This window comes from Heptranchias perlo, unplaced genomic scaffold, assembly GCF_035084215.1.
Source record: "Heptranchias perlo isolate sHepPer1 unplaced genomic scaffold, sHepPer1.hap1 HAP1_SCAFFOLD_301, whole genome shotgun sequence".
NCBI classification, from domain to species: Eukaryota; Metazoa; Chordata; class Chondrichthyes; order Hexanchiformes; family Hexanchidae; genus Heptranchias; species Heptranchias perlo.
In genome coordinates, this window is record NW_027139313.1 from 226,683 (window position 1) to 351,487 (window position 124,805).

General features: G+C 54.0%; 2 protein-coding genes and 1 long non-coding RNA gene across 3 annotated transcripts; all 3 read left to right on the forward strand.

The window, feature by feature from the left end:
- Positions 1-55,241: 55,241 nt before the first annotated feature.
- LOC137311123 (E3 ubiquitin/ISG15 ligase TRIM25-like) lies at positions 55,242-73,507 on the forward strand. The gene is made up of 7 exons (XM_067978492.1): positions 55,242-55,565; positions 56,166-56,261; positions 57,338-57,568; positions 59,545-59,567; positions 61,902-62,035; positions 69,238-69,376; positions 72,857-73,507. The coding sequence occupies exons 1-7, from the start codon at positions 55,242-55,244 to the stop codon at positions 73,368-73,370; spliced, it is 1,461 nt and encodes a 486-aa protein (XP_067834593.1). The 3' UTR covers positions 73,371-73,507.
- Positions 73,508-99,235: 25,728 nt separating this feature from the next.
- LOC137311120 (uncharacterized) lies at positions 99,236-102,051 on the forward strand. Its single transcript, XR_010960218.1, has 3 exons — positions 99,236-99,432; positions 100,387-100,409; positions 101,923-102,051. It is a non-coding gene; the product is annotated as an uncharacterized lncRNA (long non-coding RNA).
- A 714-nt stretch (positions 102,052-102,765) lies between these two features.
- On the forward strand, positions 102,766-103,852 carry LOC137311125 (E3 ubiquitin-protein ligase TRIM39-like). The gene is made up of 2 exons (XM_067978493.1): positions 102,766-102,773; positions 103,117-103,852. Exons 1-2 carry the CDS (start codon positions 102,766-102,768, stop codon positions 103,712-103,714), a joined length of 606 nt encoding a protein of 201 aa, XP_067834594.1. The 3' UTR covers positions 103,715-103,852.
- The last annotated feature ends 20,953 nt before the right edge of the window (positions 103,853-124,805 follow it).

A 124,805-nucleotide genomic window follows, 5' to 3' on the forward strand; every position in this document is an offset into this window, starting at 1 on the left:
CTCACACAGACACACACGCCCTGTCAGAGTCTCACACAGACACACACGCCCTGTCACAGAGACTCACACAGTCACACACGCCCTGTCACAGAGACTCACACAGACACACACGCCCCGTCACATAGACTCACACAGACACACACGCCCCGTCACAGAGACTCACACAGACACACACGCCCTGTCACAGAGACTCACACAGACACACACGCCCTGTCACAGAGACTCACACAGACACACACGCCCCGTCACCGAGACTCACACAGACACACACGCCCCGTCACAGAGACTCACACAGACACACACGCCCTGTCACATAGACTCACACAGACACACATGCCCCTTCACAGAGACTCACACAGACACACACGCCCTGTCACAGAGACTCACGCAGACACACACGCCCTGTCACAGAGACTCACACAGACACACACGCCCCGTCACAGAGACTCACACAGACACACACGCACCATCACAGAGACTCACGCAGACACACACGCCCTGTCACAGAGACTCACACAGACACACACGCCCCGTCACAGAGACTCACACAGACACACACGCCCCCTCTCAGAGACTCACACAGACACACACGCCCCGTCACAGAGACTCACAGAGACTCACACAGACACACACACCCTGTCACAGAGACTCACACAGACACACACGCCCTGTCACAGAGACTCACAGAGACACACACGCCCTGTCACAGAGACTCACACAGACACACACGCGCTGTCACAGAGACTCACACAGACACACACGCCCCGTCACAGAGACTCACACAGACGCACACGCCCTGTCACAGAGACTCACACAGACACACACGCCCTGTCACAGAGACTCACACAGACACACACGCCCAGTCACAGAGACTCTCACAGACGCACACGCCCTGTCACAGAGACACACACAGACACACACGCCCTGTCACAGAGACTCACAAAAACACACACGCCCTGTCACAGAGACTCACACAGACACACACGCCCTGTCACAGAGACTCACACAGACACACACGCCCTGTCACAGAGACTCACACAGACACACAAGCCCTGTCACAGAGACTCACACAGACACATACGCCCTGTCACAGAGACTCACACAGACACACACGCCCCGTCACAGAGACTCACACAGACACACACGCCCTGTCACAGAGAATCACACAGACACACACGCCCTGTCACAGAGACTCCCACAGACACACACGCCCCGTCACAGAGACTCACACAGACACACACGCCCTGTCACAGAGACTCACACAGACACACACGCCCTGTCACAGAGACTCCCACAGACACACACGCCCTGTCACAGAGACTCACACAGACACACACGCCCTGTCACAGAGACACACACAGACACACACGCCCTGTCACAGAGACTCACACAGACACACACGCCCTGCCACAGAGACTCACACAGAGACACATACGCCCCGTCACAGAGACTCACACAGACACACACGCCCTGTCAGAGTCTCACACAGACACACACGCCCCGTCACAGAGACTCACACAGACACACACGCCCCGTCACAGAGACTCACACAGACACACACGCCCTGTTAGAGTCTCACACAGACACACACGCCCTGTCACAGAGACTCACACAGACACACACGCCCTGTCACAGAGACTCACACAGACACACACGCCCCGTCACAGAGACTCACACAGAGACACACGCCCTGTCACAGAGAATCACACAGACACACACGCGCTGTCACAGAGACTCACACAGACACACACGCCCTGTCACAGAGACTCACACAGACACACACGCCCGGTCACAGAGACTCACACAGACTCACACGCCCTGTCACAGAGACTCACACAGACACACACGCCATGTCACTGAGACTCACACAGACACACACGCCCTGTCACAGAGACACACACAGACACACACGCCCTGTCACAGAGACTCACACAGACACACACGCCCTGTCACAGAGACTCACACAGACACACACGCCCTGTCACAGAGACTCACACAGACACACACGCCATGTCACTGAGACTCACACAGACACACACGCCCTGTCACAGAGACTCACACAGACACACACGCCCTGTCACAGAGACTCACACAGACACACACGCCCTGTCACAGAGACTCACACAGACACACACGCCCTGTCACAGAGACTCACACAGACACACACGCCCAGTCACAGAGACTCACACAGACACACACGCCCTGTCACAGAGACCCTCACAGACACACACGCCCTGTCACAGAGACTCACACAGACACACACGCCCTGTCACAGAGACTCACACAGACACACACGCCCTGTCACAGAGACTCACACAGACGCACACGCCCTGTCACAGAGACTCACACAGACACACACGCCCCGTCACAGAGACTCACACAGATACACACGCCCTGTCACAGAGACTCACACAGACACACACGCCCTGTCAGAGTCTCACACAGACACACACGCCCTGTCACAGAGACTCACAGAGACACATACGCCCTGTCACAGAGACTCACACAGACACACACGCCCCGTCACAGAGACTCACACAGACACACACGCCCTGTCACAGAGAATCACACAGACACACACGCCCTGTCACAGAGACTCACACAGACACACACGCCCTGTCACAGAGACTCACACAGACACACACGCCCCGTCACAGAGACTCACACAGACACACACGCCCCGTCACATAGACTCACACAGACACACACGCCCCGTCACAGAGACTCACACAGACACACACGCCCTGTCACAGAGACTCACACAGACACACACGCCCTGTCACAGAGCCTCACAGACACACACACCCTGTCACAGAGACTCACACAGACACACACGCCCTGTCACAGAGACTCACACAGACACACACGCCCTGTCACAGAGATTCACACAGACACACACGCCCTGTCACAGAGACTCACAAATACACACACGCCCCGTCACAGAGACTCATACAGACACACACGCCCTGTCACAGAGACTCGTACAGACACACACGCCCCGTCACAGGGAGTCACACAGACACACACGCCCCATCACAGAGACTCACACAGACACACACGCCCCGTCACAGAGACTCACATAGACGCACACGCCCTGTCACAGAGACTCACACAGACACACACGCCCTGTCACAGAGACTCACACAGACACACACGCCCTGTCACAGAGACTCACACAGACACACACGCCATGTCACAGAGACTCACACAGACACACACGCCCTGTCACAGAGACACACACAGACACACACGCCCTGTCACAGAGACTCACACAGACACACACGCCCTGTCACAGAGACTCACACAGACACACGCCCTGTCACAGAGACTCACAGAGACACATACGCCCTGTCACAGAGACTCACACAGACACACACGCCCCGTCACAGAGACTCACACAGACACACACGCCCTGTCACAGAGACTCACACAGACACACACGCCCCGTCACAGAGACTCAAACAGACACACACGCCCTGTCACAGAGACTCACGCAGACACACACGCCCCGTCACAGAGACTCATACAGACACACACGCCCTGTCACAGAGACTCACACAGACACACACGCCCCGTCACAGAGACTCATACAGACACACACGCCCTGTCACAGAGACTCACACAGACACACACGCCCTGTCACAGAGACACACACAGACAAACACGCCCTGTCACAGAGACTCACACAGACACACACGCCCTGTCACAGAGACTCACACACGCCCTGTCACAGAGACTCACACAGACACACACGCCCCGTCACAGAGACTCACACAGACACACACGCCCTGTCACAGAGACTCACACAGACACACATGCCCAGTCACAGAGACTCACACAGACACACACGCCCTGTCACAGAGACTCACACAGACACACACGCCCCGTCACAGAGACTCACACAGACACGCACGCCCAGTCACAGAGACTCACACAGACACGCACGCCCTGTCACAGAGACTCACACAGACACACGCGCCCTGTCACAGAGACTCACACAGACACACACGCCCTGTCACAGAGACTCACGCAGACACAAACGCCCTGCCACAGAGACTCTCACAGACACACACGCCCCGTCACAGAGACTCACACAGACACACTCACCCTGTCACAGAGACTCACACAGACACACACGCCCTGTCACAGAGACTCACACAGACACACACGCCCTGTCACAGGGACTCACACAGACACACACGCCCCGTCACAGAGGCTCACACAGACACACGCGCCCTGTCACAGAGACTCACACAGACACACACGCCCTGTCAGAGACTCTTACAGACACACACGCCCTGTCACAGAGACTCACACAGACACACACGCCCCGTCACAGAGACTCACACAGACACACACGCCCTGTCACAGAGACTCACACAGACACACACGCCCCATCACAGAGACTCACACAGACACACACGCCCGGTCACAGAGACTCACACAGACACACACGCCCCGTCACCGAGACTCACACAGACACACACGCCCCGTCACAGAGACTCACACAGACACACACGCCCTGTCACAGAGACTCACACAGACACACACGCCCGGTCACAGAGACTCACACAGACACACACGCCCCGTCACCGAGACTCACACAGACACACACGCCCCGTCACAGAGACTCACACAGACACACACGCCCCGTCACCGAGACTCACACAGACACACACGCCCCGTCACAGAGACTCACACAGACGCACATGCCCCGTCACAGAGACTCACACAGACACACCCGCCCCGTCACAGAGACTCATACAGACACACACGCCCTGTCACAGAGACTCACACAGACACACACGCCCTGTCACAGAGACTCACACAGACACACACGCCCTGTCACAGAGACTCACACAGACACACACGCCCTGTCACAGAGACTCACACAGACACATACGCCCTGTCACAGAGACTCACACAGACCCACACGCCCTGCCACAGAGACTCACACAGATACACGCGCCCTGTCACAGAGACTCACACAGACACACACGCCCTGTCACAGAGCCTCACAGACACACACGCCCTGTCACAGAGACTCACACAGACACACACGCCCTGTCACAGAGCCTCACAGACACACACGCCCTGTCACAGAGCCTCACAGACACACACGCCCCGTCACAGAGACTCACACAGACACACACGCCCTGTCACAGAGACACACACAGACAAAAACGCCCTGTCACAGAGACTCATACAGACACACACGCCCTGTCACAGAGACTCACGCAGACACACACGCCCCGTCACAGAGACTCATACAGACACACACGCCCTGTCACAGAGACTCACACAGACACACACGCCCCGTCACAGAGACTCATACAGACACACACGCCCTGTCACAGAGACTCACACAGACACACACGCCCTGTCACAGAGACACACACAGACAAACACGCCCTGTCACAGAGACTCACACAGACACACACGCCCTGTCACAGAGACTCACACACGCCCTGTCACAGAGACTCACACAGACACACACGCCCTGTCACAGAGACTCACACAGACACACACGCCCTGTCACAGAGACTCACACAGACACACATGCCCAGTCACAGAGACTCACACAGACACACACGCCCTGTCACAGAGACTCACACAGACACACACGCCCCGTCACAGAGACTCACACAGACACGCACGCCCAGTCACAGAGACTCATACAGACACACACGCCCTGTCAGAGTCTCACACAGACACACACGCCCTGTCACAGAGACTCACACAGACACACACGCCCTGTCACAGAGACTCACACAGACACACACGCCCTGTCACAGAGACACACACAGACAAACACGCCCTGTCACAGAGACTCATACAGACACACACGCCCTGTCACAGAGACTCACGCAGACACACACGCCCCGTCACAGAGACTCATACAGACACACACGCCCTGTCACAGAGACTCACACAGACACACACGCCCCGTCACAGAGACTCATACAGACACACACGCCCTGTCACAGAGACTCACACAGACACACACGCCCTGTCACAGAGACACACACAGACAAACACGCCCTGTCACAGAGACTCACACAGACACACACGCCCTGTCACAGAGACTCACACACGCCCTGTCACAGAGACTCACACAGACACACACGCCCTGTCACAGAGACTCACACAGACACACACGCCCTGTCACAGAGACTCACACAGACACACATGCCCAGTCACAGAGACTCACACAGACACACACGCCCTGTCACAGAGACTCACACAGACACACACGCCCCGTCACAGAGACTCACACAGACACGCACGCCCAGTCACAGAGACTCACACAGACACACACGCCCTGTCAGAGTCTCACACAGACACACACGCCCTGTCACAGAGACTCACACAGACACACACGCCCTGTCAGAGTCTCACACAGACACACACGCCCTGTCACAGAGACTCACACAGACACACACGCCCTGTCACAGAGACTCACACAGACACACACGCCCCGTCACAGAGACTCACACAGACACACACGCCCTGTCACAGAGACTCACACAGACACACACGCCCTGTCACAGAGACTCACACAGACACACACGCCCTGTCACAGAGACTCACACAGACACACACGCCCAGTCACAGAGACTCACACAGACACACACGCCCTGTCACAGAGACTCACACAGACGCACACGCCCCGTCACAGAGACTCACACAGATACACACGCCCTGTCACACAGACTCACACAGACACACACGCCCTGTCAGAGTCTCACACAGACACACACGCCCTGTCACAGAGACTCACAGAGACACATACGCCCTGTCACAGAGACTCACACAGACACACACGCCCCGTCACAGAGACTCACACAGACACACACGCCCTGTCACAGAGAATCACACAGACACACACGCCCTGTCAGAGTCTCACAGAGACACATACGCCCTGTCACAGAGACTCACACAGACACACACGCCCCGTCACAGAGACTCACACAGACACACATGCCCAGTCACAGCGACTCACACAGACACACACGCCCTGTCACAGAGACTCACACAGACACACACGCCCCGTCACAGAGACTCACACAGACACGCACGCCCAGTCACAGAGACTCACACAGACACACACGCCCTGTCAGAGTCTCACACAGACACACACGCCCTGTCACAGAGACTCACACAGACACACACGCCCTGTCAGAGTCTCACACAGACACACACGCCCTGTCACAGAGACTCACACAGACACACACGCCCTGTCACAGAGACTCACACAGACACACACGCCCTGTCACAGAGACTCACACAGACACACACGCCCTGTCACAGAGACTCACACAGACACACACGCCCAGTCACAGAGACTCACACAGACACACACGCCCTGTCACAGAGACTCACACAGACACACACGCCCTGTCACAGAGACTCACACAGACGCACACGCCCCGTCACAGAGACTCACACAGATACACACGCCCTGTCACACAGACTCACACAGACACACACGCCCTGTCAGAGTCTCACACAGACACACACGCCCTGTCACAGAGACTCACAGAGACACATACGCCCTGTCACAGAGACTCACACAGACACACACGCCCCGTCACAGAGACTCACACAGACACACACGCCCTGTCACAGAGACTCACAGAGACACATACGCCCTGTCACAGAGACTCACACAGACACACACGCCCTGTCACAGAGACTCACACAGACACACACGCCCTGTCACAGAGACTCACACAGACACACACGCCCTGTCAGAGTCTCACACAGACACACACGCCCTGTCACAGAGACTCACACAGACACACACGCCCTGTCACAGAGACTCACACAGACACACACGCCCTGTCACAGAGACTCACACAGTCACACACGCCCTGTCACAGAGACTCACACAGACACACACGCCCCGTCACATAGACTCACACAGACACACACGCCCCGTCACAGAGACTCACACAGACACACACGCCCTGTCACAGAGACTCACACAGACACACACGCCCTGTCACAGAGACTCACACAGACACACACGCCCCGTCACCGAGACTCACACAGACACACACGCCCCGTCACAGAGACTCACACAGACACACACGCCCTGTCACATAGACTCACACAGACACACATGCCCCGTCACAGAGACTCACACAGACACACACGCCCTGTCACAGAGACTCACGCAAACACACACGCCCTGTCACAGAGACTCACACAGACACACACGCCCCGTCACAGAGACTCACACAGACACACACGCACCATCACAGAGACTCACGCAGACACACACGCCCTGTCACAGAGACTCACACAGACACACACGCCCCGTCACAGAGACTCACACAGACACACACGCCCTGTCAGAGTCTCACACAGACACACACGCCCTGTCACAGAGACTCACACAGACACACACGCCCTGTCAGAGTCTCACACAGACACACACGCCCTGTCACAGAGACTCACACAGACACACACGCCCTGTCACAGAGACTCACACAGACACACACGCCCTGTCACAGAGACTCACACAGACACACACGCCCTGTCACAGAGACTCACACAGACACACACGCCCAGTCACAGAGACTCACACAGACACACACGCCCTGTCACAGAGACTCACACAGACACACACGCCCTGTCACAGAGACTCACACAGACGCACACGCCCCGTCACAGAGACTCACACAGATACACACGCCCTGTCACACAGACTCACACAGACACACACGCCCTGTCAGAGTCTCACACAGACACACACGCCCTGTCACAGAGACTCACAGAGACACATACGCCCTGTCACAGAGACTCACACAGACACACACGCCCCGTCACAGAGACTCACACAGACACACACGCCCTGTCACAGAGACTCACAGAGACACATACGCCCTGTCACAGAGACTCACACAGACACACACGCCCTGTCACAGAGACTCACACAGACACACACGCCCTGTCACAGAGACTCACACAGACACACACGCCCTGTCAGAGTCTCACACAGACACACACGCCCTGTCACAGAGACTCACACAGACACACACGCCCTGTCACAGAGACTCACACAGACACACACGCCCTGTCACAGAGACTCACACAGTCACACACGCCCTGTCACAGAGACTCACACAGACACACACGCCCCGTCACATAGACTCACACAGACACACACGCCCCGTCACAGAGACTCACACAGACACACACGCCCTGTCACAGAGACTCACACAGACACACACGCCCTGTCACAGAGACTCACACAGACACACACGCCCCGTCACCGAGACTCACACAGACACACACGCCCCGTCACAGAGACTCACACAGACACACACGCCCTGTCACATAGACTCACACAGACACACATGCCCCGTCACAGAGACTCACACAGACACACACGCCCTGTCACAGAGACTCACGCAAACACACACGCCCTGTCACAGAGACTCACACAGACACACACGCCCCGTCACAGAGACTCACACAGACACACACGCACCATCACAGAGACTCACGCAGACACACACGCCCTGTCACAGAGACTCACACAGACACACACGCCCCGTCACAGAGACTCACACAGACACACACGCCCCGTCACAGAGACTCACACAGACACACACGCCCCCTCTCAGAGACTCACACAGACACACACGCCCCGTCACAGAGACTCACACAGACACACACGCCCCGTCACAGAGACTCACAGAGACTCACACAGACACACACACCCTGTCACAGAGACTCACACAGACACACACGCCCTGTCACAGAGACTCACAGAGACACACACGCCCTGTCACAGAGACTCACACAGACACACACGCCCCGTCACAGAGACTCACACAGACACACACGCCCCGTCACAGAGACTCACACAGACACACACGCCCTGTCACAGAGACTCACAAAAACACACACGCCCTGTCACAGAGACTCACACAGACACACACGCCCTGTCACAGAGACTCACACAGACACACACGCCCTGTCACAGAGACTCACACAGACACACAAGCCCTGTCACAGAGACTCACACAGACACATACGCCCTGTCACAGAGACTCACACAGACACACACGCCCTGTCACAGAGACTCCCACAGACACACACGCCCTGTCACAGAGACTCACACAGACACACACGCCCTGTCACAGAGACACACACAGACACACACGCCCTGTCACAGAGACTCACACAGACACACACGCCCTGCCACAGAGACTCACACAGAGACACACACGCCCCGTCACAGAGACTCATACAGACACACACGCCCTGTCAGAGTCTCACACAGACACACACGCCCCGTCACAGAGACTCACACAGACACACACGCCCTGTCACAGAGACTCACACAGACACACACGCCCTGTCAGAGTCTCACACAGACACACACGCCCTGTCACAGAGACTCACACAGACACACACGCCCTGTCACAGAGACTCACACAGACACACACGCCCCGTCACAGAGACTCACACAGAGACACACGCCTTGTCACAGAGAATCACACAGACACACACGCGCTGTCACAGAGACTCACACAGACACACACGCCCTGTCACAGAGACTCACACAGACACACACGCCCGGTCACAGAGACTCACACAGACTCACACGCCCTGTCACAGAGACTCACACAGACACACACGCCATGTCACTGAGACTCACACAGACACACACGCCCTGTCACAGAGACACACACAGACACACACGCCCTGTCACAGAGACTCACACAGACACACACGCCCTGTCACAGAGACTCACACAGACACACACGCCCTGTCACAGAGACTCACACAGACACACACGCCATGTCACTGAGACTCACACAGACACACACGCCCTGTCACAGAGACTCACACAGACACACACGCCCTGTCACAGAGACTCACACAGACACACACGCCCTGTCACAGAGACTCACACAGACACACACGCCCTGTCACAGAGACTCACACAGACACACACGCCCAGTCACAGAGACTCACACAGACACACACGCCCTGTCACAGAGACCCTCACAGACACACACGCCCTGTCACAGAGACTCACACAGACACACACGCCCTGTCACAGAGACTCACACAGACACACACGCCCTGTCACAGAGACTCACACAGACGCACACGCCCTGTCACAGAGACTCACACAGACACACACGCCCCGTCACAGAGACTCACACAGATACACACGCCCTGTCACAGAGACTCACACAGACACACACGCCCTGTCAGAGTCTCACACAGACACACACGCCCTGTCACAGAGACTCACAGAGACACATACGCCCTGTCACAGAGACTCACACAGACACACACGCCCCGTCACAGAGACTCACACAGACACACACGCCCTGTCACAGAGAATCACACAGACACACACGCCCTGTCACAGAGACTCACACAGACACACACGCCCTGTCACAGAGACTCACACAGACACACACGCCCTGTCACAGAGACTCACACAGACACACACGCCCCGTCACATAGACTCACACAGACACACACGCCCCGTCACAGAGACTCACACAGACACACACGCCCTGTCACAGAGACTCACACAGACACACACGCCCTGTCACAGAGCCTCACAGACACACACACCCTGTCACAGAGACTCACACAGACACACACGCCCTGTCACAGAGACTCACACAGACACACACGCCCTGTCACAGAGATTCACACAGACACACACGCCCTGTCACAGAGACTCACAAATACACACACGCCCCGTCACAGAGACTCATACAGACACACACGCCCTGTCACAGAGACTCACACAGACACACACGCCCCGTCACAGAGACTCATACAGACACACACGCCCTGTCACAGAGACTCACACAGACACACACGCCCCGTCACAGAGACTCGTACAGACACACACGCCCCGTCACAGGGAGTCACACAGACACACACGCCCCATCACAGAGACTCACACAGACACACACGCCCCGTCACAGAGACTCACATAGACGCACACGCCCTGTCACAGAGACTCACACAGACACACACGCCCTGTCACAGAGACTCACACAGACACCCACGCCCTGTCACAGAGACTCACACAGACACACACGCCCTGTCACAGAGACTCACACAGACACACACGCCCTGTCACAGAGACTCACACAGACACACACGCCCCGTCACATAGACTCACACAGACACACACGCCCCGTCACAGAGACTCACACAGACACACACGCCCTGTCACAGAGACTCACACAGACACACACGCCCTGTCACAGAGCCTCACAGACACACACACCCTGTCACAGAGACTCACACAGACACACACGCCCTGTCACAGAGACTCACACAGACACACACGCCCTGTCACAGAGATTCACACAGACACACACGCCCTGTCACAGAGACTCACAAATACACACACGCCCCGTCACAGAGACTCATACAGACACACACGCCCTGTCACAGAGACTCACACAGACACACACGCCCCGTCACAGAGACTCATACAGACACACACGCCCTGTCACAGAGACTCACACAGACACACACGCCCCGTCACAGAGACTCGTACAGACACACACGCCCCGTCACAGGGAGTCACACAGACACACACGCCCCATCACAGAGACTCACACAGACACACACGCCCCGTCACAGAGACTCACATAGACGCACACGCCCTGTCACAGAGACTCACACAGACACACACGCCCTGTCACAGAGACTCACACAGACACACACGCCCTGTCACAGAGACTCACACAGACACACACGCCATGTCACAGAGACTCACACAGACACACACGCCCTGTCACAGAGACTCGTACAGACACACACGCCCCGTCACAGAGACACACACAGACACACACGCCCTGTCACAGAGACTCACACAGACACACACGCCCTGTCACAGAGACTCACACAGACACACGCCCTGTCACAGAGACTCACAGAGACACATACGCCCTGTCACAGAGACTCACACAGACACACACGCCCCGTCACAGAGACTCACACAGACACACACGCCCCGTCACAGAGACTCACACAGACACACGCGCCCTGTCACAGAGACTCACACAGACACACACGCCCTGTCACAGAGCCTCACAGACACACACGCCCCGTCACTGAGACTCACACAGACACACACGCCCCGTCACAGAGACTCTCACAGATACACTCGCCCTGTCACAGAGACTCACACAGACACACACGCCCCGTCACAGAGACTCACACAGACACACACGCCCTGTCACAGAGACTCACACAGACACACACGCCCTGTCACAGAGACTCACACAGACACACACGCCCTGTCACAGAGACTCACACAGACACACACGCCCTGTCACAGAGACTCACACAGACACACACGCCCCGTCACAGAGACTCAAACAGACACACACGCCCTGTCACAGAGACTCACGCAGACACACACGCCCCGTCACAGAGACTCATACAGACACACACGCCCTGTCACAGAGACTCACACAGACACACACGCCCCGTCACAGAGACTCATACAGACACACACGCCCTGTCACAGAGACTCACACAGACACACACGCCCTGTCACAGAGACTCACACACGCCCTGTCACAGAGACTCACACAGACACACACGCCCTGTCACAGAGACTCACACAGACACACACGCCCTGTCACAGAGACTCACACAGACACACATGCCCAGTCACAGAGACTCACACAGACACACACGCCCTGTCACAGAGACTCACACAGACACACACGCCCCGTCACAGAGACTCACACAGACACGCACGCCCAGTCACAGAGACTCACACAGACACGCACGCCCTGTCACAGAGACTCACACAGACACACACGCCCTGTCACAGAGACTCACGCAGACACAAACGCCCTGCCACAGAGACTCTCACAGACACACACGCCCCGTCACAGAGACTCACACAGACACACTCACCCTGTCACAGAGACTCACACAGACACACACGCCCTGTCACAGAGACTCACACAGACACACACGCCCTGTCACAGGGACTCACACAGACACACACGCCCCGTCACAGAGGCTCACACAGACACACACGCCCTGTCAGAGACTCTTACAGACACACACGCCCTGTCACAGAGACTCACACAGACACACACGCCCCGTCACAGAGACTCCCACAGACACACACGCCCTGTCACAGAGACTCACACAGACACACACGCCCCATCACAGAGACTCACACAGACACACACGCCCGGTCACAGAGACTCACACAGACACACACGCCCCGTCACCGAGACTCACACAGACACACACGCCCCGTCACAGAGACTCACACAGACACACACGCCCTGTCACAGAGACTCACACAGACACACACGCCCGGTCACAGAGACTCACACAGACACACACGCCCCGTCACCGAGACTCACACAGACACACACGCCCCGTCACAGAGACTCACACAGACACACACGCCCCGTCACCGAGACTCACACAGACACACACGCCCCGTCACAGAGACTCACACAGACGCACATGCCCCGTCACAGAGACTCACACAGACACACCCGCCCCGTCACAGAGACTCATACAGACACACACGCCCTGTCACAGAGACTCACACAGACACACACGCCCTGTCACAGAGACTCACACAGACACACACGCCCTGTCACAGAGACTCACACAGACACACACGCCCTGTCACAGAGACTCACACAGACACATACGCCCTGTCACAGAGACTCACACAGACCCACACGCCCTGCCACAGAGACTCACACAGATACACGCGCCCTGTCACAGAGACTCACACAGACACACACGCCCTGTCACAGAGCCTCACAGACACACACGCCCTGTCACAGAGACTCACACAGACACACACGCCCTGTCACAGAGCCTCACAGACACACACGCCCTGTCACAGAGCCTCACAGACACACACGCCCCGTCACAGAGACTCACACAGACACACACGCCCTGTCACAGAGACACACACAGACAAACACGCCCTGTCACAGAGACTCATACAGACACACACGCCCTGTCACAGAGACTCACGCAGACACACACGCCCCGTCACAGAGACTCATACAGACACACACGCCCTGTCACAGAGACTCACACAGACACACACGCCCCGTCACAGAGACTCATACAGACACACACGCCCTGTCACAGAGACTCACACAGACACACACGCCCTGTCACAGAGACTCACACAGACACACACGCCCTGTCACAGAGACTCACACACGCCCTGTCACAGAGACTCACACAGACACACACGCCCTGTCACAGAGACTCACACAGACACACACGCCCTGTCACAGAGACTCACACAGACACACATGCCCAGTCACAGAGACTCACACAGACACACACGCCCTGTCACAGAGACTCACACAGACACACACGCCCCGTCACAGAGACTCACACAGACACGCACGCCCAGTCACAGAGACTCACACAGACACGCACGCCCTGTCACAGAGACTCACACAGACACACGCGCCCTGTCACAGAGACTCACACAGACACACACGCCCTGTCACAGAGACTCACGCAGACACAAACGCCCTGCCACAGAGACTCTCACAGACACACACGCCCCGTCACAGAGACTCACACAGACACACTCACCCTGTCACAGAGACTCACACAGACACACACGCCCTGTCACAGAGACTCACACAGACACACACGCCCTGTCACAGGGACTCACACAGACACACACGCCCCGTCACAGAGGCTCACACAGACACACACGCCCTGTCACAGAGACTCTTACAGACACACACGCCCTGTCACAGAGACTCACACAGACACACACGCCCCGTCACAGAGACTCACACAGACACACACGCCCTGTCACAGAGACTCACACAGACACACACGCCCCATCACGGAGACTCACACAGACACACACGCCCGGTCACAGAGACTCACACAGACACACACGCCCCGTCACCGAGACTCACACAGACACACACGCCCCGTCACAGAGACTCACACAGACACACACGCCCTGTCACAGAGACTCACACAGACACACACGCCCGGTCACAGAGACTCACACAGACACACACGCCCCGTCACCGAGACTCACACAGACACACACGCCCCGTCACAGAGACTCACACAGACACACACGCCCCGTCACCGAGACTCACACAGACACACACGCCCCGTCACAGAGACTCACACAGACGCACATGCCCCGTCACAGAGACTCACACAGACACACCCGCCCCGTCACAGAGACTCATACAGACACACACGCCCTGTCACAGAGACTCACACAGACACACACGCCCTGTCACAGAGACTCACACAGACACACACGCCCTGTCACAGAGACTCACACAGACACACACGCCCTGTCACAGAGACTCACACAGACACACACGCCCTGTCACAGAGACTCACACAGACACACGCGCCCTGCCACAGAGACTCACACAGATACACGCGCCCTGTCACAGAGACTCACACAGACACACACGCCCTGTCACAGAGCCTCACAGACACACACGCCCTGTCACAGAGACTCACAGACACACACGCCCTGTCACAGAGCCTCACAGACACACACGCCCCGTCACAGAGACTCACACAGACACACACGCCCTGTCACAGAGACACACACAGACAAACACGCCCTGTCACAGAGACTCACACAGACACACACGCCCTGTCACAGAGACTCACACACGCCCTGTCACAGAGACTCACACAGACACACACGCCCTGTCACAGAGACTCACACAGACACACACGCCCTGTCACAGAGACTCACACAGACACACATGCCCAGTCACAGAGACTCACACAGACACACACGCCCTGTCACAGAGACTCACACAGACACACACGCCCCATCACAGAGACTCACACAGACACACACGCCCTGTCACAGAGACTCTTACAGACACACACGCCCTGTCACAGAGACTCACACAGACACACACGCCCCGTCACAGAGACTCACACAGACACACACGCCCTGTCACAGAGACTCACACAGACACACACGCCCCGTCACCGAGACTCACACAGACACACACGCCCCGTCACAGAGACTCACACAGACACACACGCCCTGTCACAGAGACTCACACAGACACACACGCCCGGTCACAGAGACTCACACAGACACACACGCCCCGTCACCGAGACTCACACAGACACACACGCCCCGTCACAGAGACTCACACAGACATACACGCCCCGTCACCGAGACTCACACAGACACACACTCCCCGTCACAGAGACTCACACAGACGCACATGCCCCGTCACAGAGACTCACACAGACACACACGCCCCGTCACAGAGACTCATACAGACACACACGCCCTGTCACAGAGACTCACACAGACACACACGCCCTGTCACAGAGACTCACACAGACACACACGCCCTGTCACAGAGACTCACACAGACACACACGCCCTGTCACAGAGACTCACACAGACACACACGCCCTGTCACAGAGACTCACACAGACACACACGCCCTGCCACAGAGACTCACACAGATACACGCGCCCTGTCACAGAGACTCACACAGACACACACGCCCTGTCACAGAGCCTCACAGACACACACGCCCTGTCACAGAGACTCACACAGACACACACGCCCTGTCACAGAGCCTCACAGACACACACGCCCTGTCACAGAGCCTCACAGACACACACGCCCCGTCACAGAGACTCACACAGACACACACGCCCTGTCACAGAGTCTCTCAGAGACACACTCGCCCTGTCACAGAGACTCACACAGACACACACGCCCAGTCACAGAGACTCACACAGACTCACACGCTCTGTCACAGAGACTCACACAGACACACACGCCCTGTCACAGAGACTCACACAGACACACACGCCCAGTCACAGAGACTCACACAGACACACACGCCCCGTCACAGTGACTCAAACAGACACGCACGCCCCGTCACAGAGACTCAAACAGACACGCACGCCCAGTCACAGAGACTCACACAGACACACACGCCCAGTCACAGAGACTCACACAGACACACACGCCCCGTCACAGAGACTCACACAGACACACACGCCCCGTCACAGAGACTCAAACAGACACACACGCCCCGTCACAGAGACTCACACAGACACACACGCCCCGTCACAGAGACTCACACAGACACACACGCCCCGTCACAGAGACTCACACAGACACACACGCCCCGTCACAGAGACTCACACAGACACACACGCCCCGTCACAGAGACTCACACAGACACACACGCCCCGTCACAGAGACTCACACAGACACACACGCCCTGTCACAGAGCCTCACAGACACACACGCCCTGTCACAGAGCCTCACAGACACACACGCCCCGTCACAGAGACTCACACAGACACACACGCCCTGTCACAGAGACTCACACAGACACACACGCCCTGTCACAGAGACTCACACAGACACACGCGCCCTGCCACAGAGACTCACACAGATACACGCGCCCTGTCACAGAGACTCACACAGACACACACGCCCTGTCACAGAGCCTCACAGACACACACGCCCTGTCACAGAGACTCACAGACACACACGCCCTGTCACAGAGCCTCACAGACACACACGCCCCGTCACAGAGACTCACACAGACACACACGCCCTGTCACAGAGACACACACAGACAAACACGCCCTGTCACAGAGACTCACACAGACACACACGCCCTGTCACAGAGACTCACACACGCCCTGTCACAGAGACTCACACAGACACACACGCCCTGTCACAGAGACTCACACAGACACACACGCCCTGTCACAGAGACTCACACAGACACACATGCCCAGTCACAGAGACTCACACAGACACACACGCCCTGTCACAGAGACTCACACAGACACACACGCCCCATCACAGAGACTCACACAGACACACACGCCCTGTCACAGAGACTCTTACAGACACACACGCCCTGTCACAGAGACTCACACAGACACACACGCCCCGTCACAGAGACTCACACAGACACACACGCCCTGTCACAGAGACTCACACAGACACACACGCCCCGTCACCGAGACTCACACAGACACACACGCCCCGTCACAGAGACTCACACAGACACACACGCCCTGTCACAGAGACTCACACAGACACACACGCCCGGTCACAGAGACTCACACAGACACACACGCCCCGTCACCGAGACTCACACAGACACACACGCCCCGTCACAGAGACTCACACAGACATACACGCCCCGTCACCGAGACTCACACAGACACACACTCCCCGTCACAGAGACTCACACAGACGCACATGCCCCGTCACAGAGACTCACACAGACACACACGCCCCGTCACAGAGACTCATACAGACACACACGCCCTGTCACAGAGACTCACACAGACACACACGCCCTGTCACAGAGACTCACACAGACACACACGCCCTGTCACAGAGACTCACACAGACACACACGCCCTGTCACAGAGACTCACACAGACACACACGCCCTGTCACAGAGACTCACACAGACACACACGCCCTGCCACAGAGACTCACACAGATACACGCGCCCTGTCACAGAGACTCACACAGACACACACGCCCTGTCACAGAGCCTCACAGACACACACGCCCTGTCACAGAGACTCACACAGACACACACGCCCTGTCACAGAGCCTCACAGACACACACGCCCTGTCACAGAGCCTCACAGACACACACGCCCCGTCACAGAGACTCACACAGACACACACGCCCTGTCACAGAGTCTCTCAGAGACACACTCGCCCTGTCACAGAGACTCACACAGACACACACGCCCAGTCACAGAGACTCACACAGACTCACACGCTCTGTCACAGAGACTCACACAGACACACACGCCCTGTCACAGAGACTCACACAGACACACACGCCCAGTCACAGAGACTCACACAGACACACACGCCCCGTCACAGTGACTCAAACAGACACGCACGCCCCGTCACAGAGACTCAAACAGACACGCACGCCCAGTCACAGAGACTCACACAGACACACACGCCCAGTCACAGAGACTCACACAGACACACACGCCCCGTCACAGAGACTCACACAGACACACACGCCCCGTCACAGAGACTCAAACAGACACACACGCCCCGTCACAGAGACTCACACAGACACACACGCCCCGTCACAGAGACTCACACAGACACACACGCCCCGTCACAGAGACTCACACAGACACACACGCCCCGTCACAGAGACTCACACAGACACACACGCCCCGTCACAGAGACTCACACAGACACACACGCCCCGTCACAGAGACTCACACAGACACACACGCCCTGTCACAGAGCCTCACAGACACACACGCCCTGTCACAGAGCCTCACAGACACACACGCCCCGTCACAGAGACTCACACAGACACACACGCCCTGTCACAGAGTCTCTCAGAGACACACTCGCCCTGTCACAGAGACTCACACAGACACACACGCCCAGTCACAGAGACTCACACAGACTCACACGCTCTGTCACAGAGACTCACACAGACACACACGCCCTGTCACAGAGACTCACACAGACACACACGCCCCGTCACAGTGACTCAAACAGACACGCACGCCCCGTCACAGAGACTCAAACAGACACGCACGCCCAGTCACAGAGACTCACACAGACACACACGCCCAGTCACAGAGACTCACACAGACACACACGCCCCGTCACAGAGACTCACACAGACACACACGCCCCGTCACAGAGACTCAAACAGACACACACGCCCCGTCACAGAGACTCACACAGACACACACGCCCCGTCACAGAGACTCACACAGACACACACGCCCCGTCACAGAGACTCACACAGACACACACGCCCCGTCACAGAGACTCACACAGACACACACGCCCCGTCACAGAGACTCACACAGACACACACGCCCTGTCACAGAGACTCACACAGACACACACGCCCTGTCACAGAGACTCACACAGACACACACGCCCTGTCACAGAGACTCACACAGACACACACGCCCAGTCACAGAGACTCACACAGACACACACGCCCCGTCACAGAGACTCACACAGACACACACGCCCCGTCACAGAGACTCACACAGACACACACGCCCTGTCACAGAGACTCACACAGACACACACGCCCCGTCACAGAGACTCACACAGACACACACGCCCCGTCACAGAGACTCACACAGACACACACGCCCTGTCACAGAGACTCACACAGACACACACGCCCGGTCACAGAGACTCATACAGACACACAAGCCCCGTCACAGGGACTCACACAGACACACACGCCCCGTCACAGAGACTCACACAGACACACACGCCCCGTCACAGAGACTCACACAGACGCACACGCCCTGTCACAGAGACTCACACAGACACACACGCCCTGTCACAGAGACTCACACAGACAGACACACCATGTTCCAGAGACTCACACAGACACACACGCCCTGTCACAGAGACACACACAGACAAACACGCCCTGTCACAGAGACTCACACAGACACACACGCCCTGTCACAGAGACTCACACAGACACACACGCCCTGTCACAGAGACTCACACAGACACACACGCCCTGTCACAGAGACTCACACAGACACACACGCCCCGTCACAGAGACTCACACAGACACGCACGCCCACTCACAGAGACTCACACAGACACGCACGCCCTGTCACAGAGACTCACACAGACACACACTCCCCGTCACAGAGATTCACACAGACACACACGCCCTGTCACAGAGACTCACACAGACACACACGCCCTGTCACACAGACTCACAGACACACACGCCCCGTCACAGAGACTCACACAGACACACACGCCCTGTCACAGAGACTCACACAGACACACACGCCCCGTCACAGAGACTCACACAGACACACACGCCCTGTCACAGAGACTCACACAGACACACACACCCCGTCACAGAGACTCACACAGACACACACGCCCTGTCACAGAGACTCACACAGACACACACGCCCTGTCACAGAGACTCACACAGACACACACGCCCTGTCACAGAGACTCACACAGACTCACACGCCCTGTCACAGAGACTCACACAGACACACACGCCCTGTCACAGAGACTCACACAGACACACACGCCCTGTCACAGAGACTCACACAGACACACACGCCCAGTCACAGAGACCCTCACAGACGCACACGCCCCGTCACAGAGACTCACACAGACGCACATGCCCTGTCACAGAGACACACACAGACGGACACGCCCTGTCACAGAGACTCACACAGACACACACGCCCTGTCACAGAGACTCACGCAGACACACACGCCCTGCCACAGAGACTCTCACAGACACACACGCCCTGTCACAGAGACTCACACAGACACACTCACCCCGTCACAGAGACTCACACAGACACACACGCCCGGTCACAGAGACTCACACAGACACACACGCCCCGTCACCGAGACTCACACAGACACACACGCCCCGTCACAGAGACTCACACAGACACACACGCCCCGTCACAGAGACTCACAGAGACACACACGCCCTGTCACAGAGACTCACACAGACACACACGCCCTGTCACAGGGACTCACACAGACACACACGCCCCGTCACAGAGACTCACACAGACACACACGCCCTGTCACAGAGACTCACACAACAAACACGTCCTGTCACAGAGACTCACACAGACACACACGCCCTGTCACAGAGACTCACACAGACACACACGCCCTGTCACAGGGACTCACACAGACACACACGCCCCGTCACAGAGACTCACACAGACACACACGCCCTGTCACAGAGACTCTTACAGACACACACGCCCCGTCACAGAGACTCACACAGACACACACGCCCTGTCACAGAGACTCACACAGACACACACGCCCCGTCACAGAGACTCACACAGACACACACGCCCGGTCACAGAGACTCACACAGACACACACGCCCCGTCACCGAGACTCACACAGACACACACGCCCCGTCACAGAGACTCACACAGACACACACGCCCTTTCACAGAGACTCACACAGACACACACGCCCGGTCACAGAGACTCACACAGACACACACGCCCCGTCACCGAGACTCACACAGACACACACGCCCTGTCACAGAGACTCACACAGACAAACACGCCCCGTCACAGAGACTCACACAGACACACACGCCCTTTCACAGAGACTCACACAGACACACACGCCCGGTCACAGAGACTCACACAGACACACACGCCCCGTCACCGAGACTCACACAGACACACACGCCCTGTCACAGAGACTCACACAGACACACACGCCCTGTCACAGAGACTCACACAGACACACACGCCCTGTCACAGAGACTCACACAGACACACACGCCCTGTCACAGAGACTCACACAGACACACACGCCCCGTCACAGAGACTCACACAGACACACACGCCCTGTCACAGAGACTCACACAGACACACACGCCCTGTCACAGAGACTCACACAGACACACACGCCCAGTCACAGTGACCCTCACAGACGCACACGCCCCGTCACAGAGACTCACACAGACACACACGCCCTGTCACAGAGACTCACGCAGACACACACGCCCTGCCACAGAGACTCTCACAGACACACACGCCCTGTCACAGAGACTCACACAGACACACTCACCCCGTCACAGAGACTCACACAGACACACACGCCCGGTCACAGAGACTCACACAGACACACACGCCCTGTCACAGAGACTCACACAGACAAACACGTCCTGTCACAGAGACTCACACAGACACACACGCCCTGTCACAGAGACTCACACAGACACACACGCCCTGTCACAGGGACTCACACAGACACACACGCCCCGTCACAGAGACTCACACAGACACACACGCCCTGTCACAGAGACTCTTACAGACACACACGCCCCGTCACAGAGACTCACACAGACACACACGCCCTGTCACAGAGACTCACACAGACACACACGCCCCGTCACAGAGACTCACACAGACACACACGCCCGGTCACAGAGACTCACACAGACACACACGCCCCGTCACCGAGACTCACACAGACACACACGCCCCGTCACAGAGACTCACACAGACACACACGCCCTTTCACAGAGACTCACACAGACACACACGCCCGGTCACAGAGACTCACACAGACACACACGCCCCGTCACCGAGACTCACACAGACACACACGCCCTGTCACAGAGACTCACACAGACAAACACGCCCCGTCACAGAGACTCACACAGACACACACGCCCTTTCACAGAGACTCACACAGACACACACGCCCGGTCACAGAGACTCACACAGACACACACGCCCCGTCACCGAGACTCACACAGACACACACGCCCTGTCAGAGAGACTCACACAGACACACACGCCCCGTCACAGAGACTCACACAGACACACACGCCCCGTCACAGAGACTCACACAGACACACACGCCCTGTCACAGAGACTCACACAGACACACACGCCCTGTCACAGAGACTCACACAGACACACACGCCCAGTCACAGTGACCCTCAAAGACGCACACGCCCCGTCACAGAGACTCACACAGACGCACACGCCCTGTCACAGAGACACACACAGACGCACACGCCCTGTCACAGAGACTCACACAGACACACACGCCCTGTCACAGAGACTCACACAGACACACACGCCCTGTCACAGAGACTCACGCAGACAAACACGCCCCGTCACAGAGACTCACACAGACACACACGCCCTGTCACAGAGACTCACGCAGACACACACGCCCTGCCACAGAGACTCTCACAGACACACACGCCCTGTCACAGAGACTCACACAGACACACTCACCCCGTCACAGAGACTCACACAGACACACACGCCCGGTCACAGAGACTCACACAGACACACATGCCCCGTCACCGAGACTCACACAGACACACATGCCCCGTCACAGAGACTCACACAGACACACACGCCCCGTCACAGAGACTCACAGAGACACACACGCCCTGTCACAGAGACTCACACAGACACACACGCCCTGTCACAGAGACTCACACAGACACACACGCCCCGTCACAGAGACTCACACAGACACACACGCCCCGTCACAGAGACTCACACAGACACACATGCCCCGTCACAGAGACTCAGACAGACACACACGCCCCGTCACAGAGACTCACACAGACACACACGCCCCGTCACAGAGACTCACACAGACACACACGCCCCGTCACAGAGACTCACACAGACACACACGCCCCGTCACAGAGACTCACACAGACACACACGCCCCGTCACAGAGACTCACACAGACACACACGCCCTGTCACAGAGACTCACACAGACACACACGCCCTGTCACAGAGACTCACACAGACACACACGCCCAGTCACAGAGACTCACACAGACACACACGCCCAGTCACAGAGACTCACACAGACACACACGCCCCGTCACAGAGACTCACACAGACACACACGCCCCGTCACAGAGACTCACACAGACACACACGCCCTGTCACAGAGACTCACACAGACACACACGCCCCGTCACAGAGACTCACACAGACACACACGCCCCGTCACAGAGACTCACACAGACACACACGCCCCGTCACAGAGACTCACACAGACACACACGCCCCGTCACAGAGACTCACACAGACACACACGCCCTGTCACAGAGACTCACACAGACACACACGCCCGGTCACAGAGACTCATACAGACACACACGCCACGTCACAGGGACTCACACAGACACACACGCCCCGTCACAGAGACTCACACAGACGCACACGCCCTGTCACAGAGACTCACACAGACACACACGCCCTGTCACAGAGACTCACTCAGACACACACACCATGTTCCAGAGACTCACACAGACACACACGCCCTGTCACAGAGACACACACAGACAAACACGCCCTGTCACAGAGACTCACACAGACACACACGCCCTGTCACAGAGACTCACACAGACACACACGCCCTGTCACAGAGACTCACACAGACACACACGCCCTGTCACAGAGACTCACACAGACACACACGCCCGTCACAGAGACTCACACAGACACACGCGCCCTGTCACAGAGACTCACACAGACACACACGCCCTGTCACAGAGACTCACGCAGACACACACACCCTGCCACAGAGACTCTCACAGACACACACGCCCTGTCACAGAGACTCACACAGACACACTCACCCCGTCACAGAGACTCACACAGACACACACGCCCGGTCACAGAGACTCACACAGACACACACGCCCCGTCACCGAGACTCACACAGACACACACGCCCCGTCACAGAGACTCACACAGACACACACGCCCTGTCACAGAGACTCACACAGACACACACGCACTGTCACAGAGACTCACACAGACACACACGCCCTGTCACAGAGACTCACACAGACTCACACGCCCTGTCACAGAGACTCACACAGACACACACGCCCTGTCACAGAGACTCACACAGACACACACGCCCTGTCACAGAGACTCACACAGACGCACATGCCCTGTCACAGAGACACACACAGACGCACACGCCCTGTCACAGAGACTCACACAGACACACACGCCCTGTCACAGAGACTCACACAGACACACACGCCCTGTCACAGAGACTCACGCAGACACACACACCCTGCCACAGAGACTCTCACAGACACACACGCCCTGTCACAGAGACTCACACAGACACACTCACCCCGTCACAGAGACTCACACAGACACACACGCCCGGTCACAGAGACTCACACAGACACACACGCCCCGTCACCGAGACTCACACAGACACACACGCCCCGTCACAGAGACTCACACAGACACACACGCCCCGTCACAGAGACTCACAGAGACACACACGCCCTGTCACAGAGACTCACACAGACACACACGCCCTGTCACAGGGACTCACACAGACACACACGCCCCGTCACAGAGACTCACACAGACACACACGCCCTGTCACAGAGACTCACACAGACAAACACGTCCTGTCACAGAGACTCACACAGACACACACGCCCTGTCACAGAGACTCACACAGACACACACGCCCTGTCACAGGGACTCACACAGACACACACGCCCCGTCACAGAGACTCACACAGACACACACGCCCTGTCACAGAGACTCTTACAGACACACACGCCCCGTCACATAGACTCACACAGACACACACGCCCTGTCACAGAGACTCACACAGACACACACGCCCCGTCACAGAGACTCACACAGACACACACGCCCGGTAACAGAGACTCACACAGACACACACGCCCCGTCACCGAGACTCACACAGACACACACGCCCCGTCACAGAGACTCACACAGACACACACGCCCTTTCACAGAGACTCACACAGACACACACGCCCGGTCACAGAGACTCACACAGACACACACGCCCCGTCACAGAGACTCACACAGACACACACGCCCTGTCACAGAGACTCACACAGACAAACACGCCCCGTCACAGAGACTCACACAGACACACACGCCCTTTCACAGAGACTCACACAGACACACACGCCCGGTCACAGAGACTCACACAGACACACACGCCCCGTCACCGAGACTCACACAGACACACACGCCCTGTCACAGAGACTCACACAGACACACACGCCCCGTCACAGAGACTCACACACACACACGCCCTGTCACAGAGACTCACACAGACACACACGCCCTGTCACAGAGACTCACACAGACACACACGCCCAGTCACAGTGACCCTCACAGACGCACACGCCCCGTCACAGAGACTCACACAGACGCACACGCCCTGTCACAGAGACACACACAGACGCACACGCCCTGTCACAGAGACTCACACAGACACACACGCCCTGTCACAGAGACTCACACAGACACACACGCCCTGTCACAGAGACTCACGCAGACAAACACGCCCCGTCACAGAGACTCACACAGACACACACGCCCTGTCACAGAGACTCACGCAGACACACACGCCCTGCCACAGAGACTCTCACAGACACACACGCCCTGTCACAGAGACTCACCCAGACACACTCACCCCGTCACAGAGACTCACACAGACACACACGCCCGGTCACAGAGACTCACACAGACACACATGCCCCGTCACCGAGACTCACACAGACACACACGCCCCGTCACAGAGACTCACACAGACACACACGCCCCGTCACAGAGACTCACAGAGACACACACGCCCTGTCACAGAGACTCACACAGACACACACGCCCTGTCACAGAGACTCACACAGACACACACGCCCCGTCACAGAGACTCACACAGACACACACGCCCCGTCACAGAGACTCACACAGACACACACGCCCTGTCACAGAGACTCACACAGACACACACGCCCTGTCACAGAGACTCACACAGACAAACACGCCCTGTCACAGAGACTCACACAGACACACACGCCCTGTCACAGAGACTCACACAGACACACACGCCCCGTCACAGAGACTCACACAGACACACACGCCCTGTCACAGAGACTCTTACAGACACACACGCCCCGTCACAGAGACTCACACAGACACACACGCCCCGTCACAGAGATTCATACAGACACACACGCCCTGTCACAGAGACTCACACAGACACACACGCCCTGTCACAGAGACTCACACAGACACACACGCCCTGTCACAGAGACTCACACAGACACACACGCCCTGTCACAGAGACTCACACAGACACACACGCCCTGTCACAGGGACTCACACAGACACACACGCCCTGTCACAGAGACTCACACAGACACACACGCCCTGTCGCAGAGACTCACACAGACACACACGCCCTGTCACAGAGACTCACACAGACACACACGCCCTGTCACAGAGACTCACACAGACACACACGCCCTGTTACAGAGCCTCACAGACACACACGCCCTGTCACAGAGACTCACACAGACACACACGCCCCGTCACAGAGACTCTCAGAGACACACTCGCCCTGTCACAGAGACTCACACAGACACACACGCCCCGTCACAGAGACTCACGCAGACACGCACGCCCCGTCACAGAGACTCACACAGACACGCACGCCCAGTCACAGAGACTCACACAGACACGCACGCCCAGTCACAGAGACTCACACAGACACACACGCCCTGTCACAGAGACTCACACAGACACACACGCCCTGTCACAGAGTCTCACACAGACACACACGCCCTGTCACAGAGACTCACACAGACACACACGCCCTGTCACAGAGACTCACACAGACACACACGCCCTGTCACAGAGACTCACACAGACACACACGCCCTGCCACAGAGACTCTCACAGACACACTCGCCCTGTAACAGAGACTCACACAGACACACACGCCCAGTCACAGAGACTCACACAGACGCACACGCCCTGTCACAGAGACTCTCACAGACACACACGCCCCGTCACAGAGACTCACACAGATACACACGCCCTGTCACAGAGACTCACACAGACACACACGCCCTGTCACAGAGTCTCACACAGACACACATGCCCTGTCACAGTGACTCACACAGACACACACGCCCTGTCACAGAGACTCACACAGACACACACGCCCTGTCACAGAGTCTCACACAGACACACACGCCCTGTCACAGAGACTCACACAGACACACACGCCCTGTCACAGAGACTCACACAGACACACACGCCCCGTCACAGAGACTCACACAGACACACACGCCCTGTCACAGAGACTCACACAGACACACACGCCCTATCACAGAGCCTCACACAGACACACACGCCCCGTCACAGAGCCTCACACAGACACACACGCCCCGTCACAGAGACTCACACAGACACACACGCCCCTTCACAGAGACTCACACAGACACACGCGCCCTGTCACAGAGACTCACACAGACACACGCGCCCTGTCACAGAGACTCACACAGACAAACACGCCCTGTCACAGAGACTCACACAGACACACGCGCCCTGTCACAGAGACTCACACAGACACACGCGCCCTGTCACAGAGACTCACACAGACAAACACGCCCTGTCACAGAGACTCACACAGACACACACGCCCTGTCACAGAGCCTCACAGACACACACGCCCTGTCACAGAGACTCACACAGACACACACGCCCTGTCACAGAGACTCACACAGACACACACGCCCTGTCACAGAGACTCACACAGACACACACGCCCTGTCACAGAGACTCACACAGACACACACGCCCTGTCACAGAGACTCACACAGACACAAACGCCCTGTCACAGAGACAAAGATAGACAGAGACACAGTAAGTGATCAACACAATCAATAAATACACAAACATGAACAGATACTGGGATCACGGGAAGAGCGGGAATATCCCAAGGTCTGTTTATAATCTTACACAAGGATCACGGGGGCAGTGATTCATTTCTGTTTAACTCTTTGTTTTTCTCTGGTGTTTCTTCAGTCAGGGTTTAGCTCCGAGGATTCGAGGGTCGAGTTCCTGCACCTCTTTCCTCTCCACAACTCGGAATTGGTCCGAGTCTCAGACTCAGGGCTGGAGGGGGGTCCTGGGGAACTCACAGTGAACAGGGACTAACCGAAGGGGCAGAAGATTCATCCGAATTCTCAGGTCAATCCGCGGTACTGTTTGCAAACTGATGGAGGCTTTAATCAAGCTGTGGGCAGGATGGGACAGTAACAGGAGGGAGAGAGCCCAGGGCACACTCCTGTATTCAGGATGGGACAGTAACAGGAGGGAGAGAGCCCAGGGCACACTCCTGTATTCAGGATGGAACAGTAACAGGAGGGAGAGAGCCCAGGGCACACTCCTGTATTCAGGATGGGACAGTAACAGGAGGGAGAGAGCCCAGGGCACACTCCTGTATTCAGGATGGAACAGTAACAGGAGGGAGAGAGCCCAGGGCACACTCGTGTATTCAGGATGGGACAGTAACAGGAGGGAGAGAGCCCAGGGCACACTCCTGTATTCAGGATGGAACAGTAACAGGAGGGAGAGAGCCCAGGGCACACTCCTGTATTCAGGATGGAACAGTAACAGGAGGGAGAGAGCCCAGGGCACACTCCTGTATTCAGGATGGGACACTAACAGGAGGGAGAGAGCCCAGGGCACACTCCTGTATTCAGGATGGAACAGTAACAGGAGGGAGAGAGCCCAGGGCACACTCCTGTATTCAGGATGGAACAGTAACAGGAGGGAGAGAGCCCAGGGCACACTCCTGTATTCAGGATGAGACAGTAACAGGAGGGAGAGAGCTCAGGGCACACTCCTGTATTCAGGATGGGACAGTAACAGGAGGGAGAGAGCCCAGGGCACACTCCTGTGAGCTGTGTGTTCCCAGTACAGCCGGTGCTGAGATTGTGGGGCTGGAACTGTGAGTCTGTGGGATGTGTTGTGTGCCGGTGAATCCCCTCCATTGTGTCTGGGAGAACGTGAGCACAGTGCCAGGGGCTTGTGTGATTAAACTGACTGCTACTGTGTGTCTCCACTGCAGTGTTTGCACTGAGTGTACAGCACTGGGACCCACACACTGCTATTTAACAGGGATTCTGATTGAAGGCCATTGATTTAACATGGGATGAATCCAGTCTAAGAGGTAATATGGGGCTGACACTGTCTGGGAAATACTGACTCTCCCACCCTGCAGCTGTCAATCATTGATCTGAGTGGAATAACCCTGTCTGACCAATCTCTTCTCTCCTCTCTAGGGCAAAGGTCACCGATCAGCCTGGATCCAAAGACAGTAAACTGGAACTTGGTTCTGTCTGATGATCTGAGATCAGTAACATGGACTGAACGGAAACAGCCCTACCCACCTCACCCAGAGAGGTTTAAAGACCATCCCCAAGTCCTCTGCTCCCAGAGTTTCTCCTCAGGATCCCATTCCTGGGATGTGGAGACTTATGGAAATCGCTGGAGGATAGGGATTGTGTGTGGGAGTGCAGAGAGGGAGAGGAGAGGCTCTTTTCTTGGGAACAGCAGTAAATCCTGGTGTTTATATTTTCATTATGGTTCTCTCACAGCCGGTCACAATTCCCAGTTCACTGCCCTCCCACTGACCCCGTCCAACATCAGGATCCGAGTTCAGTTAGACTACGAGGCCGGGACTCTGTCATTTCACCGGGTCACTGACTCACTGAGACATTTACACACATTTCAAACCACATTCACTGAACCCGTGTTTCCAGCATTTTATTGTCGCAATAAATCCCTAAAACTGTGAAATTAATCCTCACAACTGAGACTCTGATGATGTCATTTCCAGATGTGACACTGTGTTGTGACAATTGATTGTTTTCTTCAGTTGTATAATTTTACTTTAGTTCCATAATTCCCTGGGATTAATCTCAGTAATGAATCGTAGTAACGGCAGGTGTGACTGTATTAATCTCAGTAATGAATCGTAGCAACGGCCGGTGTGACTGTATTAATCTCAGTAATGAATCGTAGTAACGGCAGGTGTGACTGTATTAATCTCAGTAATGAATCGTAGCAACGGCCGGTGTGACTGTATTAATCTCAGTAATGAATCGTAGCAACGGCAGGTGTGACTGTATTAATCTCAGTAGTGAATGATAGTAGTGACAGTTGTGACTGTATTACTCTCAGTCGTGAATGATAGTAGTGACAGGTGTGACTGTATTAATCTCAGTAGTGAATGATAGTAGTGACAGGTGTGACTATTATTCTCAGTAGTGAATGATAGTTGTGACAGGTGTGACTGTATTAATCTCAGTCGTGAATGATAGTAGTGACAGGTGTGACTGTATTAATCTCAGTAGTGAATGATAGTAGTGACAGGTGTGACTATTATTCTCAGTAGTGAATGATAGTAGTGACAGGTGTGACTGTATTAACCTCAGTAGTGAATGATAGTAGTGACAGGTGTGACTGTATTAATCTCAGTAGTGAATGATAGTAGTGACAGGTGTGATTGTATTATTCTCAGTAGTGAATGATAGTAGTGAGAGGTGTGACTGTATTAACCTCAGTCGTGAATGATAGTAGTGACAGGTGTGACTGTATTAACCTCAGTAGTGAATGATAGTAGTGACAGGTGTGACTGTATTAATCTCAGTCGTGAATGATAGTAGTGACAGGTCACGGTCCCTTTTAAGAGCTGCTCTGAAAATCTGAGGCTGGGGTTGAAATTCTTCTTTGGCCGTAGCTCAAAACAGCGATGGTGAATCGACAGCCCGAGTTACACTGACTTCAGTGGAAAGGAAAATCGTGCGGGGTGTAAAATGGGCTGTCCATTCACTATCGCCCGTGTTGCACTAACACCAGAGACTAATTCCACCCCCGGGGTCTCCTGGGCATCGCTGAGAGCTTCTGGGACTGCCCAGGGGGGTAACACATCTGTCCTAAACTAAGTCAATGTATTGATAGATTGGACCAGACTGGGAACTTTTAATCTATGGTTTATGGGGTAATGATTTTTAGTTTATTGGACAGTAAGGTTCCTCCAGGGCTCACGACCAACATGAAATGGTAATATTAAGGGATGTTTAACTTCATTAGACACGAGGAAGTGACTGAGTGTGTGAGGTAGAAACAGGAAAATTGCCCCACCAATTGGGGTCTACAATCAGTGTCCCAGGTGACCATGGGTGATCATGGGACATTTTGTGATGACCAAAACCAGCGGGTCGGGAAAAAGATGTGTGAGTGACCGGTGAGAAACAAAGATCACCTGGGAACAACCCCCAAAGGACATCAATCAGGGATCAATGCACAATCCAGTGAAAGTCAGGGAAGGGGAGTTAAGAATAGTTCATTGACAGCTTTCTCTTGGAGATGGTTGTGTCCTTGCTTAAACTGAACAGTGAGAGGAATATTTTATAACCTGGCCACTAACCGAGACATCGGGACCGTGCAGGGGGAGAGAAGCAAAGACCTCCAGACACCCCCCGATCTGTTGATAAGACAGACTGAAAGTGCAGGAATGGTTTGTATTTGATGTCACGTTTGGGATGATTTTGGGAAACCGCTGTGTGTAAATGTGATATGTTGCGTGTGAGGCAACTCGTATGTGGAATGCATGATGAAGATGCACTGAAGAACGGGTCTCAGACACGCTCAGTCACGTTGACAACATCACTACATGAAATGGTTAATGTGCTCAGGAGAGTGAGGACATATCCTGGGTCACTACTGATCTGAACTTTTTTTAATCAAGGCACTGACACAAACTCCATAAACCGAGCAGTTAATGAAACAATCAGGATCGAGTTAAACACACTGGTACCTGTCAGAGGGATTGACATTAAAGTAAAGAGGGACAGAGAATTTGGATTTCCAGAATTCAGGGTTGGGTTTCTTTGAGTTCACAATGAAATTGGGACAACTGAGGGCCGGGGAGAAATAATACTTAGCCTGAATTATCCACAAGATGGATAATGGGAAAAAGGGGAGCTGGAGGATCTTTGAAGTCCAAGATTTCTTGATAATATGGGAGTATTTGGGGGAGCCGAGTTTCTGTAGTTTTCTGTACAATGTATTATGATTTTCTTTGTCTCTATCATGATGTGTAATATTAACCAAATGAAACTTAGATTAGAAGAGCAAATGGCTGGAGATCGGTCTGTGATGCTAACAAGATGAGGACCTTGGATAAGGCCCCCAGGATCCCACAAAGGAGGGGGAGGGAGGGGCTGTTGAAGATTGAGACTGAGAAGTAAGAAGGAAAGCCACTTTCTTCGATTAATTCTGTAGTTTAAAACCCCTAATATTGATAGAGTGACAGTGCACATGAAACAACGTAATGCTGAGATTGAAAAGGGGACCTCTCCCCTTGGGAATCATGAATGGTGGGAGGTCGTCTATAATGTGGGACAGCACCCTTGGGTGAAAATCATGTCTATACCTTTTGTTATTGTGCAGCTTGTTATGATTTTAACACTTTTCTTTCATTTGTTGTATTTGAATGAACTTTTGTGTCGATGTCACGGTGATTAAACTTCTTGTAACAACAATTCTTAACCTTATCTGTGGTGAGTGCAATTCAGATTCATTGAATGATTTAAAGTCAGTTGTTCGATCGCTGACATTGAGTTGAGGGGCGACTGAAGGATTTTGGACTTTTCAATCCCAGTTATTAATTCCCTGCTAAAGGAGCTGAGTTTGGTTAAAAGTATTAATTCAACAAAGGAACTGTTAAACTGACTGTTCAAGGCAGCATGCTGGGAAGGTTGGTCACATTGGAAAAGTCTTATTCAGCAGACTGTCGAGACGGTTAAAGATAAGACAGCGGTGAGGCCTTGAAAGTCTGTGAGAAGCTGTTGTGAACATCAGATGCTGTCGTATCAACTTGTTTTGAACCATGGGAAAGAGAGAGAGTGGGAAAAGGAACAACAGTGTGTTTTGAGCTGATGTACTGAATAAGCCTAATGCCCTCCATGCTGACCGTGTTACACTGGGTCCTGGTGCTCTGCCTTGCTGATGGTTTCAGATACCAAGTGGGAGGACATTAATCCAATGTCTTATCACCCTCTTAACCAGCTGGGTTTAGGTGAATGGAGAACATACGGTGAAGGGATGGTATCCCAAAATAAAAATGGCTTTTGTTCTGGTCGGATAATATTCTTGATCAAATGGGAAGTGGAAATTCCTACCTCAAACTTTCTTTAAAATCTTTGGACAATGTGTACAAACTTTTACTGGAATGGTTCCAGGGATGAGGGACTTCAGTTCCGTGGATCGAATGGAGAAGCTGGGGTTGTTCTCCTTCGATCAGAGAAGGTTAAGAGGAGATTTGATAGAAATGTTCAAAATCATGAAGGGTTTAAATAATGTAAATAAAGAGAAACTGTTTTTGTTGGTGGAAGGGTTGAGAATTGAAGGCACAGATTTAAGGTGATTGGCAAAAGAATCAAAGGCGACATGAGGATAAACTTTTTTACGCAGCGAGTGGTTATGATCTGGAATGCACTGCCTGAAAGGGTGGTGGGAGCAGATTCAATCATGGCTTTCAAAAAGGAATTGGATAAATGCTTGAAGGGAAAAGATTTGCAGGGTTGCAGGGAAAGAGCGGGGGAATGGGACGAACTGGATAGCTCTAACAAAGAGCTGGCACAGGCTCGATGGGCCGAATGGCCTCCTTCTGTGTTGTAAGATTCTTTGAATTTGCAGAACTGCATGTGTTTGGTCTCTCTTCAGAACTCCTACTGTACTGTTTGAGCAGTGTTCACCAAATTGTACCAGTGTGATAATGTCCGTTCTCCCACACCAGCTCGTTGAGGGCAGAGGTGCCCAGGCAGTTGATGCTTGATGTCTTTCACACTCGAGGATTAATGACTGTAATCTAACCACTGCAAATTTATCACGTGATCATCTACGGTGATTACATGAAAATAAGTCTCTGTGTGTTTTTAACATCACATCCTGGGACTGTGAAAACTGAGACTCGAACCATCTCATTGGTTTCAGAAGTGGTTTTCAAAACCCAAGATAAGACTCCCATCTTCAGGCAGCCTTGCTGACGTCCTTTGTTCTCCCTCTCCTGACTTCGCCCAGCTTTGTTACTCATAATCAGAGCCACTGCTTTACTGTGACTCAAAGTCAGATTCTGTTGTTATTTTGAGATTGTTGGGTTTTCACCTGGTGTTTTGGGGATGGCATTCAGCAGTTCTGTCTGTTTATAATTGGGGTCACTGGTTTACCTTGACTGGAAAAGTCTGTTCCCTGTTTATTCCAAGGGGACCTGATGATTTGGGGATTGCACGATTCCATCCACATTTCAATGAATCCCTCAAACTCTTGCCCCTGGTCACAGGAGAAATTGATTTTAAGGCCCCGTTTTTCCCAAAGGAAAAAATTAATGTTTGATTTCCCTGAACACATAAAAAAGACAAATTCTTGTCCAGTAAGTCCGTGTGCATTATTGTGACATTCAGGCTTTCAGTGTGCGGGAGTACAGCCAGTAGATATACCGAGATATCTTTATTCAAAGGAAAGTAATGAAATGAGTTTGGGAGTTTGCAGTGCAATTCCTGTTGGGTTCATTGCACAGAAGCCGACCGTTATTCAGCATCCAATTGGCAGCCTCACTGTGCACAAGTCCAGTTGGTGTGGGAAATGTAAACTGTCACACAGGGCAGGGGATGGGGGGAGATTTCAGGCCCATTGTTGAAGCACTGTAGCAGGAGCATTAGAACAGATTGAACCTGAGCTGTAGCCCTCATAGTGCAGGGTGTGTAGAAAAGTGCTGCACATGTTAACCCGGACCTTCACTTAACAGAAGGAAAATCTTGGTGGCCAAACGATGTTTCACCCAGTCCCACCACCAACACAGATTAACTGGCCCTCCATCTCATTACTGTTTGTGGGATCTTGCTGTGTGTAAAATGCCTGCTCGTCATGTAAAATGGTCTTTTCTGGTCCTGTCCATTGCTGTGTTACTAAGGACATTAAAGAGGGTGGGTGAGGAGGGCAGGTTAAGTCCATGTAGTGATGGGTCATTGGTGACTCCAGTCTCCTGCAGCTTGTCTTGTGGAGCGGGGGAGACATTTCTCAGACTTTTTCCCCAAATTGGCCGCAGTTGGTTATTTTTCTAATCCTTTTATCCATGAATGGGATACATAATTATTCAGACACAAACAATTCCAGCAATGATCCTGATTTTTCATCACCAGTTTCCTGCTGCAAATATTCTTATTTTTGAACCAAATTATTGTTTTGTAAAGTATTTTTATTCCCTGTCTGTATGAACAGAGAGAGTGGGCACGGGACCACCTTCCTGCCCATGGTCACTCTCCTGATCAGTTTACGACCCCCCCGACTTCTTCCAGATCAGAGTCTTGGAATAGAATTCCATCAACAGCAGTTAATGTGAACTCCTTTAAAAAGGACTGGACAAATATCTGGTTAAGAAGGTGACTAATATCCCCCCCAGTGGTCTTGTGGGTAAAGCCAGCACATAAGTATATCAGAACATAAGAAATAGGAGCAGGAGTAGGCCATACAGCCCCTCGAGCCTGCTCCGCCATTCAATAAGATCATGGCTGATCTTCAACCTCAACTCCTCTTTCCCGCCCGATCCCCATATCCCTTGATCCCCAGAGTCCAAAAATCTAACGATCTCAGCCTTGAATATATTCAACGACTCAGCATCCACAGCCCTCTGGGGTAGAGAATTCCAAAGAATGAAGAAATTCCTCCTCATCTCAGTCCTAAATGGCTGACCCGTTATCCTGAGATTGTGCCCCCTAGTTCTAGACTCTCCAGCCAGGGGAAACAACCTCTCAGCATTTACCCTGTCAAGTGCCCACAGAAACTTACATGTTTCAATGAGATCACCTCTCATTTTTCTAATCTCCAGAGAGTCCAAGACTATTCCACTCAACCTCTCCTCATAGGACAACCCTCTCATCCCAGGAATTATCTAGTGAACCTTTGTTGCACCGCCTCGAAGGCAAGTATATCCTTCCTTAGATAAGGAGACCAAAACTGTACACAGTACTCCAGGTGAGGTCTCACTAAAGCCCTGTACAATTGTAGTAACACTTCCTTACTCTTGTACTCCAACCCACTTGCAATAAAGGCCAACATGCCATTTGCTTTCCTAATTGCCTGCTGTACCTGCATGTTAACTTTTTGTGTTTCTTGTACCAGGACACCCAAGTCTCTCTGAACACCAACATTTAATAGTTTCTCACCGTTCAAAAAATATTCTGGTTTTCTATTCTTCCTACCCCAAAGTGAATAACCTCACATTTCCCCACATTATACTCCATCTGCCACCTTCTTGCCCACTCACTTAACCCGTCCATATCCCTTTGCAGACTCTCTGTGTCCTCCTCACAGCTTACTTTCCCACCCAGCTTTGTTTCATCAGCAAACTTGGATACATTACATTCGGTCCCTTCGTAAATAGTTGAGGCCCAAGCACTGATCCTTGCAGCACCCCACTAGTTACAACCTGCCGACTCGAAAATGACCCGTTTATCCCTACTCTCTGTTTTCTGTCCATTAACCAATCCTCTATCCACGTTAATATATTACCCCCAATCCCATGAGCCCTTATCTTGTGTAACAACCTTTACGTTGCACCTCATCGAATGCCTTTTGAAAATCTAAATACACCACATCCACTGGTTCCCCTTTATCTATCCTGCGAGTTGCATCCTCAAAAAACTCTAATAGATTTGTCAAACGCGGTTTCCCTCTCATTAAGCCATGTTGACTCTGCCTTATCACGTTATGATGTTCGAAGTGCCCTGTTACGACTTCCTTACGAATCGATTCCAGCATTTTCCTGACGACTGATGTCAGGCTAACTGGCCTGTCGTTCCCTGTTTTCTCTCCCCCTCCATTCTGGAATAGTGGGGTCACATTTGCTACCTTCCAATCTGCTGGGACTATTCTAGAATCGAGGGAATTTTGGAAGATCATAATCAATGCATCCACTATCTCTGCAGCCACCTCCATTAGTACCCTCGGAAGTTGGCCATCAGGTCCAGGGGATTTATCGGCTTTTAGTCCCATTAGTTTCTCAAGTACTTTTTCTCTACTGATAAAAATTACTTTAAGTTCCTCACTCTCATTAGCCCCTTCATTCCCCACTATTTCTGGTCTGCTTTTTATGTCTTCTACTGTGAAGACAGTTACAAAATATTTGTTTAACGCACCTGCCATTTCCTGATTCCCCATTATAATTTCTCCTGTCTCAGCCCCGAAGTGACCAATGTTTACTTTTGCTGCTCTCTCCCTTTTTACATATTTGTAGAAGCTCTTACAATCCATTTTCATATTTCTTCCTAGTTTACTTCCATATTCTATTTTCTCCCTTTTTATCAATTTTTTGGTCGTCCTTTGCTGGTTTCTAAAACTCTCCCAATTCTCAGGCTTACTACTCTTCTTGGCAACATTATAGGCCTCTTCTTTTAATCTAATTCTATCCTTAACTTCTTTAGTTAGCCACAGGTGTGTCACTTTTCCCATGGAGATTTTATTTCTTAATGGAATGTATATTTGTTGAGAAGATTGAAATATTTCTATAAATGTTTGCCATTGCTTTTCATCCGTCACACACTTTAAATTAATTTCCAAATCTACATTAGCCAACTCACCCCTCATACCAATGTAATTGGCTTTGTTTAAGTTTAAGACTCTAGTTTCTAAGTGCATCATTCCCAAACTCAATGTGAAATTCTATCATATTATGATCACTCTTCCCCAGAGGATCCTTTACAGTGAGATTACTAATTAACCCTGTCTCATTACACAATACAAAATCTAAAATAGCCTGTTCCCTGGTTGGTTCCATGACGTATTGCTCTCGGAAACCATCTCGAGTGCATTCCATGAACTCATCCTCCAAACTACCTTTGCCAATTAGATTTGCCCAGTCTATATGAAGATTAAAGTCCCCCACGATTACCTTTGTTCCAAGCACCTATTATTACATGGTTAATACTCTGTCTAATGGTATAGCTACTATCAGGGGGCCTATAAACTACTCCCACCAGTATTTTCTGCCCCTTGTTATTTCTTATTTCCACCCACACTGATTCTACTTCCTGATCTGAGCTGAAATCCTTTCTCACCACTGTCCTTATGTCCTTTATTATTAGGGCTACACCCCCTCCTTTTCCATTCTGTCTGTCTTTTCTAAGAGTCTCGTACCCTCGAATATTTACTTCCCAACCTTGGTCACTTTGCAACCACATCTCTGTAATGGCTGTTAGACCAAACCCACCTATCTCTATTTGTGCAACTAATTCATCGATCTTGATCCGAATGCTCCATGTGTTCAGATAAAGAGTCTTTAATCTTGACTTTTTACAATTATTTCCTGCTTTGACCTTACTTGTTGATGTTCTATTATTGGTAAACTCTCTGTCCCTTCCTGCCACACTCTGCTTATCTTTACCCAAATCACTACACTGCTCTGTTCCCTTGACTTTTCTCATTAGATTTCTAAATTTCCCCTCCCCTGACCCCTCCGCCCCACTTTTAGTTTAAAGCCCTATCTACAGCCCGAGTTATTAAATTCACCAGGACGCTGGTCCCAGCCCGGTTTAAGTGGTAATGGTGGGACAATAAGCCATTTATTCCAAGGAGGCCCTCGTTTGATCCGTGGGCCCGAGTTTCCCCATTCTCTGGTCACCAACCTGTGGTTTTCTGTCCATTAAAGCCAAGGGGCAGGAAGTCACACGCTGGCGACTGCTTATTTTAACCAGGTCAGAGGTGAGGATGCTGCAATTCACAGTAAAATCAGGCAGGGTCCCCACTTCTGATCACCATCCAGTGTCCCCTCCTGGAATGTGGGATGTGAAGAGAATCCCAGCTCGCCTCTGGTTCTCTTCACAATGGGACAGCCTGTCAGCCCACACTGCTGGAGCTCACACGTGAATGGTGGTGGGACACTCGCACCTGTTGAACTAACCCCAGCAAAGAGTCAGTGCCTTCAGAAGAAAAGAACAAAGCTCAGGGGGAAAGGATGGAAGGTTATAAGCAAGGTCAAACACAACCTGGGCCACTCTCCAGTCCACTGGAGTTTCTGTTTGGTTACTTCAGAGGTTGGAGAAATTTCACAGGGTTTCCTCTGGGGAATTTCCCTTGTGGCTGTTCAACCTCCCTCACAACAGTTTGGGAGATTCCACTGTAGTTCAAACAGCACATGGGTCTTTCAGAAGAAGCAGCTTTGATGGACCAAATGGTCTTTCCCTCCTGTACTCTGGAATCCAAATCTATTAGATTTGGCTCAGATAATGTTGTAACGTTAAAGTTGTTTTTAAAAGAATATTTGGGGATGAGGAGAAATCGAGATGATTGGACGCCATTTGTTTCGAGTTGTGGTTTCAAAGAGTAACTGAGTTCTTTGTTGCAGTTACTGTGCCCGTGCCAGGAACACCGTGTTCGTGTAATTATTGAGCTCGAAATTAGGAGTGCAATGCCTCCTCGCAATACCTCCTGTCTGTTCAGCCCCCCCATCTCACCCACCCTGTCCGTTACCTCACTCTCTCTACGGGTTTCTACTTTGATTGGAAATGGTCGTCAAAAAGTTTTGCAGAAACAAACCTTATCAACACAGTTTAGTTGCACGAAGTCTCACTGTTTCCCTGCCAGACATTCCATAGATTTGTGTCAGTTCTCATCGTGAAGTTCAGACATTTTGTTGAGCAGCCAACTTGGCTTCAACTTTGAAATACAGTTTGAAGGAAAATTTTCTGGCAGCTTCCAAGCAAATCAATTCACTGCCCAACACAAAAAGTGACGATGGATACGGGAATAGTAAACTTTCATTTCCATCACTTTGCATCATTGACGAGTTTCAGAGCAAAACAAAGGCAAATCCGTGTCTCAGGTAAACTGACTGATCCATGGTGGAACTGAGACTGGAGCACAAATCTACACTGACACTCAGTGCAGTGCTGAGGGAGTGCTGCACTGTCAGAGGGTCAGTACTGAGGGAGCGCTGCACTGTCAGAGGGTCAGTACTGAGGGAGTGCTGCACTGTCAGAGGGTCAGTACTGAGGGAGCGCTGCACTGTCAGAGGGTCAGTACTGAGGGAGTGCTGCACTGTCAGAGGGTCAGTACTGAGGGAGCGCTGCACTGTCGGAGGGTCAGTACTGATGGAGTGCTGCACTGTCGGAGGGTCAGTACTGAGGGAGCGCTGCACTGTCAGAGGGTCAGTACTGAGGGAGTGCTGCACTGTCAGAGGGTCAGTACTGAGGGAGTGCTGCACTGTCAGAGGGTCAGTACTGAGGGAGCGCTGCACTGTCGGAGGATCAGTGCTGAGGGAGTGCTGCACTGTCGGAGGGTCAATACCGAGGGAGCGCTGCACTGTCGGAGGGTCAGTACTGAGGGAGTGCTGCACTGTCGGAGGGTCAATACCGAGGGAGCGCTGCACTGTCGGAGGGTCAGTACCGAGGGAGTGCTGCACTGTCGGAGGGTCAATACCGAGGGAGCGCTGCACTGTCGGAGGGTCAATACTGAGGGAGCGCTGCACTGTCGGAGGGTCAGTACTGAGGGAGCGCTGCACTGTCGGAGGGTCAATACCGAGGGAGCGCCGCACTGTCGGAGGGTCAGTACCGAGGGAGCGCCGCACTGTCGGAGGGTCAGTACCGAGGGATTGCTGCACTGTCGGAGGGTCAATACCGAGGGAGCGCTGCACTGTCGGAGGGTCAATACCGAGGGAGCGCTGCACTGTCGGAGGGTCAGTACTGAGGGAGCGCTGCACTGTCGGAGGGTCAGTACTGAGGGAGCGCTGCACTGTCGGAGGTACCATCTTTTGGATCAGACAGTAAATCGAATCCTTGTCTGCCCTCTCAGCTCGATGTAAAAGATCCCATGCTACTATTCGAAGAAGCAAAAGGGAGTTCTCCCCGGAGTCCTGGACAATATTTAGCCCTCCACCAACATCACTAAAACAGATGACCCGGTCATTTATCTCACTGCTGTTTGTGGGATCTTGCTGTGCATTATTTGGCTGCCGTGTTTCCTACATTACAACAGGGACTACATTTCAAAAGCGCTTTGGGACGTCCCGAGGATGTGAAAGGCGCTATAGAAATGCAAGTTCTTTCTTTCTTCCTTGCTGGTTGCAGATTCCAAACATGTGAGAGCACAAATAGTGGGAGTGTGTTTCCTGCCTCGGTTTCTCCCAATCCAGCATTTCGCAGCAACACACGTTTCTCTTAAGCCTGTTCGAAAGCCTTTACAGAATTGGCTTCACTCCTGGGACATGCCTGACTGAGCCTGTGGATGACGTTCTCCCTCCCGGTACTCGGAGAACCACGGGAGAGGCTGAGGAGAAGATTTAAAGAGCGGCAGCAGCACAACCGTCAGAATCGGCAGAGCGCGGAGAACCAGGGGAGAGAGCGGAGACCCACGGGAGAGAGGGGAGAACCACGGGAGAGGGGAGAACCAGGGGAGAGAGCGGAGAATCAGGGGAGAGAGCGGAGACCCACGGGAGAGAGGGGAGAACCACGGGAGAGGGCGGAGAACCGCGGGAGAGGGCGGAGAACCACGGGAGAGAGGGGAGAACCACGGGAGAGGGGAGAACCACGGGAGAACGGGGAGAACCACGGGAGAGGGCGGAGAACCGCGGGAGAGGGCGGAGAACCACGGGAGAACGGGAGAACCACGGGAGAGGGGAGAACCACGGGAGAGGGCGGAGAACCGCGGGAGAGGGCGGAGAACCGCGGGAGAGAGGGGAGAACCACGGTAGAGGGGAGAACCACGGGAGAGAGCGGAGAACCACGGGAGAGGGGAGAACCACGGGAGAGAGCGGAGAACCACGGGAGAGGGGAGAACCACGGGAGAGAGAGGAGAACCACGGGAGAGGGCGGAGAACCACGGGAGAGAGGGGAGAACCACGGGAGAGAGCGGAGACCCACAGGGGAGAGGGGAGAACCACGGGAGAGAGCGGAGAACCACGGGAGAGAGGGGAGAACCACGGGAGAGAGCGGAGACCCACAGGGGAGAGGGGAGAACCACGGGAGAGGGCGGAGAACCGCGGGAGAGGGCGGAGAACCACGGGAGAACGGGAGAACCACGGGAGAACGGGGAGAACCACGGGAGAGGGCGGAGAACCGCGGGAGAGAGGGGAGAACCACGGGAGAGAGGGGAGAACCACGGGAGAGAGCGGAGACCCACAGGGGAGAGGGGAGAACCACGGGAGAGAGCGGAGAACCACGGGAGAGAGCGGAGACCCACAGGGGAGAGGGGAGAACCACGGGAGAGGGGAGAACCACTGGAGAGAGCGGAGACCCACGGGAGAGAGGGGAGAACCACTGGAGAGAGCGGAGACCCACGGGAGAGAGGGGAGAACCACGGGAGAGAGCGGAGACCCACAGGGGAGAACCACGGGAGAGAGCGGAGACCCACGGGAGAGGGCGGAGACACACGGGAGAGAGGGGAGAACCGCGGGAGAACGGGGAGAACCACGGGAGAGGGGAGAACCACGGGAGAGAGCGGTAAACCACGGGAGAGGGGAGAACCACGGGAGAGAGCGGAGAACCACGGGAGAGGGCGGAGACCCATGGGAGAGAGGGGAGAACCACGGGAGAGGGGAGAACCACTGGAGAGAGCGGAGACACACGGGAGAGAGGGGAGAACCACTGGAGAGAGCGGAGACCCACGGGAGAGAGGGGAGAACCACTGGAGAGAGCGGAGACCCACGGGAGAGAGGGGAGAACCACGGGAGAGAGCGGAGACCCACGGGAGAGGGCGGAGACACACGGGAGAGAGGGGAGAACCGCGGGAGAACGGGGAGAACCACGGGAGAGGGCGGAGAACCGCGGGAGAGAGGGGAGTACCACGGGAGAGGGGAGAACCACGGGAGAGAGCGGAGAACCACGGGAGAGGGGAGAACCACGGGAGAGAGCGGAGAACCACGGGAGAGGGGAGAACCACGGGAGAGGGCGGAGAACAACAGGAGAGAGGGGAGAACCACGGGAGAGGGGAGAACCACGGGAGAGGGCGGAGACCCACGGGAGAGAGGGGAGAACCACGGGAGAGGGGAGAACCACTGGAGAGAGCGGAGACCCATGGGAGAGAGGGGAGACCCACGGGAGAGAGCGGAGACCCACAGGGGAGAACCACGGGAGAGGGCGGAGACCCACGGGAGAGGGCGGAGACACACGGGAGAGAGGGGAGAACCGCGGGAGAGAGCGGAGAACCACGGGAGAGGGGAGAACCACGGGAGAGAGGGGAGAACCACGGGAGAGGGCGGAGAACCACGGGAGAGGGCGGAGACACACGGGAGAGAGGGGAGAACCGCGGGAGAACGGGGAGAACCACGGGAGAGGGCGGAGAACCGCGGGAGAGAGGGGAGTACCACGGGAGAGGGGAGAACCACGGGAGAGAGCGGAGAACCACGGGAGAGAGCGGAGAACCACGGGAGAGGGCGGAGACCCACGGGAGAGGGGAGAACCACGGGAGAGGGGAGAACCACGGGAGAGAGCGGAGAACCACGGGAGAGGGGAGAACCACGGGAGAGGGCGGAGACCCACGGGAGAGAGGGGAGAACCACGGGAGAGGGGAGAACCACTGGAGAGAGCGGAGACCCATGGGAGAGAGGGGAGAACCACGGGAGAGAGCGGAGACCCACAGGGGAGAACCACGGGAGAGGGCGGAGACCCACGGGAGAGGGCGGAGACACACGGGAGAGAGGGGAGAACCGCGGGAGAGAGCGGAGAACCACGGGAGAGGGGAGAACCACGGGAGAGGGCGGAGACCCACGGGAGAGCGGAGACCCACGGGAGAGAGGGGAGAACCACGGGAGAGAGGGGAGAACCACGGGAGAGGGGAGAACCACGGGAGAGAGCGGAGACCCACGGGAGAGAGGGGAGAACCACGGGAGAAGGGAGACCCACGGGAGAGAGGGGAGAACCACGGGAGAGAGGGGAGAACCACGGGAGAGGGCGGAGAACCACGGGAGAGGGGAGAACCACGGGAGAGGGCGGAGACCCACGGGAGAGCGGAGACCCACGGGAGAGAGGGGAGAACCACGGGAGAGAGGGGAGAACCACGGGAGAGAGGGGAGAACCACGGGAGAGGGGAGAACCACGGGAGAGAGCGGAGACCCACGGGAGAGAGGGGAGAACCACGGGAGAAGGGAGACCCACGGGAGAGAGGGGAGAACCACGGGAGAGGGCGGAGACCCACGGGAGAGCGGAGAACCACGGGAGAGAGCGGAGACCCACGGGAGAGAGGGGAGAACCACGGGAGAGAGCGGAGACCCACAGGAGAGAGGGGAGAACCACGGGAGAGGGCAGAGACACACGGGAGAGAGGGGAGAACCGCGGGAGAGAGGGGAGAACCACGGGAGAGGGCGGAGACCCACCGGAGAGGGCGGAGACCCACGGGAGAGGGCGGAGAACCACGGGAGAGGGCAGAGACCCACGGGAGAGAGGGGGGAACCAGGGGAGAGAGCGGAGAACCACGGGAGAGGGGAGAACCACGGGAGAGAGGGGAGAACCACGGGAGAGAGGGGAGAACCGCGGGAGAGAGCGGAGAACCACGGGAGAGGGCGGAGAACCACGGGAGAGGGCGGAGACCCACGGGAGAGAGGGGAGAACCGCGGGAGAGAGCGGAGAACCACGGGAGAGGGCGGAGACCCACGGGAGAGAGGGGAGAACCGCGGGAGAGAGCGGAGAACCACGGGAGAGAGCGGAGAACCACGGGAGAGGGCGGAGAACCACGGGAGAGGGCGGAGACCCACGGGAGAGGGCGGAGACCCACGGGAGAGAGGGGAGAACCAGGGGAGAGAGCGGAGAACCACGGGAGAGGGGAGAACCACGGGAGAGAGGGGAGAACCACGGGAGAGAGGGGAGACCCACGGGAGAGGGCGGAGACCCACGGGAGAGGGCGGAGACCCACGGGAGAGAGGGGAGAACCAGGGGAGAGAGCGGAGAACCACGGGAGAGGGGAGCACCACGGGAGAGAGGGGAGAACCACGGGAGAGGGCGGAGAACCACGGGAGAGAGGGGAGAACCACGGGAGAGAGCGGAGACCCACAGGGGAGAGGGGAGAACCACGGGAGAGGGGAGAACCACTGGAGAGAGCGGAGAACCACGGGAGAGAGCGGAGAACCACGGGAGAGGGCGGAGACACACGGGAGAGAGGGGAGAACCGCGGGAGAACGGGGAGAACCACGGGAGAGGGGAGAACCACGGGAGAGAGCGGTAAACCACGGGAGAGGGGAGAACCACGGGAGAGGGCGGAGACCCACGGGAGAGGGGAGAACCACGGGAGAGAGCGGAGAACCACGGGAGAGGGCGGAGACACACGGGAGAGAGGGGAGAACCACGGGAGAGGGGAGAACCACTGGAGAGAGCGGAGACCCACGGGAGAGAGGGGAGAACCACTGGAGAGAGGGGAGAACCACGGGAGAGGGCGGAGACCCACGGGAGAGAGGGGAGACCCACGGGAGAGAGGGGAGACCCACGGGAGAGGGGAGAACCACGGGAGAGGGCGGAGACCCACGGGAGAGAGGGGAGAACCACGGGAGAGAGCGGAGACCCACGGGAGAGGGCGGAGACACACGGGAGAGAGGGGAGAACCGCGGGAGAACGGGGAGAACCACGGGAGAGGGCGGAGAACCGCGGGAGAGAGGGGAGTACCACGGGAGAGGGGAGAACCACGGGAGAGAGCGGAGAACCACGGGAGAGGGGAGAACCACGGGAGAGAGCGGAGAACCACGGGAGAGGGGAGAACCACGGGAGAGGGCGGAGACCCACGGGAGAGAGCGGAGACCCATGGGAGAGAGGGGAGAACCACGGGAGAGAGCGGAGACCCACAGGGGAGAACCACGGGAGAGGGGAGAACCACTGGAGAGAGCGGAGACCCATGGGAGAGAGGGGAGAACCACGGGAGAGAGCGGAGACCCACAGGGGAGAACCACGGGAGAGGGCAGAGACCCACGGGAGAGGGCGGAGACACACGGGAGAGAGGGGAGAACTGCGGGAGAGAGCAGAGAACCACGGGAGAGAGGGGAGAAACACGGGAGAGAGCGGAGAACCACGGGAGAAGGGAGACCCACGGGTGAGAGGGGAGAACCACGGGAGAGAGGGGAGAACCACGGGAGAGGGCGGAGACCCACGGGAGAGCGGAGAACCACGGGAGAGAGCGGAGACCCACGGGAGAGAGGGGAGACCCACGGGAGAGAGCGGAGACCCACGGGAGAGAGCGGAGACCCACGGGAGAGAGGGGAGAACCACGGGAGAGGGGAGAACCACGGGAGAGAGCGGAGACCCACAGGAGAGAGGGGAGAACCACGGGAGAGGGCAGAGACACACGGGAGAGGGCGGAGACCCACGGGAGAGGGCAGAGACACACGGGAGAGAGGGGAGAACCGCGGGAGAGAGGGGAGAACCACGGGAGAGGGCGCAGACCCACCGGAGAGGGCGGAGACACACGGGAGAGGGCGGAGAACCACGGGAGAGGGCGGAGACCCACGGGAGAGAGGGGAGAACCAGGGGAGAGAGCGGAGAACCACGGGAGAGGGGAGAACCACGGGAGAGGGGAGAACCACGGGAGAGAGGGGAGAACCACGGGAGAGAGCGGAGAACCACGGGAGAGAGGGGAGAACCGCGGGAGAGAGCGGAGAACCACGGGAGAGGGCGGAGACCCACGGGAGAGGGCGGAGAACCACGGGAGAGGGCGGAGACCCACGGGAGAGGGCGGAGACCCACGGGAGAGAGGGGAGAACCACGGGAGAGGGGAGAACCACGGGAGAGAGCGGAGAACCACGGGAGAGGGCGGAGAACCACGGGAGAGGGCGGAGAACCACGGGAGAGGGCGGAGACCCACGGGAGAGGGCGGAGACCCACGGGAGAGAGGGGAGAACCAGGGGAGAGAGCGGAGAACCATGGGAGAGGGGAGAACCACGGGAGAGAGGGGAGAACCACGGGAGAGAGGGGAGACCCACGGGAGAGGGCGGAGACCCACGGGAGAGAGGGGAGAACCAGGGGAGAGAGCGGAGAACCACGGGAGAGGGGAGAACCACGGGAGAGAGGGGAGAACCACGGGAGAGGGCGGAGACCCACGGGTGAGGGCAGAGACCCACAGGAGAGGGCGGAGAACCAGGGGAGAGGGCGGAGAACCACGGGAGAGGGCGGAGATCCACGGGAGAGGGCGGAGAACCACGGGAGGGAGGGGAAACCCACGGGAGAGGGCGGGGAACCACGGGAGAGGGCGGAGAACCACGGGAGAGGGCAGAGAACCACGGGAGAGGGCGGAGAACCACGGGAGAGAGCGGAGAAACACGGGAGAGAGCGGAGACCCACGGGAGAGCGCGGAGAAACACGGGAGAGAGCGGAGACCCACGGGAGAGAGGGGAGACGCACGGGAGAGCGCGGAGAAACACGGGAGAGAGCGGTGACCCACGGGACAGAGGGGAGACCCACGGGAGAGAGTGGACAAACACGGGAGAGAGCGGTGACCCACGGGAGAGGGCGGTGAAACACAGGAGAGAGGGGAGACCCACGGGAGAGGGTGGTGAAACACAGGAGAGAGGGGAGACCCACGGGAGAGGGTGGTGAACGACGAGAGAGAGGGCGGTGAACCACGAGATTATTCGGTGAACCACGAGATTATTCGGTGAACCACGAGATTATTCGGTGAACCGCGGGATTATTCGGTGAACCACGGGATTATTCATTGAGGAATAAAAGCCCCACAGGAAAAGTGATCCATCTGTGACTAACTAAAGAAGTTAAGGATTGTATTCGAATAAAAGAAGAGGCTTGCAATATTGCCAAGAAGAGTAGTAAGCCTGAGGATTGGGAGAGGTTAAAGAAACCAGCAAAGGATGACCAAAAAAATGATAAAGAGGGAGAAAGTAGAATATGAGAGTAAATTAACAAGAAATATGAAAGCAGATTGTAAGACAAGTATGTAAAAAGGAAGAGAGTACCAAAAGTAAATGTGGGTCCCTTAGAGGCTGAACTTAACTGGACCAGCCACATAAATACTGTGGCGACAAGAGCAGGTCAGAGGCTGGGTATTCTGCGGTGAGTGACTCACCTCCTGACTCCCCAAAGCCTTTCCACCATCGACAAGGCACAAGTCAGGAGTGTGATGGAATACTCTCCACTTGCCTGGAGCCTGCAGCTCCAACAACACTCAAGAAGCTCGACACCATCCAGGACAAAGCAGCCCGCTTGATTGGCACCCCATCCACCACACTAAACATTCACTCCCTTCACCACCGGCGCACAGTGGCTGCAGTGTGTACCATCCACAGGATGCACTGCAGCAACTCGCCAAGGCTTCTTCGACAGCACCTCCCAAACCCACGACCTCTACCACCTAGAAGGACAAGAGCAGCAGGCACATGGGAACAACACCACCTGCACGTTCCCCTCCAAGTCACACACCATCCCGATTTGGAAATATATTGCCGTTCCTTCATCGTCGCTGGGTCAAAATCCTGGAACTCCCTACCTAACTGTTGGAGAACCTTCACCATAAGGACTGCAGCGGTTCAAGAAGACGGCTCACCACCACCTTCTTAAGGGCAATTAAGGATGGGCAATAAATGCTGGTCCACGTCCCATGAACGAAAAAAAAAGGCTGAGACAGGAGAAATGATAATGGGGAATAAGGAAATGGCAGAGACATTAAACAAGAATTTTGTATCTGTCTTCACAGTAGAAGACACAAAAAGCATCCCAGAAATAGTGGGGAACCAAGGGTCTAATGAGAGTGAGGAACTTAAAGTAATTAGTACTGGTTAAAAAAAAGTACTGGAGAAATTAATGGGAGTAAAAACCAACAAATCCCCTGGACCTGCTGGCCAACATCCCAGGGATCTGAAAGAGGTGGCTGCAGAGATAGTGGGTGCATTGGTTGTGATCTTCCAAAATTCCACAGATTCTGGAATGGTCCCTGTGGATTGGAAGGTTGCAAATGTAACCCCGCTATTCAAGAAAGGAGGGAGAGAGAAGACAGGGAACTGCAGGCCAGTTAGCCTGACATCAGTCGTTGGGAAAATGCTGGAATCTATTGTTAAGGACGTGGTAATGGGGCACTTAGAAAATCATAATATGATTCGGCAGAGTCAACATGGTTTTACTAAAGGGAAATCGTGTTTGACAAATCTACTGGAGTTTTTTGAGGATCTAACTGGCAAGGTAGATAAAGGGGAACCAGTGGATGTAGTTTATTTGGATTTTCAAAAGGCATTCAATAAGGTGCCACATAAAAGGTTGTTACACAAGATAAGGGCTCATGGGGTTGGGGATAATATATTAGCATGGAGAGAGGATTGGTGAATGGACAGAAAACAGAGAGTAGGGATAAACGGGTCATTTTCAGGTTGGCAGGTTGTAACTCGTGGGGTGCCGCAAGGATCAGTGCTTGGGCCTCAGCTATTTACAATCTATATTAATGACTTAGAAGAAGGGACCGAGTGTAATGTACCCAAGTTTGCTGATGATACAAAGCTAGATGGGAAAGTGAGCTTTGAGGAGGACACAGAGAGTCTGCAAAGGGATATCAACAGGTTAAGTGAATGGGCAAGAAGGTGGCAGATGGAATATAATGTGGGGAAATGTGAGGTTATTCACTTTGGAAGGAAGGATAGAAAAAGGGAATATTTTTTAAATGATGAGAAACTATTAAATGTTGGTGTTCAGAGGGATTTGGGTGTCCTCGTCCACGAAACACAGAAAGTTAACCTGCAGGTACAGCAAGCAATTCAGAAGGCAAATGGTATGTTGGCTTTTATTGCAAGGGGGTTGGAGGACAATAGTAAGGAAGTCTTCCTTCAATTGTGCCAGGCTTTGGTGAGACCTCACCTGGAGTACTTTGTACAGTTTTAGTCTCCTTACCCTCTTTAGAGGCGGTGCAACAAAGGTTCACTAGATTGATTCCTGGGATGAGAGTGTTGTTCTAAGAGGAAAGATTGAGTAGAATGGGCCTATACTCTCTGGAGTTTAGAAGAATGAGAGGTGATCTCATTGAAACACACAAGATTTTGAGGGGGCTTGACAGGGTGGATGCTGAGAGGCTGTTTCCCTGGCTGGAGAGTGTAGAACTAGGGAGCATAGTCTTAGGATAAGGGGTCGGCCATTTAGGACCGAGATGAGGAGGAATTTCTTCACTCAGAGGGTTGTGAATCTTTGGAATTCTCTGCCCCAGAGGGCTGTTGATGCTCAGTTGTTGAGTATATTCAAGGCTGAGATCGACAGATTTTTGGACTCTCGGGGAATCAAGGGATATGGGGATCGGGCAGGAAGGTGGAGTTGAGGTCGAAGATCAGCCTTGATCTGATTGAATGGCGGAGCAGGCTCGAGGGGCCATGTGGCCTACTCCTGCTCCTATTTCTTATGTTCTGATCTTCTTATGTTGTCACATTTTTTGCCTTTCTCCCCCTCTTTTCCCTTTGCACTGTTACTGTCCCAGTCTATATTGTGATAATTGAAAACCCCCATTTTCACGACTCTATAGTTTTTGCATCTTTCTGTAATTTGCCCGAAAATTTGCCCCTCTATCTCCTTCCCACTATTTGGTGCCCTATAGTGTACACCCATTGGTGTAATAGATCCTCTATTGTTCCTTAATTCGAACCAAATAGATTCTCTCTTTGACCCTCAGATACATCATCCATTTCCAGCGCTAGAACGGTTTCCTCGATCAATACTGCCACCACCCACCCGCCTCCCGCCAACTCCTTTCATTCCTTCCCTATCTTTCCTGAATACCTTGTAGCCAGGATATTAAGCCCCCAATCCTCCCCTTCTTTGAGCCTGGTCTCTGTTATTGCCACTGTCTCATAGTCCCATGTGGTGACTCGAGCCTGCAGCTCACCAACCTTATTGATCACGATACCTGCATTTATTCACACGCACTCTAAACTCATCTTCGACTGCCTCGCATTTACCCCCCTATCTGCTCCCTCCTATTTCTGAACTATTCTTTAGTCTCCCTCCCAGTCCTCTGTGCACCTTGTTTCTCCTCTCTAATGTTTCCTCCTGGTGCCCATCCCCCTGCCAAATTTGTTTAAACCCTCCCCCCACAGCAGTATTTAACCTGCCTGGGGGGACATTGGTCCCAGCTCTGTTGAGGTGCAACCCGTCCATTTTGAACAGATCCCTCCTGCCCCAGAACTGGTCCCAATGCCCCAGGAATCTGACGCTCTGACTCCTGCACCATTTCTCCAGCAACGCATTAACCTGTCTTATCCGACTATTCCAATACTCACTCGTGCGTGGCACTGGGAGTAATCCAGAGATTACTATATTTGAGTTCCTGCTTTTTAACCAGATAGAGAGAAACTATTTCCTCTGGTGCGGTAATCCAGAAGAAGGGGCATAACCTTCAAATTAGTTAATTAGTCAAGGGACAGAACCTTAAAATTAGAGCTCGGTCATTCAGGGGTGATGTCAGGAAGCAGTTCGTCACACAATGGGGAGTGGAAATCTGGAACTCAATCCCCCAAAAAGCTGTTGAGGCTGGGGGTCAATTGAAAATTTCAAACCTGAAATTGGTAGAATTTGTTAGGCAAGGTTATTAAGGGTTACGGAACCAAGATGGGTAAATGAAGTTAAGATACAGATTAGCCACGACCAAATTTCATTGTGGAACAGTCTCGAGGGGCTGCGTAGGCTATTCCGTCCCTATGTTCCTGTGACCAGATCTGGATACAGTGGGTCTGACCAGAACTGGACACAGTACTCGAGGTGGGTCTGACCAGAACTGAACACAGTACTTGAGGTGGGTCTGACCAGAACTGGACACAGTACTCGAGGTGGGTCTGACCAGAACTGGACACAGTACTCGAGGTGGGTCTGACCAGAACTGGACACAGTACTCGAGGTGGGTCTGACCAGAACTGGACACAGTACTCGAGGTGAGTCTGACCAGAACTGGACACAGTACTCGAGGTGGGTCTGACCAGAACTGGACACAGTACTCGAGGTGGGTCTGACCAGAACTGGACACAGTACTCGAGGTGGGTCTGACCAGAACTGGACACAGTACTCGAGGTGAGTCTGACCAGAACTGGACACAGTACTCGAGGTGGGTCTGACCAGAACTGGACACAGTACTCGAGGTGAGTCTGACCAGAACTGGACACAGTACTCGAGGTGGGTCTGACCAGAACTGGACACAGTACTCGTGGTGGGTCTGACCAGAACTGAACACAGTACTCGAGGTGGGTCTGACCAGACCCTGTACAGTTTGATCGTGACTTCCTCTGACTGTATTCTCCTGTTTTGGATTTGTTCTCCAACATTATTTTATCTTTGTTGGTCACAGCTCTGTGTTCTTTGGATATGTTTCGTGTTGAGTTTACTGAGACTTGTTGCCTCTGCTGGTTTGCTTTGTTTGAACTCTCTTTGCCCCTCTGATGAACCTTTTAACTTTTTCTGTATATTTTTCTATTCCTCCCAGAGATCTCCTTCACCTTCCTCTCTGCAGGATTTGTAACGTTTATTTTTCCCTCTTTATATCAGTTTTAATTTGTTTCTTAAACCATTTTGGGTCTGGTCTGAGCTGATTAGTTTTCAGTTTGTGTTTACTGAGCCCAGTTTGCTGTATTCTGGCTCCAGATTGTAAAATTGTAATCTTGTGTTTCTGGTTTTGGTTCTGACCTGCAACTGCAAGCCTGAAAGGGTTAATCTTCAGACAGAGTGAATCATGAAAGTGAAACTAACATCGTCACTCCCTGCACCGGGTGTTTATAAGAATTTCACTTCCTGCTCTGGTTCCTCAGTCTCTCTTGTGCTGTGTGAAAGCTGCTTCAGGTGCTGGAGGGATGGAGCCCGGAGCTGATTCAGCCGATGTCGTGTGTGATTACTGTGTCGAGAATCCATCCCCAGCTGTGAAGACATGTCTGAAATGTGAAACATCATTTTGCTCCAGTCATTTAAAACCACATCTGCTGAACAAGGCCTTCAGTGGACACACCCTCATCGAACCTGTGGCTGATCTTACAGACAGGCAGTGCGTTGACCATAAGAAGATCCTTGAATACTACTGTGAAGATGATGCAGAGTATGTGTGTGTTTCCTGTACAATAATAGGGAAACATAAATCCCACACACTGCTGAGCCTGGATGAGGCACAAGCTGCAATTAAGGTGAGTGACACAATTCCTGATATTAAATACAGTGAAGGAGAGTTTTCCTGTCGAGCTCAGTAATTCACTGTGTGGGCACCTGTGAGAACTGGCACTCCATGGCATAGGGCTGTCGAGCAGAGCATGTTGTAGCCCTGTGTAACACTGGGGTATTCTGCCATCTGACCAGCAGGGAGAGGACCATCACCGGTGGAGGGAGTGAGGGACACCCACGGGGTGAGACTCAGGGGCTGGGGGGAGAAACTGTTTCTCACAAGAGGGAATTGGTGTTTGAGAAATGCTGGTGTGACTGAGTCTGTCTCCCTTTCCCCTCGGCTGATTCCTGGAAATGGAGGAGCTGAGTCCGTGTGAAAATGCAGCACACGGTGAGTCAGTGTGAAAAGAAGCCGGTGTGTGTGTGGTTCCTCAGTTTATACAGGGCAGGGAGCGCCTCTTTACTGAGAGTCACAGAAGGGAATATTTCTGCTCAGGGCCCAGACACTGAGAATCCCCCAAACCACTTTCTATCCACACCCAGTGGGGTCACTCCTGGAACGGAATCATTTCCCTTTTACATTCCAGTTTGAATCCCTTTTAAACACTTTCCAATTACCTTTACAGGAAGAATTGGAGAGAGAAATCGAGAGTCTTCGGGGAGTCCAGCAGAATTGTTCCAGCAAACAGCGAGACTTGGAGAGATCAGAAGCTGAAATAAAGGTGGGTAAAGTGGGACTGGATTTAGAAAGGGTTTCTCTCCCCGCTGAGTCAATGAGCACATCAGAAACAGGCCTTCCAAACCAGACTGGTTGTGTTGGGGCCGAGTCACTGATTACACTGAGTTCCCCGTGTGTTTGATGTGAGGGGGAGCTGCTTAACTCTCCCTGCACCTCCCAGGGAATATTATTACATCACTTGGGCACTGGATTTCCTGAAACAGACACAGTCAGAGGCTGGGAGTTGGAGACTTGCCCTGAAGCCTGTATCAGATGAACATAGAAAGGAAGAGGAAGAAAAGACCATTAGCCCCAGCGAGCCTGCCCCATGCAGACAGGGTTCAATCACACACACCACTGATCCACCCCGAACCATGGACTCACCTGGGAAAGGCAAACAGAAGAGAGAAAAAACACCTGCAGACAATTCAGGACAAACTCTGGGAAATTCCTCCCCAGCTCCCTTTTAAAGGGTGGGAGTGACTCCATACCCCCCGACATGTTCAGGGAGTCTGTTCCAGAGATCGAGGACTCTGGGGTCTAACCTAACTCTGTGCCTATGGATTTTACACACAGGCCCTCTCGTCCTACCATCCCGATCCATCTCAAGTACCTCACCCAACGAGTGAGTCCAATAATCCCTCGATCATTTTAAAAACCTCAATCATGTCCCTCTCGGCCTGCCTTTCTCGAAATCGCCCTCCCTCTTGGAGCTGATCCTCAGAACTAAAATCCATCAGACTACGTGTCATTCTGGCCACCGTCCTCTCCAGAGTCTCAATCTCCTTCACCAGGTGTGGGCACCAAAACTGGACCCATCACTCCAGGTGTGGATGGACCAGGTGGCAGTGCCACACACAGTCTAAATACAGTGCTCTTTCTATTAAACTCAAGGCTCAAGGCCACACTCGTTAAACTCTGTTTTCTCTCCCAGTAGACCCTCCCCCACTGCTTGTCCATCTTTAACGGGTAATCGAGTAGTGATTGAAACAAACTGTCCCGTCCCTGGAAAGTGCCGTGTGCTCAGGGTAAGAGCTGTGTGGAAGGGCCGTTTGTAATGAGAGTTGGTTTGGGTTTCAGACACGAATCAATGAGCTGAAAGGAAAGCTATCGAAGAGCTTCTCTGAATGGAGGAGACAGCTGGAAGAAGATGAAGAATACGCACTGAAACTGATCGATGAGGAGGGTCTCCGAGCTCTCTCTCAGATTAGAAGCTGTTCTGAAGCATTAAACAAGAGGATGGAACAGATTACATTAATAGATGGAGAAACCCAGAGTCTGGGACAGAGGGACCATCTCTCCTTTATTCAGGTACATCTTCAATATAAACAGGGCAATGTCTGGGGAATGGGGCGTTTCTGTGAGGCTGGTGAGAGGGCTGAATTGTTTGAAGATTGTTGGTTGGGCCCAGCATTGGTGCTGCCCCCTCAGCCCTGCCCTCGGAGTGTTGGCGCTGCCCCCTCAGCCCTGCCCTCAGAGTGTTGGCGCTGCCCCCTCAGCCCTGCCCTGGGAGTGTTGGCGCTGCCCCCTCAGCCCTGCCCTGGGAGTGTTGGCGCTGCCCCCTCAGCCCTGCCCTCGGAGTGTTGGCGCTGCCCCCTCAGCCCTGCCTTCGTAGTGTTGGCGATGCCCCCTCGGCCCTGCCCTGGGAGTGTTGGCGCTGCCCCCTCAGCCCTGCCCTGGGAGTGATGGCGCTGCCCCTCAGCCCTGCCCTGGGAGTGTTGGCGCTGCCCCCTCAGCCCTGCCCTGGGAGTGTTGGCGCTGCCCCCTCAGCCCTGCCCTGGGAGTGTTGGCGCTGCCCCCTCAGCCCTGCCCTGGGAGTGTTGGCGCTGCCCCCTCAGCCCTGCCCTGGGAGTGTTGGCGCTGCCCCCTCGGCCCTGCCCTGGGAGTGATGGCGCTGCCCCTCAGCCCTGCCCTGGGAGTGTTGGCGCTGCCCCCTCAGCCCTGCCCTGGGAGTGTTGGCGCTGCCCCCTCAGCCCTGCCCTGGGAGTGTTGGCGCTGCCCCCTCAGCCCTACCCTGGGAGTGTTGGCGCTGCCCCCTCGGCCCTGCCCTGGGAGTGTTGCTGCTGCCCCCTCAGCCCTGCCCTCGGAGTGTTGGCGCTGCCCCCTCAGCCCTGCCCTGGGAGTGTTGGCGCTGCCCCCTCAGCCCTGCCCTGGGAGTGTTGGCGCTGCCCCCTCAGCCCTGCCCTGGGAGTGTTGGCGCTGCCCCCTCAGCCCTGCCCTGGGAGTGTTGGCGCTGCCCCCTCAACCCTGCCCTCGGAGTGTTGGTGCTGCCCCCTCAGCCCTGCCCTCGGAGTGTTGGCGCTGCCCCCTCAGCCCTGCCCTCGAAGTGTTGGTGCTGCCACCTCAGCCCTGCCCTCGGAGTGTTGGCGCTGCCCACTCAGCCCTGCCCTCGGAGTGTTGGCGCTGCCCCCTCACCCCTGCCCTCGGAGTGTTGGCGCTGCCCCCTCAGCCCTGCCCTCGGAGTGTTGCTGCTGCCCCCTCAGCCCTGCCCTCGGAGTGTTGGCGCTGCCCCCTCAGCCCTGCCCTCGGAGTGTTGGTGCTGCCACCTCAGCCCTGCCCTCGGAGTGTTGGCGCTGCCCCCTCAGCCCTGCCCTGGGAGTGTTGGCGCTGCCCCCTCAGCCCTGCCCTGGGAGTGTTGCTGCTGCCCCCTCAGCCCTGCCCTCGGAGTGTTGGCGCTGCCCCCTCAGCCCTGCCCTGGGAGTGTTGGCGCTGCTCCCTCAGCCCTGCCCTGGGAGTGTTGGCGCTGCCCCCTCAGCCCTGCCCTCGGAGTGTTGGCGCTGCCCCCTCAGCCCTGCCCTCGGAGTGTTGGCGCTGCCCCCTCAGCCCTGCCCTCGGAGTGTTGGCGCTGCCCCCTCAGCCCTGCCCTCGGAGTGTTGCTGCTGCCCCCTCAGCCCTGCCCTCGGAGTGTTGGCGCTGCCCCCTCAGCCCTGCCCTGGGAGTGTTGGCGCTGCCCCCTCAGCCCTGCCCTGGGAGTGTTGGCGCTGCCCCCTCAGCCCTGCCCTGGGAGTGTTGGCGCTGCCCCCTCAGCCCTGCCCTCGGAGTGTTGGCGCTGCCCCCTCAGCCCTGCCCTCGGAGTGTTGCTGCTGCCCCCTCAGCCCTGCCCTGGGAGTGTTGGTGCTGCCCCAGGATGGAGTGCAGTGAAATGTGGGATTATTGCCCATTCCTGTGACTGGCCCCACCTACTGTTATACACTGAACTCTTTCCTCTCAATCCCAAATTCACTCTTTGGTTCCATTGGGTGTTGATTTGTTCGTTGACTGATTTGATCTCCTCTCTTTATTCACAGAACTCGAAGCAGCTCCTTTCCAGGTAAGTTCCTCTCAGTCATACAGTACCTGCTGCTGATAGGGAACCTTCCCCTGTATCTGGGAGAAGAGTGAAAGTAGAATCACCGCTTGGAAACCTTCCCAGATAAGGTGCTTTCAAATGGTGGGAATATTGAGTGATGTTTAACTGTGGTTTGAGGGGTTATTGGCTCAGGCAGCCTGTGGGAAATGGGAGATTCCACATGTACACTGACGACCCCCAGCTCTACCTCACCACCACCTCTCTCGACCCCTCCACAGCATCTGATTTGTTACGCTGCTTGTCCGACATCCAGTATTGGATGAGGTGAAATTTCCTCCAATTAAATATTGGGAAGTTCGAAGCCATTGTCTTCGGTCCCCACCACAAACTCCGTTCCCTGGTCACCGACTCCATCCCCCTCCCTGGCCACTGTCTGAGTCTGAACCAGACTGTTCACAACCTCGGCGTTCTATTTGACCCTGAGCTGAGCCTCCGACCCCATTTCCTCTCCATCACCAAGACCTCCTACTTCCACCCCATAATATCACCTGTCTCAGCATCTGCTGCTGAAACCCTCATCCGTGCTATTGTTACCTCTGGACTCGACTTTTCCAATCCTCTCCTGGCCGGTCTCCCATCTTCCACCCGCCATGACCTTCAGCTGATCCAAAACTCTGCTGCCCGTATCCTAACTCGCACCATGTCCCCTTCACCCATCACCCTCTGCTCACTGACCGACATTGACTCCCGGTCCAGCAACGCCTCGAGTTTAAAATTCTCATCCTTGTTTTAATTCCCTCCATGGCCTCGTCACTCCCTGTCTCTGTAACCTCCTCCAGCCCGACAACTCTCCGAGAACTCTGCGTTCCTCTAATTCTGGCCTTTTGTGGATCCCCGATTTGCTTCACCCCACCATCGGCAGCCATGTTTTCAGCTTTCTAGGCCCTAAGCTCTGGAATTCTCCCCCTAAACATCTCCTTCTGTCTACCTCTACCTCTCCACCTCTCTATGTCTACCTCTCCACCTCTCTACCTCTACCTCTCCACCTCTCTATGTCTACCTCTCCACCTCTCTACCTCTACCTCTCCACCTCTCTATGTCTACCTCTCCACCTCTCCATGTCTACCTCTCCACCTCTCTACCTCTACCTCTCCACCTCTCTACGTCTACCTCTCCTCCTCTCCATGTCTACCTCTCCACCTCTCTACCTCTACCTCTCCACCTCTCTATGTCTACCTCTCCACCTCTCTACCTCTACCTCTCCACCTCTCTACGTCTACCTCTCCTCCTCTCCATGTCTACCTCTCCACCTCTCTACCTCTACCTCTCCACCTCTCTATGTCTACCTCTCCACCTCTCTACCTCTACCTCTCCACCTCTCTACGTCTACCTCTCCACCTCTCTACTTCTACCTCTCCACCTCTCTATGTCTACCTCTCCACCTCTCTACCTCTACCTCTCCACCTCTCTATGTCTACCTCTCCACCTCTCTACCTCTACCTCTCCACCTCTCTACGTCTACCTCTCCTCCTCTCTATGTCTACCTCTCCACCTCTCCATGTCTACCTCTCCACCTCTCTACCTCTACCTCTCCACCTCTCTACGTCTACCTCTCCACCTCTCTACGTCTACCTCTCCACCTCTCTACCTCTACCTCTCCACCTCTCTACCTCTACCTCTCCACCTCTCTCCATCTACCTCTCCTCCTCTCTCTGTCTACCTCTCCTCCTCTCCATGTCTACCTCTCCACCTCTCTACCTCTACCTCTCCACCTCTCTACCTCTACCTCTCCACCTCTCTACCTCTACCCCTCCACCTCTCTCCGTCTACCTCTCCTCCTCTCTACGTCTACCTCTCCTCCTCTCCATGTCTACCTCTCCACCTCTCTACGTCTACCTCTCCACCTCTCTACGTCTACCTCTCCTCCTCTCTACGTCTACCTCTACCTGGGAGGCTGTTCCTTCTCCTCTCCTCACTTCACATGATTGTAGAGAGTGTGATCCTGCAGAGAGGGGGGAGCACAGACTGGAGACCCTCGGGATAATAATAATTATTAATAATGGAATGATGAGGGCTCCAGTGCAGAGAAACTGGACTGAACACAGACGGCTTTGAAAATCACAAACTGAGCTGAAGTGGCAGCAAACCAGGATCCCACTGCACGTGTGGAGATCAGTGTGAATGCAGGGAGACTGCAAATCCCGGGATTCTGCCATTTTCAGGATGGGTTGCTGCGGGGTCTCAGTACGAGCATTAGAAGGGGTGCAGGTTGTTGCACTGATCACTCGTTCCCCTTTGGGTTTCTGATCTGAAATGTCCCCACTGATAAAAACATTCTCTCCTCTTTCATTCCAGAGTGACTGAGACTCAGAGAGTCACAGACCCAGATGTTCCAGCGCTCACCCTGAACCTGTCCAATATATCTCAACTTATCCAGAAGAGGCTGAATGGATCAGAAAAGTATCACTCAGACATATTGGGAATCATTGGTAAGAACGTGCAGCTTTTCTCCAATATAAGGGACTGAGAGCAGGTCGGGTGAGTTGTGTTCAGACAGCTGGGAATATCCAAAATAATTCAGGAACTTACAAAGACACAGACACACACGCCCTGTCACAGAGACTCACACAGACACACACGCCCTGTCACAGAGACTCACACAGACACACACGCCCTGTCACAGAGACTCACACAGACACACACGCCCTGTCACAGAGACTCACACAGACACACACGCCCTGTCACAGGGACTCACACAGACACACACGCCCTGTCACAGAGACTCACACAGACACACATGCCCTGTCACAGAGACTCACACAGACGCACACGCCCTGTCACAGAGACTCACAGAGACACACACGCCCTGTCACACAGACACACAGACACACACGCCCCGTCACAGAGACTCACACAGACACACACGCCCTGTCACACAGACTCACACAGACACACACGCCCTGTCACAGAGACTCACACAGACACACACGCCCCGTCACAGAGACTCACACAGACACACACGCCCTGTCACAGAGACTCACACAGACACACACGCCCTGTCACAGGGACTCACACAGACACACACGCCCTGTCACAGAGACTCACACAGACACACACGCCCTGTCACAGAGACTCACACAGACTCACACGCCCTGTCACAGAGACTCACACAGACACACACGCCCTGTCACAGAGACTCACACAGACACAGACGCCCTGTCACAGAGACACACACAGACACACACACCCTGTCACAGAGACTCACACAGACACACACGCCCTCTCACAGAGACTCACACAGACACACACGCCCTGTCACAGAGACTCACACAGACACACACGCCCTGTCACAGAGACTCACACAGACACACACGCCCTGTCACAGAGACTCACACAGACGCACACGCCCTGTCACAGAGACACACATAGACTCGGATAGATATAGACACAATCAATAAATACACAAATATAAACAGATAGAGAGAGAGAGAGAGAGAGATTGAAATCAATGGAAGTCCTGATACTGACTGATTTAAGGAACATTGACTGTTCCCACAGTTTGCATCAAAAGGATTTATTTATTGAATTGTTCCCATCCCTGCCCTGTCTGTTTCACTCTCTGTATTACTGTGACTCTCTATTCCATTCCCTTTAATACCCGCCCTATCTGTTCCACTCTCTAATACTTGACTGATCTGTTTCACTCTGTAATTCACACCCCGTTTTCCTGTCGGTTTCACCGACTGTAATAACTGCCCCGTCAGTTTCACTGTGTTAGGGTCTGTCACACCCGTGCTGTCTGGTTCACTCGACACAATACACAGTCGGTCTGTTTTGTTCTCTCTACGGGTGAAAAACAGTAATTAGTATTTATCATGAAGCAAAACTATACAGAAGCAAGAGCCAATCAGTGGATGAGTTCACAAAACAGGACTTAACTTGTTCCCACACATCGATTGGCTTCCTGGGTCCAACAGAACAAGTGTTTTTGAGTATTTGCTGCCCTTTTCTCCGAGTCTTTATAACTCTGGTGCTCAGTCTCCACAGAGCTCAGTGTGTAACGTGGGGTTAAACAGTACACAGGTGAATTAAAGCAAACAGCAGCAGCTGTCACACTTCCCCCCCAGCTGGGTCGTTACTAGAACTGTCAATCAGAATCAGCACAAACCACACAGTGGCAGCAACCATGTCAATCTGCAATGACACCCAGCACCTGCAATACCAGGAGATGATAATACTGACACATGGACACTGGTCACTCACACAGACTCACTGTCGTCTTATCTCATTAATTACAGTGAGGAGTGGGCCATTCAGCCCCTCGAGCCTGTTCCACCATTCAATGTGATCATGGCTGATCTGTATCCTATCTCCATCCACCCACATTGGCTCCTTATCCCTTAATACCCTTGGTGAGCAAAAATCTATCGATCTCAGATTTAAAATGATGAGTTGCTAACTTCTCTCCTGATTGGCCTGGCTCTGATTTTACGGTCATGTCCCCTTTTCCTAGACTCCCCCACCAGTGGAAAAAATTTCCCTCTAACGACCCGATCAATTCCTTTCAAAATCCTAAAATCCTCAATCAAATCACCCCTTAACCTCCAGGGAATACAAGCCTCGTTTATATAATCTCTCCTCATAATCTAACCCTTGGAGCCCTGGTAATATGCTGGTGAATCTACACTGCACTCCTTCCAAGGCCAATATATCCTTTCTCAGTGCGGTGCCCAGAACTGTACCCAGTACTCCAGATGTGGTCTAACCAGGGATTTGTCCAGCTGTAGGAAAACTCCCTCCCCTCTATATTCCAGTCCTCCACTTATAAAGGCTCACATTCCATTCACCTTTTTGATTATGTTTTGGACCTGACGACTACATTTCAGTGATCTGTTTACACGGACCCCGTCATCTCTTTGGACCTCCACTGCTCCAGCTTTTCACCGTTTAAATATACTCACATCGATCCTGTTTTGGACCAAAATGGATGACCTTATACTCATGAGCATTGAAATCCATCTGCCACAGTTTTGCCCACTCACTTAATCTATCAATGTCTCTTTATAATTTTATGATCCTGTCTCCACTATTTAATATGCCTCCAATCTTTGTGTCATTGGAAAATTTGGATATAAGGCCCTTTATTGTGTTATCAAAGTCATTAATAAAAATAGGGAACATTTATTTTTTATTCGTTCATGGGATGTGGGCGTCGCTGGCGAGGCCAGCATTTATTGCCCATCCCTAATTGCCCCTTGAGAAGGTGGTGGTGAGCCGCCTTCTTGAACCGCTGCAGTCCGTGTGGTGAAGGTTCTCCCACAGTGCTGTTAGGGAGGGAGTGCCAGGATTTTGACCCAGCGACGATGAAGGAACGGCGATATATTTCCAAGTCGGGATGGTGTGTGACTTGGAGGGGAACGTGCAGGTGGTGTTGTTCCCATGTGCCTGCTGCTCTTGTCCTTCTAGGTGGTAGAGGTCGTGGGTTTGGGAGGTGCTGTCGAAGAAGCCTTGGCGAGTTGCTGCAGTGCATCCTGTGGATGGTACACACTGCAGCCACTGTGCGATGGTGGTGAAGGGAGTGAATGTTTAGGGTGGTGAAGACTGACACAAAGTAATTATTCAACAAGTCTGCCATTTCCTTATTTTCATTTGCAATATTACCTGCATCTATTTTTAAAGGGCCCACATTCCCCTTGTCTACCCTTTCTCTAATATAATTGTAAAATCTTTTTGTGTTAATCTTGATATCCTTCGTATGTTTGTTTTCATTCTCTCTTTTTGCAGCTCTCACTATCTTTTTTGTCTTCCTTTGCTGTTCTTCAAATCTCTCCCAGTCCCCTGGATCTACACTTTACTCTTCCCTTTAGTTTTATCTTATCTCTCACCTCTTTTGTTGACTGTGACTGTTTTATTTGGTAAGTTGAGCTCTTGCTCCTTAGGAGTTTATACAGATCCTGTATTAAGCTCAAATCTTTTTCTGAACACCTCCCACTGATCATCTGTCGTTTTACCAGATAACAGTTTTGACCAGTGTGCTGTCGTCAGTCTCTCTCATCCCATTAAAGTCAGCCTGATCAAAATCTAGAATCTTAGTAACTGGGTTAAGTTTCTCCTTTTCAAACCTAACATTTATATTATGTAATGTCAACTATCATATTATGATCACTGTTTGATTAATGTTCCCTTACTGTTAGATCATAAACTAGGTCTGGCTCATTACTCATTACTGAATCTAGCATGGCCTGTCCTCTTGATGGTTCTAGAATATATTGTTCCAGAAAACTATCTTGAATGCGCTCAAGAAATTCACCACCTTTCTGAGTTGAGCCACTCTGCTCTTCCCAAGCTGCATTTGAGCCTCTAATTCACTCAATTTAATTCTTGAACTCCGTGCATTAGTAAATAAAACCCTTACTTGGGCAAAAGACCCGAACCTGACCTTCTGCCCTGTTGCTGCCTTTCTCACTTTGTGTAATTTAACATGTTTCTTATTTCTCACTCCTGCTGTAACGACTTTAGTTATTTCAGTGTTCCCTTCACCTGGAGTGTCTCTATCACTATTTATAACCTGAACTCTGCTCTTATCCCTTTTATCAATCATTAACCTATCATTTTACTATTGTTTCTGACTGAGACCTCCCCCCAGTATATTAATTTAAAGCCCTTTTTAAATAAATAAAGGCAGCAGATGCTGTGGTTGAACATTACTTGGCTGTGGCAGGTTTAAGGTCAGCTCTCAAGTCTTCACAATCACTCTTCTTCCGGAGACCTGTAAAAATCATGTTTGTTCCTGGGATATATTTCTTCAGATTCTCCAGGTGCTCTCTGAGTATGTCCTCACCCCAGGTAATACCTTTGTTTTTATTTGCTTCTGTGTAAGAAAATCCTTCAGCCTGGCCAGTCTTGTGTCCAAATAAGTCCGACAGGATTGGCCCAGTCTTGTGTTTGCCTCCAGTTTCAACAGTGTGACATTGTGCACACTTCTGAACAAAGACATCTTCGCACCCTGTTTATCCTTTCCACTCGGACCTTGGTCCCAGCCCGGTTCAGGTGGAGTCCGTCCCAGTGGTACAGCTCCCTCCTGTCCCAGTGGTCCAGCTCCCTCCTGTCCCAGTGGTCCAGCTCCCTCCTGTCCCAGTGGTACAGCACCCTCCTGTCCCAGTGGTCCAGCTCCCTCCTGTCCCAGTGGTCCAGCTCCCTCCTGTCCCAGTGGTCCAGCTCCCTCCTGTCCCAGTGGTCCAGCTCCCTCCTGTCCCAGTGGTCCAGCTCCCTCCTGTCCCAGTGGTACAGCTCCCTCCTGTCCCAGTGGTCCAGCTCCCTCCTGTCCCAGTGGTACAGCTCCCTCCTGTCCCAGTAGTCCAGCTCCCTCCTGTCCCAGTGGTACAGCTCCCTCCTGTCCCAGTGGTCCAGCTCCCTCCTGTCCCAGTACTGGTCCCAGTGTCCCATGAAATGGAACCCCTCCTTCCCACACCACTCCTTCAGCCACATGTTCACCTTCCTGATCCGTTTGTCCCGATGCCAATTAGCACGTGGCTCGGCTAATAATCCTGAGGTTACCATTCGAATTACATAGAATTACATAAAACTTACAAATACATAAAACTTACAGCACAGAAACAGGCCATTCGGCCCAACTAGTCTGTGCTGGTGTTTATGCTCCACACGAGCCTCCTCTCACCCTGCTTCGTCTCACCCTATCAGCATATCCTCTATTCCGTTCTCCCTCATGGACTTATTTAGCTTCCCTTTAAAGGCCTCTGTCCTTTTGACCTCAACTACTCCAAGTGGTAGCAAGTTCCACATTCTAATTTTAAGGTGATCGGCAAAAGAATCAAAGGCAACGTGAGGAAAAGCTTTTTTACGCAGCGAGTAGTTCTGATCTGGAATGTGCTGCCTGAAAGGGCGGTGGAAGCAGATTCAATAGTGACTTTCAAAAAGGAATTGGATCAATATTTGAAGGGAAAAAATTTGCAGAGCTACCAGGAAAGAGCGGGGGAATGGGACTAACTAGATTGCTCTTACAAAGAGCTGGCACAGGCTCGATGGGCTGAATGGCCTCTTTCTGTGCTGTAATGATTCTATAATTCTAATTACTCTCTGGGTAAAAACGTTTGTCCTGAATTCTGTGTTGGATTCATTAGTGACTATATTATATTTAGTGGCCCTCGTTTTGGACGACCCCACAAGTGGAAACATCTTCTCCACATCCACCCTATCAAATCACTTCATAATTTTAAAGACCTCAAAAAGGTCACCCTTCAGCCTTCTCTCTTCTAGAGAAAAGAGCCCCAGCCTGTTCAGCCTTTCCTGATAGTGAAAACATCTCGGTTCTGGTGTCATCCTGGTAAATCTTTGTTGCACCTTCTCCAGTGCCTCTCTATCCATTTTGTAATATGGAGGCCCGAACTGTACTGAGTGGTCTAAGCAAGGTTCGATACAAGTTTAACATAACTTCCCTGCTTTTCAATTCTATTCCTCTAGAAATGAACCATGGTGCTTTGTTTGCGATTTTTATGGCCTTGTTAACTTGCATCGTCAGTTTGAATGATTTGTGAATTTGTGCACCTGAGTCCCTCTGCTCCTCGACCCCATTCAGACTCTTATTTTCCAAGGAGAATGTGGCCTCCTCATTCCTCCCACCAAAACGCACCACCTCACACTTATCGATATTGAAATTCATTGGCCATTTACACACCCATTCTGCAAGTTTATTAACATCTTCCTGTCCTAAGTCGCAGTCCTCCTCAGTATTAACGATACCCCTGAATTTATTGTCATCCACAAGTTTAGAGATTGTATTTCCAATGAACATCAGTGGTCCCAGCACCGATCCCTGTGGAACACCACTGTCCACTTCCTCCAGTCTGAGTAACTACCTTTATCACTGCTCTCTGTTTTCTGTTCTGTATCCAGCTTGCGATCCATTCTGCTGCTTGTCCCCAGACTCCACAAGCTCTGACCTTAATTACTGGCTCAAACAATCCGGTCTGCTTCGAACAGGCAGCAGGTGTCTAGAGAAACAACAGCTTCCAGTGTAACACCAGGCACTTCAGAAACCCACCCACCCATTCCAGAAATACCCAGATATGGGAATCAGTGGGTGGAGATCCCGGCCCTCCTGCTCCTGCTGGAGTTTGTGAGGTCAGCGAGGCTCCGAATTTACACGGGGCCAGTGGGTGCCCAGACCACTCCTGCCGTGCCCGCCCGCCCCTGGGCTGGGGTTGCTCAGGCCGTGGGCCTTTTCTTCAGGGGTACACGTTTGCCCCTCGGGAGACCGGTACACCTTGACTCACTCACTGAACCGGCCTCCGCTGATTGTCTGGGTCCTGGCAGGGCCAAACACAGTGGGATATCCTGGGGTACTGAGTCCCTGTCTCAGGCTCTGCACCCTCGCCATCAGTGGCCTTGTAAGGGGTGGGCAGAGGGAACCCCTGGAAATGGCAGTGACCCTGCGGAACCCCCGAGGAACTTTGACCCCGACGTATGAAAGGGTCAACACCCGAAGCATGGACTTGTTTGTTCTCTCCACAGATGCTGCCTGGCCCGCTGAGTGTGAGCAATGCCACGGGGGATCTGCTAATATTTAATTACAGAGAAATGTAAAGACTATATAACCCCATCATCCAGTAATATGAAGGAGGCTGGACCTCGCTGGGTCACAATTCCCAATCACCGTGTGCTTTGTTTACAGTGCCAGCTTCCACCGAATACGGGGGCCCATCGAATGTAACTCCTCCCCCACACAGCACCTCTGGGGCAGCCCCTGTCCCAGGGAATGTCCTCCAGCTGTCGACTGGGATCACGGGAAGAGCGGGAATATCCCAAGGTCTGTTTATAATCTTACACAAGGATCACGGGGGCAGTGATTCATTTCTGTTCAACTCTTTGTTTTTCTCTGGTGTTTCTTCAGTCAGGGTTTAGCTCAGAGGATTCGAGGGTCGAGTTCCTGCACCTCTTTCCTCTCCACAACTCGGAATTGGTCCGAGTCTCAGACTCAGGGCTGGAGGGGGGTCCTGGGGAACTCACAGTGAACAGGGACTAACCGAAGGGGCATAAGATTCATCCGAATTCTCAGGTGAATCCGCGGTACTGTTTGTAAACTGATGGAGGCTTTAATCAAGCTGTGGGCAGGATGGGACAGTAACAGGAGGGAGAGAGCCCAGGGCACACTCCTGTATTCAGGATGGGACAGTAACAGGAGGGAGAGAGCCCAGGGCACACTCCTGTATTCAGGATGGAACAGTAACAGGAGGGAGAGAGCCCAGGGCACACTCCTGTATTCAGGATGGAACAGTAACAGGAGGGAGAGAGCCCAGGGCACACTCCTGTATTCAGGATGGGACAGTAACAGGAGGGAGAGAGCCCAGGGCACACTCCTGTATTCAGGATGGGACAGTGACAGGAGGGAGAGAGCCCAGGGCACACTCCTGTATTCAGGATGGAACAGTAACAGGAGGGAGAGAGCCCAGGGCACTCTCCTGTATTCAGGATGGAACAGTAACAGGAGGGAGAGAGCCCAGGGCACACTCCTGTATTCAGGATGGAACAGTAACAGGAGGGAGAGAGCCCAGGGCACACTCCTGTATTCAGAATGGGACAGTAACAGGAGGGAGAGAGCCCAGGGCACACTCCTGTATTCAGGATGGGACAGTAACAGGAGGGAGAGAGCCCAGGGCACACTCCTGTATTCAGGATGGGACAGTAACAGGAGGGAGAGAGCCCAGGGCACACTCCTGTATTCAGGATGGAACAGTAACAGGAGGGAGAGAGCCCAGGGCACACTCCTGTATTCAGGATGGAACAGTATCAGGAGGGAGAGAGCCCAGGGCACACTCCTGTATTCAGGATGGAACGGTAACAGGAGGGAGAGAGCCCAGGGCACACTGCTGTATTCAGGATGGGACAGTATCAGGAGGGAGAGAGCCCAGGGCACACTGCTGTATTCAGGATGGGACAGTAACAGGAGGGAGAGAGCCCAGGGCACACTCCTGTATTCAGGATGGAACAGTAACAGGAGGGAGAGAGCCCAGGGCACACTCCTGTATTCAGGATAGGACAGTAACAGGAGGGAGAGAGCCCAGGGCACACTCCTGTATTCAGGATAGGACAGTAACAGGAGGGAGAGAGCCCAGGGCACACTCTTGTGAGCTGTGTGTTCCCAGTACAGCCGGTGCTGAGATTGTGGGGCTGGAACTGTGAGTCTGTGGGATGTGTTGTGTGCCGGTCAATCCCCTCCATTGTGTCTGGGAGAACGTGAGCACAGTGCCAGGGGCTTGTGTGATTAAACTGACTGCTACTGTGTGTCTCCACTGCAGTGTTTGCACTGAGTGTACAGCACTGGGACCCACACACTGCTATTTAACAGGGATTCTGATTGAAGGCCATTGATTTAACATGGGATGAATCCAGTCTAAGAGGTAATATGGGGCTGACACTGTCTGGGAAATACTGACACTCCCACCCTGCAGCTGTCAATCATTGATCTGAGTGGAATAACCCAGTCTGACCAATCTCTTGCGGTGGGGCAGGTTAGGACCCATGAAGGAGATCTTCTGATGGAGGCAGAGGGGATGGCCGAGGGACTAAATGAATACTTTGCATCGGTCTTTACCAAGCAAGAAGATGTTGCCAGAGTCTCAGTCAAGGAAGATATCGTTGAGATGGGCTAAAAATTGATAAGGAAGAGGTACTTGAAAGGCTGTCTGTGTTTAAAGTAGATACGTGACCCTGTCCGGATGGGATGCATCCTAGGTTGCTGAGGGAAGTAAGGGTGGAAATTGTGGAGGTACTGGCCCTAATCTTCCAAACATCCGTAGATACAGGGGTGGTGCCAGAGGGCTGGAGAATTGCAAATGTTACACCCTTGTTCAAAAAAGGGTGTAAGGATAAACCCAGCAACTAAAGGCCAGCCAGTTTAACCTCAGCAGTGGGGAAACTTTTAGAAATGATAATCCGGGACAGAATTAACAGTCACTTGGACGAGGGTGGATTGATTAGGGAAAGCCAGCACGGATTTATTAAAGGCAAATCGTGTTTAATTAACCCGATGGAGTTTTTTGATGAGGTAACAGAGAGGGCAGATGAGGGCAATGCAGTTGATGTGGTTTATATGGACTTTCAAAAGGTGTTTGATAAAGTGCCACATGGTAGGCTTATCATCAAGATTGCGGCCCGTGGAATAAAGGGGGCAGTAGCAACATGGATACAGAATTGGCTAAGTGACAGGAAACAGAGAGCAGTGGTGAACAGTTGTTTTTTGGACTGGAGGGAGGTGTACAGTGGTGTTCCCCAGGGGTTGGTGCTGGGACCACTGCTTTTCTTGATATATATTTATGGCTTGGACCTGGGAGTACAGGGCAAAATTACAAAAGTTTCAGATGACACAAAATTTGGAAGGGTAGTAAACAGTGAGGAGGATAGTGATAGACTTCAAGATGATATAGACAGGCTGGTGGCAAGGGCAGACACGTGGCAGATGAAAATTAACACAGAAAAATGTGAAGTGATACATTTTGTTAGGAAGAACGAGGAGAGGCAATATAATCTAGAGGACACAACTCTAAAAGGGGTACAGGAACAGAGAGATCTGGTGGTATGTGTGCACAAATCGTTGAAGGTGGCAGAGCAGGTTGAGAAAGCGGTTAAATAAGCATACGGGATCCTGGGCTTTATAAATAGAGGCATAGAGTACAAAAGTATGGAAGTCATGATGAACCTTTATAAAACACTGGTTCGTCCACAACTGGAGTATTGAGTCCAGTTCTGGGCACTGCACTTCAGGGAAGACGTGAAGGCCTTTGAGAGGGTGCAGAAGAGATTTGCTAGAATGATTCCAGGGATGAGGGACTTTAGTTACGTGGATAAACTGGAGAAGCTGGGCTTGTTCTCCTTGGAACAGAGATGGTTGCGAGGAGATTTGATAGAGGTATTCAAAATCATGAAGGGTCTAGACAGAGTGGATAGAGAGAAACTGTTCCCATTGGCAGATCGGTCAGGGACCAGAGGACCTAGATTTAAGGTGATTGGCAAAAGAACCAAAGGTGACATGAGGAAAACTTTTACACAGCGAGTGGTTGGGATCTGGAATGCACTGCCTGAGGGGGTGGTGGAGGCAGATTCAATCATGGCCTTCAAAAGGGAACTGGATAAGTACTTGAAAGGAAAAAATTTGCAGGGTGGGGGAGTGGGACTCGCTGGATTACCCTTGCATTGAGCCAGCTCGGACTCGATGGGCTGAATGGCCTCCTTTCATACTGGAACCTTTCGATGATTCATGATTCTTTGATTCTTCTCTCCTCTCTCGGGCAAAGGTCACCAATGAGCCTGGATCCAAAGACAGTAAACTGGAACTTGGTTCTGTCTGATGATCTGAGATCAGTAACATGGACTGAATGGGAACAGCCCTACCCACCTCACCCAGAGAGGTTTAAAGACTGGGCCCAAGTCCTCTGCTCCCAGAGTTTCTCCTCAGGATCCCATTCCTGGGATACAGAGACTGATGGGCAAGGCTGGGGAATAGGGATTGTGTGTGGGAGTGTAGAGAGGGAGGGGAAAGACTCTGTTCTTGGATACAGCAGTAAATCCTGGTGTTTGGGCTTTTTTCTTGGTTCTCTCACAGCCTGGCAAAATAATCGTTTCACTGACCTCCCACCGATCCCGTCTAACATCAGGATCCGAGTTCAGTTAGACTACGAGGCCGGGACTCTGTCATTTCACCAGGTCACTGACTCACTGAGACATTTACACACATTTCAAACCACATTCACTGAACCCGTGCTTCCAGCATTTTATTGTGGGGACAAATCCCTAAAACTGTTAAATTAATCCTGATGTCTGAGACTCGGATGACGTTAATTCCAGTTTCTCAGCCCACTGTGGCTTCACTTACGGGTTGGCTGAATCTGATTGGATCACTCCCGGATCTCCCCCTCTGATGATGTCACTCCCGGGTCTGCCCCTCTGATGATGTCACTCCCGGATCTCCCCCTCTGATGATGTCACTCGCGGGTGTGCCCCTCTGATGATGTCACTCCTGGGTCTGCCCCTCTGATGATGTCACTCCCGGGTCTGACCCTCTGATGATGTCACTCCTGGGTCTGGCCCTCTGATGATGTCACTAGCGGGTCTGCCCCCTCTGATGATGTCACTCCCGGTTCTGCCCCCTCTGATGATGTCACTCCCGGGTCTGGCCCTCTGATGATGTCACTCCCGGGTCTGGCCCTCTGATGATGTCATTCCCGGATCTCCCCCTCTGATGATGTCACTCGCGGGTCTGCCCCTCTGATAATGTCACTAGCGGGTCTGCCCCCTCTGATGATGTCACTCCCGGTTCTGCCCCCTCTGATGATGTCACTCCCGGGTCAGCCCTCGGATGATGTCACTCCCGGGTCTGCCCCTCTGATGATGTCAGGAGCGCAGAGCTTTGCTGTTTTTAAGGATCCGTGGGGTCTTTGTGCTTTTCTTTGTCAGGGTCTGTCGCTAACACTGAAAATAGTAACTTTAGGTGAGTTTGCTTGTAATTCGTGGTGTTACAATTGATTGTCCACTTCAGTTGTAGAATTTTACTACTTCAGCTCCAAAACGGTCGTGGTATAAATCTCAGTAGTGAATGATAGTAGTGGCAGGTGTGACTGTATTAATCTCAGTGGTGAATGATAGTAGTGACAGGTGTGACTGTATTAATCTCAGGAGTGAATGATAGTAGTGACAGGTGTGACTGTATTAATCTCAGTAGTGAATGATAGTAGTGACAGGTGTGACTGTATTAATCTCAGGAGTGAATGATAGTAGTGACAGGTGTGACTGTATTAATCTCAGTAGTGAATGATAGTAGTGACAGGTGTGACTGTATTAATCTCAGGAGTGAATGATAGTAGTGACAGGTGTGACTGTATTAATCTCAGTAGTGAATGATAGTAGTGACAGGTGTGACTGTATTAATCTCAGGAGTGAATGATAGTAGTGACAGGTGTGACTGTATTAATCTCAGTAGTGAATGATAGTAGTGACAGGTGTGACTGTATTAATCTCAGCAGTGAATGATAGTAGTGACAGGTGTGACTGTATTAATCTCAGCAGTGAATGATAGTAGTGACAGGTGTGACTGTATTAATCTCAGTCGTGAATGATAGTCGTGACAGGTCACGGTCCCTTTAAAGAGCTGCTCTGAAAATCTGAGGCTGGGGTTGAAATTGTTCTTTGGCCGTTGCTCAAAACAGCGATGGTGAATCGACAGCCCGAGTTACACTGACTTCAGTGGAAAGGGAAATCGTGCGGGGTGTAAAATGGGCTGTCCATTCACTATCGCCCGTGTTGCACTAACACCAGAGACTAATTCCACCCCCGGGGTCTCCTGGGCATCGCTGAGAGCTTCTGAGACTACCCAGGGGGGTAACACATCTGTCCTAAACTAAGTCAATGTATTGATAGATTGGACCAGACTGGGAACTTTTAATCTATGGTTTATGGGGTAATGATTTTTAGTTTATTGGACAGTAAGGTTCCTCCAGGGCTCACGACCAACATGAAATGGTAATATTATGGGATGTTTAACTTCATTAGACACGAGGAAGTGACTGAGTGTGTGAGGTATAAACAGGAAAATTGTCCCACCAATTGGGGTCTACAATCAGTGTCCCAGGTGACCATGGGTGATAATGGGACATTTTGTGATGACCAAAACCAGCGGGTCGGGAAAAAGATGTGTGAGTGACCGGTGAGAAACAAAGATCACCTGGGAACAACCCCCAAAGGACATCAATCAGGGATCAATGCACAATCCAGTGAAAGTCAGGGAAGGGCAGTTAAGAATAGTTCATTGACAGCTTTCTCTTGGAGATGGTTGTGTCCTTGCTTAAACTGAACAGTGAGAGGAATATTTTATAACCTGGCCACTACCCGAGACATCGGGACCGTGCAGGGGGAGATAAGCAAAGACCTCCAGACACCCCCCGATCTGTTGATAAGACAGACTGAAAGTGCAGGAATGGTTTGTATTTGATGTCACGTTTGGGATGATTTTGGGAAACCGCTGTGTGTAAATGTGATATGTTGCGTGTGAGGCAACTCGTATGTGAAATGTATGATGAAGATGCACTGAAGAACGGGTCTCAGACACGCTCAGTCACGTTGACAACATCACTACATGAAATGGTTAATGTGCTCAGGAGAGTGAGGACATCTACTGGGTCACTACTGATCTAAACTTTTTTTAATCAAGGCACTGACACAAACTCCATAAACCGACCAGTTAATGAAACAATCAGGATCGAGTTAAACACACTGGTACCTGTCAGAGGGATTGAAATTAAAGTAAAGAGGGACAGAGAATTTGGATTTCCAGAATTCAGGGTTGGGTTTCTTTGAGTTAACAATGAAATTGGGACAACTGAGGGCCGGGGAGAAATAATACTTAGCCTGAATTATCCACAAGATGGATAATGGGAAAAGGGGGAGCTGGAGGATCTTTGAAGTCCAAGATTTCTTGATAATATGGGAGTATTTGGGGGAGCCGAGTTTCTGTAGTTTTCTGTACAATGTATTATGATTTTCTTTGTCTCTATCATGATGTGTAATATTAACCAAATGAAACTTAGATTAGAAGAGCAAATGGCTGGAGATCGGTCTGTGATGCAAACAAGATGAGGACCTTGGATAAGGCCCCCAGGATCCCACAAAGGAGGGGTGGGAGGGGCTGTTGAAGATTGAGACTGAGAAGTAAGAAGGGAAACCACTTTCTTGGATTACTTCTGTAGTTTAAAACCCCTAATATTGATAGACTGACAGTGCACATGAAACAACGTAATGCTGAGATTGAAAAGGGGACCTCTACCCTTGGGAATCATGAATGGTGGGAGGTCGTCTATAATGTGGGACAGCACCCTTGGGTGAAAATCATGTCTATACTTTTTGTTATTATACAGCTTGTTATGATTGGAACACTTTTCTTTTATTTGTCGTATTTGAATGAACTTTTTTGTCGATGTCACGGTGATTAAACTTCTTGAAACAACAATTCTTAACCTTATCTGTGGTGAGTGCAATTCAGATTCATTGAATGATTTAAAGTCAGTTGTTCGATCGGTCACACTCAGTTGAGGGGAGACTGAAGGATTTTGGGCTTTTCAATCCCTGTTATTAATTACCTGCTAAAGGAGCTGAGTTTGGTTCAAAGTATTAATTCAACAAAGGAACTGTTAAACTGACTGTTCAAGGCAGCATGCTGGGAAGGTTGGTCACATTGGAAAAGTCTTATTCAGCAGACTGTCTAGACGGTTAAAGATAAGACAGCGGTGAGGCCTTGAAAGTCTGTGAGAAGCTGTTGTGAACATCAGATGCTGTCGTATCAACTTGTTTTAAACCATGGGAAAGAGAGTGGGAAAAGGAACAACAGTGTGTTTTGAGCTGATGTCCTGAATAAGCCTAATGCCCTCCATGCTGACCGTGTTACACTGGGTCCTGGTGCTCTGCCTTGCTGATGGTTTCAGATACCAAGTGGGAGGACATTAATCCAATGTCTTATCACCCTCTTAACCAGCTGGGTTTAGGTGAATGGAGAACATACGGTGAAGGGATGGTATCCCAAAATAAAAATGGCTTTTGTTCTGGTCGGATAATATTCTTGATCAAATGGGAAGTGGAAATTCCTACCTCAAACTTTCTTTAAAATCTTTGGACAATGTGTACAAACTTTTACTGGAATGGTTCCAGGGATGAGGGACTTCAGTTCCGTGGATAGAATGGAGAAGCTGGGGTTGTTCTCCTTCGAGCAGAGAAGGTTAAGCAGAGATTTGATAGAAATGTTCAAAATCATGAAGGGTTTAAATAATGTAAATAAAGAGAAATTATTTTTGTTGGTGGAATGGTTGAGAATTGAAGGCACAGATTTAAGGTGATTGGCAAAAGAATCAAAGGCGACGTGAGGATAAACTTTTTTACGCAGCGAGTGGTTATGATCTGGAATGCACTGCCTGAAAGGGCGGTGGGAGCAGATTCAATCATGGCTTTCAAAAAGGAATTGGATAAATGCTTGAAGGGAAAAGATTTGCAGGGTTACAGGGAAAGAGCGGGGGAATGGGACGAACTGGATAGCTCTAACAAAGAGCCGGCACAGGCTCGATGGGCCGAATGGCCTCCTTCTGTGTTGCAAGATTCTATGAATTTGCAGAACTGCATGTGTTTGGTCTCTCTTCAGAACTCCTACTGTACTGTTTGAGCAGTGTTCACCAAATTGTACCAGTGTGATAATGTCTGTTCTCCCACACCAGCTCGTTGAGGGCAGAGGTGCCCAGGCAGTTGATGCTTGATGTCTTTCACACTCGAGGATTAATGACTGTAATCGAACCACTGCAAATTTATCACGTGATCATCTACGGTGATTACATGAAAATAAGTCTGTGTGTGTTTTTAACATCACATCCTGGGACTGTGAAAACTGAGACTCGAACCATCTCATTGGTTTCAGAAGTGGTTTTCAAAACCCGAGATAAGACTCCCATCTTCAGGCAGCCTTGCTGACGTCCTTTGTTCTCCCTCTCCCGACCTCGCCCAGCTTTGTTACTCATAATCAGAGCCACTGCTTTACTGTGACTCAAAGTCAGATTCTGTTGTTATTTTGAGATTGTTGGGTTTTCACCTGGTGTTTTGGGGATGGCATTCAGCAGTTCTGTCTGTTTATAATTGGGGTCACTGGTTTACCTTGACTGGAAAAGTCTGTTCCCTGTTTATTCCAAGGGTACCTGATGATTTGGGGATTGCACGATTCCATCCACATTTCAATGAATCCCTCAAACTCTTGCCCCTGGTCACAGGAGAAATTGATTTTAAGGCCCCGTTTTTCCCAAAGGAAAAAATTAATGTTTGATTTCCCTGAACACATAAAAATGACAAATTCTTATCCAGTAAGTCCGTATGCATTATTGTGACATTCAGGCTTTCAGTGTGCGGGAGTACAGCCAGTAGATATACCGAGATATCTTTATTCAAAGGAAAGTAATGAAATGAGTTTGGGAGTTTGCAGTGCAATTCCTGTTGGGTTCATTGCACAGAAGCCGACCGTTATTCAGCATCCAATTGGCAGCCTCACTGTGCACAAGTCCAGTTGGTGTGGGAAATGTAAACTGTCACACAGGGCAGGGGATGTGGGGAGGTTTCAGGCCCATTGTTGAAGCAGTGTCGCAGGAGCATTAGAACAGATTGAACCTGAGCTGTAGCCCTCATAGTGCAGGGTGTGTAGAAAAGTGCTGCACATGTTAACTCGGACCTTCACTTAACAGAAGGAAAATCTTGGTGGCCAAACAATGTATTAACCCAGTCCCACCACCAACACAGATTAACTGGCCCTCCATCTCATTACTGTTTGTGGGATCTTGCTGTGTGTAAAATGCCTGCTAGTCATGTAAAATGGTCTTTTCTGGTCCTGTCCATTGCTGTGTTACTAAGGACATTAAAGAGGGTGGGTGAGCAGGGCAGGTTAAGTCCATGTAGTGATGGGTCATTGGTGACTCCAGTCTCCTGCAGCTTGTCTCGTGGAGCGGGGGAGATATTTCCCAGACTTTTTCCCCAAATTGGCCGCAGTTGGTTATTTTTCTAATCCTTTTATCCATGAATGGGATACATAATTATTCAGACACAAACAATTCCAGCAAAGATCCTGATTTTTCATCACCAGTTTCCTGCCACAAATATTCTTATTTTTGAACCAAATTATTGTTTTGTAAAGTATTTTTATTCCCTGTCTGTATGAACAGAGAGAGTGGGCACGGGACCACCTTACTGCCCATGGTCACTCTCCTGATCAGTTTACGACCCCCCCGACTTCTTCCAGATCAGAGTCGTGGAATAGAATTCCATCAACAGCAGTTAATGTGAACTCCTTTAAAAAGGACTGGACAAATATCTGGTTAAGAAGGTGACTAATATCCCCCCAGTGGTCTTGTGGGTAAAGCCAGCGGATAAGTATATCAGAACATAAGAAATAGGAGCAGGAGTAGGCCATACAGCCCCTCGAGCCTGCTCCGCCATTCACTAAGATCATGGCTGATCTTCAACCTCAACTCCTCTTTCCTGCCCAATCCCCATATCCCTTGATCCCCAGAGTCCAAAAATCTAACGATCTCAGCCTTGAATATATTCAACGACTCAGCATCCACAGCCCTCTGGGGTAGAGAATTCCAAAGAATGAAGAAATTCCTCCTCATCTCAGTCCTAAATGGCTGACCCGTTATCCTGAGATTGTGCCCCCTAGTTCTAGACTCTCCAGCCAGGGGAAACAACCTCTCAGCATTTACCCTGTCAAGTGCCCACAGAAACTTACATGTTTCAATGAGATCACCTCTCATTTTTCTAATCTCCAGAGAGTCCAAGACTATTCCACTCAACCTCTCCTCATAGGACAACCCTCTCATCCCAGGAATTATCTAGTGAACCTTTGTTGCACCGCCTCGAAGGCAAGTATATCCTTCCTTAGATAAGGAGACCAAAACTGTACACAGTACTCCAGGTGAGGTCTCACTAAAGCCCTGTACAATTGTAGTAACACTTCCTTACTCTTGTACTCCAACCCACTTGCAATAAAGGCCAACATGCCATTTGCTTTCCTAATTGCCTGCTGTACCTGCATGTTAACTTTTTGTGATTCTTGTACCAGGACACCCAAGTCTCTCTGAACACCAACATTTAATAGTTTCTCACCGTTTAAAAAATATTCTGGTTTTCTATTCTTCCTACCCCAAAGTGAATAACCTCACATTTCCCCACATTATACTCCATCTGCCACCATCTTGCCCACTCACTTAACCCGTCCATATCCCTTTGCAGACTCTCTGTGTCCTCCTCACAGCTTACTTTCCCACCCAGCTTTGTTTCATCAGCAAACTTGGATACATTACATTCGGTCCCTTCGTAAATAGTTGAGGCCCAAGCACTGATCCTTGCAGCTCCCCACTAGTTACAACCTGCCGACTCGAAAATGACCCGTTTATCCCTACTCTCTGTTTTCTGTCCATTAACCAATCCTCTATCCACGTTAATATATTACCCCCAATCCCATGAGCCCTTATCTTGTGTAACAACCTTTACGTTGCACCTCATCGAATGCCTTTTGAAAATCTAAATACACCACATCCACTGGTTCCCCTTTATCTATCCTGCGAGTTGCATCCTCAAAAAACTCTAATAGATTTGTCAAACGCGGTTTCCCTCTCATTAAGCCATGTTGACTCTGCCTTATCACGTTATGATGTTCGAAGTACCCTGTTACGACTTCCTTACGAATCGATTCCAGCATTTTCCTGACGACTGATGTCAGGCTAACTGGCCTGTCGTTCCCTGTTTTCTCTCCCCCTCCATTCTGGAATAGTGGGGTCACATTTGCTACCTTCCAATCTGCTGGGACTATTCTAGAATCGAGGGAATTTTGGAAGATCATAATCAATGCATCCACTATCTCTGCAGCCACCTCCATTAGTACCCTCGGAAGTTGGCCATCAGGTCCAGGGGATTTATCGGCTTTTAGTCCCATTAGTTTCTCAAGTACTTTTTCTCTACTGATAAAAATTACTTTAAGTTCCTCACTCTCATTAGCCCCTTCATTCCCCACTATTTCTGGTCTGCTTTTTATGTCTTCTACTGTGAAGACAGTTACAAAATATTTGTTTAACGCACCTGCCATTTCCTGATTCCCCATTATAATTTCTCCTGTCTCAGCCCCTAAGTGACCAATGTTTACTTTTGCTGCTCTCTCCCTTTTTACATATTTGTAGAAGCTCTTACAATCCATTTTCATATTTCTTCCTAGTTTACTTCCATATTCTATTTTCTCCCTTTTTATCAATTTTTTGGTCGTCCTTTGCTGGTTTCTAAAACTCTCCCAATTCTCAGGCTTACTACTCTTCTTGGCAACATTATAGGCCTCTTCTTTTAATCTAATTCTATCCTTAACTTCTTTAGTTAGCCACAGGTGTGTCACTTTTCCCATGGAGATTTTATTTCTTAATGGAATGTATATTTGTTGAGAAGATTGAAATATTTCTATAAATGTTTGCCATTGCTTTTCAACCGTCACACACTTTAAATTAATTTCCAAATCTACATTAGCCAACTCACCCCTCGTACCTATGTAATTGGCTTTGTTTAAGTTTAAGACTCTAGTTTCTAAGTACATCATTCCCAAACTCAATGTGAAATTCTATCATATTATGATCACTCTTCACCAGAGGATCCTTTACAGTGAGATTGCTAATTAACCCTGTCTCATTACACAATACAAGATCTAAAATAGCCTGTTCCCTGGTTGGTTCCATGACGTATTGCTCTCGGAAACCATCTCGAGTGCATTCCATGAACTCATCCTCCAAACTACCTTTGCCAATTAGATTTGCCCAGTCGATATGAAGATTAAAGTCCCCCACGATTATCTTTGTTACAAGCACCTATTATTACATGGTTAATACTCTGTCCAACGGTATAGCTACTATGAGGGGGCCTATAAACTACTCCCACCAGTGTTTTCTGCCCCTTGTTATTTCTTATTTCCACCCACACTGATTCTACTTCCTGATCTGAGCTGAGATCCTTTCTCACCACTGTCCTATGTCCTTTATTATTAGGGCTACACCCCCTCCTTTTCCATTCTGTCTGTCTTTTCTAAGAGTCTTGTACCCTCGAATATTTACTTCCCAACCTTGGTCACTTTGCAACCACATCTCTGTAATGGCTGTTAGACCAAACCCATCTATCTCTATTTGTGCAACTAATTCATCGATCTTGATCCGAATGCTCCATGTGTTCAGATAAAGAGTCTTTAATCTTGACTTTTTACCATTTTTTCCTGCTTTGACCTTACTTGTTGATGTTCTATTATTGGTAAACTCTCTGTCCCTTCCTGCCACACTCTGCTTATCTTTACCCAAATCACTACACTGCTCTGTTCCCTTGACTTTTCTCATTAGATTTCTAAATTTCCCCTCCCCTGACCCCTCCGCCCCACTTTTAGTTTAAAGCCCTATCTACAGCCCGAGTTATTAAATTCACCAGGACGCTGGTCCCAGCCCGGTTTAAGTGGTAATGGTGGGACAATAAGCCATTTATTCCAAGGAGGCCCTCGTTTGATCCGTGGGCCCGAGTTTCCCCATTCTCTGGTCACCAACCTGTGGTTTTCTGTCCATTAAAGTCAAGGGGCAGGAAGTCACACACTGGCGACTGCTTATTTTAACCAGGTCAGAGGTCAGGATGCTGCAATTCACAGTAAAATCAGGCAGGGTCCCCACTTCTGATCACCATCCAGTGTCCCCTCCTGGAATGTGGGATGTGAAGAGAATCCCAGCTCGCCTCTGGTTCTCTTCACAATGGGACAGCCTGTCAGCCCACACTGCTGGAGCTCACACGTGAATGGTGGTGGGACACTCGCACCTGTTGAACTAACCCCAGCAAAGAGTCAGTGCCTTCAGAAGAAAAGAACAAAGCTCAGGGGGAAAGGATGGAAGGTTATAAGCAAGGTCAAACACAACCTGGGCCACTCTCCAGTCCACTGGAGTTTCTGTTTGGTTACTTCAGAGGTTGGAGAAATTTCACAGGGTTTCCTCTGGGGAATTTCCCTTGTGGCTGTTCAACCTCCCTCACAACAGTTTGGGAGATTCCACTGTAGTTCAAACAGCACATGGGTCTTTCAGAAGAAGCAGCTTTGATGGACCAAATGGTCTTTCCCTCCTGTACTCTGGAATCCAAATCTATTAGATTTGGCTCAGATAATGTTGTAACGTTAAAGTTGTTTTTAAAAGAATATTTGGTGATGAGGAGAAATCGAGATGATTGGACGCCATTTGTTTCGAGTTGTGGTTTCAAAGAGTAACTGAGTTCTTTGTTGCAGTTACTGTGCCCGTGCCAGGAACACCGTGTTCGTGTAATTATTGAGCTCGAAATTAGGAGTGCAATGCCTCCTCGCAATACCTCCTGTCTGTTCAGCCCCCCCATCTCACCCACCCTGTCCGTTACCTCACTCTCTCTACGGGTTTCTATTTTGATTGGAAATGGTCGTCAAAAAGTTTTGCAGAAACAAACCTTATCAACCCAGTTTAGTTGCACTAAGTCTCACTGTTTCCCTGCCAGTCATTCCACAGATTTGTGTCAGTTCTCATCGTGAAGTTCAGACATTTTGTTGAGCAGCCAACTTGGCTTCAACTTTGAAATACAGTTTGAGGGAAAATTTTCTGGCAGCTTCCAAGCAAATCAATTCACTGCCGAACACAAAACGTGACGATGGATACGGGAATAGTAAACTTTCATTTCCATCACTTTGCATCATTGACGCGTTTCAGAGCAAAACAAAGGCAAATCCGTGTCTCAGGTAACCTGACTGATCCATGGTGGAACTGAGACTGGAGCACAAATCTACACTGACACTCAGTGCAGTGCTGAGGGAGCGCTGCACTGTCGGAGGGTCAGTACTGAGGGAGTGCTGCACTGTCGGAGGGTCAGTACTGAGGGAGTGCTGCACTGTCAGAGGGTCAGTACTGAGGGAGCGCTGCACTGTCGGAGGGTCAGTACTGAGGGAGTGCTGCACTGTCAGAGGGTCAGTACTGAGGGAGCGCTGCACTGTCGGAGGGTCAGTACTGAGGGAGTGCTGCACTGTCGGAGGGTCAGTACTGAGGGAGTGCTGCACTGTCAGAGGGTCAGTACTGAGGGAGCGCTGCACTGTCGGAGGGTCAGTACTGAGGGAGTGCTGCACTGTCGGAGGGTCAATACCGAGGGAGCGCTGCACTGTCGGAGGGTCAGTACTGAGGGAGTGCTGCACTGTCGGAGGGTCAGTACTGAGGGAGCGCTGCACTGTCGGAGGTACCATCTTTTGGATCAGACAGTAAATCGAATCCTTGTCTGCCCTCTCAGCTCGATGTAAAAGATCCCATGCTACTATTCGAAGAAGCAAAAGGGAGTTCTCCCCGGAGTCCTGGACAATATTTAGCCCTCCACCAACATCACTAAAACAGATGACCCGGTCATTTATCTCACTGCTGTTTGTGGGATCTTGCTGTGCATTATTTGGCTGCCGTGTTTCCTACATTACAACAGGGACTACATTTCAAAAGTTTTTCATCGACTGTAAAGCGCTTTGGGACGTCCCGAGGATGTGAAAGGCGCTTTAGAAATGCAAGTTCTTTCTTTCTTCCTTGCTGGTTGCAGATTCCAAACATGTGAGAGCACAAATAGTGGGAGTGTGTTTCCTGCCTCGGTTTCTCCCAATCCAGCATTTCGCAGCAACACACGTTTCTCTTCAGCCTGTTCGAAAGCCTTCACTGAATTGGCTTGACTCCTGGGACATGCCTGACTGAGCCTGTGGATGACGTTCTCCCTCCCGGTACTCGGAGAACCACGGGAGAGGATGAGGAGAAGATTTAAAGAGCGGCAGCAGCACAACCGTCAGAATCGGCAGAGCGCGGAGAACCAGGGGAGAGAGCGGAGACCCACGGGAGAGAGGGGAGAACCACGGGAGAACGGGGAGAACCACGGGAGAACGGGGAGAACCACGGGAGAGGGCGGAGAACCACGGGAGAGGGCGGAGAACCACGGGAGAACGGGGAGAACCACGGGAGAGGGCGGCGAACCACGGGAGAGGGGAGAACCACGGGAGAGAGCGGAGACCCACGGGAGAGGGCGGAGACCCACGGGAGAGGGCGGAGACCCACGGGAGAGGGGAGAACCACGGGAGAGGGCGGAGACCCACGGGAGAGGGCGGAGACCCACGGGAGAGAGGGGAGAAACACGGGAGAGAGCGGAGAACCACGGGAGAGGGGAGACCCACGGGAGAGAGGGGAGAAACACGGGAGAGGGCGGAGACCCACGGGAGAGCGGAGAACCACCGGAGAGGGCAGAGACACACGGGAGAGAGGGGAGAACCACGGGAGAGAGGGGAGAACCACGGGAGACAGGGGAGAACCACGGGAGAGGGAGGAGACCCACGGGAGAGGGGAGAACCACGGGAGAGAGGGGAGAACCACGGGAGAGAGGGGAGAACCACGGGAGAGAGGGGAGACCCACGGGAGAGAGCAGAGACACACGGGAGAGAGGGGAGAACCACGGGAGAGGGGAGAACCACGGGAGAGGGGAGAACCACGGGAGAGAGGGGAGAACCGCGGGAGAGAGCGGAGACCCACGGGAGAGAGGGGAGAACCACGGGAGAGGGGAGAACCACGGGAGAGAGGGGAGAACCACGGGAGAGGGGAGAACCACGGGAGAGAGGGGAGAACCGCGGGAGAGAGCGGAGAACCACGGGAGAGGGGAGAACCACGGGAGAGAGCGGAGAACCACGGGAGAGGGCGGAGACCCACCGGAGAGGGCGGAGAACCACGGGAGAGAGGGGAGAACCGCGGGAGAGAGCGGAGAACCACGGGAGAGGGGAGAACCACGGGAGAGAGCGGAGAACCACGGGAGAGAGGGGAGACGCACCGGAGAGGGCGGAGAACCACGGGAGAGAGGGGAGAACCGCGGGAGAGAGCGGAGAACCACGGGAGAGGGGAGAACCACGGGAGAGAGCGGAGAACCACGGGACAGGGCGGAGACCCACGGGAGAGGGCGGAGACCCACGGGAGAGAGTGGAGACCCACGGGAGAGGGCGGAGAACCAGGGGAGAGCGGAGAACCACGGGAGAGAGGGGAGAACCACGGGAGAGGGGGGAGACCCACGGGAGAGAGGGGAGACCCACGGATGAGGGCGGAGACCCACGGGAGAGAGGGGAGACCCACGGGAGAGGGCGGAGACCCACGGGAGAGAGGGGAGAACCAGGGGAGAGCGGAGAACCACGGGAGAGAGGGGAGAACCACGGGAGAGGGGGGAGACCCACGGGAGAGAGGGGAGAACCAGGGGAGAGAGCGGAGAACCACGGGAGAGGGCGGAGAACCACGGGAGAGAGGGGAGAACCACGGGAGAGAGGGGAGAACCACGGGAGAGAGGGGAGACCCACGGGAGAGAGGGGAGAACCACGGGAGAGAGGGGAGAACCACGGGAGAGGGCGGAGACCCACGGGAGAGGGCGGAGAACCAGGGGAGAGGGCGGAGAACCAGGGGAGAGGGCGGAGAACCACGGGAGAGGGCGGAGATCCACGGGAGAGGGCGGAGAACCACGGGAGAGAGTGGAGAACCACGGGAGAGGGGAGAACCACGGGAGAGAGCGGAGAACCACGGGAGAGGGCGGAGACCCACCGGAGAGGGCGGAGAACCACGGGAGAGAGGGGAGAACCGCGGGAGAGAGCGGAGAACCACGGGAGAGAGGGGAGAACCACGGGAGAGAGCGGAGAACCACGGGAGAGGGCGGAGACCCACCGGAGAGGGCGGAGAACCACGGGAGAGAGGGGAGAACCGCGGGAGAGAGCGGAGAACCACGGGAGAGGGGAGAACCACGGGAGAGAGCGGAGAACCACGGGAGAGAGGGGAGACGCACCGGAGAGGGCGGAGAACCACGGGAGAGAGGGGAGACCCACGGGAGAGGGCGGGGAACCACGGGAGAGGGCGGAGAACCAGGGGAGAGGGCGGAGAACCACGGGAGAGGGCGGAGAACCACGGGAGAGGGCGGAGAACCAGGGGAGAGGGCGGTGAACCACGGGAGAGGGCGGTGAACCACGGGAGAGGGCGGAGAACCACGGGAGAGGGCGGAGACCCACGGGAGAGGGCGGAGAAACACGGGAGAGAGCGGTGACCCACGGGAGAGAGGGGAGACCCACGGGAGAGAGCGGACAAACACAGGAGAGAGCGGTGACCCACGGGAGAGAGGGGAGAACCATGGGAGAGGCTGAGGAGAAGAGTTGAAGAGCAGCGGCAGCACAACCGTCAGAATTGGCAGAGCGCGGAGACCCACGGGAGAGAGCGGTGAAACACGGGAGAGAGGGGAGACCCACGGGAGAGGGCGGTGAAACACAGGAGAGAGGGGAGACCCACGGGAGAGGGTGGTGAAACACAGGAGAGAGGGGAGACCCACGGGAGAGGGTGGTGAACGACGAGAGAGAGGGCGGTGAACCACGAGATTATTCGGTGAACCGCGGGATTATTCGGTGAACCGCGGGATTATTCGGTGAACCACGAGATTATTCATTGAGGAATAAAAGCCCCACAGGAAAAGTGATCCATCTGTGACTAACTAAAGAAGTTAAGGATTGTATTAGAATAAAAGAAGAGGCTTGCAATATTGCCAAGAAGAGTAGTAAGCCTGAGGATTGGGAGAGGTTAAAGAAACCAGCAAAGGATGACCAAAAAAATGATACAGAGGGAGAAAGTAGAATATGAGAGTAAATTAACAAGAAATATGAAAACAGATTGTAAGACAAGTATGTAAAAAGGAAGAGAGTACCAAAAGTAAATGTGGGTCCCTTAGAGGCTGAACTTAACTGGACCAGCCACATAAATACTGTGGCTACAAGAGCAGGTCAGAGGCTGGGTATTCTGCGGTGAGTGACTCACCTCCTGACTCCCCAAAGCCTTTCCACCATCTACAAGGCACAAGTCAGGAGTGTGATGGAATACTCTCCACTTGCCTGGAGCCTGCAGCTCCAACAACACTCAAGAAGCTCGACACCATCCAGGACAAAGCAGCCCGCTTGATTGGCACCCCATCCACCACACTAAACATTCACTCCCTTCACCACCGGCGCACAGTGGCTGCAGTGTGTACCATCCATAGGATGCACTGCAGCAACTCGCCAAGGCTTCTTCGACAGCACCTCCCAAACCCGCGACCTCTACCACCTAGAAGGACAAGAGCAGCAGGCACATGAGAACAACACCACCTGCACGTTCCCCTCCAAGTCACACACCATCCCGATTTGGAAATATATCGCCGTTCCTTCATCGTCGCTGGGTCAAAATCCTGGAACTCCCTACCTAACTGTTGGAGAACCTTCACCATAAGGACTGCAGCGGTTCAAGAAGACGGCTCACCACCACCTTCTTAAGGGCAATTAAGGATGGGCAATAAATGCTGGTCCACGTCCCATGTACGAAAAAAAAAGTCTGAGACAGGAGAAATGATAATGGGGAATAAGGAAATGGCAGAGACATTAAACAAGAATTTTGTATCTGTCTTCACAGTAGAAGACGAAAAAATCATACCAGAAATAGTGGGGAACCAAGGGTCTAATGAGAGTGAGGAACTTAAAGTAATTAGTACTGGTTAAAAAAAAGTACTGGAGAAATTAATGGGAGTAAAAACCAACAAATCCCCTGGACCTGCTGGCCAACATCCCAGGGATCTGAAAGAGGTGGCTGCAGAGATAGTGGGTGCATTGGTTGTGATCTTCCAAAATTCCACAGATTCTGGAATGGTCCCTGTGGATTGGAAGGTTGCAAATGTAACCCCGCTATTCAAGAAAGGAGGGAGAGAGAAGACAGGGAACGACAGGCCAGTTAGCCTGACATCAGTCGTTGGGAAAATGCTGGAATCTATTATTGAGGACGTGGTAATGGGGCACTTAGAAAATCATAATATGATTCGGCAGAGTCAACATGGTTTTACGAAAGGGAAATCGTGTTTGACAAATCTACTGGAGTTTTTTGAGGATCTAACTGGCAAGGTAGATAAAGGGGAATCAGTAGATGTAGTTTATTTGGATTTTCAAAAGGCATTCAATAAGGTGCCACATAAAAGGTTGTTACACAAGATAAGGGCTCATGGGGTTGGGGATAATATATTAGCATGGATAGAGGATTGGTGAATGGACAGAAAACAGAGAGTAGGGATAAACGGGTCATTTTCAGGTTGGCAGGTTGTAACTGGTGGGGTGCCGCAAGGATCAGTGCTTGGGCCTCAGCTATTTACAATCTATATTAATGACTTAGAAGAAGGGACCGAGTGTAATGTACCCAAGTTTGCTGATGATACAAAGCTAGATGGGAAAGTGAGCTTTGAGGAGGACACAGAGAGTCTGCAAAGGGATATCAACAGGTTAAGTGAGTGGGCAAGAAGGTGGCAGATGGAATATAATGTGGGGAAATGTGAGGTTATTCACTTTGGAAGGATGGATAGAAAAAGGGAATATTTTTTAAATGATGAGAAACTATTAAATGTTGGTGTTCAGAGGGATTTGGGTGTCCTCGTCCACGAAACACAGAAAGTTAACCTGCAGGTTCAGCAAGCAATTCAGAAGGCAAATGGTATGTTGGCTTTTATTGCAAGGGGGTTGGAGGACAATAGTAAGGAAGTCTTCCTTCAATTGTGCCAGGCTTTGGTGAGACCTCACCTGGAGTACTTTGTACAGTTTTAGTCTCCTTACCCTCCTTAGAGGCGGTGCAACAAAGGTTCACTAGATTGATTCCTGGGATGAGAGTGTTGTCCTATGAGGAAAGATTGAGTAGAATGGGCCTATACTCTCTGGAGTTTAGAAGAATGAGAGGTGATCTCATTGAAACACACAAGATTTTGAGGGGGCTTGACAGGGTGGATGCTGAGAGGCTGTTTCCCTGGCTGGAGAGTGTAGAGCTAGGGAGCATCGTCTTAGGATAAGGGGTCGGCCATTTAGGACCGAGATGAGGAGGAATTTCTTCACTCAGAGGGATGTGAGTCTTTGGAATTCTCTGCCCCAGATGGCTGTTGATGCTCAGTCGTTGAGTATATTCAAGGCTGAGATCGACAGATTTTTGGACTCTCGGGGAATCAAGGGATATGGGGATCGGGCAGGAAGGTGGAGTTGAGGTCGAAGATCAGCCTTGATCTGATTGAATGGCGGAGCAGGCTCGAGGGGCCATGTGGCCTACTCCTGCTCCTATTTCTTATGTTCTGATCTTCTTCTGTTGTCACATTTTTTGCCTTTCTCCCCCTCTTTGCCCTTTACACTGTTACTATCCCAGTCTTTATTGTGATAATTGAAAACCCCCATTTTCACTACTCTATAGTTTTTGCATCTTTCTGTAATTTGCCCGAAAATTTGCCCCTCTATCTCCTTCCCACTATTTGGTGCCCTATAGTGTACACCCATTGGTGTAATAGATCCTCTATTGTTCCATAATTCGAAACAAATAGATTCTCTCTTTGACCCTCAGATACATCATCCATTTCCAGTGCTAGAACGGTTTCCTCGATCAATACTGCCATCACCCACCCGCCTCCCGCCAACTCCTTTCATTCCTTCCCTATCTTTCCTGAATACCTTGTAGCCAGGATATTAAGCCCCCAATCCTCCCCTTCTTTGAGCCTGGTCTCTGTTATTGCCACTGTCTCATAGTCCCATGTGGTGACTCGAGCCTGCAGCTCACCAACCTTATTGATCACGATACCTGCATTTATTCACACACACTCTAAACTCATCTTCGACTGCCTCGCATTTACCCCCCTATCTGCTCCCTCCTATTTCTGAACTATTCTTTAGTCTCCCTCCCAGTCCTCTGTGCACCTTGTTTCTCCTCTCTAATGTTTCCTCCTGGTGCCCATCCCCCTGCCAAATTTGTTTAAACCCTCCCCCCACAGCACTATTTAACCTCCCCGGGGGGACATTGGTCCCAGCTCTGTTGAGGTGCAACCCGTCCATTTTGAACAGATCCCTCCTGCCCCAGAACTGGTCCCAATGCCCCAGGAATCTGACGCTCTGACTCCTGCACCATTTCTCCAGCAACGCATTAACCTGTCTTATCCGACTATTCCAATACTCACTCGTGCGTGGCAATGGGAGTAATCCAGAGATTACTATATTTGAGTTCCTGCTTTTTAACCAGATAGAGAGAAACTATTTCCTCTGGTGCGGTAATCCAGAAGAAGGGGCATAACCTTCAAATTAGTTAATTAGTCAAGGGACAGAACCTTAAAATTAGAGCTCGGTCATTCAGGGGTGATGTCAGGAAGCACTTCGTCACACAAAGGGGAGTGGAAATCTGGAACTCACTCCCCCAAAAAGCTGTTGAGGGTGGGGGTCAATTGAAAATTTCAAACCTGAAATTGGTAGAATTTGTTAGGCAAGGTTATTAAGGGTTCCAGAACCAAGATGGGTAAATGGAGCTAAGATACAGATTAGCCAGGACCAAATTTCATTGTGGAACAATCTCGAGGGGCTGCGGAGGCTATTCCGTCCCTATGTTCCTGTGACCAGAACTGGACACAATGGTTCTGACCAGAATTGGACACAGTCCTCGAAGTGGGTCTGACCAGAACTGAACACAGTACTTGAGGTGGGTCTGACCAGAACTGGACACAGTACTCGAGGTGGGTCTGACCAGAACTGGACACAGTACTCGAGGTAGGTCTGACCAGAACTGGGCACAGGACTTGAGGTGGGTCTGACCAGAATTGGACACAGTACTCGAGGTGGGTCTGACCAGAACTGGACACAGTACTCGAGGTGGGTCTGACCAGAACTGGACACAGTACTCGAGGTGGGTCTGACCAGAACTGGACACATTACTCGAGGTGGGTCTGACCAGAACTAGACACAGTACTCGAGGTGGGTCTGACCAGAACTGGACACAGTACTCGAGGTGGGTCTGACCAGAACTGGACACAGTACTCGAGGTGGGTCTGACCAGAACTGAACACAGTACTCGAGGTGCAGTCTGACCAGAACTGGACACAGCACTTGAGGTGGGTCTGACCAGAACTGGACACAGTCCTCGAGGTGCAGTCTGACCAGAACTGGACACAGTACTCGAGGTGGGTCTGACCAGAACTGGACACAGCACTTGAGGTGGGTCTGACCAGAACTGGACACAGTCCTCGAGGTGCAGTCTGACCAGAACTGGACACAGTACTCGAGGTGGGTCTGACCAGAACTGGACAAAGTACTCGAGGTGCAGTCTGACCAGAACATGACACAGTCCTCGAGGTGAGTCTGACCAGAACGGGACACAGTACTCGAGGTGGGTCTGACCAGAACTGGACACAGTACTCGAGGTGGGTCTGACCAGAACTGGACACAGTACTCGAGGTGGGTCTGACCAGAACTGGACACAGTACTCGAGGTGGGTCTGACCAGAACTGGACACAGTCCTCGAGGTGCAGTCTGACCAGAACTGGACACAGTACTCGAGGTGGGTCTGACCAGAACTGGACACAGCACTTGAGGTGGGTCTGACCAGAACTGGACACAGTCCTCGAGGTGCAGTCTGACCAGAACTGGACACAGTACTCGAGGTGGGTCTGACCAGAACTGGACACAGTACTCGAGGTGGGTCTGACCAGAACTGGACACAGTACTCGAGGTGGGTCTGACCAGAACTGGACACAGTACTCGAGGTAGGTCTGACCAGAACTGGGCACAGGACTTGAGGTGGGTCTGACCAGAATTGGACACAGTACTCGAGGTGGGTCTGACCAGAACTGGACACAGTACTCGAGGTGGGTCTGACCAGAACTGGACACATTACTCGAGGTGGGTCTGACCAGAACTAGACACAGTACTCGAGGTGGGTCTGACCAGAACTGGACACAGTACTCGAGGTGGGTCTGACCAGAACTGGACACAGTACTCGAGGTGGGTCTGACCAGAACTGAACACAGTACTCGAGGTGCAGTCTGACCAGAACTGGACACAGCACTTGAGGTGGGTCTGACCAGAACTGGACACAGTCCTCGAGGTGCAGTCTGACCAGAACTGGACACAGTACTCGAGGTGGGTCTGACCAGAACTGGACACAGCACTTGAGGTGGGTCTGACCAGAAGTGGACACAGTCCTCGAGGTGCAGTCTGACCAGAACTGGACACAGTACTTGAGGTGGGTCTGACCAGAACTGGACAAAGTACTCGAGGTGCAGTCTGACCAGAACATGACACAGTCCTCGAGGTGAGTCTGACCAGAACGGGACACAGTACTCGAGGTGGGTCTGACCAGAACTGGACACAGTACTCGAGGTGGGTCTGACCAGAACTGGACACAGTACTCGAGGTGGGTCTGACCAGAACTGGACACAGTACTCGAGGTGGGTCTGACCAGAACTGGACACAGTCCTCGAGGTGCAGTCTGACCAGAACTGGACACAGTACTCGAGGTGGGTCTGACCAGAACTGGACACAGCACTTGAGGTGGGTCTGACCAGAACTGGACACAGTCCTCGAGGTGCAGTCTGACCAGAACTGGACACAGTACTCGAGGTGGGTCTGACCAGAACTGGACAAAGTACTCGAGGTGCAGTCTGACCAGAACATGACACAGTCCTCGAGGTGAGTCTGACCAGAACGGGACACAGTACTCGAGGTGGGTCTGACCAGAACTGGACACAGTACTCGAGGTGGGTCTGACCAGAACTGGACACAGTACCCGAGGTGGGTCTGACCAGAACTGGACACAGTCCTCGAGGTGCAGTCTGACCAGAACTGGACACAGTACTCGAGGTGGGTCTGACCAGAACTGGACACAGCACTTGAGGTGGGTCTGACCAGAACTGGACACAGTCCTCGAGGTGCAGTCTGACCAGAACTGGACACAGTACTCGAGGTGGGTCTGACCAGAACTGGACACAGTACTCGAGGTGGGTCTGACCAGAACTGGACACAGTACTCGAGGTGGGTCTGACCAGAACTGGACACAGTACTCGAGGTGGGTCTGACCAGAACTGGACACAGTACTCGAGGTGGGTCTGACCAGAACTGGACACAGTCCTCGAGGTGCAGTCTGACCAGAACTGGACACAGTACTCGAGGTGGGTCTGACCAGAACTGGACACAGCACTTGAGGTGGGTCTGACCAGAACTGGACACAGTCCTCGAGGTGCAGTCTGACCAGAACTGGACACAGTACTCGAGGTGGGTCTGACCAGAACTGGACACAGTACTCGAGGTGCAGTCTGACCAGAACATGACACAGTCCTCGAGGTGAGTCTGACCAGAATGGGACACAGTACTCGAGGTGGGTCTGACCAGAACTGGACACAGTGCTCGAGGTGGGTCTGACCAGAACTGGACACAGTCCTCGAGGTGCAGTCTGACCAGAACTGGGCACAGTACTCGAGGTGGGACTGACCAGAACTGGACACAGTACTCGAGGTGGGTCTGACCAGAACTGGACACAGTACTCGAGGTGGGTCTGACCAGAACTGGACACAGTACTCGAGGTGGGTCTGACCAGAACTGGACACAGTACTCAAGGTGCAGTCTGACCAGAACTGGACACAGTACTCGAGGTGGGTCTGACCAGAACTGGACACAGTACTCGACGTGGGTCTGACCAGACCCTGTACAGTTTGATCATGACTTCCTCTGACTGTATTCTGCTGTTTTGGATTTATTGTCCAACATTGTTTTATCTTTGTTGGTCACAGCTCTGTGTTGTTTGGCGATGTTTCGTGTTGAGTTTACTGATACTTGTAGCCTCTGCTGGTTTGCTTTGTTTGATCTCTCTTTGCCCCTCTGATGAACCTTTCAACTTTTTCTGTATATTTTTCTATTCCTCCCAGAGATCTCCTTCACCTTCCTCTCTGCAGGATTTGTAAAGGTTTTTTGTTCCTCTTTATATCAGTTTTAATTTGTTTCTTAAACCATTTTGGGTCTGGTCTGAGCTGATTAGTTTTCGGTTTGTTTACTGAGCCCAGTTTGCTGTATTCTGACTCCAGATTGTAAAATTGTAATCATGTTTTACTGGTTTTGGTTCTGACCTGCTACTGCAGGACTGAAAGGGTTAATCTCCAGACAGAGTGAATCATGAAAGTGAAACTAACATCGTCACTCCCTGCACCGAGTGTTTATAAGAATTTCACTTCCTGCTCTGGTTCCTCAGTCTCTCTTGTGCTGTGTGAAAGCTGCTTCAGGTGCTGTCGGGATGGAGCCTGGAGCTGATCCAGCCGATGTCGTGTGTGATTACTGTGTCGAGAATCCATCCCCAGCTGTGAAGACGTGTCTGAAATGTGAAACATCTTTTTGCTCCAGTCATTTAAAACCACATCTGCTGAACAAGGCCTTCAGTGGACACACCCTAATCGAACCTGAGGCGGATCTTACAGACAGGCAGTGCGTTCACCATAAGAAGGTCCTTGAATACTACTGTGAAGATGATGCAGAGTGTGTGTGTGTTTCCTGTACAATAATAGGGAAACATAAATCCCACACACTGCTGAGCCTGGATCAGGCACAAGCTGCAATTAAGGTGAGTGACACAATTCCCAATATTAAATGCAGTGAGGGAGAGTTTTCCTGTTAATGACCAACATTAATTAGAACTGATTGCAGACAGTGCTGATTCACTGGGTCTGGGTTTACGGCTGTTTGTTTTTCATCAGTCAGATTTTCTCCCTCCCCTTTCTCTTACAGTCTGTCTGAGAGAACAGGGTGGGCTCTGGGAGGGTGTGAGAGTGGCCCAGGGTGACTGCCCCTCACCCACACTCAGCCCCTCCTGGTGAGGGCACTGTAGAGCTCAGTAATTCACTGTGTGGGCACCTGTGAGAACTGGCACTCCATGGCACAGGGCTGTAGAGCAGAGCATGTTGTAGCCCTGTGTAACGCTGGGGTATTCTGCCATCTGACCAGCAGGGAGAGGACCATCACCGGTGGGGGGAGTGAGGGACACCCACGGGGGGAGACTCAGGGGCTGGGGGGAGAAACTGTTTCTCACAACAAGAGGGAATTGGTGTTTGAGAAATGCTGGTGTGACTGAGTCTGTCTCCCTTTCCCCTCGGCTGATTCCTGGAAATGGAGGAGCTGAGTCCGTGTGAAAATGCAGCACACGGTGAGTCAGTGTGAAAAGAAGCCGGTGTGTGTGTGGTTCCTCAGTTTATACAGGGCAGGGAGCGCCTCTTTACTGAGAGTCACAGAAGGGAATATTTCTGCTCAGGGCCCAGACACTGAGAATCCCCCAAACCACTTTCTATCCACACCCAGTGGGGTCACTCCTGGAACGGAATCATTTCCCTTTTACATTCCAGTTTCAATCCCTTTTATTCCTCCTCTGTCAAAACTGCTCACTACTCCAGGATCATCCTGGAATGTAAGATAATTCCCGGCTTCTATTCTCCACTATCAGCAAGACCCCTCTCTCCTGCCCCTCCACCGTCACCTCCAACAACAAGTGCAAGGAGCTCATGATCTTCTTTATCAGGTGGATTGAGACAATCCGTTCAGCTGCCTCTGCTGCTTCCCTCCCTTCCCATCGCCGACCAAACCAATCTTCTCCCAAGTTTCCCCCCTGTCCTAGCCCTGAACTCACATCTCCATTTTCTCTCCTAACTCCCCTCCTGCAATCTCCGTGCTCATCTTGTCCATGAGACCCACTTTCTGCTCCCTCCACCCAATCCCACTATTCTGCCGACCACCCAACTTCCCTTCCTGGCCCCCATGGTCGCTGATATTACAAATAGTTCCCTCTCCTCTGGTACTGTCCAGCTCCCTTTCAGATCCCCCATCATCACCCCCTCCTCAACAAACATACCTTTGACCCTCTGTCCTCGCAAACTATCGCTCCATCTCCAACCTCCTTTTGCTCTCAAAAGATTTTGAACGTGTTGTCGCCTCCAAAATATGAGCCCATCTTTCCCACAACTCCACGTTTGAACCCCTCCAATCAGATTTCGATCTGTGCCATGGCACTGAAATGGTCCTTATCAAAGTCACAAATGAGATCCTATGTGACTGTGGCCGTTGTGCACAATCCCTCCTCGTCCATCTCGATCTGTCTGCTGCCTTTGACATGGTTGACCAACCATCCTCCTTCAAAGCCTCTCCTCCGTTGTCCAGCTGAGTGGGACTGCCCTCGCCTGGTTCCACTCTCACCTCTCCAGTCATAGACAGAGAATTTCCTGCAATGGCTTCTATTCCCATTCCTGCACTGTTACCTGTGGAGTCCCCCAAGGATCTATCCTTGGCCCCCTCCTATTTCTCACTTACATGCTGCCCCTTGGCGACATCATTTAGAAAACATAATGTCAGGTACCTCATGTACGCTGACATCACCCAGCTCGACCTCACCATGACCTCTCTCGACCTCTCCACTGCCTTTGATTGGTCACGCTGCTTATCCAACATCCAGTCTGAGATGAGCAGAAATTTCATCCACTGAAACATTAGGAACATCGAAGACATTGTCTGAGACCCCCTCCGTCACAAACTCTGTTCCCTCGTTACTGATTCCATCCCCCTCCCCGGCCACTGTCTCAGGCTGAACCAGACTTACAGCAATCTCACCATCCTATTCGACCCGGAGCTGAGCTTCGGTCCCCATGTCCTCTCCATCACTAAGGCCGCCTACTTCCATCCCCGTAATATCACCCATCTCCGCCCCAGCCTCAGTCCATCTGCTGCTGAAACCCTCATCCATGTGTTACCCGGAGACTCGACTATTCCAATGCTCCCTGGTCGGCCTCCCATCCTCCACCCTCCGTAAACTTGAGCTCATCCAAAATCTCTCCGCCTCTCCATCTCTCTCTCTCCTCCATTAATTCCCTCCTTAAAACCAATCTCTTTTACCAATCATTTTGTCACCTGTCCCAATGTCCCCTTCTTTGGCTCGGTGTCAATTTTTGTCTGGTTACCTTCCTGTGAAGGGCCTTGGGAGGTTTTACTGTGTTAAAAGCACAATATAAATGCAGGCTGTTGTTATTATTTTAAACACATTCCAATCACCTTGACAGGAAGAATTGGAGAGAGAAATCGAGAGGCTTCGGGGAGTCCAGCAGAATTGTTCCAGCAAACAGCGAGACTTGGAGAGATCAGAAGCTGAAATAAAGGTGGGTAAAGTGGGACTGGATTTAGAAAGGGTTTCTCTCCCCGCTGAGTCAATGAGCACATCAGAAACAGGCCTTCCAAACCAGGCTGGTTGTGTTGGGGCCGAGTCACTGATTACATTGAGTTCCCCGTGTGTTTGATGTGAGGGGGAGCTGCTTAACTCTCCCTGCACCTCCCAGGGAATATTATTACATCACTTGGGCACTGGATTTACTGAAACAGACACAGTCAGAGGCTGGGAGTTGGAGACTTGCCCTGAAGCCTGTGTCAGATGAACATAGAAAGGAAGAGGAAGAAAAGACCATTAGTCCCATCGAGCCTGCCCCATGCAGACAGGGTTCAATCACACACACCACTGATCCACCCCGAACCATGGACTCACCTGGGAAAGGCAAACAGAAGAGAGAAAAAACACCTGCAGACAATTCAGGACAAACTCTGGGAAATTCCTCCCCAGCTCCCTTTTAAAGGGTGGGAGTGACTCCATACCCCCCACGTGTTCAGGGAGTCTGTTCCAGAGATCGAGGACTCTGGGGTCTAACCTAACTCTGTGCCTATGGATTTTATACACAGGCCCTCTAGTCCTACCATCCTGATCCATCTCAAGTACCTCACCCAACGAGTGAGTCCAATAATCCCTCGATCATTTTAAAAACCTCAATCATGTCCCTCTCGGCCTGCCTTTCTCTAAATCGCCCTCCCTCTTGGAGCCGATCCTCAGAACTAAAATCCATCAGACTACGTGTCGTTCTGGCCACCGTCCTCTCCAGAGTCTCAATCTCCTTCACCAGGTGTGGGCACCAAAACTGGACCCATCACTCCAGGTGTGGATGGACCAGGTGGCAGTGCCATACACAGTCTAAATACAGTGCTCTTTCTATTAAACTCAAGGCTCAAGGCAACACTCGTTAAACTCTGTTTTCTCTCCCAGTAGACCCTCCCCCACTGCTTGTCTATCTTTAACGGGTGATCGAGTAGTGATCGAAACAAACTGTCCCGTCCCTGGAAAGTGCCGTGTGCTCAGGGTAAGAGCTGTGTGGAAGGGCCGTTTGTAATGAGAGTTGTTTTGTGTTTCAGACACGAATCAATGAGCTGAAAGGAAAGCTATCGAAGAGCTTCTCTGAATGGAGGAGACAGCTGGAAGAAGATGAAGAATACGCACTGAAACTGATCGATGAGGAGGGGCTCCGAGCTCTCTCTCAGATTAGAAGCTGTTCTGAAGCATTAAACAAGAGGATGGAACAGATTACATTAATCGATGGAGAAACCCAGAGTCTGGTACAGAGGGACCATCTCTCCTTTATTCAGGTACATCTTCAATATAAACAGGGCCATGTCTGGGGAATGGGGCGTTTCTGTGAGGCTGGTGAGAGGGATGAATTGTTTGAAGATTGTTGGTGGGGCCCAGCATTGGCGCTGCCCCCTCAGCCCTGCCCTCGGAGTGTTGGCGCTGCCCCCTCAGCCCTCCCCTCGGAGTGTTGGCGCTGCCCCCTCAGCCCTGCCCTCGGAGTGTTGGCGCTGCCCCCTCGGCCCTGCCCTCGGAGTGTTGGCGCTGCCCCCTGAGCCCTGCCCTCGGAGTGTTGGTGCTGCCCCCTCAGCCCTGCCCTCGGAGTGTTGGCGCTGCCCCCTGAGCCCTGCCCTCGGAGTGTTGGTGCTGCCCCCTCAGCCCTGCCCTCGGAGTGTTGGCGCTGCCCCCTCAGCCCTGCCCTGGGAGTGTTGGTGCTGCCCCCTCGGCCCTGCCCTCGGAGTGTTGGCTCTGCCCCCTCGGCCCTGCCCTCGGAGTGTTGGCGCTGCCCCCTCAGCCCTGCCCTCGGAGTGTTGGCTCTGCCCCCTCGGCCCTGCCCTCGGAGTGTTGGTGCTGCCCCCTCAGCCCTGCCCTGGGAGTGTTGGTGCTGCCCCCTCAGCCCTGCCCTGGGAGTGTTGGCGCTGCCCCCTCGGCCCTGCCCTGGGAGTGTTGGTGCTGCCCCCTCGGCCCTGCCCTCGGAGCGTTGGTGCTGCCCCCTCAGCCCTGCCCTGGGAGTGTTGGCGCTGCCCCCTAGGCCCTGCCCTCGGAGTGTTGGCGCTGCCCCAGGATGGAGTGCAGTGAAATGTGGGATTATTGCCCATTCCTGTGACTGGCCCCACCTACTGTTATACACTGAACTCTTTACTCTCAATCCCAAATTCACTCTTTGGTTCCATTGGGTGTTGATTTGTTCGTTGACTGAATTGATCTCCTCTCTTTATTCACAGAACTCGAAGCAGCTCCTTTCCAGGTAAGTTCCTCTCAGTCATACAGTACCTGCTGCTGATAGGGAACCTTCCCCTGTATCTGGGAGAAGAGTGAAAGTGGAATCACCGCTTGGAAACCTTCCCAGATAAGGTGCTTTCAAATGGTGGGAATATTGAGTGATGTTTAACTGTGGTTTGAGGGGTTATTGGCTCAGGCAGCCTGTGGGAAATGGGAGATTCCACATGTACACTGACGACCCCCAGCTCTACCTCACCACCACCTCTCTCGACCCCTCCACAGCATCTGATTTGTTACGCTGCTTGTCCGACATCCAGTATTGGATGAGGTGAAATTTCCTCCAATTAAATATTGGGAAGTTCGAAGCCATTGTCTTCGGTCCCCACCACAAACTCCGTTCCCTAGTCACCGACTCCATCCCCCTCCCTGGCCACTGTCTGAGTCTGAACCAGACTGTTCACAACCTCGGCGTTCTATTTGACCCTGAGCTGAGCCTCCGACACCATTTCCTCTCCATCACCAAGACCTCCTACTTCCACCCCATAATATCACCTGTCTCAGTATCTGCTGCTGAAACCCTCATCCGTGCTATTGTTACCTCTAGACTCGACTTTTCCAATTCTCTCCTGGCCGGCCTCCCATCTTCCACCCGCCATGACCTTCAGCTGATCCAAAACTCTGCTGCCCGTATCCTAACTTGCACCAAGTCCCGTTCACCCATCACCCTCTGCTCACTGACCCACATTGACTCCCGGTCCAGCAACACCTGGAATTTAAAATTCTCATCCTTGTTTTAAATCCCTCCATGGCCTCGCCCCTCCCTATCTCTGTAACCTCCTCCAGCCCTGCAACTCTCCGAGAACTCTGCGTTCCTCTAATTCTGGCCTCCTGTGCATCCCCGATTTTCTTCACCCCACCATCGGCAGCCATGTTTTCAGTTGTCTCGGCCCGAAGCTCTGGAATTCTCCCCCTAAACATCTCCTCTCTACGTCTACCTCTCCTCCTCTCTACGACTACCTCTCCTCCTCTCTACGTCTACCTCTCCTCCTCTCTCCGTCTACCTCTCCTCCTCTCTACGTCTACCTCTCCTCCTCTCTCCGTCTACCTCTCCTCCTCTCTACCTCTACCTCTACCTGGAAGCAGTTCTTTCTCTCCTCACTTCACATGATTGTAGAGAGTGTGATCCTGCAGAGAGGGGGGAGCACAGACTGGAGACCCTCTGGATAATAATAATTATTAATAATGGAAAGATGAGGGCTCCAGTACAGAGAAACTGGACTGAACACAGACGGCTTTGAAAATCACAAACTGAGCTGAAGTGGCAGCAAACCAGGATCCCACTGCACGTGTGGAGATCAGTGTGAATGCAGGGAGACTGCAAATCCCGGGATTCTGCCATTTTCAGGATGGGTTGCTGCGGGGTCTCAGTACGAGCATTAGAAGGGGTGCAGGTTGTTGCACTGATCACTCGTTCCCCTTTGGGTTTCTGATCTGAAATGTCCCCACTGATAAAAACATTCTCTCCTCTTTCATTCCAGAGTGACTGAGACTCAGAGAGTCACAGACCCAGATGTTCCAGCGCTCACCCTGAACCTGTCCAATATATCTCAACTTATCCAGAAGAGGCTGAATGGATCGGAAAAGTATCACTCAGACATACTGGGAATCATTGGTGAGAACGTGCAGCTTTTCTCCAATATAAGGGACTGAGAGCAGGTCGGGTTAGTTGTGTTCAGACAGCTGGGAATATCCAAAATAATTCAGGAACTTACAAAGACACAGACACACACGCCCTGTCACAGAGACTCACACAGACACACACGCCCTGTCACAGAGACTCACACAGACACACACGCCCTGTCACAGAGACTCACACAGACACACTCGCCCTGTCACAGAGACTCACACAGACACACACGCCCTGTCACAGAGACTCACACAGACACACACGCCCTGTCACAGAGACTCACACAGACACACACGCCCTCTCACAGAGACTCACACAGACACACATGCCCTGTCACAGAGACTCACACAGACACACACGCCCTGTCACAGAGACTCACACAGACACACTCGCCCTGTCACAGAGACTCACACAGACACACACGCCCTGTCACAGAGACTCACACAGACACACACGCCCTGTCACAGAGACTCACACAGACACACACGCCCTGTCACAGAGACTCACACAGACACACACGCCAAGTCACAGAGACTCACACAGACACACACGCCCTGTCACAGAGACTCACACAGACACACACGCCCCGTCACAGAGACTCACACAGACACACACGCCCTGTCATAATCAAGCTGTGGGCAGGATGGGACACTAACAGGAGGGAGAGAGCCCAGGGCACACTCCTGTATTCAGGATGGGACAGTAACAGGAGGGAGAGAGCCCAGGGCACACTCCTGTGAGCTGTGTGTTCCCAGTGCATCCGGTGCTGAGATTGTGGGGCTGGAACTGTGAGTCTGTGGGATGTGTTGTGTGTCGGTGAATCCCCTCCATTGTGTCTGGGAGAACGTGAGCACAGTGCCAGGGGCTTGTGTGATTAAACTGACTGCTACTGTGTGTCTCCACTGCAGTGTTTGCACTGAGTGTGCAGCACTGGGACCCACACACTGCTATTTAACAGGGATTCTGATTGAAGGCCATTGATTTAACATGGGATGAATCCAGTCTAAGAGGTAATATGGGGCTGACACTGTCTGAGAAATACTGACACTCCCACCCTGCAGCTGTCAATCATTGATCTGAGTGGAATAACCCTGTCTGACCAATCTCTTCTCTCCTCTCTAGGGCAAAGGTCACCGATGAGCCTGGATCCAAAGACAGTAAACTGGAACTTGGTTCTGTCTGATGATCTGAGATCAGTAACATGGACTGAATGGGAACAGCCCTACCCACCTCACCCAGAGAGGTTTAAAGACTGTCCCCAAGTCCTCTGCTCCCAGAGTTTCTCCTCAGGATCCCATTCCTGGGATACAGAGACTGATGGGAAGGACTGGGGAATAGGGATTGTGTGTGGGAGTGTCGAGAGGGAGGGAGGAATCTCATATCTTGGGAACAGCCGTAAATCCTGGTGTTTGGGATTTTCTGCTGATTTTCTCAGAGTTTGGCACAATTCCGAATTCACTGACCTCCCACCGATCCCGTCTAACATCAGGATCCGAGTTCAGTTGGACTACGAGGCCGGGACTCTGTCATTTCACCGGGTCACTGACTCACTGAGACATTTACACACATTTCAAACCACATTCACTGAACCCGTGTTTCCAGCATTTTATTGTCGGAATAAATCCCGAAAACTGTTAAATTAATCCTCACAGCTGAGACTCTGATGATGTCACTTCCAGGTCTGCCCCCTCTGATGATGTCACTTCCAGGTGTGACACTGTAGTGTTACAATTGATTGTTTTCTTCACTTGTATAATTTTACTTTAGATCCATAATTGTTGTGGGATTAATCTCAGCAATGAATCGTAGTAACGGCAGGTGTGACTGTATTAATCTCAGTAGTGAATGATAGTAGTGACAGGTGTGACTGTATTAATCTCAGTAGTGAATGATAGTAGTGACGGGTGTGACTGTATTAATCTCAGCAGTGAATGATAGCAGTGGCATGTGTGACTGTATTACTCTCAGTCGTGAATGATAGTAGTGACAGGTGTGACTGTATTAATCTCAGTAGTGAATGATAGTGGTGGCAGATGTGACTGTATTAATCTCAGTGGTGAATGATATTAGTGGCAGGTGTGACTGCATTAATCACAGTAGTGAATGATAGTAGTGACAGGTGTGACTATTAATCTCAGTAGTGAATGATAGTAGTGGCAGATGTGACTGTATTATCTCAGATGTGAATGATAGTAGTGACGGTTGTGACTGTATTAATCTCAGTGGTGAATGATATTAGTGGCAGGTGTGACTGCATTAATCTCAGTAGTGAATGACAGTAGTGACAGGTGTGACTGTATTAATCTCAGTCGTGAATGATAGTAGTGACAGGTCACGGTCTCTTTAAAGAGCTGCTCTGAAAAGCTGAGGCTGGGGTTGAAATTGTTCTTTGGCCGTAGCTCAAAACAGCGATGGTGAATCGACAGCCCGAGTTACACTGACTTCAGTGGAAAGGAAAATCGTGCAGGGTGTAAAATGGGCTGTCCATTCACTATCGCCCGTGTTGCACTAACACCAGAGACTAATTCCACCCCCGGGGTCTCCTGGGCATCGCTGAGAGCTTCTGGGACTGCCCAGGGGGGTAACACATCTGTCCTAAACTAAGTCAATGTATTGATAGATTGGACCAGACTGGGAACTTTTAATCTATGGTTTATGGGGTAATGATTTTTAGTTTATTGGACAGTAAGGTTCCTCCAGGCTCACGACCAACATGAAATGGTAATATTATGGGATGTTTAACTTCATTAGACACGAGGAAGTGACTGAGTGTGTGAGGTATAAACAGGAAAATTGCCCCACCAATTGGGGTCTACAATCAGTGTCCCAGGTGACCATGGGTGATAATGGGACATTTTGTGATAACCAAAACCAGCGGGTCGGGAAAAAGATGTGTGAGTGACCGGTGAGAAACAAAGATCACCTGGGAACAACCCCCAAAGGACATCAATCAGGGATCAATGCACAATCCAGTGAAAGTCAGGGAAGGGCAGTTAAGAATAGTTCATTGACAGCTTTCTCTTGGAGATGGTTGTGTCCTTGCTTATACTGAACAGTGAGAGGAATATTTTATAACCTGGCCACTACCCGAGACATCGGGACCGTGCAGGGGGAGATAAGCAAAGACCTCCAGACACCCCCCGATCTGTTGATAAGACAGACTGAAAGTGCAGGAATGGTTTGTATTTGATGTCACGTTTGGGATGATTTTGGGAAACCGCTGTGTGTAAATGTGATATGTTGCGTGTGAGGCAACTCGTATGTGGAATGCATGATGAAGATGCACTGAAGAACGGGTCTCAGACACGCTCAGTCACGTTGACAACATCACTACATGAAATGGTTAATGTGCTCAGGAGAGTGAGGACATCTACTGGGTCACTACTGATCTGAACTTATTTTAATCAAGGCACTGACACAAACTCCATAAACCGAGCAGTTAATGAAACAATCAGGATCGAGTTAAACACACTGGTACCTGTCAGAGGGATTGACATTAAAGTAAAGAGGGACAGAGAATTTGGATTTCCAGAATTCAGGGTTGGGTTTCTTTGAGTTAACAATGAAATTGGGACAACTGAGGGCCGGGGAGAAATAATACTCAGCCTGAATTATCCACAATGTATTATGATTTTCTTTGTCTCTATCATGATGTGTAATATTAACCAAATGAAACTTCGATTAGAAGAGCAAATGGCTGGAGATCGGTCTGTGATGCTAACAAGATGAGGACCTTGGATAAGGCACCCAGGATCCCACAAAGGAGGGGGAGGGAGGGGCTGTTGAAGATTGAGACTGAGAAGTAAGAAGGGAAACCACTTTCTTAGATTACTTCTGTAGTTTAAAACCCCTAATATTGATAGAGTGACAGTGCACATGAAACAACGTAATGCTGAGATTGAAAAGGGGACCTCTCCCCTTGGGAATCATGAATGGTGGGAGGTCGTCTATAATGTGGGACAGCATCCTTGGGTGAAAATCATGTCTATACTTTTTGTTATTGTTCAGCTTGTTATGATTGGAACACTTTTCTTTCATTTGTCATATTTGAAAGAACTTTTGTGTCGATGTCACGGTGATTAAACTTCTTGAAACAACAATTCTTAACCTTATCTGTGGTGAGTGCAATTCAGATTCATTGAATGATTTAAAGTCAGTTGTTCGATCGCTCACATTCACTTGAGGGGAGACTGAAGGATTTTGGACTTTTCAATCCCAGTTATTAATTACCTGCTAAAGGAGCTGAGTTTGGTTCAAAGTATTAATTCAACAAAGGAACTGTTAAACTGACTGTTCAAGGCAGCATGCTGGGAAGGTTGGTCACATTGGAAAAGTCTTATTCAGCAGACTGTCTAGACGGTTAAAGATAAGACAGCGGTGAGGCCTTGAATGTCTGTGAGAAGCTGTTGTAAACATCAGATGATGTCGTATCAACTTGTTTAAACCATGGGAAAGAGAGAGAGTGGGAAAAGGAACAACGGTGTGTTTTGAGCAGCAAGAAGGGTCTAAAACCAGCCATTTTCGTGAGATCGAAGGAGACAGTCCACGAGAGAGACCAGAGACAGACCAGAAGATCACAGCACAGGATGGTGGTGGAGAATTAACCTCTCAGTCTCCCAAAGCCGAAGAATTGGCCATTCTGAGTTTCGAGTTGTGCTTCTAATTAAGCTTGTATCAATCTCTATCTGTAAAACTGGTATTTTAATATTAATAAAACCAATTGGTTAGAAAAGTTTAAAGCCTTGTTTGATCTTGCCTCTGATTACCCTAAAGAGTAAATTAAAAACCCTCCAGTCACTCTGTCCCTAATAACAGATGTTGATGCTCAGTTGTTGAGTGTATTCAAGACTGGGATCGACAGATTTTTGGAATCTGAGGGAATCAAAGGATATGGGGAAAGGTGAGAAAGTGGAGTTGAGTTCGACGATCAGCCATGATCTTATTGAATGGCGGAGCAGGCTCGAGGGGCCGTGTGGCCCACTCCTGCTCCTGTTTCTTATGTTCTTATTCAAGAAACTTCCCCACAACAGGTGTTGCACTAATTGGCCTAATTGTCCTGCACGAAAGGGAAGTGTGTCAGTGAGAGTCAAAAGGAAAGAAAGATTTGCATTTATATAGCGCCTTCCACTACCTCGGGACGTCCCAAAGTACTTTACAGACAATGAAGTGTTTTTGAAGTGTGGTCACTGTTGTAATGTCGAAAAAGCAGCAGCCAATTTGTACACAGCAAGATCCCATAAACAGCAATGTGATAATGACCAGATAATCTGCTTTAGTGATGTTGGTTGAGGGATAAACATTGACCAGGAGACTGCTCTTCTTTGAAATGGTGCTGTAGGATCTTTTACATCCACCTGAGAGGGCAGATAGGGCCTTGGTTTAACATCAGATCCGAAAGACGGCACCTCCAACAGTGTAGCACTCCCTCAGTACTGTACTGGAGTGCAAGTCTCGGCTCAAGTTGCTGGAGTGGGGCTTGAACCCACAACCTTCTGACTCAGAGGTGAGAGTGCGATCACTGAGCCATGTGAAACAGTCTTGTGAGGTGTTTGGAGAATGTGGCTGTCATGGTGGAATAGCTGAGTGTGTGTGAGATGTGAGTTGTGGGTGAGTGAAGTTTGTAACAGTGCTGAGTGTGTGAGGATGGGGAGAAGGATGTTTCGTGAAGTGTGGTGCAGTGATTATATAGAATTACACAGAGTCTCCAGCACAGGAACAGGCCATTCGGCCCAACTGGTCCATGCTGGTGTTTATGCTCCACACGAGCCTCCTCCCACTCCTCTTCATCTCACCCTATCAGCATTTCCTTCTATTCCTTTCTCCCTCGTGTTTATTTAGTTTCCCTTTAAATGTATCCGTGCTATTCACCTCAACTACTCCTTGTGGTCGCACATTCCACATTCTAACCACTCTCTGGGTGAAGAAGTTTCTCCTGAATTCCCTATTGGATGGATTAGTGATGATCTTATATTGATGACCCCGAGTTTTAGACTCCCCCACAAGTGGGAACATTTTCTCTCCGTCTCCCCTATGAAACCCGTTCATAATCTTAAAATCCTCCATCAGCCGACAAACTGAGGAGGAGGAGGAGGAGGAGAGGCAGCGATCTCCACAGCCCCTTTCTGCCAGGGCTCCAAGAGATCAGCTCATTGAGGAGCGATTCCACGAACCTCAACTCCACCTCCCCATTCACCAGCAGTCCCACAATCCTTCCCTTTCCTCTGTCAATCACCATCACATCCTCCTCCTTCTCCCAACACTTATTGTTCCCGCCCTCACTTGACCACAGACAGAAAAACCAACACCAAATGTAAATTCAAACCTCAATTTATCAAACTAATCATTGCATTCTGCAAACAAAATGAAACAAATGACCTTGTGCATTCCCTTAGCGCCTGTCTTTCGTGTACCTTTCCCTATCCTGGTGCTCCTACGAGGAGCTGCCCCAGTGGCTGGAGCTTGGGAGGTGGAAGGCTGCTGAGCTTCCATTGGGGAGACTGCAGATGACCTTGGAGGACGACCTCGAGCAGCTCTGGGCCTATGGGGCCCGGCTGCAGACTGCACCATCTCGGCCTGGGCTGCAGCAGTCTGGGCCGGCTGGCTGAGTGGCACCAGTAAGGGCACTGGCGGAGTGTCTGGCGGGGCAGCAGGCATGCTGTCATCCTGAGAGAGGACAGCAAGTGCCTCTCCCATGGAGCCAAGGCCACTCTCCTGGGACGGAGCCTCAGCAATCCGAGGGCTCTGTTGGAGAATAGATTGCTGGACTGATGTGACGCCCTGGAAGCCCCTTTCAACAGTGGTTCCCAGAGCCAAGATGGCATCTGTCTGAGCTTCCATGGCAGCAGTTTGAGTTGTGATGGAAGCTCTCAGATTGGTCATCAGACGCTGCATCATGGTGAGTTCCACAGCTGTGCTGATAGAGGTGACCACCCATCCCACGTTGGAAAGGATGGGCTCCAAGCTCTGCTCAAAGCCCTGCGCTAAGTTGGAGCTGGACTCCTCCATGCTCTGTTACATTGTGCGCAAGTTCACCGGCAGGTGTCCCAGTGCACCAGGCATTTCTTGCTGTAAGCCCATGAGCCGCCTTCTGTAGCCTGGCCCATCGACGTCATCATCTGAGTCCCCTGCAGCACAACTAGTGTGTGACCTCATGAACTTGTGAACTAGTGTGTGACCTCATGAACTTATGAACTAGTGTGTGACCTCATGAACTTGTGAACTAGTGTGTGACCTCATGAACTTATGAACCAGTGTGTGACCTCATTAACTTGTGAACGAGTGTGTGACCTCATGAACTTGTGAACTAGTGTGTGACCTCATGAACTTGTGAACTAATGTGTGACCTCATGAACTAGTGAACTAATGTGTGACCTCATGAACTTGTGAACTAGTGTGTGACCTCATGAACTTGTGAACTAATGTGTGACCTCATGAACTTGTGAACTAGTGTGTGACCTCATGAACTTGTGAACTAGTGTGTGACCTCATGAACTTGTGAACTAGTGTGTGACCTCATGAACTTGTGAACTAGTGTGTTAGTGAGCATCCTGCGATATGTCTGGGTGATGAGGCTGTCATAGTATCACAATACCATAGTATGATACAGCACAGAAAGTGGCATTCGGCCCATCGTGCCTGTGCTGGCTCTTTGAAAGAACTATCCAATTAGTCCCACTCCCCTGCTCTTTCCCCATAGCCTTGTAAAATTTTCCCTTTAAGTATTTATTCAATTCCGTCTGAAAGTTACTATGAATCTGCTCCCACCACCCTTTCAGGCAGTGCATTCCAGATCAGAACAAATCGCTGTGTAAAAAATGCTTCCTAATGTCGCCTCTGGTTCTTTTGCCGATCACCTTCAATCTGTATCCTCTGGTCACCAACCCTCCTGCCACTGGAAACAATTTCTCCTTATTTACTCGATCAAAACCCCTCATGATATTGAACATCTCCATTAATCTCCTCTTAATTTTCTCTGTTCTGAGGAGAACAACCCCAGCTTCTCCAGTCTCTCCACATAACTCAAGTCCCTCATCCCTGGGACCATTCCAGTAAATCTCTTCTGCACCCTCTCTAAGGCCTTGACATCCTTCCTAAAGTATGGTGCCCAGAATTGAACACAATAATCCAGCTGGGACCTAACCAGTGTTTTATGAAGGTTTAGCATAACTTTCATGCTTTTGTACTCTCTGCCTCGATTAATAAAGCCCAGGTTCCCATATACTTTAACAGCCTCCTCAACATGTCCTGCCACCTTCAAAGATTTGTGTACATACACCCCCAGGTCTCTCTCCTCCTGCACCCCCTTTAAAATTGTACCATTTAGTTTATTTTGCCTCTCCTCATTCTTCCTACCAAAATGTATCACTTCACCACTTCTCTGCATTAAATTTCATCTCCCACGTGTCTGCCCATTTCACCAGTCTGTCTGTGTCCTCCTGAAGCCTGTTACTATCCCCCACATTGTTTAGCACATTTCTGAGTTTCATGTCATCTGAAAACTTTGAAATTATACCCTGTATACCCGAGTCCAGGTCATTAATTTAATGGTTGAATAGCTGGCAGTGTGTGTGTGAGATGTGAGTTGTAGGTGTGAAGTTTTCGATAGTTCTGAGTGTGTGAGGGTGAGGTTAAGCTCATCGATGGAAGTGTTGAGTCGTCATTGATAAAGATTGTAGGCAGGTGGGGGATGGGGTGGTGTGAATTCAGCAGTTGATGAGGTTAGTGGTGAAGCTGTTACGAGACGCCATTTGATGCCTTGACAGCTCTTGTCAGATCATTGAACTTCTTTTGATACTGCATCCAGGTTCGAGGAGCCGTGCTCCTGGCATTCACCTCCTCTGCGACCTCCTCCCACTGCCTCCTCATCAAGTGCCTGGAAAGCATCCTCCCCCCCGGGGATAGAGGATGTCCCTCCTCCTCTCCACCTCCTCCCCCCTCCCCCCCGGGGATAGAGGATGTCCCACCTCCTCTCCACCTCCTCCACCCCCCGGGAATAGAGGATGTCCCTCCTACTCTCCACCTCCCCCCTCCCCCGGGGATAGAGGATGTCCCTCCTCCTCTCCACCTCCCCCACCTCCCCCCCAGGGATAGAGGATGTCCCTCCTCCTCTCCACCTCCCCCCCACCCCGGGCATAGAGGATGTCCCTCCTCCTCTCCACCTCCCCCTCCCCCGGGGATAGAGGATGTCCCTCCTCCTCTCCACCTCCCCCCCGGGGATAGAGGATGTCCCTCCTCCTCTCCACCTCCCCCCCACCCCGGGCATAGAGGATGTCCCTCCTCCTCTCCACCTCCCCCCTCCCCGGGGATAGAGGATGTCCCTCCTCCTCTCCACCCCCCCCCCCACCCCGGGCATAGAGGATGTCCCTCCTCCTCTGCGGCTCCTCCCCCCCCCCCCCCGCGATAGAGGATGTCCTTCCTCCTCTCCACCTCCCCCCTCCCCAGGGGATAGAGGATGTCCCTCCTCCTCTCCCCCCCCCTCCCCCGGGGATAGAGGATGTCCCTCCTCCTCTCCACCTCCTCCCCCCCTCCCCCGGGGATAGAGGATGTCCCTCCTCCTCTCCACCTCCCTCCCCCCACCCCGGGGATAGAGGATGTCCCTCCTCCTCTCCACCTCCTCCCCCCCTCCCCCGGGGATAGAGGATGTCCCTCCTCCTCTCCACCTCCCCCCCTCCCCCGGGGATAGAGGATGTCCCTCCTCCTCTCCACCTCCACCCCCCGGGGATAGAGGATGTCCATCCTCCTCTCCCCCCCCTCCCCTGGGGATAGAGGATGTCCCTCCTCCTCTCCACCCACCCTCCCCCCGGGGATAGAGGATGTCCCTCCTCCTCTCCACCCCCCCCTCCCCCGGGGATAGAGGATGTCCCTCCTCCTCTCCACCTCCCCCCCCACCCCCGGGGATAGAGGATGTCCCTCCTCCTCTCCACCTCCCCCCCTCCCCCGGGGATAGAGGATGTCCCTCCTCCTCTCCACCTCCCCCCCCCCCCCCCGGGGATAGAGGATGTCCCTCCTCCTCTCCACCTCCCCCCCACCCCCGGGGATTGAGGATGTCCCTCCTCCTCTCCACCTCCTCCCCCCCTCCCCCGGGGATAGAGGATGTCCCTCCTCCTCTCCACCTCCCCCCCTCCCCCGGGGATAGAGGATGTCCCTCCTCCTCTCCACCCCCCCTCCCCCGGGGATAGAGGATGTCCCTCCTCCTCTCCACCTCCCCCCTCCCCCGGGGATAGAGGATGTCCCTCCTCCTCTCCAACTCCCCCCCTCCCCCGGGGATAGAGGATGTCCCTCCTCCGCTCCACCTCCCCCCCCCCTCCCCCGGGGATAGAGGATGTCCCTCCTCCTCTCCACCTCCCCCCCCTCCCCCGGGGATAGAGGATGTCCCTCCTCCTCTCCACCTCCGCCCCCCCGGGGATAGAGGATGTCCCTCCTCCTCTCCACCTCCCCCCCCCCCGGGGATAGAGGATGTCCCTCCTCCTCTCCACCTCCCCCTCCCCCCGGGGATAGAGGATGTCCCTCCTCCTCTCCACCTCCCCCCTCCCCCGGGGATAGAGGATGTCCCTCCTCCTCTCCACCTCCCCCCCTCCCCCGGGGATAGAGGATGTCCCTCCTCCTCTCCACCTCCCCCCCTCCCCTGGGGATAGAGGATGTCCCTCCTCCTCTCCACCTCCCCCCCTCCCCCGGGGATAGAGGATGTCCCTCCTCCTCTCCACCTCCCCCCCCGCCCCCCGGGGATAGAGGATGTCCCTCCTCCTCTCCACCTCCCCTCCCCCGGGGATAGAGGATGTCCCTCCTCCTCTCCACCTCCCCTCCCCCGGGGATAGAGGATGTCCCTCCTCCTCTCCACCTCCCCCCCTCCCCCGGGGATAGAGGATGTCCCTCCTCCTCTCTTCCTCCACCCCACCGGGGATAGAGGATGTCCCTCCTCCTCTCCACCCCCCCCCCCTTCCCCGGGGATAGAGGATGTCCCTCCTCCTCTCCACCTCCCCCCCTCCCCCGGGGATAGAGGATGTCCCTCCTCCTCTCCACCTCCCCCCCCGCCCCCCGGGGATAGAGGATGTCCCTCCTCCTCCCCCCCTCCCCCGGGGATAGAGGATGTCCCTCCTCCTCTCCACCTCCCCCTCCCCCGGGGATAGAGGATGTCCCTCCTCCTCTCCACCTCCCCCCCTCCCCCGGGGATAGAGGATGTCCCTCCTCCTCTCTTCCTCCACCCCCCCGGGGATAGAGGATGTCCCTCCTCCTCTCCACCTCCCCCCCCCCCCCCGGGGATAGAGGATGTCCCTCCTCCTCTCCACCTCCCCCCCTCCCCCGGGGATAGAGGATATCCCTCCTCCTCTCCACCTCCCCCTCCCCCCGGGGATAGAGGATGTCCCTCCTCCTCTCCACCTCCCCTCCCCCGGGGATAGAGGATGTCCCTCATCCTCTCCACCTCCCCCTCCCCCGGGGATAGAGGATGTCCCTCCTCCTCTCCACCTCCCCCCTCCCCCGGGTTTAGAGGATGTCCCTCCTCCTCTCCACCTCCCCCCTCCCCCGGGTTTAGAGGATATCCCTCCTCCTCTCCACCTCCCCCTCCCCCCGGGGATAGAGGATGTCCCTCCTCCTCTCCACCTCCCCTCCCCCGGGGATAGAGGATGTCCCTCATCCTCTCCACCTCCCCCCCTCCCCCGGGGATAGAGGATGTCCCTCCTCCTCTCCACCTCCCCCCTCCCCCGGGTTTAGAGGATGTCCCTCCTCCTCTCCACCCCCCCTCCCCCCCGGGGATAGAGGATGTCCCTCCTCCTCTCCACCTCCCCCTCCCCCCCGGGGATAGAGGATGTCCCTCCTCCTCTCCACCTCCCGCCCTCCCCCGGGGATAGAGGATGTCCCTCCTCCTCTCCACCTCCGCCCCCCGGGGATAGAGGATGTCCCTCCTCCTCTCCACCCCCCCCTTCCCCGGGGATAGAGGATGTCCCTCCTCCTCTCCACCTCCCCCCCCCCCCCGGGGATAGAGGATGTCCCTCCTCCTCTCCACCTCCTCCGCCCCCCGGGGATAGAGGATGTCCCTCCTCCTCTCCACCTCCCCCCCTCCCCTGGGGATAGAGGATGTCCCTCCTCCTCTCCACCTCCCCCCCTCCCCCGGGGATAGAGGATGTCCCTCCTCCTCTCCACCTCCCCCCCCTCCCCCCGGGGATAGAGGATGTCCCTCCTCCTCTCCACCTCCCCCCCCTCCCCCGGGGATAGAGGATGTCCCTCCTCCTCTCCACCTCCCCCCTCCCCCGGGGATAGAGGATGTCCCTCCTCCTCTCCACCTCCCCCCCCCTCCCCCGGGGATAGAAGATGTCCCTCCTCCTCTCCACCTCCCCCCCCCCCGCCCCCCGGGGATAGAGGATGTCCCTCCTCCTCTCCACCTCCCCCCTCGCCAGGGGATAGAGGATGTCCCTCCTCCTCTCCACCTCCCCCCTCGCCAGGGGATAGAGGATGTCCCTCCTCCTCTCCACCTCCCCCCTCGCCAGGGGATAGAGGATGTCCCTCCTCCTCTCCACCTCCCCCCCCACCCCTGGGGATAGAGGATGTCCCTCCTCCTCTCCACCTCCCCCTCCCCCGGGGATAGAGGATGTCCCTCCTCCTCTCCTCCTCCACCCCCCGGGGATAGAGGATGTCCCTCCTCCTCTCCACCTCCCCCCCTCCCCCGGGGATAGAGGATGTCCCTCCTCCTCTCCACCTCCCCCTCCCCCCGGGGATAGAGGATGTCCCTCCTCCTCTCCACCTCCCCCTCCCCCCGGGGATAGAGGATGTCCCTCCTCCTCTCCACCTCCCCCCCCCCCCCGGGGATAGAGGATGTCCCTCCTCCTCTCCACCTCCCCCCCCCTCACCCGGGGATAGAGGATGTTCCTCCTCCTCTCCACCTCCCCCCCCCCCCCCCCCCGGGGATAGAGGATGTCCCTCCTCCTCTCCACCTCCCCCCCCCCTCCCCCGGGGATAGAGGATGTCCCTCCTCCTCTCCACCTCCCCCCCCCCTCCCCCGGGGATAGAGGATGTCCCTCCTCCTCTCCACCTCCCCCCCCCTCCCCCGGGGATAGAGGATGTCCCCTCCTCCTCTCCACCTCCCCCCCCCTCCCCCGGGGATAGAGGATGTCCCCTCCTCCTCTCCTCCCCCTCCTCCCCCGGGGATAGAGGATGTCCCTCCTCCTCTCCACCTCCCCCCCCACTCCCCCGGGGATAGAGGATGTCCCTCCTCCTCTCCCTCCCCCCCTCCTCCCCCGGGGATAGAGGATGTCCCTCCTCCTCTCCACCCTCCCCCCCACTCCCCCGGGGATAGAGGATGTCCCTCCTCCTCTCCACCTCCCCCCCCCCTCCCCCGGGGATAGAGGATGTCCCTCCTCCTCTCCACCTCCCCCCCTCCCCCGGGGATAGAGGATGTCCCTCCTCCTCTCCAACTCCCCCCCCCCCCCGGGGATAGAGGATGTCCCTCCTCCTCTCCACCTCCCCCCCGGGGATAGAGGATGTCCCTCGCTCCTCTCCACCTCCTCCCCCTCCCCCGGGGATAGAGGATGTCCCTCCTCCTCTCCACCTCCCCCTCCCCCGGGGATAGAGATGTCCCTCCTCCTCTCCACCTCCCCCTCCCCCGGGGATAGAGGATGTCCCTCCTCCTCCCCACCTCCCCCTCCCCCCGGGATAGAGGATGTCCCTCCTCCTCTCCACCTCCTCCCCCTCCCCCGGGGATAGAGGATGTCCCTCCTCCTCTCCACCTCTCCCCCCCCCTCCCCCGGGGATAGAGGATGTCCCTCCTCCTCTCCCACCTCTCATAGAGGATGTCCCTCCTCCTCTCCACCTCTCCCCCCCTCCCCCGGGGATAGAGGATGTCCCTCCTCCTCTCCACCTCCGCCCCCCGGGATAGAGGATGTCCCTCCTCCTCTCCACCTCCTCCCCTCCCCGGGGATAGAGGATGTCCCTCCTCCTCTCCACCTCCCCCCCTCCCCCGGGGATAGAGGATGTCCCTCCTCCTCTCCACCTCCCTCCCCCGGGGATCGAGGATGTCCCTCCTCCTCTCCACCTCCCCCCCTCCCCCGGGGATAGAGGATGTCCCTCCTCCTCTCCACCTCCCCCCCGGGGATAGAGGATGTCCCTCCTCCTCTCCACCTCCCCCCCTCCCCCGGGGATAGAGGATGTCCCTCCTCCTCTCCACCTCCCCCCCTCCCCGGGGATAGAGGATGTCCCTCCTCCTCTCCCCCCCCCCCCGGGGATAGAGGATGTCCCTCCTCCTCTCCACCTCCCCCCTCCCCCGGGGATAGAGGATGTCCCTCCTCCTCTCCACCTCCCCCCTCCCCCGGGGATAGAGGATGTCCCTCCTCCTCTCCACCTCCCCCCCCCCCTGGGATAGAGGATGTCCTCCTCCTCTCCATCTCCCCCCCTCCCCCGGGGATAGAGGATGTCCCTCCTCCTCTCCACCTCCCCCCCCGCCCCCGGGGATAGAGGATGTCCCTCCTCCTCTCCCCTCCGGAAGGAGTCCCTCCTCTCACCTCCCTCCCCGGGGATAGAGGATGTCCCTCCTCCTCTCCACCTCCCCCCCTCCCCCGGGGATAGAGGATGTCCCTCCTCCTCTCCACCTCCCCCCTCCCCCGGGGATAGAGGATGTCCCTCCTCCTCTCCACCTCCCCCCCTCCCCCGGGGATAGAGGATGTCCCTCCTCCTCTCCACCTCCCCCCCTCCCCGGGGATAGAGGATGTCCCTCCTCCTCTCCACCTCCCCCCCCTCCCCCGGGGATAGAGGATGTCCCTCCTCCTCTCCACCTCCCCCCCCCTCCCCCGGGGATAGAGGATGTCCTCCTCCTCTCCACCTCTCCCCCCCCTCCCCCGGGGATAGAGGATGTCCCTCCTCCTCTCCACCTCCCCCCCCCTCCCCCGGGGATAGAGGATGTCCCTCCTCCTCTCCACCTCCCCCCCCCCCCGGGGATAGAGGATGTCCCTCCTCCTCTCCCCCCCCCTCCCCCGGGGATAGAGAATGTCCCTCCTCCTCTCCACCTCCTCCCCCCTCCCCCGGGGATAGAGGATGTCCCTCCTCCTCTCCACCTCCCCCTCCCCCGGGGATAGAGGATGTCCCTCCTCCTCTCCACCTCCTCCCCGGGGATAGAGGATGTCCCTCCTCCTCTCCACCTCCCCCTCCCCCGGGGATAGAGGATGTCCCTCCTCCTCTCCACCTCCTCCCCCCCTCCCCCGGGGATAGAGGATGTCCCTCTCCTCTCCCCCCCCCCTCCCCCGGGGATAGAGGATGTCCCTCCTCCTCTCCGCCCGCCCCCCCTCCCCGGGGATAGAGGATGTCCCTCCTCCTCTCCACCTCCTCCCCCCCTCCCCCGGGATAGAGGATGTCCCTCCTCCTCTCCACCTCCCCCCTCCCCCGGGATAGAGGATGTCCCTCCTCCTCTCCACCTCCCCCCTCCCCCGGGGATAGAGGATGTCCCTCCTCCTCTCCACCTCCCCCCCCTCCCCAGGGATAGAGGATGTCCCTCCTCCTCTCCACCCTCCCCCCGGGGATAGAGGATGTCCCTCCTCCTCTCCACCTCCCCCCTCCCCCGGGGATAGAGGATGTCCCCTCCTCCTCTCCACCTCCTCCCCCCTCCCCCGGGGATAGAGGATGTCCCTCCTCCTCTCCACCTCCCCCCTCCCCCGGGGATCAGAGGATGTCCCCTCCTCCTCTCCACCTCCTCCCCCCTCCCCCGGGGATAGAGGATGTCCCTCCTCCTCTCCACCCCCCCCTCCTCCCGGGGATAGAGGATGTCCCTCCTCCTCTCCACCTCCCCCCTCCCCCGGGGATAGAGGATGTCCCTCCTCCTCTCCACCTCCCCCCCCCACCCCGGGGATAGAGGATGTCCCTCCTCCTCTCCACCCCCCCTCCCCCGGGATAGAGGATGTCCCTCCTCCTCTCCACCTCCCCCCCTCCCCCGGGGATAGAGGATGTCCCTCCTCCTCTCCACCTCCCCCCCTCCCCCGGGGATAGAGGATGTCCCTCCTCCTCTCCACCCTCCCCCCCCCCCCCCGGGGATAGAGGATGTCCCTCCTCCTCTCCACCTCCCCCCCTCCCCCGGGGATAGAGGATGTCCCTCCTCCTCTCCCCCCCCCTCCCCCGGGGATAGAGGATGTCCCTCCTCCTCTCCACCTCCTCCCCCCCCTCCCCCGGGGATAGAGGATGTCCCTCCTCCTCTCCACCTCCCTCCCCCTCCCCCGGGGATAGAGGATGTCCCTCCTCCTCTCCACCTCCTTGCCCCCCTCCCCCGGGGATAGAGGATGTACCTCCTCCTCTCCACCTCCCCCCGCTCCCCCGTGGATAGAGGATGTCCCTCCCCCTCTCCACCTCCCGCCCGGGATTAGAGGATGTCCCTCCTCCTCTCCACCCCTCCCCCCTCCCCCGGGGATAGAGGATGTCCCTCCTCCTCTCCACCTCCCCCCCTCCCCCGGGGATAGAGGATGTCCCTCCTCCTCTCCACCTCCCCCCCCTCCCCCGGGATAGAGGATGTCCCTCCTCCTCTCCACCTCCCCCCCTCCCCCGGGGATAGAGGATGTCCCTCCTCCTCTCCACCTCCCCCTCCCCCCCGGGGATAGAGGATGTCCCTCCTCCTCTCCACCTCCCCCCCTCCCCCCGGGGATAGAGGATGTCCCTCCTCCTCTCCACCTCCCCCCCTCCCCCGGGGATAGAGGATGTCCCTCCTCCTCTCCACCTCCCCCCCTCCCCCGGGGATAGAGGGATGTCCCTCCTCCTCTCCACCTCCCCCTCCCCCCCCGGGGATAGAGGATGTCCCTCCTCCTCTCCACCTCCCCCCCTCCCCCGGGGATAGAGGATGTCCCTCCTCCTCTCCACCTCCCCCCTCCCCCGGGGATAGAGGATGTCCCTCCTCCTCTCCACCCCCCCCTCCCCGGGGATAGAGGATGTCCCTCCTCCTCTCCCCCCCTCCCCCCCGGGGATAGAGGATGTCCCTCCTCCTCTCCACCTCCCCCCCTCCCCCGGGGATAGAGGATGTCCTCCTCCTCTCCACCTCGCCTCCCCCCCCCCCCGGGGATAGAGGATGTCCCTCCTCCTCTCCACCTCCCCCCTCCCCCGGGGATAGAGGATGTCCCTCCTCCTCTCCACCTCCCCCTCCCCGGGGATAGAGGATGTCCCTCCTCCTCTCCCTCCCCCCCCTCCCCCGGGATAGAGGATGTCCCTCCTCCTCTCCCCCCCCCCCTCCCCCGGGGATAGAGGATGTCCCTCCTCCTCTCCACCTCCCCCCTCCCCCCGGGGATAGAGGATGTCCCTCCTCCTCTCCACCTCCCCCTCCCCCGGGGATAGAGGATGTCCCTCCTCCTCTCCACCTCCCCCTCCCCCGGGGATAGAGGATGTCCCTCCTCCTCTCCACGCTCCCCCTCCCCCGGGGATAGAGGATGTCCCTCCTCCTCTCCACCTCCCCCCTCCCCCGGGGATAGAGGATGTCCCTCCTCCTCTCCACCTCCGCCCCCCGGGGATAGAGGGATGTCCCTCCTCCTCTCCACCCCCCCCTCCCCCCGGGGTTAGAGGATGTCCCTCCTCCTCTCACCCCCCCCCCTTCCCCGGGGATAGAGGATGTCCCTCCTCCTCTCCACCTCCCCCCCCCCCCCGGGGATAGAGGATGTCCCTCCTCCTCTCCCACCCCCCCCCGGGATAGAGGATGTCCCTCCTCCTCTCCACCTCCCCCCTCCCCCGGGGATAGAGGATGTCCCTCCTCCTCTCCACCATCCCCCCCCCCCCGACCCCCGGGGATAGAGGATGTCCCTCCTCCCTCCCACCTCCCCCCTCCCCAGGGGATAGAGGATGTCCTCCTCCTCTCCACCTCCCCCCCCCCCGGGGATAGAGGATGTCCCTCCTCCTCTCCACCTCCCCCCCCCCCGGGATAGAGGATGTCCCTCCTCCTCTCCACCTCCCCCCTCCCCCCGGGGATAGAGGATGTCCCTCCTCCTCTCCACCTCCCCCCCCACCCCCGGGGATAGAGGATGTCCCTCCTCCTCTCACCTCCCCCCTCCCCCGGGGATAGAGGATGTCCCTCCTCCTCTCCACCCCCCCCCTCCCCCCCCGGGGATAGAGGATGTCCCTCCTCCTCTCCACCCCCCCCCTCCCCCCCGGGGATAGAGGATGTCCCTCCTCCTCTCCACCTCCCCCCTCCCCCGGGGATAGAGGATGTCCCTCCTCCTCTCCACCTCCCCCCCCTCCCCCGGGGATAGAGGATGTCCCCTCCTCCTCTCCGACCCTCCCCCCCCTCCCCCGGGGATAGAGGATGTCCCTCCTCCTCTCCACCTCCCTCCCCCGGGGATAGAGAATGTCCCTCCTCCTCTCCACCTCCTCCCCCGGGGATAGAGAATGTCCCTCCTCCTCTCCACCTCCTCCCCCCCTCCCCCGGGATAGAGGATGTCCCTCCTCCTCTCACCTCCCCCCCCCCCCCGGGGATAGAGGATGTCCCTCTCCTCTCCCCCCCCCTCCCCCGGGGATAGAGGATGTCCCTTCTCCTCTCCGCCCGCCCCCCCTCCGGGGATAGAGGATGTCCCTCCTCCTCTCCACCTCCTCCCCCCCCCTCCCCCCGGGGATAGAGGATGTCCCTCCTCCTCTCCACCTCCCCCCCTCCCCGGGGATAGAGGATGTCCCTCCTCCTCTCCACCTCCCCCCCTCCCCCGGGGATAGAGGATGTCCCTCCTCCTCTCCACCTCCACCCCCCGGGATAGAGGATGTCCCTCCTCCTCTCCACCACCCCCTCCCCCGGGGATAGAGGATGTCCCTCCTCCTCTCCACCTCCCCCTCCCCGGGGATAGAGGATGTCCCTCCTCCTCTCCCCCCCCTCCCCCCGGGGATAGAGGATGTCCCTCCTCCTCTCCACCTCCCCCCCCCCCCAGGGATAGAGGATGTCCCTCCTCCTCTCCACCTCCCCCCCCGGGGATAGAGGATGTCCCTCCTCCTCTCCACCTCCCCCTCCCCCGGGGATAGAGGATGTCCCTCCTCCTCTCCCACCTCCTCCCCCTCCCCCGGGGATAGAGGATGTCCCTCCTCCTCTCCACCTCCTCCCCCCCTCCCCCGGGATAGAGGATGTCCCTCCTCCTCTCCACCCCCCCTCCCCCCGGGGATAGAGGATGTCCCTCCTCCTCTCCACCTCCCCCCCTCCCCCGGGGATAGAGGATGTCCCTCCTCCTCTCCACCTCCCCCCCGGGGATAGAGGATGTCCCTCCTCCTCTCCACCTCCCCCCGGGGATAGAGGATGTCCCTCCTCCTCTCCACCTCCCCCCCGGGGATAGAGGATGTCCCTCCCCCTCTCCACCTCCCCCCCCGGGGATAGAGGATGTCCTCCTCCTCTCCTCCACCCCCCCCCTCCCCCGGGGATAGAGGATGTCCCTCCTCCTCTCCACCTCCCCCCCCTCCCTCCGGGGATAGAGGATGTACCTCCTCCTCTCCACCTCCCCCCCCTCCCCCGTGGATAGAGGATGTCCCTCCTCCTCTCCACCTCCCCCTCCCCCCCCCGGGGATAGAGGATGTCCCTCCTCCTCTCCACCTCCCCCCCGGGATAGAGGATGTCCCTCCTCCTCTCCACCTCCCCCCCGGGGATAGAGGATGTCCCTCCCTCCTCTCCACCTCCCCCCCCCGGGGATAGAGGATGTCCCTCCTCCTCTCCACCCCCCCCTCCCCCGGGGATAGAGGATGTCCCTCCTCCTCTCCACCTCCCCCCCTCCCCGGGGATAGAGGATGTCCCTCCTCCTCTCCACCTCCCCCCCTCCCCCGGGGATAGAGGATGTCCCTCCTCCTCTCCTCCTCCCCCCCTCCCCCGGGGATAGAGGATGTCCCTCCTCCTCTCCACCTCCCCCCCCCCCCCCGGGGATAGAGGATGTCCCTCCTCCTCTCCACCTCCTCCCCCCCCCCCGGGGATAGAGGATGTCCCTCCTCCTCTCCTCCCCCCCCTCCCCCGGGGATAGAGGATGTCCCTCCTCCTCTCCACCTCCCTCCCCCCCCCTCCCCCGGGGATAGAGGATGTCCCTCCTCCTCTCCCACCCCCCCCCGGGGATAGAGGATGTCCCTCCTCCTCTCCATCTCCCCCCCTCCCCCTGGTGATAGAGGATGTCCCTCCTCCTCTCCACCTCCCCCCCTCCCCCGGGGATAGAGGATGTCCCCTCCTCCTCTCCACCCCCCCTCCCCCGGGGATAGAGGATGTCCCTCCTCCTCTCCACCTCCCCCCCTCCCCCGGGGATAGAGGATGTCCCTCCTCCTCTCCACCTCCCCCCCTCCCCTGGGGATAGAGGATGTCCCTCCTCCTCTCCACCTCCCCCCCTCCCCCGGGATAGAGGATGTCCCTCCTCCTCTCCACCTCCCCCCCTCCCCCCGGGGATAGAGGATGTCCCTCCTCCTCTCCACCTCCCCCCCCCCCCCCCGGGGATAGAGGATGTCCCTCCTCCTCTCCACCTCCCCCCTCCCCCGGGGATAGAGGATGTCCCTCCTCCTCTCCACCTCCCCCCCTCCCCCCGGGGATAGAGGATGTCCCTCCTCCTCTCCACCTCCCCCCCTCCCCCGGGGATAGAGGATGTCCCTCCTCCTCTCCACCCCCCACCCCCCGGGGATAGAGGATGTCCCTCCTCCTCTCCACCTCCCCCTCCCCCGGGGATAGAGGATGTCCCTCCTCCTCTCCACCTCCGCCCCCCCGGGGATAGAGGATGTCCCTCCTCCTCTCCACCTCCCCCCTCCCCCGGGGATAGAGGATGTCCCTCCTCCTCTCCCCCCCCCTCCCCCGGGGATAGAGGATGTCCCTCCTCCTCTCCACCTCCGCCCCCCCCGGGGATAGAGGATGTCCCTCCTCCTCTCCTCCACCCCCCCCCTCCCCCGGGGATAGAGGATGTCCCTCCTCCCTCTCCATCCTCCCCCCCTCCCCTGGTGATAGAGGATGTCCCTCCTCCTCTCCACCTCCCCCCCTCCCCCGGGGATAGAGGATGTCCCTCCTCCTCTCCACCTCCCCCCCTCCCCCGGGGATAGAGGATGTCCCTCCTCCTCTCCACCATCCCCCCCCCCGCCCCCCGGGGATAGAGGATGTCCCTCCTCCTCTCCACCTCCCCCCTCCCCAGGGGATAGAGGATGTCCCTCCTCCTCTCCACCTCCCCCCCCCCCCGGGGATAGAGGATGTCCCTCCTCCTCTCCACCTCCCCCCCTCCCCCGGGGATAGAGGATGTCCCTCTCCTCTCCACCTCCCCCCCTCCCCCGGGGATAGAGGATGTCCCTCCTCCTCTCCACCTCCCCCCTCCCCCGGGGATAGAGGATGTCCCTCCTCCTCTCCACCGATCCCCCCCCCCCGCCCCCCGGGGATAGAGGATGTCCCTCCTCCTCTCCACCTCCCCCCTCCCCAGGGGATAGAGGATGTCCCTCCTCCTCTCCACCTCCCCCCCCCCGGGGATAGAGGATGTCCCCTCCTCCTCTCCACCTCCCCCCCCCGGGATAGAGGATGTCCCTCCTCCTCTCCCCCCCCCCTCCCCCGGGGATAGAGGATGTCCCTCCTCCTCTCCACCTCCCCCCCCCCCGGGGATAGAGGATGTCCCTCCTCCTCTCCACCTCCCCCCCCCCCGGGGGATAGAGGATGTCCCCTCCTCCTCTCCACCTCCCCCCCTCACCCCGGGGATAGAGGATGTCCCTCCTCTTCTCCACCTCCCCCCCTCCCCCGGGGATAGAGGATGTCCCTCCTCCTCTCCACCTCCCCCCCCCTCCCCCGGGGATAGAGGATGTCCCTCCTCCTCTCCACCTCCCCCCCCCTCCCCCGGGGATAGAGGATGTCCCTCCTCCTCTCCACCTCCCACCCCCCCGGGGATAGAGGATGTCCCTCCTCCTCTCCACCTCCCCCCCCCTCCCCCGGGGATAGAGGATGTCCCTCCTCCTCTCCACCTCCACCCCCCCGGGGATAGAGGATGTCCCTCCTCCTCTCCACCTCCCCCCCTCCCCCGGGGATAGAGGATGTCCCTCCTCCTCTCCACCTCCCCCTCCCCCGGGGATAGAGGATGTCCCTCCTCCTCTCCACCTCCCCCCCCCTCCCCCGGGGATAGAGGATGTCCCTCCTCCTCTCCACCTCCCACCCCCCCGGGGATAGAGGATGTCCCTCCTCCTCTCCACCTCCCACCCCCCTCCCCCCGGGGATAGAGGATGTCCCTCCTCCTCTCCACCTCCCCCCTCCCCCGGGGATAGAGGATGTCCCTCCTCCTCTCCACCTCCCCCCCCCCCGGGGATAGAGGATGTCCCTCCTCCTCTCCACCTCCCCCCCCCCCGGGGATAGAGGATGTCCCTCCTCCTCTCCACCTCCCCCCTCCCCCCGGGGATAGAGGATGTCCCTCCTCCTCTCCACCTCCCCCCACCCCCCCCGGGGATAGAGGATGTCCCTCCTCCTCTCCACCTCCTCCCCCGGGGATAGAGGATGTCCCTCCTCCTCTCCACCTCCCGTCCCCCCTGGGGATAGAGGATGTCCCTCCTCCTCTCCACCTCCCCCCTCCCCCGGGGATAGAGGATGTCCCTCCTCCTCTCCACCTCCCCCCTCCCCCGGGGATAGAGGATGTCCCTCCTCCTCTCCACCTCCTGCCCTCCCCCGGGGATAGAGGATGTCCCTCCTCCTCTCCGACCACCCCCCGCCCCCCCGCCCCCATGGATAGAGGATGTCCCTCCTCCTCTCCCCCCCCTCCCCCGGGGATAGAGGATGTCCCTCCTCCTCTCCACCTCCTCCCCCCCTCCCCCGGGGATAGAGGATGTCCCTCCTCCTCA

What these genes read in the sequence shown, in the direction of transcription:
- LOC137311123 (XM_067978492.1), top strand. Translation starts at nt 55,242, where the DNA reads ATGGAGCCCGGAGCTGATTCAGCCGATGTCGTGTGTGATTACTGTGTC. An exon ending in AGGCACAAGCTGCAATTAAG is followed by an intron (nt 55,566 to 56,165) that starts GTGAGTGACACA and finishes TTACCTTTACAG; the next exon opens with GAAGAATTGGAGAGAGAAAT. An exon ending in GATCAGAAGCTGAAATAAAG is followed by an intron (nt 56,262 to 57,337) that starts GTGGGTAAAGTG and finishes TTTGGGTTTCAG; the next exon opens with ACACGAATCAATGAGCTGAA.